Source organism: Lynx rufus, unplaced genomic scaffold, assembly GCF_022079265.1.
Source record: "Lynx rufus isolate CCGP_SWC_20201006 ecotype Redwood Valley unplaced genomic scaffold, mLynRuf1.p SCAF_2, whole genome shotgun sequence".
Lineage (NCBI taxonomy): Eukaryota > Metazoa > Chordata > Mammalia > Carnivora > Felidae > Lynx > Lynx rufus.
Window position 1 is genome coordinate 142383335 of NW_025814834.1, and position 131924 is coordinate 142515258.

Genomic DNA, 131924 nt, shown 5'->3' on the forward strand with positions numbered 1-131924 from the left:
GCTAGTTTGTTATGGTAGCCCGAGCTAAGACAGTGTGCCACTTGCTGTCTCTTAGAGCAAGTCATGCTCTTTCATACCATCTTGCCTTTGCAACCCGCCTGGCTTTTGTTACCCACTGTCCACTGGGACTTGAATCAATTTCTTCTCCTCACCAGTACAACCTTCTTTTCTTCATCTTGCAAAAGCTCACTCATCTGTTAATAATCAACTCAAGGAATACTTCCTCCATAAGGCGTTCTTTGGCTCTTCCAGACTGATTTCATATTCCTCCTCTATAGATCGTAGCTTCCTGAGCTTGACCTTATCACAGCTCTTCCCTATTAATGAATCTGTCTCTCCTACTGGCTTGTGAGATTTTTGAGATCAAGGGGCTGGTATTTTTTTAAAATCTGTATCTGCAGAGGCAAACATAGCACCCAAATCATTCTTTGATACTCAACATATATTTGTAGAATTAATGACTGAAATTCATGGCTGTCTGGGTCCATTCTCAGTCTGCATTCAATAATACAGTCTCTCCAACTCCTTATGCATTGTTTTGTGACACAGTAGGTTATGAATGTGTGACTCTCATTCATGAGATTATTAATATCTAAAAGACAATTATTTTTACCTTTAATTTTGTATCAGCCATGACCTCTCACTCTGTACTTGTACATGTTAGATAGATAATACATTTTTGTTAAATAAATAAAAATATTTGACAAAAAAACTAATGCAGTCTAAACCTTATTAATAGATGTTCAGCGCAAAAAAAAATGTGTGTACTCCTAATGGCTCTTATGTGGCTCAGATCACATCTGAAGTATTATGTTTGATTCTGGGCAATAGCTATGTATTCCTTCCTTTAGCAAATATTTATGGAGTGCCTACTTTGTGCCAAGCACTTTTCTTCTATGCCCAGGACTTGGAAATTAAACAGACTTGGGTTTGAATCCTGGTTTTGCCATTTATTATGTATATTAGTCAGGATAGACTAGATTTTGCTGCAGAACAATCAATCCAAAAATACCAGTGGCTTAGCACATCCCAGTTTCGTTTCTCATTTATGCCGCATGTCCACCATGGACTGACTATGGCTCTACTCTGGTGGTGTTCACTCCAGGACCTGGGCTGCCTCCATCTGGGTTTCATGGCAAAGAGAGAAAGCATGGCGAACCATACACCGGTCCTTAAAGCTTCTGCCCGAAGTGACCTACATCAAGTCTGCTCACATTGTATTATTGGTTGAAGCATCATATGAGCACATCTGCATTCACACAGAGAGGGACAAATAAGGGTGAACAGTAATATGATCTACCATAGTATGTGTCCTAACCTGTTCAAGTCTCCGCTCTATCATTTGTAAAATAATTATAACAATCTCTACATTGAAGACAAGGTGAGGGTGTAAAATGTTTGATACATGGAAGTCTCTCAGGAAATGGTAGCTATTTTGGTTTAAAAGTTTACAAATCCTAATATTCTGCTTAAGAAATTACTGAAGGGAAGCTCTTCAAGAACTTCAGAATAGAGTAAATTAGTTCTCTCTTCTTTTGACTTTTTTCTTTGAAGACTACACTTAAACTATCTGAACTATGTTTCCAGATCTAGGATGTTTTGTCCCTCAAATGATTCTTGCCAGGATCAAAATGATCTGTGAAGAAATCATTTTGATGAAAATTCTGTGATTTCTTCTTCTTCTTCTTTCTTCTTCTTCTTCTTCTTCTTCTTCTTCTTCTTCTTCTTCTTCTTCTTCTTCTTCTTCTTCTTCTCCTTCTTCTTTTTCATGTTCAAAGTCTGTTTTCCAAACAGGATTGTAAGCAACTGGGACAGAGCCATGTCTCATACCTTTTTGCATGACTAGAAACTAGTACAATTCCCTACCTGGGGGATTTTCTGGTGCCAATAAAGATGTTTGGAAATGGAATTAGAACTTTAGGTTGTTGGGATGCCTGGGTGTCTCAGTTAAGTGACTCTTGATTTCTACTCAGGTCATGATCTCACAGTTCATGAGATCGAGCCCCATGTCAGGCTCTGTGCTGACAGTATGGAGCCTGCTTGGGATTCTCTCTCACCCTCTCTGCCCCTTCCTCCCTCATGCTATCTCTTTCTCTCTCTCCAAATAAATAAATATTTAAAAATATACATATATAAAATAACTTTATGTTGTCATTTCACAGTATCCACTGATTTTCTAAGTTTATAGTTACATTTTGAGATAATTACTTAAAAAATTTTTTTAATGTTTATTTATTTTGAGAGAGAGAGAGAGAGAGTGTGCGTGCACAAGTGGGGGGAGGGGCAGAGAGGGGAAGAATCCCAAGCAGGCTCCACACAGTCAGTGCAGAGCCTTACATAGGGTTCGATCCTACAAACTGTGAGATTGTGACCTGAGCCAAAATCAGGATTCGGATGCTTAACTGCCTGAGCCACCCAAGTGCCCTGAAATATTTACTTTAAAAAAAAATCTTACTTATTTATTAAATTTACACATCATTTTCTACCAAGATCAGAGCAAAGAGCATGGTTGTCCAATTTGGCACATAGTTCAAGTTACATGAATGCTGGTAGGATTGCTTTCTGGACTCACCCACTGAAAAACAAATAGAATAACAATTTACCACTTTTTAATTACTCTTCCTAGCATGACTAAAAGAAATTCTATGTTCTTCTAGAAATTTGGTAACCATGTGAACTATCAAATGTGATTTAAGAAATAATATGCAGTTGGAGGCATTCCAAAGTGTGACTTTGAAATATACTATGTATCTTCCTATTTAACCTCTTAAGAAATCTCTTTTGATGTGAGGGACAGGTGTGATGCTCAGAAGTCACATGGGTGGTACCTTTTAAGAATTGTCTAAAGCACTCAACCCTGGGGCGCCTGGGTGGCTCAGTCGGTTGAATGTCTGACTTTGGCTCAGGTCACGATCTCACAGTTCGTGAGTTCAAGCCCCACGTCAGGCTCTGTGCTGACAGCTCGGAGCCTGGAGCCTGCTTCGGATTCTGTGTCTCCCTCTCTCTCTGCCTCTCTCCTGCTCATGTTCTGTATCTCTCTCTCTGTCAAAAATAAGTAAACATTAAAAAAAATTAAAAAAAAAATAAAGCACTCGACCCTGTGAACTGTGTGTGCATGGCCACCAGACTGTCCCTCAGCAATGTCACCTTGTGCAGAATACCTTTGTGATTATGCAGTGCTTTGAAGATAAGGGCAGTGGTACCTAAACTGCCATTTAAACTAGTGGCCACCTTTTTGGTAAGAGAACAGACTGCCATGTTTGTAATCTCATTAAAATATGCTCAGTAACAGTAGGAATTTTACAGAGTTGGCACGGGGATTAGAACAATGCTTTACGCATTTTTTCGTAAGCTTAAAAAAAGGTTGCTGACAGCTGGTCTGTGTCTTTGCTAAACTTTTTTACTGGGTATTTCTAAAGTTCTAAATACCAGGGCCTAGACTGTCAAGGGAGAGAAAAGCGAGGAACCATGTATACAAACAGGGGACAAATACATCCTTTCTTACTCACAAGGGAGAAATACTGATTTGAACTAGATGTGAGTAATTTGGATTCACTCAGATGTTCCCTCTTAATTGTTGCCTGGGGACAAAACACACAGAGAGGGAAATGATCCTAACCAGCTTACACCTGACCCTTTCTTAGTTCTTCAGCATGAAGCAGTTCAGAGCTCTCGGAGTTGCGACGCTTCCTCTCTCATCAGCTAATAAAAACCCTCAGGGCTGTGGGTTTCTGCAGAAAAGGGCACCGAAGACCCTGAGAGATGGTAAGGAGCTCTCAGATCCCATTCCATCTTCTTTCTTGTTCTCATCTCTTTAATTTTCTTCTTACCAAGCATTACCGAAAATGCACTGCCACTTAAACCAGTGGTTCCCAAACCTGTCGGACCTCAAGACCACCTGTCGAACTTCTTTAAAAGGCAGGATTCTGGGCTCTAGCACAGATCTTCTGAATCAGGCTCTTTGGGTGGTAGAGCCTAGGAATTTGTATTTTTTTAAAGAATTCCTTGGTTTAAAGAACTCCTGGTTATCTGCCAACTTTGGGAGGTATTGAGAGGATTGCCAGGCTGTGGGCTACCTTGGTCTCTACCTTTGGTAAAAGAGGTTTACCTGGAGCTCGGATCATTTTGGCAATTAGATAGATCTGGTTAGAGCTATAGCTCTCCCCCACATACACCATACTGTTGTAGATGCTGGGAAGCTCAAACCTGTGGAATATTCCATGCGGGGGTTCAGTGACTGCATGTCCATCAACATGACAGCCTTAACTCATCACGTCCCCTGGGGGAAAATTCCCCCAACAGTGCTGCCAAGGCTGTGCTTATCACTCCGAGTTGATTTCCACCCACTCTAGCTGCTTCTCATCCTACTGCTCACACTGTATAGCGTTTGCCCACCTGTGGGCAAATGATTTTATCATTTCTGGATAAAATGATTTTATCCAGAATCCCCTTTCCCTTGAGTGCTTATAACAGTACCTGCTAGAGGAACTCATTTAAAAGGAGAAACCTATGTGCACATAATCCAAATTCTGCAGTTCCCAATGATAACGCGATTATGTGTGATTGCAATTCTCCAAATTCTTTCAGCCTATTTCCTGCCATCAGAGTGAACGAATGCTTTGATATGCTCCTGAATTTCTGTGATGCCCTGCCATGAGGTCCTGTAGCTTGTCTCACTGATGGTGCTGAACTCAGGGTTAGCTTTAAGTGCTGGGCTGTTTTCAGAAAAAGCAGCCTCTAGCACACCTCCCACCTTGTGCTTGCCCAGAGAGATATGATGGCACAAGGGCTCCATTCCCTTCCCTATCATGCTGTCCTGCTTGGCAAACCCAAGGATTTAGTGTCATTTTAGAAAATCACAGACACTTGCTTTAGAAAGTGAGTTTAGATGTGTGTACACACCTATCTGTGTGAATATTTTGTAAGTGCAGAGGTATGGATATGTGTGTAGATATGTGTGATATTAAGATGCACGTGTACACCAATATATTATATGACACAAATTTTTTCTAGTGTTTTTTGTATCTCAAAGAGCAATATTATGGCCATTTTGGTATCTGATGATCATAACAGACCACAGTTGTTACCTGTGGAGATAAATTTTTTTTAACTAAGCTCTACACCCAACGTGGGACTTGAAACTCGCGACCCCAAGATCAAGAGTCACATGCTCTAAGGACTGAGCCAGCCAGGCATCCCATATAATTAAACCTCAAAATGGATACCCTTCTATGTGACTGGAAGTCATTATTCAAAGTTGGGAAGCTATGCCCAGAAAGTAAGGACTGATGGAGGATGTGGCCCAGGAGAGTGGAATAGAAACACCGGTCTTCTCTGCTTCTCCCACCATCATTCCATCTGTAAGATAATTTGACAAATCCATCCCCCGCTCCCAGTTATGGAAGAGGAATGCGATAGTGGATCAGATTGCAGTTTGCAGAAAGGCATCAGGAAAAGCTATAGACATTCTTTCTTTCATTCCCAAAACAACTCCCCTTCCTGATAGTGCTCCTAAGTTATTTGTCTTTTTTTTTTTTTAATTTTCCTAACTCAGGGCAAACATTTCTTTCTTTTAAATTAGGGTAACATATAAATAAATAATATAATATTTATCATTTTAACCATCTGTAAGTATACAATCCAGTAGCATTAGATTTCTGTACCTAATGGTGAATTCCTTGAGCTCACCATGCTGACTGTAGCTGGCTTATGCTGCTTCTGGGAGAGATTAGTAAGAGTGTACAAGTAAGAACCCTCGAAGCTTCCAACCTTTCCATGTCCCTCTACAGGTTTCTTAACAGTTTACTTACTTCTCAATTCAAGGGACTTCTCCTGTGGGAAATTTCCCTGTAAAAGGTTCTGCCAGGTTGGATAGGAGACACAACCCAGAAGACCATCTCCTGTCCTCCAAGCACTCTTCATCTGCTGGGGAAGAAAGCCAGACCAAAAAAAATGAATCAAACAAAACGCAACACAAACACAAAATAAAACAAGACAACCAAATGCTAAACGGTGAAAGAAGAAGGAAGAATCAGGACTAACTAGAGGAGATTAGGAGATGAGTAAAATTTCTAAAGGAAGACAAGGGTGGTCCTGGAAGAACACAGGAAAGAACAGTGCTTGGCATATAGTAAGTGCTCAAAAATTATTGAATAAATGAGTGAAATGCAAGTGTGAATGAATAAATCAATGAGAGCCAAATCTGAGCAAAGTCTGGGGACTGTGAAAGTAGAAGGAAACTTTGATGAACGGTGTGTAATAGATTGACGTGGTCAAGATGTGTGGTGGGGAGTAGCATCAAGATGATAGGAGACAGAGGCACCAACTGGCTCAGTAGGTAGAGAACAAGACTCTTGATCTCGGGTTGCAATTCAAGCCCCACATTGGGTATAGAGATTACTTAAAAAATAAAATCTTGGGGTGCCCGGGTGGCTCAGGAAGTTAAGCACCTAACTTAGGTTCAGGTCATGATCTTGCAGTTCACAAGTTCACATCCCTCATCGGGATCTGTGCTGACAGCTCGGAGCTTGGAACCTGCTTCGGATTCTGTGTCTCCCTCTCTCTCTCTGCCCTTCCCTGACTCGTGGTCTGTCTCTGTCTCTCTCTCAAAAGTAAATAAACATTTAAAACATAATAAAATAAAATCTTGGGGTGGCTCAGTTTGTTAAGTGTCCGATTCTTGACTGACTTCTTGATGATCTTGGCTCAGGTCATGATCTTGTGTTCCGGAGTTCAAGCCCCATATTGAGCTATGCACTGACAGTACAGAGTCTGCTTAGGATTCTCTTTCCCTCTTTCTGCCTCTCTCCCTCTCAAAGAGATAATAAATGGAAATAATTTATTTCAGAATAAATGGAAAGAAAGACCCTAAGGGAAAGATTATAGCTATAGTGAAAGCCCAGGTTAACCCCACTCTTAAGTGAGGGCTCTTAGGACAGTGGGTGGGAATGGGGGTAGAGGTGGGGTCCTAGAATTAAGACAAAATTTAGATCAGAGAGGAGATCCTATGAAGATACTCATGGAGTGAGTCATAAAATAGTAAAACAACAGCACACATTTGACAAACATGACTTAAAGGCCACTCAGGTCGTCCCTGTAGCCACAGAACTGGATAAAAGTCACTGCCATCATGGCCTCCTTTGAAAGACAGAAGGGTAAATGAAGCGATTTTGACATGCTCTGAAAGTGTCGTCATAGAGGTCATGTGGTAAGTGAAATGGCACACAAAGGAGAGATTAGTGCCACCCATCTGGGGTCAGGGAAAAACCTCATAGATGACGTTTGAACCTTCTCTTTGAAGCAGAACGTAGACAGTTGTCAGTCAGAGAAGAGAGGCAGGGCAATCCAGGCAGAGGGTAGGACACAGACAAAAAGAGGCATGAAATCACATGGCACGTGAAGTATTGCTTCATACCATAAGCAGCTGCTCCCTAATCTACGCAGAAATATTAAGACTGCTAGAGATTAACCATCTGGAGGACCCTCACAGCTGCTCTTTGAGAACCACTGCATTAAGGGACAAAAGGAAACCATGAGAAATAGCAAACCTGGCCAAATGGTCAGAGAAGCAGGAAAGTAGGACACTGGTGTCCAACGCTCATATGAATACTAGCTGGATTAACAAGTTGCTAGTAAACTTGATGCTTTACAAATGTACGTGGTAATTAGACTACCTTGATTCCTTACAAATGCAAATTGATCAGTATTATTACCGGTTCATCTCCTGCACATCAGAAGGTAGTATCTTTCCTAATGGTCACATGTGTGCCTTTACCCATTAGCTTAAATACAGTCCTCCTCACCCCACTCGTTCTCAGTCCTGTGACAGAGAAAGGCAGCAGTTCTACCAGACGAGCAGCCTAATGCTGTGAAGCATTTGCTCGTATTTATTGACTGTCGGGTTGGTCCAAAACCCATCTTTCCAGGCTAGCACGCCTACTTAGTAATTAAAGTGAGGTTTTTATATGGCTTAAAATATTTTAATGTGACAGTTCCCTGAGGGTCCAGAGCAAAGTTTGGTTTAATAAATTTAATAACTAATTAAGACACCCTCAATTTCAACCTCCATTAGGTTAATTTTTTAATGAGTTTCACAATGTCTCTCAGAACATTCCTCCCTGGTGGTGAGAAACACACACATGCATGCATATACCTTAACGATGGATTTTAGGCTTTGAAATGCCAGGTACTAGCTGTGTAACTTTGGGAAAAATCACTGAATCTCTCTGGGCTGCTTTTTCCTGATTTATTAAAGGAAGAGATTTGGACAAGGTTGTCAAAGTCCTTTCCAGTTCTTACCTTTTATTAAGGCAACGTGGAATGACTGTTCTCAGTACATCCCCTTTAAGGGAAGCAGAGGACCCTAAACTGTACAAAATACACTGTGTGTGTGTGTGTGTGTGTGTGTGTGTAAATGAATCTCAATCTCATGGCTTTGTGCAAATAGTAGAATTAGGAATGCGTATGTTATCGGTGTACAGAAAATTCCTTGCAAGATTTAATCAACTGGTCAATAAACAGATAAAATTTGGAGTTACCAAGATATGTTTATTTTCCCCAGATGACTTAACCCCTCTGCTCCTGAGGGCTTGAGTTGTTTTCCCTTCAGGTGTTACATCTTGGAGAATCCCCTAGCCATTGATGGAGAAGAATAGCTCTCACCAACCTGCCTTCCTCCAGTAGGGATTTTAGGGAAAAGCAAATCACCAGCTTGCTCTTTTGTCTTCCTTCTCCTCTCTCCCTGACGGGCAGATCACACTTTGGGATATTTACCTTGATGGGGGAAGGAGGAGAGAATTTCAAAGAAAGGGAAAGAGGAAAATTAAGAGGTTAATTATTTCATTGCTACAGTGGAATGGTCCTTCCTCCCCAGCAGACTTGGGGAGTACCATCTTATTCACAAACGGGCACACACTCATGCAAGCACACACGTGGTAGAACAAAATCCCGTCTACTTAGCACCTAAAAAAAATAAATGGTACTTTAAATATACCTATTGTATAATTTGTTTAAAATCCTAGTCAAAACAGAGCATTTGCTTGCACCTTGAGCAGTAATTTAGAGGAACATGATCTGTGGAAAAACAAGGTCTGAACTGTCTCATTCAGCACAGCCAAATGTTGATTATCCAAATCCATGACAAATCTGCCTTTCAGTTTCTTTGTGACATTACTCCCTCCCCCTGCATACTTAACTCATCTTTAAGAATGAGAAGTTGGCTTGCTCTCCAATTTCTTCAGAGCTGGATCTTCCCCGAATAGCAACATGATTTTATTTAAAGTCCATTGAATTCCCAGAATTCGAGAAACATCCATATTCAAATGTTAGAATAAAAACACATTCCAAAGTAAGATGAAAAAGTGCACTCTGCTCTAAAGCATGGAAAATTAAGAGCTGGCTGTTTGGGAAAGTTCCTGCTGTGTCAAAACCAGTTGAAAGCATTGCCTGTCTTCATTTTTAGTATTCGTAAAGGCCACGGTAATAATTTGGGGGCGTCACAGCTATGGGAGTTAAACCTATGGGCTGGTTAGTGCTAAGACTCTAAAGTCATAATATTCGCTAAAGTTAGCTGGCCATTTACAATACTCAGAAATAGGGTGGAAAATACTACAAAAAGAAAACGAGAAACCTACAGAGTATTTTTTTTCAACATACCAATAATAGGAACTACAGTGGCAAAAGAAAACAGGGACTCGGGAATTTCTAATACCTATATTATATCTTTTAAAAATCTCTAAAAATCAGCTCTATGCACGAACAGTTACAGCTTAATGTGATCATTTGATGCCTTTATAAGATTGTGCCTATGAGATCATCTTAGTCATATTTCTATAGCCTAATAAGACACTCCTTTCCCTATACTCTCTGAAGAGACAAATGAAATAATTTAATATCCAGAATGGTGTCCAGAACTTTTTCTTTTAGGTTGAAAATCCTCCTGCTGGGCTTATGGCTATGCTTCTACCCAAGTGCCCTAATTTGGAATAAAAGATGAAAATCCCAGGTCTTTGGAGAGCCAGAGAACTGAAAAGCCAATAATTGGACTAATTTGTACAGCTGAATCAGGAATTTAGAAACCTTCTGCCACCCCAGCATTTCTTTCTCATTGCCTTCTAAAACTCCTTCTCTTCTCTGTTCCCTCTCCTTTACTCTTTTGCTTTTCCAGTTTATAAGTTTTGCCAGCTGGCACTCAGTGACCCTACTGACATTAGTTTATTTTTTGTTAATGTTTATTTATTTATTTTTGAGAGAGAGAGAGAGAGAGAGAGAGAGCGTGCGCAAGCTGGAGAGAGGCAAACAGAGAGAGGGAGACAGAGAATCAAAGCAGTCTCCAGGCTCTGAGCTGTCAGTGCAGAGCCTGATGCGGGGCTCACACTCACGAATGGAACTGTGAGATCATGACCTGAGCCAAAGTGCAACACTCAACCGATTGAGCCACCCAGGCGCTCCACCTACTGAACATTAGTTTAATCCAACACAGGAGCTAAGAAGACCGCCAACCTCTGTCTATCCAGAGCCTGGAGGCAGCAAGAATCTTGCTTGAGCCTTGCTAGACCTGATTTATACACAGGTGCTGCTCTTTTGCTGTGTGTACTTTTTTGCTGAAGTTAAGCATGCAGGCATGATCTATCCAAGATTCTCATTTTTATTCTGTTGCCTAACAAGGAGGAACTCCTAACCATCCTTCAGCATATTAGGGCAACAAAGTTGACTTCCACACAACAGCCTATCAAACAAATCATTGTCCCTGCATGGTAGCGATGGGAAGGTAGTAACCATGGTAAACATCCCTAAAACCAGTCAGATTTTTCCTTCCTTCTTGGTAGGATGTTTGTAAGTGTAGTCATGGCAATAAACACAGAATAGCTGCCTGGAAAGGTTAAAAGCAACTTTAGAAATCCTCCTGACCAGCAGTTTCTAAACATAGTTCATGCACATCAAAATCACTTGTGGTGCTTATTAAAAAGTTGGATTCTCAGACACTTAACCAAGATGTTCTAAATCACGATCTGTAGGATCAGGGCCCTAAAATGCTATTTCCACCAAGTATCTCATAGACAGCTTGGTTTCAGAACTACTGGTAGACCAATCCACAGCTAGCCACTTACTCGCTGTTGTTTGGGGGAGTGGATAGCAGCTGAGAGTGAGCACAGTGCTAAGATCCCTAAAAATAAACTGCTAATTTTTTTGAACAGACCTCCAGGTGACATCGTCAAGCCCTTGCTGTGAAAAATCTACACTGTAAAGAGGCAGAGTTTCAAACGAATGAAGACTGCACCGCAAGGTGAAGCCATGCTCCCTCTGTTACCCAGATAGCCTTTGCTCCTGGAGAATGAGCTAAGGGGAGTTGACTCTGGATCATTGGCCCATTCTGCCAATGGTAGACTCCTCAGGTCAGATAGTTGCCCTGCCTCTACATCCCCTTGCTACCCAATCACTGCCCTTATCATATAGCACTTACACAGTAAATTAACACAAAAATTGTCTATTTACATGACTTTTTTTCCACTGTGAACTCCATCTAAGGTATCTGTTATCACCATATTGTCAGTATCCTGGCACCAAGCACCCACCCAGTGTTTGCTGAATGAATGAGTTTGTATTTTACATGGTTCCAACTTGGTTAGAATTTTCTCTGCAGGATTCCAAATGCATTTATTTTGAAAAGCAACCCATGTGCTTCACAATTTAAAACACTGTCCCACCGGAGAACAGCAAACAACATTCACAGAGGTTAGGCCCACCTGCAAACCCAGCTGGCCTGATCTTGTAAATAAAGTCCCGTTGGAACACAGTCACGCCCATTCATCTACCTTATCGTTTATAGCTGCTTTCATGCTGCAAAGGCAGGGTTGAGTAGTTGCAACAGAGAGACAGGCACCGTATGGCCCACAAAAAACCCAAAATATTTATGATCTGGCCCTTTACAGAAGAGTTTGCCAGCTCCTGTCCCAGAGTTGTACAGACCTGTGTGACATTGGACATGTCGCTCAATTTTTTGTAATTTTGGTTTGCTCATCTGGATAATGGGGTAATAATGGTCTTCTATCTAAAAGGGTTTTTGCTTAGAATAAATGGGTTAATCCTTGCAAACCTGAACATACTGCGTGTTCAGCATATGGTAGCTGTTATTTTTATTACTTAAAAACTTGCCTAAATTCCTTCTTGTCTTTTTTCTGCTATTCCTCATTGCTTTAAATTTTTTTAATAATAATAATAATAATAACAATAATAATAATTAAAAAAAACCCAGAGCATTCTCTAGCTTTAGAGCACTGCCATTTGAAAGAACTTTGGGTTCAACTACTTTTTTTTTAAAAAAAATTTTTTTTTCAACGTTTATTTATTTTTGGGACAGAGAGAGACAGAGCATGAACGGGGGAGGGGCAGAGAGAGAGGGAGACACAGAATCGGAAACAGGCTCCAGGTTCTGAGCCATCCGCCCAGAGCCTGACGCGGGGCTCGAACTCCCGGACCGTGAGATCGCGACCTGGCTGAAGTCGGACGCTTAACCGACTGCGCCACCCAGGCGCCCCTGGGTTCAACTACTTTTTGATGGTAAAATGCTCAGTTCCTCAGAACAGAGACTCTAAAACAAGTCTTTATTTCTATAAAAAAAATCTAAGACAAGATCTTTTAATAAACATGCTTTGATATGAGAAGTTTGCTTTTGCACAAGCTTCAATCGTAAGAGACAGAAGAGGGGCTTGACCTCACATACTTGGTATTGGTCTTAGATATTACTTTATCCCTGAGCTTGGCATCAGTCTTACATATTACTCCCTTGCTTCTAAAACCAAACACCCACAGCACTTCTATTAAATGTCTTGAAAAAAATGCAGGGGGGAGGGAAGAGCACAAAATATATCAGTTTTTTTTATTATTATTATTTGTAGCAAGAAAGGTCTGAGTGATAAATAGGAAACCAAGCCAAGAATTTCCAAAGGCATCTTTTACTTAACTTGTAACTCTTATTTCTGGAAAGCCTGCTGACCACTCCTGTTAAATTGCTTAAGTCCTTTCATCAGACAGATGTCCTGCAGAGTGGATTGTAGCTCATGTAAAGGAGGACAGCTCTCTGACTCACCTCACATCTTATTTATTCGTTTCCTTTTCTGATCATGGAACTTAAGTAGAATTTTAGTTTTTCCCTTAGCATTCAAGATTTCACCAAAGTCTTGGCATTGACCAAGGTTCTGCCCTGCAGGAATTTGCAGCAGCAGGCAACTCCTACCTTGACTTCTTTCAGTACTCATCTACCCATCTGAGGGTTTACCTGCTTGGGCACTGTGGCTAACTGCCCAGAGCATCAGGAATTTATAGTTTTTGTTAATGGACAAATCTATGCTCCATAAGTGGGACTGTAGGGTGAATGTGTGTAGTTGGGATACCTATGTGTTGAGTTAGAATCTATCTAGATTTAAGAAATTTCTTTCGGAATTTCACCCTGAACTCCAAGGGGTAAGTTCACTCTGCTCTTGTGTCAGTTCGGGTCCTCCGAGAAACAGTCACCAAGAAGGAATTAGGTGTGCCCAAATTTACTGGGGGCAAGGCCCCCAAAGGATATTAAGGGGCTAGAGAGAGAGTGGCAGCAGGCAGGAAGAGTCTTCTGATTGTGATGCAGGTCTAACACATGTGAAGAGGGAAGAGGAGGGAGAACTGTGCTGTAGCTCTACTCTGAGCTGAGATAGTCTACTAGAGAGGTCTCGTGTTAGGCAGAAATGGCCTAGCTCTACAATAGCCGTCCCCCCGCCCCCATCTCAGGCATTAGCTGGGGCCAGCCTAGGATGACTGTGGCCTCAAAGGTGCAACAACTGGCCTTACATCTGGTTTTCTTGAAGGGAGATCTGAACCACACACTTCCATGGTCACCATAGTCTACACCTAGCGCCTCACAAGGCACTCACTCACTTCATACAAGTTCAAAGAGCAGCTCATCTACGGTTCCCATAGTCCCTTCGTCTTAAGGAGAATCTTAGAAAAAGGAGGTTAGTAGAATAAGCTATTGTCCCATGTCTGCACTTAGTTTTAGAGTCAACACTGGTACTCACCCTCTCCCTCCTCTACTATCCATTCTAAATCTCCCTCATGCTCTACCTTCACTTCAACAAGTTTTGGTGGCCCTCCTGGGGGTTGAATCCAAACCCTCATTCCTGAGGGCTGTTCATATCCTTTGGGCACCAGGGTTGCTATATTACCAGGAGGTACCCAAGTACATGTGTTCATCCATGCCACCATTGTATAAAAGCAGCCCATCTCTCTTGCTGATTAGGGTTAATTGTTCTGATTTTATTCTTTGTTAGCTGGTCTCTGAATACAAGGGTTTCAAAGTATCTGGGTGGGAGCTAAACCTTGTAATTCAATGGCACTCCTTGCTCTGTTTGATGGCAAGGGGGCACTTCCTTTGAGAACCAGGACTTCCTTAAAAAAATTTTTTTTTAATGTTTATTTTTGAGAGAGAGAGAAAAAGTGGGTTGGGAGGTGGGGTGGGCAGAGAGAGAGGGAGACACAGAATCTGAAGCAGGTTCTAGGCTCTGAGCTGTCAGCACAAAGCCTGTCACAGGGCTCCAACTCACAAACCGAGAGATCATGACCTGAGCCGAAGTTGGCTGCTTAACCGGCTGAGCCACCCAGGTGCCCCAAGGCGGACGAGGACTTCTAACCGTGCAGATCCCAGAATAACTAGGATGAGTCATTGGGAATAATGGTGAGACTGCTTCCATCCTTAATATTATTCTTAGAGGAGATACAGTCTCATAAAAAAGTCTCTAAAAGAGACTGTATCCTGAAGGATGGCACTCCATCCTGTAAGTATTACAACCAAATGGGTGCCTCAGCTCTACCTTCACTAGGCCATTCACATGCTTTAATGGCCATTGCCTGGGAATCTGTACTGTTAAAGGCAGTTTCTAAGATAACTCCTAATGACCCCCACCTAGTGGTGTCCATGCCCTTATGTAATTCCCTCCCCCTTGAGTGCGGGCCGGACCTAGTGACTTACTTCCCACAAATCAATCACAGCAAAAGCAAAGGGATATCACTTCAGAGATTACTTACAAAAAGACTAGCTTCCATCATGCTCACCTTCTCTTACTCTCTTACTTGCCCACTCCCATGGAAGCCAGCTGCCATGTTGTAAATTATTTTACAGAGGCCTATGTGGCAAGGAACAGAGGAACTCTGGCTAACAGGCAGCAAGGAGCAGAGGCCCTCTGCGTAGCATCCTGTAAGAAACTGCATCCTGAGAACAACTACATGAGTGAGCTTGATTCCAGATCTTCCCTCAGTGGAGCCTAGAGATGACCCCAGTTTGGCTGACATCTTAGTTGCAGCCTTGAGAGAAACTCTGAGCCAGAGGACCCAGCCAAACCACACCCAGCTTTCTAATCCACAGAAACTATGAGATATGTGTTGTTTTAAACTGGTAAGATCATTTGTAATACAGCAGTAGATAAGAAATATACTTTCTTATCTTGGGATACTTCTCTTTCTTCACAAGGAGGAAGGCATGCTGCCGGCAGCTGTTCATTAGGAAGATTTTCTTTCTTTGCTTTCTCTCAAGCCCACCCTGAGGGTGGCTGTAATGTAGCTGCTGTCCAATTTTGGCTTGCTCCCATATGGGAAGTCAACCCATCCATAATTTAGACTCAGGCTTTGTCCTTCTGTTTGAGGTGTTCATCCAGGGACCCCCTGTATAGCATACATAGGTGTAGGTTGAAGGAAAAGTGCTTTTGTTGGTTTCTTTTTAAATATTTTATTTATTTTGAGAGAGAGAGAGAGAGAAAGAGAGAGACAGAGAGAGAGAGAACTCTAGTGAGGGAGGGAGGGAGAGAGAAAGAGAGGGAATCCCAGGCAGGCTTTGCTGTCAGCACACAGCCCAACATGGGGCTTGATCCCATGAACCATGAGATCATGACCTGAGCTGAAATCAAGAGTCAGACACTCAACCAACTGAGCCACCCAGGTGCCCCAGGGAGAAATACTTTTTTTTTTTAACGTTTATTTATTTTTGAGAGAGAGAGAGAGAGAGAGAGAGAATGAGGAGGAGGAAGGGCAGAGAGAGGGAGACACAGAATCTGAAGCAGTCTCGAGGTTCTGAGCTGTCAGCATAGAGCCCAACGCGGAGCTCGAACTCACGAACTGTGAGATCAGGACCTGAGCTAAGTCAGACACTTAAATGACTGAGCCACCCAGATGCCCCAGGAGAAATGCTTTTATAACTGTTGTGTGTGACATGGGGATTTTGGCCACCTGCTCACGAAGCTTACTTGTGCCTCTTGGTGCTGCTTAGGCTCAATCCTGGCTGTACTAGTTCCGTCTTTTAATGGACTACTGCTGGATCTGTCTGACTTTAAAACTTGGTGGCACCATGGGGCGCCTGGGTGGCGCAGTCGGTTAAGCGTCCGACTTCAGCCAGGTCACGATCTCGCTGTCCGTGAGTTCGAGCCCTGCGTCAGGCTCTGGGCGGATGGCTTAGAGCCTGGAGCCTGTTTCCGATTCTGTGTCTCCCTTTCTCTCTGCCCCTCCCCCGTTCATGCTCTGTCTCCCTCTGTCCCAAAAATAAATAAAAACGTTGGAAAAAAAAAAAAAACAAAAAAAACTTGGTGGCACCCAAATGACCCGACTCATCACGGATAGGTGTAGGCACTAGGTACTTGGTATTCCATTGCCAAATAGTTCACATCTACTAGGGCTCAGTAGTACATCAAGAGCTCTTTCTCAAAAGGTGTATAATGTTTACATACAGATGGCATGACCATGCTCCAAAACTCCAGAAGCCTACATTGTGACTCTCCCACTGAGACTTATCATGAACTCCACTTTTCTACTTGCTAACAACTTGATCATTATAGATCTGCTGGAACCTAGAGCCCGAGCAGCTCAGGTGTTTATATTGGACCTGGTGTAAAGCTGTTTTCTCCTCTGGGCCCCACTCAGAGCTGGTAGTCTTCCAAGACACCAGTATATGGACTGGCACAATTTTTAGGCGTAGAACGTGTTGCTTCTAGAACCCAAAAGTGTTATCAGGCGTGGTGTTTTGTTCCTTGTGGCAGACGATGTAAGCTGCAGTCACATGTGTCTTACTTTGGAGGCTTATCCCGCACACCCCTGACCACTGGACTCTGAAAACTTTATTGAAGTGGCAGATCCCTGAATCTCCATAGGGTTTATTTCCCACCCTCTGGAGTGCACGTATCTTACCAAGGTCTCCAGGATGCTAACCACCTCTTGTTTTGTGTTTTGTTTTTTGGTTTTTGTGTTTTTGTTGTTTTTTTGCCTGATCAGCATGATGTTATCAATGTAATAATGTCCTGAGAGAAATCCAACTCTCTTTTTCAGACTATATTGGGATAAGTGGGGTCATTAGCATAACTCTGGAGCAAAACTATAATATTGTTTTTTTATCCCTTGGCTTTCTCCAACTTTCAAGTCTGTTAGTCTCAATTACACACTTGAGAACAAGGGACGTGACCCCCATTTAGATCCATGGGCCCAGTGGACCCACTGCAACGGGGCTTTAGCCAGGACTCTAATTATATGATTAAGCACCTACCTATTACTTACTCATTTGTTTATTTTATGTCTCTCCAACTAGACTATAAGCTCTTTGAAAGCCACAACTTCATAGGTTTCAGTCTCTGCTGTATCTCCTGCACCTTCCATACTGCCTGGCACATACCAGGTGCCCAATAATTTAAAAAATCGATTGCATTATTATTTTAATTTGCATTGCTTTAATTATAAGTATGATTGTATTCCTTGTTCTGTAAACTGCCTTTTCTTCATTAAAAATATGATGATAATAATAATGGTAATAATAATAAAATTTGCTCCTTCTGTTCCTGGCCATGAGCAATTGCCACTTCAGAGCAGTCAGAAGGGCTGATCCAGTCTCAAAAATCTGGTTATTTAAGGGTGAAGTTGGCAGTGGTTTGCATTACTGAGAGACCACAAATGTATCCTAACCCCTTGTGTTCCTTTAGCATCCTGTCAGCTGTAAAGAGGCACTCATATTGTATTATAATTGCCTTTTTTACTTGTCTATTACTAGTCCTAGATTAGATTCCTTAAAGAGAGGAACTTTGTCCTTTCATTGTATATAACCAGGACCTAGCATAATGCCTGACAAAGAATGAGAAATAAATTAATGAAATGAATGTTCATGAACAAATGAATCAAGTCAGCCTGCCAGGGCTAAACAGCAAATAACAACTATACTTTAGATAAAAACAGATTCCTTCTGAGCTTCCCTCTAAAATGATGCTCCATATTCAAGCACCAACATGGAGAATGATCCAGTTGCCTAAGTGGATCAGGGCCAAACCTGAACTCATCTCTGGGAGTTTTGAAAAGGAACCTTTTCTGGACTTTCACCCCAGGGCATTCACCCCAGGGATATGTGATGAAATATCCATGTCTTTAAAAATAAACATTCATTATCTCAAAATAGAAAAAAGGAAAAAAGTGTTACACTCTGTTGACAGGTTTAAAAGTTATTGCAGTATGAACAAAATTTTATCTTCTTACACATGTGTATGTATGTGCATTTCTATGCATATTATATATGTACTTATAAGTACACATAGATACACATGTAGGTATATATAAACAGTCATTATTAAGTTCTAGTTTAGCTTAGCAGGAAAATAAGAAAAGAGAAATAATGGCCCAGAGATTTGCCTATATTTTTACTGTGGAGGATAATCATTTGGTAGTTCTAAGTGGACCTGCTTTAATTAAATACACCAGTGTAGTCATTTAACAAATATTAATATATACCATAGTCACTGAATATCTGTGTCCCAGGCACTTTTCTAGGACTTGAGATATATTGAGAAAAAGAGAGAGAAGAAGACAGAGGGAAAGAAAGGAAGAGAGAGTTCAAAGGAATGCGATAATCATAACAAGGTCAGGATATGATCTTAGATTTGTTTCATGTCAGAATCCACCATGTCACTCTTGACAGTGCACACTCCACTACATCTTACTATTATATTTGTGTCTATTGTGGGAGATAAAATGTAAGCGAGTTAAATCTTCACAGGAACAGAAGAGAAATGTAAACAGGATTTGATAATCATATTGCACTGTTACTTGGTCCCAGAACTTTAGAAACAGTGACTTAAGGACATTATGGCCATCATCCACATTCTTGTGACACTATTGCCTTTGGAAACCAAGGCTGTAGCCCTGCATCTTAAGTGAGAACATACCAACAAGCACTTTCCAGGATTGGAGATTACTAGCACAGCTGTTGAGGATCTAAGATACTCCCATGATGCCCCAATTCTATACCTTAGCAGGTCATATTATTTTGAAGCTCCATTGTAGAAAGCCAAAAAGAAAATGCTGCAGAGGCAACTGGCCTATTTCTTAGCTATAGAAGTAATTTCGACTCAAGAGACAGTGTTGCAAAAGCCAAAGTGAACCAAGCACTGAGGATGGCATGATAGGATGATGGAAAGGTTCCTGGATTGAAGACAGAAGATCTGAGTTCTGTCCTGCCTCTACTATTGACTCATGTGACCTGGGACAAGTCACTTCACCTCTATGAGCCTTGGTTTCCTCATGCATACAAGGCCCAATGCTGTAAAGATTAAAGAATGGCAATAGGTGTATTTCCTTTAGGAGTTAATGATAGGTTGTCACAAATAATTTATTTGTATATGTGTCTTTGGAACCAGAAAGTTTGACTCAGAAAGCTGAGAATGGGAATGCTGGGCAGTGGCGGGGGTGGGGGGGGGGGAGGAGGGGGGGGAGGGGGGTATGAATACTGAGAAGTAAGCTATCATGAATTTAGTAAGGATTGGCTAACAGGAAATCTACTGACCTCAAAGAGTCTTTTTTAGAACCAGGGGAATAAGTTGGCTCTCCCAGCATCACTATGTGTTCTACACCCCAAACGCCACCACAGAGCAAAAGAAAAGAAGCAAAGGCCATAGCACTAAGGGGGCCAGTTCATGAAATGGGGAGGAGAAGAAAGTAGAAGGGCGAAGATAGTATTAGGTTTTAGATCTATACAGTAAGCACAGGAAAAGTTAGACCCTGTCTAAGGAGAGAGATTCAGAATCCCATTCAAAGCTCTGATAATTCCTGAACATACTCTGGAGGGGAGAGAGTATTCATTCTGTGGAGAGCTGTTTCTGGAGTAGCATGGGCTTCAGGACTTCCCAGTCCTTGTTGAAGCAGGAGGGAGCCTGGGAATAAGCATTACAAAAGGAGGGGAATGACAGTGACCAGTGTTTATTTAGTGACTGGCATTTGACCCTTGGACCACCCACTGCTCTGGCCACGCCAATGAGCCTGTCACCCCTACTTCCCTACTAGCTTTAACTGGGCCAGCCCTTCCTCTCATTCCATTTGCCTGAACTCTGAGTAGGTTTTGGGCTCTTGCCTGACTAGAAAGAATTGACTAGAAAGCTTGACTAGAAAGAATACCATCATGTGCCTTGCCTGCTGGTTCATAAAACAGACCAGAAACAAGAAGAGTGCTTCTTCCCACTCTTCCTACCTCTGCTTTCCTGGTGCTGTGCCAAGTCTGTAACAGCTGCCAGAGTGGAAAGGCACCAGACTCTTTTGGATTTTTGGACTTTGAATTCACACACTGAGAGACATCTCTTCAATCTCTTGGTTTTGGTGTCCCCTGTTACTTTTGGTGAGATAGCCCCTGGCCATGTAGCATTCACTAAGGGAAACCAGCTACCCCAACCTTGAAGCAGGGTGATTTAGACAGTCAGTAGTTGGTCTAAGGAAAAAGTTACCAGGGCTTGAGTAACAGGAGCAACAGCAAGGAGAAGAGATCCCATTTGTGTGATGAAAGCACTGTGGTAGCTCCCAATCAACTGACAATCTGGAATTGGGGAAGGACATTCCATAGGGAGATGATCAGGGCATTCTAGGCAACAGCTGATGGTTTGTTTCTTAGCGTTTCTTCAGATCCAAGTGGCTGCCCCTATTCTCCACATTTCTTCCTAAGGTATGTCCCTGGAAAGGATTTGCTGGAAAGGGATGGTCTGAGATTGAGCTGCCCATGTTCAAGTATTATGCTTTACCTTCTCAGAAGAAAACTGAGACTGGAGGGGTTAAAATATCCCATCTGTGTAGCTTCTGGAACAGGGCCAAGCCCAGGAGGAGGCAGTGCCCTTAGGAATGCCAGGGCATCCCTGCTAGGACAGCTTATGGATACAGCTCAGAGGGAAGCCAGACCAGGCCAGTAATGCCAAGGTAGGAGGGAAGAGCCAAGTGGGGGAAAGGAATAACATATGGTGGGCCAGAGGCCAGAGGGAAGGTCAACCAAGGTACTGATGCCAGAGATGGAGCTTAAATAAACGGGAGGTAGGAAGGACCAAATGGATGTGGAGCAAGGAGAGGATAAGTCTGGGGAGTGGAACACAGTTTATTAAGATGAAACTGGCAATCTGCCACAGCCCTTCAGTGCTCATTTAGTACACTCCCTTAATATCCTGAAACAAGGCCTTGAGCTGTCAGCTTCTCACTGGCCTTGCAGCACACGGGCCAGGGTGTGCTGGGAACAGAGAAAAAACTCTGAGCCAAAGTGAGAGCACTCGCCAAAGTCAAGGGCAAAGCTAGGGCAAATCTAGGGCAGAGGTGGCTTCCCAGAGGAGAGGATGGTAATAAGAGACCCAGACCAAGCAAAAATATTGAAAAAACTGGCCCATTTTATAGATGTCAGGGTCAGAGGGATAACTAACACGGGGCAACAGTTAAAGAGAATGGCCTCAATGGCCTCTGGCAGAGACCAGGAGTAGGTGGGATGGAAGATTGTTGGGATGTAGGATTATGAAATATAAAGCTAAATCTTTCAAGGAAAGCCATCCAAAACGAGGTAGGGAAGAGCAAGAGATAGCCCAGTCCCAGGAAATGGGGCAGGCAAAGTGATGCAGGGAAAGCAGATACCAGCTTGATTGTGGAGTACAAGTTGGGACTCCCCTGAGTGAACTCAAAAGCCCAAAGAGGAAGAGGGCTATAGAGGGACACCCAGCGGCATCCAGGGAGAAACATTGCCCAAAGACATCAAAGCACCTAGATCTTATTTCAGCCTGAGAGCCAAGGACCATTTCCAGACTTGCACTGACTAGCAGGGCAAAGGCTATTGATGTTCTTGCTGACCAAAGCCTTCCCACTCTTGGGATGGAAGAGGCAGGCTTTGAATGTCTGGACGCCAATTATGAACAGTGGAGATGAGATGTGGGTCAGTATGGAACCTAACAAAGAGAGACTCAGAGAGGAGCCAGCAATAACTCCTTGGTTCAGTGGGACTTACACTAACTCATGGGAGAAAGAAATCAAATGCCATTATGGTGACATGACCATTCTGATATGCCACTGCAAACACTGCGAATAGGTATATTCTTTCTGGGGACCAATTTGGCATTATGTTGAAAGATCTGTGAAAATATGCCTAGCCCAAAACTTCCATTCCATTCCTTTCCTTGCCTTGCCTTGCCTTGCCTTTTTTCTTTTTTGAGAGAGAGAGAGAGAGAGAGAGAGAGAGAGAGAGAGAATGAAAATCTCAAGCAGGCTCCATGCCCAGCTCAGAGCCTGATGCAGAGCTCGATCCCATGACCCTGTGATCATGACCTGAGCCAAAATCAAGAGTCTAACGCTCGACCAACTGAGCCACCCAGGCACCCCCAAAACGTACATTTCTAGGGATCTAATCTAAGAAAGTAAGGATTGATACAGGGGCGTCTGGGTGGCTCAGTCAGTTGAGTGTCTAACTTCAGCTCAGGTCATGACCTCACGGTTTGTGGGTTTGTGAAAGAATTTAGATGTATCTACAAATGCACAAAGAATAAATTGAGGAATACTAAGACATTAATAATTACTATCTTGGGTAGGGATGTTATAGATCATGTTAACATTCTCACCAATTTTCTAAAATGAATATGTGTTATTATAAACAAAAAGCAGAAACATACTGTGTAATACCTAAGGGGAATTAGGGCATGGGGTGAAATTCATTACATTGAGGAGTTCTGTCTCCTTGTTTGACACTTCATAATCACGCCTCAAAATTCACACATGGGCACATGCCTCAAAAATCACACATGTGCATATGGTCTGCAAGCCTTCTAACATCTTTAGAGCACTGCTGTTTTATTTTGTTTTGTTTTAATGTTTATTTATTTTTGAGAGAGAGAGCATGAGAGGGGAAGGGTAGAGAGAGAAGGGGACAGAGGATCCAAAGCAGGCTCTGTGCTGACAGCAGCAAACCCGATGTGGGGCTCAAACTCACGAACCATGAGTTCATGACCTGAGCTGAAGTCAGACGCTTAACCAATTCAGCCACCTAGGCACCCCAAAGAGCACTGCTGTTTCTGATTGCAGATAAACCAGACATGTGACGCCCCAAACTTTTTACTTCTAAATTGCTGAAGTCTTTAATTCTGTTGAGATGTAGCAATACTTGACCCATATTTATAACACAGTAAAGATAAATGAGACTCTGCCTTGTTGAAATAAACACAAATGTTTATTACTTCATCACTGAAGGGAATCAGTATTATAACCCATGTGTCTTGATTTATGAGGCACCCCAGAACTTCTGCAGAAAGTAAATTGGGAAAGGGGAAACAGCAGAGTGGAGATAGGAAGGATTAGCCAAGCTATGGTAATGAGCAGTCTTAGTGTCAATGTCTAACAGGGGACTGGCTACTCAGGATCACTGTAAGGATATCCAAGAATTCTAATCTGATGCAACTTGGCAGTGGCACATGGTGATTTCATGGCCTTGTTTTTTGTTTTGTTTTGTTTTGTTTTTACACTGTTCATCTTTTATTTTCCTTAGGACTTGTAGAACCATCATTTTGTATCTTTTTTTTTTTAATACGAAATTTATTGTCAAATTGGTTTCAATAAAACACCCAGTGCTCATACCAACAGGTGCCCTCCTCAATGCCCATCACCCACTTTCTCTTCCCTCCCACCTCCCATCAACCCTCAGTTTATTCTCAGTTTTTAAGAGTCTCTTAAAACTGCCTCCCTCGGAGTCTAGAGGAAGATGGCGGCGTAGGAGGACGCTGGGCTCACCACGCGTCCTGCTGATCACTTAGATTCCACCTACACCTGCCTAAATAACCCAGAAAACCGCCAGAGGATTAGCAGAACGGAGTCACCGGACCCAAGTGCAGACGAGAGGCCCACGGAAGAGGGTAGGAAGGGCGGCGAGGCGGTGCGCGCTCCACGGACTGGCGGGAGGGAGCCGGGACGGAGGGGCGGCTCACCAGCCAAGCAGAGCCCCCGAGTCCGGCTTGCAAAAGTGGAGGGGCCTGACGGACTGTGTTCCGACAGCAAGAGCGACTTAGCGTCTGGGAGGTCATAAGTTAACAGCTCTGCTCGGAAGCGGGAAGGCTGGAGGACAAAGGGAGGGTGAGCTGCGGAGCCCCCGGAAGACAGAGCTCAGTTTGGCGGGGAACAAAGGCGCTCGCCAGCGCCATCTCCCCCGCCCATCCCCCAGCCAAAATCCCAAAGGGAACCGGTTCCGGCCAGGGAAATTGCTCGCTCCACGCAAACACCCAACTCTGTGCTTCTGCGGAGCCAAACCTCCGGCAGCGGATCTGACTCCCTCCGGCTGCCACAGGGCCCCTCCTGAAGTGGATCACCTAAGGAGAAGCGAGCTAAGCCTGCCCCCCCTGCCGCCGTGCACCTTGCCTTCCCACCCCAGCTAATACGCCAGATCCCCAGCATCACAAGCCTGGCAGTGTGCAAGTAGCCCAGACGGGCCACGCCACCCCACAGTGAATCCCGCCCCTAGGAGAGGGGAAGAGAAGGCACACACCAGTCTGACTGTGGCCCCAGCGGTGGGCTGGGGGCAGACATCAGGACTGACTGCGGCCCCGCCCACCAACTCCAGTTATACACCACAGCACAGGGGAAGTGCCCTGCAGGTCCTCACCACACCAGGGACTATCCAAAATGACCAAGCAGAAGAATTCCCCTGAGAAGAATCTCCAGGAAATAACAACAGCTAATGAGCTGATCAAAAAGGATTTAAATAATATAACAGAAAGTGAATTTAGAATAATAGTCATAAAACTAATCGCTGGGCTGGAAAACAGTATACAGGACAGCAGAGAATCTCTTGCTACAGAGATCAAGGGACTAAAGAACAGTCACGAGGAGCTGAAAAACGCTTTAAATGAAATGCAAAACAAAATGCAAACCACCACGGCTCGGATGGAAGAGGCAGAGGAGAGAATAGGTGAACTAGAAGATAAAGTTATGGAAAAAGAGGAAGCTGAGAAAAAGAGAGATAAAAAAATCCAGGAGTATGAGGGGAAAATTAGAGAACTAAGTGATACACTAAAAAGAAATAATATACGCATAATTGGTATCCCAGAGGAGGAAGAGAGAGGGAAAGGTGCTGAAGGGGTACTTGAAGAAATTATAGCTGAGAACTTCCCTGAACCGGGGAAGGAAAAAGGCATTGAAATCCAAGAGGCACAGAGAACTCCCTTCAGACGTAACTTGAATCGATCTTCTGCACGACATATCATAGTGAAACTGGCAAAATACAAGGATAAAGAGAAAATTCTGAAAGCAGCAAGGGGTAAACGTGCCCTCACATATAAAGGGAGACCTATAAGACTCGTGACTGATCTCTCTTTTGAAACTTGGCAGGCCAGAAAGAATTGGCACGAGATTTTCAGGGTGCTAGACAGCAAAAATATGCAGCCGAGAATCCTTTATCCAGCAAGTCTGTCATTTAGAATAGAAGGAGAGATAAAGGTCTTCCCAAACAAACAAAAACTGAAGGAATTTGTCACCACTAAACCAGCCCTACAAGAGATCCTAAGGGGGACCCTGTGAGACAAAGTACCAGAGACATCACTACAAGCATAAAACATACAGACATCACAATGACTCTAAACCCGTATCTTTCTATATTAACACTGAATGTAAATGGATTAAATGCGCCAACCAAAAGACATAGGGTATCAGAATGGATAAAAAAACAAGACCCATCTATTTGCTGTCTACAAGAGACTCATTTTAGACCTGAGGATACCTTTAGATTCAGAGTGAGGGGATGGAGAACTATTTATCATGCTACTGGAAGCCAGAAGAAAGCTGGAGTAGCCATACTTATATCAGACAAACTAGACTTTAAATTAAAGGCTGTAACAAGAGATGAAGAAGGACATTATATAATAGTTACAGGGTCTATCCATCAGGAAGAGCTAACAATTATAAATGTCTATGCGCCGAATACCGGAGCCCCCAAATATATAAAACAATTACTCATAAACATAAGCAACCTTATTGATAAGAATGTGGTAATTGCAGGGGACTTTAACACCCCACTTACAGAAATGGATAGATCATCTAGACACACGGTCAATAAAGAAACAAGGGCCCTGAATGAGACATTGGATCAGATGGACTTGACAGATATATTTAGAACTCTGCATCCCAAAGCAACAGAATATACTTTCTTCTCGAGTGCACATGGAACATTCTCCAAGATAGATCATATACTGGGTCACAAAACAGCCCTTCATAAGTTTACAAGAATTGAAATTATACCATGCATACTTTCAGACCACAATGCTATGAAGCTTGAAATCAACCACAGGAAAAAGTTTGGAAAACCTCCAAAAGCATGGAGGTTAAAGAACACCCTACTAACGAATGAGTGGGTCAACCAGGCAATTAGAGAAGAAATCAAAAAATATATGGAAACAAACGAAAATGAAAATACAACAATCCAAACGCTTTGGGACGCAGCGAAGGCAGTCCTGAGAGGAAAATACATTGCAATCCAGGCCTATCTCAAGAAACAAGAAAAATCCCAAATACAAAATCTAACAGCACACCTAAAGGAAATAGAAGCAGAACAGCAAAGGCAGCCTAAACCCAGCAGAAGAAGAGAAATAATAAAGATCAGAGCAGAAATAAACAATATAGAATCTAAAAAAACTGTAGAGCAGATCAACGAAACCAAGAGTTGGTTTTTTGAAAAAATAAACAAAATTGACAAACCACTAGCCAGGCTTCTCAAAAAGAAAAGGGAGATGACCCAAATAGATAAAATCATGAATGAAAATGGAATTATTACAACCAATCCCTCAGAGATACAAACAATTATCAGGGAATACTATGAAAAATTATATGCCAACAAATTGGACAACCTGGAAGAAATGGACAAATTCCTGAACACCCACACTCTTCCAAAACTCAATCAGGAGGAAAGAGAAAGCTTGAACAGACCCATAACCAGCGAAGAAATTGAATCGGTTATCAAAAATCTCCCAACAAATAAGAGTCCAGGACCAGATGGCTTCCCAGGGGAGTTCTACCAGACGTTTAAAGCAGAGATAATACCTATCCTTCTCAAGCTATTCCAAGAAATAGAAAGGGAAGGAAAACTTCCAGACTCATCCTATGAAGCCAGTATTACTTTGATTCCTAAACCAGACAGAGACCCAGTAAAAAAAGAGAACTACAGGCCAATATCCCTGATGAATATGGATGCCAAAATTCTCAATAAGATACTAGCAAATCGAATTCAACAGCATATAAAAAGAATTATTCACCATGATCAAGTGGGATTCATTCCTGGGCTGCAGGGCTGGTTCAACATTCGCAAATCAATCAACGTGATACATCACATTAACAAAAAAAAAGAGAAGAACCATATGATCCTGTCAATCGATGCAGAAAAGGCCTTTGACAAAATCCAGCACCCTTTCTTTTTTTTTTTTTTTTTTCAACGTTTATTTATTTTTGGGACAGAGAGAGACAGAGCATGAACGGGGGAGGGGCAGAGAGAGAAGGAGACACAGAATCGGAAACAGGCTCCAGGCTCTGAGCCATCAGCCCAGAGCCTGACGCGGGGCTCGAACTCACAGACCGCGAGATCGTGACCTGGCTGAAGTCAGACGCTTAACCGACTGCACCACCCAGGCGCCCCCCAGCACCCTTTCTTAATAAAAACCCTTGAGAAAGTCAGGATAGAAGGAACATACTTAAAGATCATCAAAGCCATTTATGAAAAGCCCACAGCTAACATCATCCTCAACGGGGAAAAACTGAGAGCTTTTTCCCTGAGATCAGGAACACGACAGGGATGCCCACTCTCACCGCTGTTGTTTAACATAGTGCTGGAAGTTCTAGCATCAGCAATCAGACAACAAAAGGAAATCAAAGGCATCAAAATTGGCAAAGATGAAGTCAAGCTTTCGCTTTTTGCAGATGACATGATATTATACATGGAAAATCCGATAGACTCCACCAAAAGTCTGCTAGAACTGATACATGAATTCAGCAAAGTTGCAGGATACAAAATCAATGTACAGAAATCAGTTGCATTCTTATACACTAACAATGAAGCAACAGAAAGACAAATAAAGAAACTGATCCCATTCACAATTGCACCAAGAAGCATAAAATACCTAGGAATAAATCTAACCAAAGATGTAAAGGATCTTTATGCTGAAAACTATAGAAAGCTTATGAAGGTAATTGAAGAAGATTTAAAGAAATGGAAAGACATTCCCTGCTCATGGATTGGAAAAATAAATATTGTCAAAATGTCAATACTACCCAAAGCTATCTACACATTCAATGCAATCCCAATCAAAATTGCACCAGCATTCTTCTCGAAATTAGAACAAGCAATCCTAAAATTCATATGGAACCACAAAAGGCCCCGAATAGCCAAAGGAATTTTGAAGAAGAAGACCAAAGCAGGAGGCATCACAATCCCAGACTTTAGCCTCTACTACAAAGCTGTCATCATCAAGACAGCATGGTATTGGCACAAAAACAGACACACAGACCAATGGAATAGAATAGAAACCCCAGAACTAGACCCACAAACGTATGGCCAACTCATCTTTGACAAAGCAGGAAAGAACATCCAATGGAAAAAAGACAGCCTCTTTAACAAATGGTGCTGGGAGAACTGGACAGCAACATGCAGAAGGTTGAAACTAGACCACTTTCTCACACCATTTACAAAAATAAACTCAAAATGGATAAAGGACCTAAATGTGAGACAGGAAACCATCAGAACCTTAGAGGAGAAAGCAGGAAAAGACCTCTCTGACCTCAGCCGTAGCAATCTCTTACTCGACACATCCCCAAAGGCAAGGGAATTAAAAGCAAAAGTGAATTACTGGGACCTTATGAAGACAAAAAGCTTCTGCACAACCAAGGAAACAACCAACAAAACTAAAAGGCAACCAACAGAATGGGAAAAGATATTTGCAAATGACATATCGGACAAAGGGCTAGTATCTAAAATCTATAAAGAGCTCACCAAACTCCACACACGAAAAACAAATAACCCAGTGAAGAAATGGGCAGAAAACATGAATAGACACTTCTCTAAAGAAGACATCCAGATGGCCAATAGGCACATGAAAAGATGTTCAGCGTCGCTCCTTATCAGGGAAATACAAATCAAAACCACACTCAGGTATCACCTCACGCCAGTCAGAGTGGCCAAAATGAACAAATCAGGAGACTATAGATGCTGGAGAGGATGTGGAGAAACGGGAACCCTCTTGCACTGTTGGTGGGAATGCAAATTGGTGCAGCCGCTCTGGAAAGCAGTGTGGAGGTTCCTCAGAAAAATAAAAATAGACCTACCCTATGACCCAGCAATAGCACTGCTAGGAATTTATCCAAGGGATACAGGAGTACTGATGCATAGGGGCACTTGTACCCCAATGTTCATAGCAGCACTGTCAACAATAGCCAAATTATGGAAAGAGCCTAAATGTCCATCAACTGATGAATGGATAAAGAAATTGTGGTATATATACACAATGGAATACTATGTGGCAATGAGAAAAAATGAAATATGGCCTTTTGTAGCAACGTGGATGGAACTGGAGAGTGTTATGCTAAGTGAAATAAGCCATACACAGAAAGACAGATACCATATGTTTTCACTCTTATGTGGATCCTGAGAAACTTAACAGAAACCCATGGGGGAGGGGAAGGAAAAAAAAAAAAAAAAGAGGTTAGAGTGGGAGAGAGCCAAAGCATAAGAGACTGTTAAAAACTGAGAACAAACTGAGGGTTGATGGGGGGTGGGAGGGAGGGGGGGTGGGTGATGGGTATTGAGGAGGGCACCTTTTGGGATGAGCACTGGGTGTTGTATGGAAACCAATTTGTCAATAAATTTCATATATATTAAAAACAAAACAAAACAAAACAAAAACTGCCTCCCTCCATGTCTAACTTTTTTTTTCCCCTCCCCGCCCCCCCATGGTCTTCTGTTAAGTTTCTCGGGATCCACATAAGAGTGAAAACATATGGTATCTTTCTCTGTATGACTTTTTCTCACTTAGCATAACACTCCAGTTCCATCCACGTTGTTACAAAAGGCCATATTTCATTCTTTCTTATTGCCAAGTAGTATTCCATTGTGTATATAAACCACAATTTCTTTATCCATTCATCAGTCACCAGTAATGGTCTTTATTTTTACTATTCCTGCCATTTGCTGCCAACTTCATGTTTTCTTTTTGTTTCATGGCTTCTGCTCACTAACAGCATCTGTCACATTCATGGCTTCTACTTTCTGTGTATGTTTTTTCTATATAGGTTTTTTTCTTTCCAACTTCTGTCCCTGCTACCAACAGTAGGGATTCTCCAGAGACTTAAACTCTCCAACGTAGAAGGTCTGATTAGTGCTGTTGCTTACCTTTTTCCTCACTGGGTAGAGTTCTCTTGTCTGATTACTTCATAGAATACTACATATGGGCTGCTCTTGGATGAGACATGCAAATGTGGTAGAATTTGCGTCCTGGTAGCTGAGTCCAGGATATGGAAGCTGTGGCTAGCTTTCCTCAGAGTGGAGGCATTCTAGTAATTGAGAGTATAAGGGATTCCTCCCTGTTGCACAGAGTCCATCCAATTTGGGACAGACCCTAGCCAGAAGGATCTGCCCTTAGAGAAATGAAAGCTGGTGAGGTTGTGGGAATTATAGTCCCACAAAGGAAACTGAATCACATGCCAGTCAGACAGGGCACACATGGCAGAGAATGGGAAAAGACTACCACACATATTCAAATGTCTATGGTTCATCCTAGCCATATTGGATTTCAGACTTGGGATAATACTCCAAATGATAGTATATTAATTAGATGGACTTCCCATCACAAGTCTTGGTCAAGATTAGCTCACAGTCAGCCATATCCACCTAACGCACTGGACGCCTAAGGTCCTCTGCTGAAATTCCACAGATGGTTTCACATTATCTAGGGAGGGAATTTTGCCTCTCTGAGGAATATAGTCTTTAGCTAACAGTGTGTTAGGAAATACTTCCTGAACGTTTAACTTGGAAACTCTGAATTTAAACAGTCAACACAGATTCCTCCATTCTATTCTGAATGGGCATTACAGTATTAAATTTTTTTTCTTTTCTTTTTCTCTTTCTTTTTGTTATTTTTCTTTTTAATTAATTAACTAATTTTTAAATTTACATGCAAGTTAGTTAGCATATAGTGCAACAATGGTTTCAGGAGTAGATTCCTTAATGCCCCTTATCCATTTAGCCCACTCCCCCTCCCACAACCCCTCCAGCAACACTCTGTTTGTTTCTCTATATTTAAGAGTCTCTTAAATTTTGTCTCCCTCTCTGTTTTTATTTTCTTTTTGCTTCCTTTCCCTTATGTTCATCTGTTTTATATCTTAAATTCCTCATATGAGTGCAGTCATATGATATTTGTCTTTCTCTGACTAATTTTGCTTACCATAATACCCTCCAGTTCCATCCACGTAGTTGTAAATGGCAAGATTTCATTCTTTTTGATTGCCAAGTAATACTCCAGTGTGTGTGTGTGTGTGTGTGTGTGTGTGTGTGTGTATACATGTATATGCCACATCTTCTTTATCCATTCATCTGTCAATGGACATTTGGGCTCTTTCCATACTTAGGCTATTGTCGATAGTGCTGCTATAAACATTGGGGTACATGTGCCCCTTCGAAACAGCATACATGTATCCCTTGGATAAATACCTAGTAGTGAAATTGCTGGGTCATAGGGTGGTTCTATTTTTAATTTTTTGAGGAACCTCCACACTGTTTTCCAGAGTGGCTGCACCAGTTTGCATTCCTTCCAGCAGTGCAAGAGGGTTCCTCTTTCTCTGCATCTTTGCCAACATCTGTTGTTGCTTGAGTTGTTAATACTAGCCATTCTGACAGGTGTAAAGTGGCATCTTATTGTGGTTTTGTTTTGTATTTCCCTGATAATGAGTGATGTTGAGCATTTTTTTTATGTGTCTGTCAGCCATCTGGATGTCTTCTTTCGAGAAGTGTCTATTCATGTCTTTTGCCCATTTCTTCACTGGATTATTTGGTTTTTGGGTGTTGAATTTGATAAGTTCTTTATAGATTTTGGATACTAACCCTTTATTGGTACATCATTTGCAAATATCTTCTCCCATTCTGTCAGTTGCCTTTTAGTTTTGCTGAGTGTTTCCGTCACTGTGCAGAAGCTTTTTATTTTGAGGAGGTCCCAATAGTTCATTTTTGCTTTGGTTTCCCTTGTCTCTGGAGACATGTTGAATAAGAAGTTGCTGTGGCTGAGGTCAAAGAGGTTTTTGCCTACTTTCTCCTCTAGGATTTTGATTGCTTCTTGTCTTACATTTAGGTCTTTCATCCATTTTGAGTTTATTTTTGTGTATGGTATAAGAAAGTGGTCCAGGTTCATTTTTCTGCGTGTTGTCCAGTTTTCCCAGTACCATTTGCTGAAGAGACTATCTTTATTCCATTCGATATGCTTTCCTGCTTTGTCAAAGATTAGCTGGCCATATGTTTGTGGGTCCATTTCTGGCTTCTCTATTCTGTTCCATTGATCTGAGTGTCTTTTCTTTTGTGCCAATACCATGCTGTCTTGATGATTACATCTTTGTAATACATCTTGAAGTCTGGGATTGTGATGCTTCCAGCTTTGGTTTTCTTTTGCAAGCTTGCTTAGGCTATTCAGGGTCTTTTCTTGTTCCATACAAATTTTAGGATTGTTTGTTCTAACTCAGTGAAGAATGCTGGTCTTATTTTGATAGAAATTGCAAACATTTTTTCTTTAACATATGTATTAGTTTCCTGTGGCTGCTGTAATACATTACCACATATTTGGATGTTAAAACCAAGAGAAATGTATTCTCCTACAGTCCTGGAAGCTTGAAGTCCCAAATCAAGTTATTGGCAGGACCATGCTCCCTCTGAAGGCTTTAGAGGAGAATCTTGCCTCTTCCTAGCTTCTGATAGTTACCAGCAGCTCTTGGTGTTCCTTGGTTTTAAAATTAAGGCTGCATTGCTTTAATTTCTACTCATCTTTGCATAGCCATTTTGCCTCTATGTAGGTCTCTGTGTCTCTTTCTCTTCTTATAAGGATTCCAGTCATCAGATTAGGGTTCACCCTAATCTGGTGTGACCTCATTTTAATAAATTATATAAGCAAAGATATTTTTTTTCCCAAATAAAGCCACATTCTGAAGTTCCAGGCAGACATGAGTTTTAGGGGGACATATTTCAGCCCAGTATAACATGTTAAACATTCTCCAATCTTTGGTAATGTAAAGGAAATCCTATGCTTTTCTTAGTCTCCATTGGATGAGGTCTAATTCTTACTTATATTTCTAAAATGGATACAGGATACAGAGATGTCTAAGATTATGAAACCTTAAATTTTTGACCAACTGTGTAGCATCATCATAGATTCTCAAGCGATCTGAGCAGAAGGGACACCTGGCAAGTGAACACTGCTTATAACTAACTGGGACTTTGGCTCTAAACTTTCAAGGTGTCCCCCATTCCAGGATTTGGGCTGACCACTGGTCCTCTGGTCTAAAGCCCTAAATAAAAGCAAGAAAATATCTTCTTATAGACCCATAGTCAAGATTGTAATTTTCCATAGTGACAAGAGGTCAAAAAGGATTCACTCAAATGAAAAAAATGTCCCAAGGTGAAGGTGGTGGAAAGTTGATCTCACTATGTTGGGAAGCAGAAGACACAGAGGATAAAGGTGTGGGCTTTGGAGTCAAGTTTTGTGTGTTTTTAAATTTTGTTTCAATTTATTATTTTTGAGAGAGAGCAGGTTAGCCTGTGAGCAGGGAAGGGATGGGGGTGGGGGGCGGATAGAGGATCCGAAGCAGGCTCTGTGCTGACACCAGAGAGCTTGATGCAGGGCTTGAACTCATGACCCATGAGACCATGACTTGGGACAAAGCCAGATGCTTAACCGACTGAGCCACCCAGGCATCCCTAGAGTCAAGTTTGACATGAGTTCAGATCCCAATTTCACCACCTACTAGCGGGGTGACCTTGTTCAAACTAATTAGTCTTTTTAAGTCTCAGTTTCCTCTTTAGAACAATGGAAATAGTAGTATCTTCCCCACAGAACTATTGTGAAGGGTAAATGAGATCATCTATGTGATGAATTTAGTACATGTGAAGTGCTAGCTATAATCATTACTAAGGCAAACAACTGGCCCAAGCTGCTCATATAAGGCCTTTATTCTCGTAAAGCCTGCACCGATTTCCACTGGAACTTCCTAGAGAAAGAAGGCCTTCCCATATAGGAATGACCCAAAGAACTTTTCTCACCAGCCAAATGAGAGACAAATTCTCCTGAGACAAACCAGAGAGCACTCTCATATCATCCAGATGTTTTAACCTAGAGCTCACAAACTGGCAGCTTTCACGGCAGTTTCTGCCCCGCATGAGTTTTCCCCTTCGCCTGGACAAAGTTTTTACAAATTTGGAATTTGTTGCCCATATTAAAGATCCAAAGGTGTTCTTTATTAAAAGCCCAAATTTCTGAGTTGAAAAATCAGAAGACCAGGCAATATTATGCCTAAATTTTCCTATGACTAGAGTGCCATGTGCTAGATTTTACAAACCGGCACATTTTTGAGAGCCAGAGGAGGTTCTATTAATAATTATGCCCGAACAACAGGCATGAAGTGAAACTGACTGAGGCAAGTAGGGATATGTGTTTGGTCACCCTACCCATGATCCCAGTGGTCTGGAGCTAAGTAGGAAAAAATGCCTATTTCTTGGCGCTCTCAGCCCCTACTCTACCTCTAGCGTTTTGAATTTTCAACCTCTATTTTAACATGTTTGTATATTATGCCTAATAATTGGCCCTTTGTTGCCACAGTCAAACATCTCTGACATGGGCTTCTGTCATCTTCCTTCTCTAAGAAGGAAAGAGTGTGAGGTGAGTTGTCAGTCAGTGCATTTGCTGGACTTCATTCAGGTGCTATCAGGGATTCTTATAGAATTTCCAACATCATAGTAACACCTATGTAATTTCATTAATGCTTTGTCATTATCCAGTGTCTTATTAATTAGACCTTCTCTGCATCTTTAGGGCATACATCACTGGGTTATGTCACATATGTCACAATAATCTAGAGACATTGTAAGATTCTTGAAGAGCCCCTGACTCATAAAATAATTGGTTTAAGAGTAACATAAACTAGTTCTTTGACAATTCTGAACTTTCAAGGAGTCCCCATCCATGAATGGATTGTGTTCCAAAAGTTTACTTGTAAGTCTAGCATAAAGAATCAAAAGACATATCCTTACAAAACAATGTTGTCACCTCTCCTCCCCACACACATATATACAGCCAAAATAAAATAAATTATATATATTATAAAATAAATACACCATAGTATATCTAAAGATTAGTACCTGGTAGTAATCTATCCCTTGGTATTAGTAGTTTGAATTCTGTACGTAAGAGAAAGTATCTCCTAAGTATTATTACTTTTTTTTTTTGAGTATTCACTCTTTAGGAATTCTGAACCAAGGCCAGTAGTGGGAGAAGTAATTTACCGAGGGGGTTTGTGGACATTCTCTTCTTCTGCTAATTTGTATGTGCAAAATGTTTATTCATGTAGTATTTGTAAAATAGGCACAATATATATAATTAATGTCAAAGCTCTTTATTATCCAGAATATTTGACATACATAAATGTATGTAATACAGAAATATAGAGGAAATGTCATTCTTTGATTAAAGTAGATTATTTGAAACTTACAGTGTGCAACAAGACTATTTAGAGATGGTGGGTGAGTTGTAAAGAGGCCTGCTTGAGGACACAGGTGAACTTGCTTTGAGTTCAATCTCTGCTATTAACTGATTGTGCAACTTTGGGTAAATAGCTTACCCTCATTGAGATACGACTTTCTTATCAGAAATCTGAATAAGAGTGATAACAATAATTCATATTTCACAGACTTGTTTTGAAGATAAATTGAGATAACATATGTGATACAGCTTTGTACACTATGAAATGCTGTGAAACAATAACCAAAAAGTAAATTAATATTTATTAAGCTCTTATTATGAACCAAGAACTGCAATGGAATTACTGTTATTAACTAGCTACCAATACTAATTGCAGTGGCAGCTATGGTATCCTTGAAATTGCCAATCTAAATCTTTCTCTGTTAGATACAAATAAAGAGACCAGAGCATCCCTTCTACAATGAGCAGAAACCAGTCCCCTCCCACTGAAAATACTCACAGAATACCAGACTTGTAAACATCCTGCCTTCTGATTTTAATGACAATATTACAATGGAGATGATGCTGCATCCTGGCCTACACCCTAGAGTGGGAGTGATAGTGACTCATTGCGACTTGTGAATATTATGAAGAAGACATGCCTTAATGGCAACATTCAGCCAGACTTGGACTTAATATTTCAAGGGGCAGGAGAAGGGAATGGTCTTAGGTCAAACTAGAACCCATTAATGGTATTGTTATTGGATTCCTAGAACTTAAATGATGTTATCTTGTGTGTTAGTTTGCTACAGATGCCATAACAAAGTCCCAAAGATTGGGTGGCTTAACAGAAATTTAGTTTTTCACAATTCTAGAAGCTAAAAGTCTAAGATCAAGAGTTTGGTGTGACTGGTTTCTTCTGAGGTTTCTTTCAGCTTGTAGATGGCTATCTTCTCTCTGTTTCTTCACATGGTCTCCCTGTGTGTGTCTGTGTTCTAATCTCTTCTTATAAGAACACCTGTCATCTTGGATTAGGACCCACACTAATGGCCTCATTTTAGTACCTCTTTGGAGACCCTATCTCCAAATATAGTCACATTCTGACATACGAGGGGTTAGGACTTCAATATATGAATTTTAAGGGAACAAAATTCAGCGCATAACACTTTGTAAGATAAATCAGTGATCTACTTTGTTCTCAAGAAATTTTCCCTGTGCTTTCTATCTCCTTTATCTTTTCCTCCTCCCCATGGTCCTTCCTTGTCCCCACTACAAAAACCATCTAGCCCCTTCAGTTTCATAGCAGTTCAAACACTAATTCATGAATACAACATTGCTGTTGGAATTGGCAGCTCCATTTCACTGACTCGGTGTTCAAGAAAAACTTGTGTAAAGTATCAGTTGTCTGTGAGACATCTTCATAGAGTCCTTTTAGAAGCCACTGTTCCTTGACCCACATCCTATGCTTCTACTTATTTTAGCAGCTAAGTAACTCAAATGTCTATATCAAGACCTCTTCTCTACCGGTCTACTCATTTCCTTAGATTCTGGTTTCTTGGTAAGTTTGTTTTATCTTTTAGTCATTTTTCCAGAATGGAACTCTTTTTTTTTTTCCCTCTTGATCCTTAGTCATTACCCAGAAGGAAGTCATTAGAAGTTGGCTTGATCTTGTTCATTCCAACTAAGAGTATTTGTCTTTATCTATTCACAGGAGAGATCTAAAGCATGTTTCACCCTGCAGTGCAACTCAGGCTAACTCCTAAGCAAGGCAACTTACTGTCTTGATGCCTTGTTTGCCACTCCATTTGTTCTCCACCCTGAATATTCTAAGCTGATGGTTTCAGTGATGTTACATAACAGGTATTTCATCAGCTTTCTGGCTAGTAGCATATATGGTTATATTTGTGACCTCATATACTTTAGGGCCATGTAGCTCCCAGACAAAATTTAATTACACTGATGAGCATCCTAAACTGAATTTGTCATCAAGCATAATAAGAATGTCAAATCTGTCACTGGCACACGATATCAGTCCATCAATGATAATCAATGAATATTTTCTAAGGCCTTTGAAACAGAAGTGTTTACAGACATTTCCAGAGACCAATAGGAGTAAATAGGATTATTAACTCATAGTACTGTTTTTCCCTATATTTTCTTCCTTCTAATTTAAGCCCTAGCTATTGAGATCGTTTCAGAGTAAAATCATTTAAATCCAGGCATCTAAATGACTAGATAATAATAGTTCTTCTGATGCTATGGAATGCAACCTCCTCTTGAATAAACTTAAAAGGAGACTTTGCTGAAACAGGTTTGTAAAACTAAATATTTTTCAACTTTTACAAGCAGCCACTTCCCAATCCTCTGGCAAGCATGCCACAGGCAGCCACCCCTATATAAATATGCAGTTAGAAAGATAAACACTCATTAAAGTCCCTAGTGGAAGCATTGTTTCTCAGGGTTCAGCAATATTTGTTCAGTGGGTAGATAAAGAAAGAGATTAGCAATGTTTCCATTGGGCTTTACTCCTTCCTAAAGCCAGCCAGTCTTCTCCCTAGGAGAAAGGCAGTAATCTGTGCATGTGTTCCAGAATGTCTCAGGACAACTTTCTACTTCAAGAGCAAACCAAACTCCTCCTTGGGTCCATGCTAAGCCATCCATTTTTTTGAAGACCATTAATTTTAGTTACTTAATAGGTCAGACCTCCAAAATAATAGGAGTAAATATGTAGAACAAATTTCCTATTTAAACATGTTAGTATAGCTTAAATATTTACACATGAAGCAAAGAATGAGTTGCGTAGGTGCTCCAATATCATTTCATAGACTGACAGATTGTCTAAAAAGGTAGTCTATCAGTTAGTATAGAAAGAGCTCTGGTCTCGGTTCCAGTCTAATCAGGCCAATGACTAACCGCGTGATCCCTGGGAATGCTGAGCTGGGTTTTCCTTATAAAGTAAAGGAGAAATGGAGTACTTGAACTCTAATATCCCTCTGACTCTGAAAATTTATGATATGCTCTTGGGAAAAACAGATCTCATCTTCCTCTCTCATAAGGTTTTTGTGAGGATCAAATAACAAGATGCACTCCAAAATGTAGTGTCAACCGTGGAATAGAATGTACAGGTGAGGGGTAGCCATATTTGCTTTCTTATCTAGTCAGCATTTGGCAGAACAAATGTAAGAAAAACAATAGTAGAAAATGTTTGCCCCTCCACTTTAAAGAAGGAAGGAAATGATTTTAGATTTTAGAGTTATTTATGGTTCTTTCAGATACAGATTGGGTGAAGTAATTAAACTTGTCATGTGTTAATATGTTGGTTTTAAGCAGCTAATGTAAAGTTTTTGTGGAACAAAGCATTATGGTTCTCCTTTCAGATTAACATTTTCAAAATCTTAACAAACTAATCTTTTCAAAAGAGAAATCTAGTATTTAGGCACATGTTATTTTCTTTAAACTTTTTCATTTGTTTATTAATTTCGAGTACTTTTCCAGGGGCTGAGGATGCAATAGTGAATAAAACAAGCAGAATCCCTTCATCAGGGAGTTTGCCTTCCCACACCAGTGAGGGGAAATTAAAATTTGTACAAATAAACTAATAACTATACTAAATCTGTAGAGGGGTAAGTGTCATTGCAACTTTTTTTTTTAAGTTTATTTATCTTGAGAGAGAGAGAGCATGAGCAGGAGAGGAGCAGAGAGAGAGAGAGAGAGAGAGAGAGAGAGAGAATCCCAAGCAGGCTCTGCACTGCCAGTGCAGAGCCCAACACAAGGCTTGAGCTCCCATACTGTAATCATGACCTGAGCTGAAACCAAGAGTTGGATGCTTAATTGACGCTTAACCAACTGAGCCACCCAGGTGTCCACAGCCGTGGCAATATTTAAAACAGGTTAAGAAAGATGGGGAGTATCAAAAAGGAGACATGTTGTTTTCTATGGAGTGGCCAGGGAATATGTCAATGATATGGAACAACAGTAGAGACTGGGAGGGAACAGAGAGGAAGTCATGGAGATACAGTCCACATAGAGGGAACAGCAAAGGCAAAAGCTCTGTGCAAGAGGGACCTTGGGGAATCTGGGAAACAGCAAGAAGGCCAGAGTGGTAGACGAAGAATGAGAGGAATGATTGTCCATTATCTCTTCCAAGGAAAGAATGATCAAACTTATCTTCATCTTAATCATGGGAATCTACTCCCAAAGCCAAGAGCACACTGTATGTTAGCTAACTTGACAACAAATGATATTAAAAAAAAAAAAAAAAAAAAGCTTATCTTCATCTTAACATCTACTTTCATTAAGTCCAGCAGAAACTCTTCATTGCACTTCTTTGGTTCTGTGCCTCAGTTTTTCATTTGTAAGGTGAGGATGATAATAGTACCTCATAAGGTTGTTGTGAGAAGGAAAGGACTTACCAAATATAAAGAATAGTTAAGACAGTGTCTACCACAGAGTAGATCATGGAGGGCTAGTTTTATTACTATCATCATCATTATCATCATCTCTTTATTTACAATAATGTCAATAATTCAATTTTTGAGACAAATAGTATTATTTTGTGCCAACATGAATTATTGGGAGTTTCTTTATACATGTTCTTAGGACATTGGCTAGGGTCATGGTATGTGGTGACTCAAGCACAGAGGTTCATGTCATCAAATGTCTTACAGAGAACTTAACATGAAAAAGAACTGGGGTTTGAAATTTAATATGTTAATTTAGACATAAAATGAATATGATATATCTGTATACTCACTTGAGTTTTTCTTTCTTTCTTTCTTTCTTTCTTTCTTTCTTTCTTTCTTTTTTTCTTTTTTCAGTCAATCTTAGTTTCCTCTCCTTGTGACAACACAGAATTCTTGGATGTTTGCAATCTCTTTCACATTCATTTCCAGCATGTGGTCTGAATTGATTCCTTGTTTCTCAATTACAACCATCATGGAATCAAGATTAATAACCTGCTTGGTGAGTTTTGTACACTTTGGAATCTGGAGCCTTTGTACTCATTATGTCTTGTCAGGCTCTCTGTGGTTCTTTCTAAATGCTCCTGCAGCGAGGGTCAAGGACAATAGCAAAGAAGGGGAATATACCTGCCTTTGGGCCACCGCTACCAGCTTCCATGATTTCTTTTCTTCTTCCAGGAATTTAATCATAGCTGAGGGGAGTCTGGAAGTGGATTTAAAGTTCATTAATATAATCCCTGTGCTTAGAACAATGCCTGGCATATCGGACGTACTAAGTATTTGTGGAATAAATAAACATGGGAGAGGTCTGGTAGACCATGTTGCACTCTCCTAAACAGACCGTCACTGAAGCATGACCAAGAAGTATATAGCACCTATTTATTGTACTCTTCTGTGGGAGCTGGACTCTCATCTCCACTGGCCACATGGAACATCCACCTTCATTATCAGGCCCTTCAACTCAGGGCAAAGGGTACCTGGAATAGCCTTTGTGTTTAGTGGCCATTGCACTCGGTTTCACTAGTTCCAACAGGTTGAGCAGAGCTTATGGGGAAAAAAAAAAAGGAAATAGCATCCTGGAAGGATTTTCATTCCTGGGCTAACTGGTCATTCGACATAGGCCAAGTAACGTAGTACTGTAGGCCTTCATACGCTAATAACTACAAATAAACAATCACATAGTTCATGAGAATCATAAGTGGCACAAAAATAGGATTCTATGTATCATGTAACGTCAAATTGGATGATTGATTTTTCAAGGAGAACAGGAAAGCTTGCGAACAGAAGTGGTATTCTCTTTATCATGGAAAGAACGAAGAACATTTTAATGGACAGAGTAGTTATGTGTTATTAACAAATATTATAATTATGAAATAGAAATACTACATCTGTGAAAAAGCTTCATTATTAATTCAGCATCCAATATGTCTCTGACTTTTTGTTTGTCTGTGATTCCTCATGCTCCAAAGCTGTGATTCTGTACCACTTCTTTAACCAAGAAACATTTATAGGTAAAAAACAACTCAGCTTACAAGGCCATGTACTGGGACACTGCTATAGGATTTGGTGGAGGGCTTGCCCTTTATTCCTTCTTTATTTACCAAACGCATAGCTGTCTGTCCCAGGGCACAGATTTTTGATGCTCATTCTTTCTTAGTTAAAAATTGTACTTATTGCTGAAACGAATTACCATCTTTCTCTGAGAATGCTTTCAAATATCCTATTTCTCCAGACGAATGAGGAAAAGTGGAGACTATGGCAGGTATTTAATATATTTTGAGAAAGATTTAAGGGAGTATGAGATTGAGGGATTTTTTTTTCAAAGTCCCTTCCTATAATTTTGCCCACTTACTTAGCTAGTATTCATCAGGTGCCTGTTATGTCTCAGCATAGATGATAGGAAGGATATTCCCTGTAAGATGTTAAGTGTTACTCATTTATACTCTATTAAATAGAAACTCTGTACTTTTTTTCATATATGATGTGTGATCCAACATCATGATAAAGGCTTTAATTTTGGTTGTTCGTTTCCCTTACAGCATTGATGAGTCCCATCACTCAGGGCGCATCTAATGGTAAGAAGCAAGGAACATAATCAGGGGGATATGCACTCAACTAGTATTTATTGAGCAACTTCTATATATATAGAAGTACTATATACTTCTACATATAGAGAGGTACTATATATAAATTTTCATGTTTTGAGTAGTTTGTTTTCTGACAATGACAATCAGTCGAAGATAGAAGAGCGTGGGGGCAGTTTTAAAATTGAGCACAAAATGTATTTTTGTTCAGAAGGAGAGAAGGAGGGTGTGGGAAGAAGGCGGACAAAGCAAGTTAAGACCAGATTCCCGACTGGGAGAAATTCAGTGCCCACCAAAGGAATGTCCACTTAAACAAGAACAGAGGACCAGCTACCTGCGGGAGGATGCAAAAGGTGACTTGTGCCTAAGGTTCGCCTGTTGTGCCACAAGCCGCACAGGGTGGCTAACACGACCTGCCATGTTGGGGACAGCCTGCCGGCTGGGGCGCAGCTGACAGCCCGCGCCCCGCGCGCCTGAGCCGGCAGCCGCCCCAACCTGCGGCTGGGCGCCGGAGCCCCGCCTCCCCGGGCGCGCGGGCCAATGGGCTGGGCCTCAGGGGGCGGGCCGCGGCCGGGCGGGAGGCGCGAGGCGCGAGGCCTGGGGGCGGGGCGGCCCGAGCGGCGCGGTGGTGGCCGTAGCTGCTGGGGCGGCGGCGGCGGCGGCGGCTTGGCCGGGCGTCCGCGGGCCGTGGGGGATGGGGGCGGCGAGCTCCAGCCCTCGGCGGAGGCGGCGGCGGCCGTGAGTGTTGGGCGGGCGTCCGCGTCCAGGACGCGGGATGGAGCGCCGCGGTGAGTGTGGGGCGGCGGCGCTCGCTCCGGCCGCGGCGGCCAGGGCTCCGGGCTGGGGTCGTCGGCGGTGCTGCCGGCCAGTTGCGGTCCAGGGTGTGAGCGGCCCACGCGGCGGCCCCCGAGCTGAGGCGGCTGAGGGCTGCGCGGGAGGCCGGGCGCGTGTCCTCCGTGCTCCTGTCCTCCCGGAGGGGTCCGACGGGGCGAGCAGGGCGCGGCGGGAGCGGAGGAACCGGGAAGGGCGCGAGCAGTCGTTGCGCGGGCACTCCGGACCCCGGATGGGTGTCTTGAATTAGGCGACGCCGCACGGCCGCGGGGGAGAGGCTCGCCGGGCTTCCATCCCATTTCTGGTGCCCCTGAGCGTCCTGCAGCCCCTCTCCCTTTTCTGGCCACACGCCCTCATCGCTTCCGTGCGCAATTCAGGAGTTCCTTCACCCTTACTCCGTTGGGACTCCACTGGGACTTCACGTTCGTCTTCGACACTTGGGATCTTTTTGGCAGTTTGATGGCATTTGCTGAAATTTCAGTCTGACAAATGGAAACGATGAGATAAAATAACAGACATCTCGTATTCTATATCCGCCGTTTCTTATCACACTTCACCTAACCTAGGCCCAGGCTGTTTATTATTTGGAGAGGCTGAGAGAACGGAATGTAGAAAAACACTCTCCCTTTCTGAGTGCCCCTACTTGTGCGTATCTGTCACTGTCTTCACACCACTCCCTTCCACTCTCCCTTCTCCCCTCTCCTCTCTTTTCCCTGAGTAACTGTCCCTTCACCATCACCTCCATCCACCTTTTCCCAAGCCTTGGCTCTAGGACAAGTCCTGTGCTTTGCAAAATGGAATTGACAGGCGGGGGCTTGCAGCTACCTAATAGGAGAACGTATCCCTGTGAGTTTGTTTCCCTGGATGTCCCAGGACCCTGTGATCAAAACTTGGTGCTTGGGGGCGGCCTTCCTTTGACCTGAAGAGTAGCCAGGGACCTTCCTTGTCTTTGAAACCCTCTGACATGTACAGGGTCTATCTCGCCTTTTCACCACCGCTCCTCTTTCCAGACAAGGGTGAGGTGTTTTTTATTTGTTTTTGTTTTTTGTTTTGATCACTGTTTTCACTACCACCCCTCCATACATTGGGATTTTTGAATTTTTGACGTTCCTCTGTCTTCTAATGTTGGATCTTCCCAGAGTGTGTGTGATTTTGTTTTTTTTTTTTTTTTTTTAACCTTTTGGGAGTGTGAAGAAGTGTTTTGTGAAAGTTTCAAGACTGTGATAGAGCCAAAATTGCCAAGGAGCTTTTTGTTCCTCATTTCTTTTTTCCTTTTCTCATCTTTGATTGGGAATTAGCTTTGCCCCTTTATTCAGTTTGGGAAAGGGATAGCTTCTTCAAGAAAAAGAATTCACCAGTAAAGAAGTCAGAACAAATTATGAGAGTCCTGGAGATTTAGATTCCTTTCTTCAGAGGTTTCTTTAGGCAGTTTGCCAGAAATGCGTAATTAGAAATGCTTCCTGATTGTAGGAAGGGTGCAAGTGAGGAGCATTGAGCTTAACTTCTGCTAGCTTTATAGTACAAATAGCTCTGGTCTCCGGATTCTGAGAAGGGTTTGAGAGTGAACTTGAAGGAAAGTAAGGTAGGCCTGGGTAGAAAATGTTTTAGTCCCAAAATTGGTAGGAAATAGAACTTTGGCTGAGACGAAGAAAGCACTGTTCAGCAAATCTGTGGTGGCTGATCAATTCCCACTCTGCCCACCTGCCTAAAATAGAACATCCTCCTAAATTATCGAGCCTTGGCTTCCCAGCTGCAGAAGCCCTTGACCTAGGAATGTGAGCTTCTACAACCACTGCTGTTGGTCTCAGGAGTGAGCACTATGTTGAACAAAGCTCACACCCAGAAGGCCCCCCTGGAAGGATTTGTAATCCTGTGCCATTGATGATTCATTCAGTATTCACCCAGAAACTTTAGTTTCATCCCACTCTATGTTAGACAGAGTCCTGTGGATCCTTTCAGTCTACTGGGTAGAAGTAGGTAATTTCAAATAAACAGGGCCCAACGCATAATATATTGGGTTACCCAAGAAAGTATATTGAATGTCCTATAAGAAAATAGAAGAATGATTTGTTTTCAGTGGCTTCTTGGAAGAAACAATGTTTTGTGTGAGATTGAAATTAAGAGAATGATTTTAATAAGCACAGGCAGAAAGGCCCCTTCTGAAGAGAATTGTTGGTTATCTCTATGCTTACCAGGATGCCACTGATTCTGCTATTTATTTATTTATTTTAGAGACAGCATGAGCAGGGGAGAGGGGCAGAGGGGGAGAGAGAGAGAGAGGGAATGACAGAGAGAGAGAGAGAGAGAGAGAGAGAGAGAATCTCAAGCAAGACCCATACTCAGCACAGAGCCTGACATGGGGCTCAATCCCACAACCCTGGGATCATGACCTGAGCTGAAATCAAGAGCCGGATGCTCACCTGACTCAGCCACTGAAGTGCCCCCAATACATAAGGACACATTCATGTGTAAAGAGACAAGGAAGGTTTAAAACGAAAGTCAGGAACTAGGATTTTTATGGAGAGTTTGCCCTTTCTTTATTATTACTCCGATTAAGCAAAAGAGCCATTTGATTATACTGCCTCCCTAGATAAGAATTTTTCTTAGAAAATGTTTCATACTTGCATTGAGAAAGTTTTCGAATACCATAGTCTTCCCTTTTAAGGAAGATGGAAAACATATTGAAAAGTGCTAAGGAAGGGGAGTAAGTTGAGTTTGAGGGACTATTCAAATGTAACATTCTATAATTTTATAATTTATTTACCTAATATTTCCATTAAGCACTAGCATGCTGTTAGGTTTTTATACACTTTGAGTTTTGACAAATGCGTACATTATGTGTTCACCTCCATAATCGAGATATTAGAATATTTCAATCACTCCAAAAAGTGATGAGTGCCCTCATGCTCATTTGGAACTCCCCTCCATCCCCCACCACACCACAACCTCTGTCCCCAGGCATCAGATGATTAGGTTCATCTTTCCTAGACTTCATGCAAATGGAATTATATAGTATATATTCTTTTGTGCCTGACTTCTTTCATTTAGTATGCTTTTGAGCTTCATCCATGGTTTTTGTTGTATCATGGATAACTATGGTTAAGTAGTATTCCCTTGTAAGGCTGTAACACAATTTGTTTATTCATTCATCTGTTGATGGACATTTGATTTTTCTCCAGTTTTTGACTATCATGAAAAAAGTTGCTATGTACTGTGTACAGGTTGTTGGATGAATGTATGTTTTCATTTCTGCTGAGTTGTATGGTAAACGTATGTGTAACTGCATAAGAAACTGCCACCCTGTTTTCCAAAGTGGTACCTGATATAGCAGCAATGTGTGAGAGTTTTAGTTGTTCCACATCCTACCCCAAATTTGGTATTTCAACCTAACTAAAATGAAGAATTCTAGTAGATTTTTTTTTTTAATTTTTTTTTTTCAACGTTTGTTTATTTTTGGGACAGAGAGAGACAGAGCATGAACGGGGGAGGAGCAGAGAGAGAGGGAGACAGAATCGGAAACAGGCTCCAGGCTCTGAGCCATCAGCCCAGAGCCTGACGCGGGGCTCGAACTCCCGGACTGCGAGATCGTGACCTGGCTGAAGTCGGATGCTTAACCGACTGCGCCACCCAGGCGCCCCTCTAGTAGATATTTAGTGGTATCTCATTGCGGTTTAAATTTGCATTTCCCTGATACTAATGATGTTGAACACTATTTCATGTGCTTATTGCCCATTTGTGTGCCACTTTTTGCAGTTTCTGTTCAAATATTTCACTCATTAATTTATTGGGTTGTTTCTTATTGAGTTGTAACAGTTCTTGATATGATTTGGATATAATTCTTTTGTCAGATATTTTTTCCCAGTTTTTGGCTGTCTTTCATTTCATAAGTTGCTTTTCAAAGACCAGAAGTTTTAAATTTTCATGAAGTCCAATTTACCAGTGTTTTCTTTTGTGGTTCTTGCTTTTTGTGTCTGTTTGAGAAATTGTTCCCTAGGTTTTCTCTCATGTTTTCTTTAAAAGAGGGATCCTCAATTGTTTTCTGAAAAGACTAGATTATAAATATTTTAGGCTTATAGACTATAGCACCTCAACTATTCAACTGTTGTTTTAGTTCAAAACCATTTATTGACAATATGTAAACAATTAGGAATGGCTGTCTTCCCCCAAAACTTTTATTTATAAAAACAGGCAGCTGCCTGCCCCCTCTGAATCCTGAATTTAAAAGGCTGATAGATTTAGGTTATACGTTTAGGTCTATGATACATGTTGAGTTTAATTTCAGGTGTGCTGTAAAGTAAGGGTCCAGGATCATTTGTTTTTCATGTGAAGATCAAGTTATTTCAGCACCATTTATTGAAAAGACCATCTTTTCCTCCAGTGAATTCCTTTGACACCTCTTGAAAATCATTTGACTATATATATATGGTTCTATTTCTGGACTCTGTTCTATTGGTCTATGTCTTATTGTGTCGTGCTGTCTTGACTACTGTAGGTCCATAGTTAAGTCTTGAAATCAGGCAGTATAAGTCTTCCAACTTGTTCTTTTTCAAAATTGTTTTGGCTGTTGCAGTTTTTTTATTCTTATACATTTTAGACTCAGTCTGTCAATTTCTACAAAAAAACCCCAGGGAGAATATTGTTTGGGATTGCTTGAAACTGTAGATCAATTTGAGAGATATTAAAGTCTTAACAGTAGAGAGCCTTCCAATCCATGAACATGGTATACTTGTTCATTTAATTTCTTGTTAAGTAAATTTATTTTAATTTAACTTGTTTCTTTAATGTCTTGCATTACTGTTTGGTAGTTTTAAATTTAGGATCCTACATGCATTTCGTTAAATTTATTCCTTAAAAATCTTGTTTTTTGATGCTATTGTAAATGGTATGAGTTTCTAAAATTTTATTGTCCAATTGTTTGTTTCTAGTATATAGAAGTAAAATTGATTAAAGTATATTGACTTTATATTCTGTGACCTTATAATATTCATTTATTAGGTGTAGTGGTTTTTTTTTTTTTTATAGGTTCCTTAGGATTTTCTAGGTACACAAACATGTCAACTTAGAATAAAGTGTTTTACTTTTTCCTTTTCAATCTCAGTGTGTTTTCTGTTTTCCCCCCTTTTTTTAATGTTTATTTTTCAGAGAGAAAGAGAGATAGCACAAGCAGGGGAGGGGCAGAGAGAGAGAGAGAGGGGCAGAGGATCCAAAGTGGGCTCTGGTGCTGACAGTAGAGAGCCCGAAGGGGGACTTGAACTCACAAACCAGGAGATCATGAACTGAGCCACCCAGGTGCCCCTCAATGTGTTTTGTTTGTCTTGTTCTATTGTACTGGCTAACACCTTCAGTAACAATATTAATTCTTAAGCGGAAAACATGATCCCCTTCATCATTAACTATGATGTTAGCTATAGATTTTTTGTAGATGCCTTTTATCAGGTTGAAAAAATCATTTTCTATTCTTTGCTGACTGCTTTAATCATGAATAGATGTGGAATTTTGTCAGATGGTTTTTCTCTATTGAATATTAAAATAAACTTGCATTCCTGGGACAAACCCTTCTTGATCATAATGTATTATCCTTTTTCATATATTATTGGATTTGACTTGCTAATCCTGTGTTCAGAAATTTGGCCTAAAGTGTTCTTGTAATGTCTTTGATTTTGTTATCAGGGTAATGTTGATCTCATAAAATGAGTTAAGAAGTGCTCCTGCCTTCTCTATTTTCTGAGGGTTTTTGTAGGATTATTTTATCTGGTTCAACAGATTTCATCATGAGGCCATCTGGGTCTGCAGTTTTCTTTGTGAGACATTTCAAATTATGAATTCAATTTCTTTAATATATATAACACTATTCACATTTTCTATTTCTTGTGTTAGGTTTGGTCATTTGTGTCTTTCTAGGAATTTTCCCATTTCATCTGAGTTGTTGAACTGGCAACTTGTTTGTAACATTCCTGTTACTCTTTAAACATTTGTAGGGTCTATACTGATGTTTCTTCTTAATTCATGATATTAATAATTTGCATTTTCTCCCTTTATTTTTTAACTAGTCTAGCTAGACATTTATCTGTTTAATAGATCTTTTCAAAGAAGTAGTTTTCAGTTACATTGTTACAATGCTTTATTCTGTCTCCAGAATTAAAATATTCTAAAAATATTTTAAAATAATCTAAAAATTAAAAATAACAATGCTGACTTTTTTGTCTGTTTTCTATATCATTGATTTCCACTCTTTGCATTATTTCTCTTCTCTTACTTAGTGTTTAATTTGCTCTTCATTTTCTAGCTTCTTAAAGTAGAACATTGATTTTAAGTGGATCATTGATTTTTAGAACTTTCTTTTTAAAAGCATCTAGAACTGTATATTTATCTAACTGCTGCTTTCACTGTGTAACTTACACATTTTGAAATGCTATGTTTCATTTTCATTCAGTTCAGAATACTATTATTTAAAGATGTATTTTATAATTTCCAAGTATTGGGGGGTTTTCCAATTATTTTACTGTTACTCCAAATTTAATTTTGTTTGGGTCAGAGAACATACACTATGTTTTCTTTTTCTTTTTAAGTTTACTTATTTATTTTTGAAAGAGAGAGAAAGCAGGGGAAGGGCAAAGAGAGAGGGAGACAGAGAATCAATCTCAGGCAGGCCCTGTACTGACAGTGCAAACTTACAAACTGTGAGATCATGACCTGAGCCAAAACCAGGAGTTGGATGCTTAACCAACTGAGCCATCTGGGTGCCCCTACACTATATGTTTTCATTTTCTCTTAAATGTATTGGAACTTGTTGAATGGCCCATATATGGTCTATCTTCGTGAATATTTCATGTACATTTGATTAGAACGTGTACTCTGCTGTTGTTGGGTGGAGTTTTATATAAATATCTATCAGGTCAAGTTGGTAGATAGTATTGTTCAAATTTTCTATATCCTTACAGATTTTCTGTTGTTTATCGATTAATGAGAGGGGATTTAAATCTTAACTATCATTGGGATTTGCCTATTTTTCCTTACATTTCTGCCAGTTTTTGTCTCATATATTCTGGAGGGTTTTTTAGATGCATATATTTGTAGGATTATCTTTATGATGAATTGACTCATTTATCATTATGATACTCTATCCCTGGAAAACCTCCTTGTCTGATGTAATTGAGTTACTTCTGCTTTCTTATGATTTGTATTTTAATGGTATATCTATTTCTTTTGTTTTGCTTTCAATCTATCTCAGTCTTTATATTTCAAGTCTGTTTCTTATAGACAGTATGTAGTTGAGTTTTACTTTTCAATTTGATAATTTCTGCCTTTTTGTGGGGGTGTTTAGAGTATTTATATCTAGTGTAATTATTGATATGATTGGGTTTAGGTCTGTCATCTTGCTATTTGTTTTTAATTTGTCTCATCTGCTTTTTTTTTCTCTCTCATTTTATTCTTGTTCTGCCTTCTTTTGGATTAATTCCTTAAAATTCCATTTATGTCTTCTATTGGCTTCCTAAATATATCTCTGAAGATTTTAATAAACATTTTTTTCCTGTTACGGTTTTTCTAATTATTATTATTATATACCTTTAAATGATATTATGCTACTTTACATATAATGTAAGAACCTTATTGTATAGTTTCATTTCCCTCCTTTCTTACTTTGTGTTATTGTTGTACGTTTTACTTCTGTATGTTGTGAATGCCACGACACATTGTTATTACTTTTGTTTTAAATATTAATTTTTTTAATTTACCAAATGAGCCTTGTTTTGAAGCTTTTTTGGGGGTTAATCTAGAATACCATTTTTGTTAGGTCTGGGTTAGATACACTACTAACACGTGCCATTCAGTGTTCATCAGGTCTCTCAGCACTGGCTGGTGAATACTCAGAGGTCTTCCAACCCAGTGGAAACCCTGGGAATTGTTCAGTTACAGCTCCCTGGAAACTTTTTGTCTATCCTTGTGGGGTTTCACCCATACATGTGCAACTTTGTATTCAGCAAGAGACTTCAGCAAGAATTGCCTGTGCAGATTTCTGGAGCTCTTCCTTTGCCTACCTCCTTCCTCTTTGGTACTCTGTCCTAAAGATTCCAGCTGCCCCAGTTTGTTCTGCTTGTCTTTCCATTTCCTGTGCCATGGTCTAGAATGTGTCTCCAGGCAGAAAGTTGCAGCAGTTGAAGGCCTACGTCATTTGTTTGGGACCCCATATCTCAAGGATCACAGTTCTATGCTGTCTATAGTCCAGTTCTGAAAAGATATAAGTGAAAGGATAAGTCTTGTCTCATTTATTCCTGTACTTGATATATATAAAATTTTAAGTCTTTTTTAATGTAGAGATTTTCTTTCCATCTTTTTCCTTGCAATTTACTTTTTAAGAAATTGTGTTATTTGCTTTATAAAATGACCCACAGTCTAGATTTTGCTGGGTGCATCCTGTGATATAATTTAACATGTTCCTCTGTTTTCTATATTGCTTATAAAGTAGTAATTAGGCCTGTGCAAAGTTTTTCAACCTTGACATTATTTCTCAAACTTGATACTATTTGTACCTGACAATTCTGTTAGGAGTGGGGGGGGTGTATAAGAATTGGGGGGTGCTCTTCTGTGCAAGTAGGCTGTTTAGCAGCATCCTTGTCTTCTACCCACTAGATGTCAGTACAACCTCCTCCCCAGTTGTGACAACCAAAAGTGTCTCCAGACATTGTAAAATGTTTTTAGACCCATGTTCTGGTATGAAAAGTTGGCTACCTAAACCACAGAAATAACTTCAGGAATATGAAGACACATACCTAGCAAAAATAACAATGCTGACTATGTTAACACTGCAGAGGGCACATGAAAAAGATTTTAATAATATGCAAGTTGAGGCTTTATAGAATGGCTGACTCAAGAGCAGCATTATAGAGGATGCGAGTTTCTCTTTCAGAGGGAAAAAATACTAGAGACAATAATAATGTAAACTGGTAAAAACACAAGTAGTTTATTCCCAATTATGTATCTTCCATGTTTTTTCTGCAACTTGTTATACATTTTAAGATGTTGGACTTCTACAATAGATATACAGATGGCTTTACTTTTTCTTTCTTTCTTTTTTAGCACTTTAGAATTTAATTATTAAATCAAGAATTTTGAACTTACAGAAAGATATTATTTGTGTGATATAAAATTACTTAAAATGCAAGTTGGGGGAATTAATAAAATAACCCTTTTAATTTTAAGGTGAACTAACATTTTTACAAATGTTTCCAAATGTTATCATCCTTACTAAAGAATAGGGTGAAGAAGATGACAGATAATGTATTTTTAAAAAATTGTAAAAGGAGGATTAGGATTGAGAGACTTCTTAAAATTTCCCTTAGATAACCTTACTTATAATTTAACTGTCTAATATTCTTTTTTAAAATGTTTAGTTATTTTTGAGAGAGAGAGAGAGAGAGAGAGAGAGAGAGAGTAGGGGAGGGGCAGAGAGAGAGAGAGGGAGACACAGATCTGAAACAGGCTCCAGGCTCTGAGCGTCAGCACAGAGCCCGAGGTGGGACTCGAACTCACAAACAGTGAGATCATGACCTGAGACGAAGTCAGACGGTTTAACCTACTGAGCCACCCAGGCACCCCAACTGTCTAATATTCATTGAAGACTCAACTCTTCACCCTAGGTTCTTATATTTATCTTTTTCATGTAACAACATAGAGGCCTGCTTGGCTTCTCTTCCCTAGAACTATGAGAGGTATCCCTCTTCCCTTTATCAGGGGGTAGTTTGTCAATCTCTTTCTCTCTATCACCTCTTTTTCTCTCTCTTCTCTTCTTTATTCTGTCTCCATTTAAATTCTTCCTTTCCTTCCACTTGTCTCTGCATCTTTCTCTGTCTTCTTTTCCCCTCTGCCTTTCTCTCCTCTTCACAGTTGTTTTTCACCTCCTCACATCTTTGTCTCTCTTCACGTTTTCCTCTTCCTCCCTTCTCTGTGCTCCTTACTGTTTCTGTCATACCACCACCTCCTTCCCACACATCTTTTCTCCCCAACAGGACCTTATTCATGACATTGGCAGTGACATTGCAAATTCCACTTTAGTAAGGAACACATTCCTCCTTATTAAGGGTAATGGTGGATAAGATAGCACTCAGTAATTAATACAGTTTAAAATAGATGTAAGGGGATGTTTGAGGTTGCTGGAGTACCTCAGATTTCTTCCCCCAAGTCTTATGATTTAATCAGCATTGCACTGCTCCAGTCCCCTTTTGGCCTGGGGACTCCTGACCTCTCCTCCTACTAGTTGTTTCTTTTCACGGCATCATCAGTTTCTGTGGTGAGAGTCCATGGTGCAGTTTTCTTTTTAAGTGTTTTTGTAAGGACAGTTTGGTTTTGACGAAACTCAGTATCCCTGGCGGGTTTAGTACTGCTGTGTTTGGGATCTTAAGGGGTAAATTTGTATAGGTTGAGTCTGAAAATCCAGTGTACAGCTGAAATAACCATGGAACTGAGCGTTTTCATATTTATCTTTTCCAGGTAGCATCTGAGGGGCCACATTTATTTCCCCAACATTGTTTTTTCCTGTAAAAGTTCAAAGATGCATCTCTTTGTCAATGAGTCTCACTACTCCATGTGTTGGCTCTGTCATGCTCACTTCTTTTTTCTAAGTAGGTAGTCTCTCTTCCTTCTCTCTTTTATTTATCATTCTTATTTTCTCTGTCACCACCTTTTTCTGCCTTCCTTGGTTTCATCTCCCTATGTCTGTACCCCCATTTTCTTTCTACTTTTCCTCCTCACACCCTCCTTGTGTCCTTTTCTCCTTTCTCCCATGGTGATAATTTTTCTGTCTCCAGCACTACCCACAGTCGCCTGCCCCACATGCCCTGTGTTTCTCCATCAGTTCCTTCTAAATGTCCCAGCACTGAGACAAAGGACATTGCTTGTTTCAGTGTGTAGTAGGATATGGAAGCTTACCTGCTTTGGGCCCCTAATGCTTTCTGTAATTATTTTATCTTCCTCAGACATTTTTTCTCATTCCGAGTGAACTTTGAGATTGTAGTTTAAGAAAGTAATATAAGTCTAAGTGGAAAATATTTTTCCTCTATAGAGGGGATTTGGATCAGGCCTGCATTACACTTTACCTGTGTGGAGTCCTGTTTTTGTTTTCTTAAATGGTTTGGAGAGGGAGGAAGACGTACCTTAAAAGAAATGTAGATTGATCATCTGATAAGCTCCTTTTAACCAGATCTACTCTTCAGGTGACTTGTGCCTGAGGTTCGCCTGTTGTGCCACAAGCCGCACAGGGTGGCTAACACGACCTGCCATGTTGGGGACAGCCTGCCGGCTGGGGCGCAGCTGACAGCCCGCGCCCCGCGCGCCTGAGCCGGCAGCCGCCCCAACCTGCGGCTGGGCGCCGGAGCCCCGCCTCCCCGGGCGCGCGGGCCAATGGGCTGGGCCTCAGGGGGCGGGCCGCGGCCGGGCGGGAGGCGCGAGGCGCGAGGCCTGGGGGCGGGGCGGCCCGAGCGGCGCGGTGGTGGCCGTAGCTGCTGGGGCGGCGGCGGCGGCGGCGGCGGCGGCTTGGCCGGGCGTCCGCGGGCCGTGGGGGATGGGGGCGGCGAGCTCCAGCCCTCGGCGGAGGCGGCGGCGGCCGTGAGTGTTGGGCGGGCGTCCGCGTCCAGGACGCGGGATGGAGCGCCGCGGTGAGTGTGGGGCGGCGGCGCTCGCTCCGGCCGCGGCGGCCAGGGCTCCGGGCTGGGGTCGTCGGCGGTGCTGCCGGCCAGTTGCGGTCCAGGGTGTGAGCGGCCCACGCGGCGGCCCCCGAGCTGAGGTGGCCGAGGGCTGCGCGGGAGGCCGGGCGCGTGTCCTTCGTGCTCCTGTCCTCCTGGAGGGGTCCGACGGGGCGAGCGGAGCGCGGCGGGAGCGGTAGCCCAGAGCAGATGACGATTAAAATTAAAGCAGGCACATAGCACGTCCCACCGTGCACGTACTGTTAAGAATGCTCCACATTTTAACTTCTTTAAGCTCTGCGACAGCTCCATGATTGTTTTAACTCATTTTTTACGCGGAGAAAATGAGGTTAACCTGCCGGAGCACACAGGCTAGTAATTGTCAGAGTGTAGGTTTAAAGTATATGCTTTTGACCGCTAAGAGCCTGGTCTTGGCTCTGACCCGTCTCGCTCCCACCTGTCCTGACAGCAGTCCTCACTTAGCTGGGTTCCATTCCTCAGACATTTCAGGATTTCCGTGGTGCATTGTTCTCGTCTCGGTCTTTTGGGCTGAGGAGGGCTCTGTCGTTCTAAGGCCTCAGTGTCAGTTGTTTTTCCCAATTCCGTTGTTTCGGGCTTGACTGTTGTTTTATTCTTGGTGGGTGAGCTCAGGAGCCCTAGCGACTGATGAGCCTTGTGTCTCCATGTTGATCTTTGCCTACTCTCCTTCTCAAGAAGGAATTGGCCTCACCTCATTTGGGAGGGCAGAACTGTTAGCTGCTAAGGTCAGGAGCTGAGCACCCCTTCCCCTTTCTCCAGCTGTCTCTGATGGCATCTCTTGTCCGTCTCTATCCATGTCCACTGCCCTTTTCGGTTGCTCCATTTCCCCACTCTGTATTTAAATATGGGGATGGGGAGCGGGCTCTTTGGCATTGAGTAGTTTTGGCTGGTCAAGAGAGAGCCATGCCTGCCAGGAATGCTAGACATTCTGGAGGCGTGGGAGGTTGGGCAGCTTCCTCTTTTTTAAACGTGCTAGGTTCTAACTGCACAGGAATGAAGTGTATGTGCATTGCATGCCTTTCTTTAGAAATTAGTTATTTGCATATTATTGATGAAACCTTTTGACATGGCCGTATGCTGTTTTTGTGGGGAGTACTGTACAAAAGTATAATCAAAAACCTCCAGAATGAATTTTTCTGATTTTTAAAAGCGTTTTTAAGTAGATTCTTACCAAATCAGAAATTGTGCTGAAATGGCAGATTTCTGAAATATCTGGCAATTTTTCCTGACGTAGGAATAGTAAAATGGGAGCTATTAAGTAGATATTTGGGGGCAGTTTTATACTTCTGTTAAACAGCCCAGTGCCTAAAATGAAAACACTTCTGTAATGATGTGTTCTTGGGAGGATGTACATGGGGCATAGGACATTTGATTAATAGAGGCTACTCAAGTCTTGGGAAAGTCACATTCCAGGGTACTGGGAAGTTAATGTTCACATTTCTAATGCATATATTACTTAGAATTTACAACATACAGAGAAAGTAGTTTTGCATAGTAATATTTTGTTTGCTACAAAGTTCTTTGCTAAGTGATTAAAACACGTTGTAAATGTTGATGGTTTGAAGTTGGAAGAGATGCATGAGAATTAGAGTTTAACAAATATTTTGCTCAACAGTCTGTTTGCATAGTTCAAACTTCACTTGGAAGCCATTTAGTAGGTTTCCACGAAGTCAGTTAAGTGTCTGGAAGTGTTTCCAGTGCTATATTTCTTGCTCACAATCTACAGATATATTGTGGTAAAGCCCACATTTTGTTCATTACTTAAGTATGTTAAAAAAAAAAACCCACAATCTCCCACAATAAAGCACAGCTAGTCATAATGGCTAACAGTTTTTGAGTGTTCATGATGAATCAGGCACAGCATTAAGTGTTTTTTATATTATTACCTCATTTAATTAAATTGCCTCTTGCAGTATGTTATGTTAGTAACTACGTTTTATGTTACCACCAACTAGAGGGTATTCATTTTGGGACATAGGAAAGTAGTATGATCTCGGAAAGTGTATATCCTCCAAATGTTTTCACTGTCATAGTTCAATTTTATAAAAACTTGGATAAACTTTGTTCATCTTTCCTTTTTTTTTTTCAGTTTGAAGTATGAAAAATAGTAAAGTATATATAAGAAAGTTAGTACATTACTCACTATAATGCTGAATAGAGGTAAAGTATAACTCTTTTTAGTTCCTTTGTTCCCCCCCCCCCCCCATTTTGTTTGCTTATAGATTTTCTTAGTCTTGAGTATTGAAACACTTTTTACAACTTTGGGTTACTAACTTGACATAAGGGAAGATGGTGAAATAGGTGAATTGCTTAGATAGGTGAGTTGTTTTATTTGAAATTTATGATATATGTCTTTAATAACTATCTTTTTACTAAACTAAAAGCTGTCAGAATTAATCAGAGTGACTTTAATAAGTAAGCTGCAAAAGTGATGTTAGGAGTTGTCTTCTCAATTAGCGATTTGTGAAAGCTTCCCACACAAGGTACTGTCCTGTTTTTAGTGTTGGCGGGAAGACATATATAATAATTGTACTAAAAAATTGTTCTAGGCTCATTTTAGAATTATCTACACATTTAAGGATTAATGTTAGGTAAGTTGGAACTAGCTTAAATGTAGAAATCACATTCTCAGAAATAATTTGAGATTAACAAAAATATTTAATAAAAGAACTTTAAAAGCTAAGAGAGGTAGGGAAACCTTATATAACCTTATATAAACCTCAACAGTAGAGAAAGAAGAGTAGAAGTCCAACTTTGATTCCAGTTTTGTGTGATCTTGCCTTTATTGGCTTTACATACTTGTTTTTTTCTTTTTTGAAATATACTGTTTTAGAGACAGATTTTTACAGATTTTACTGCAATAATCCAAAGTTAACCTTTTTTGTTTCTGTAAAAATTAATTGCAACTTTACAAATTTATAAGCCCAGTATTCATTCTGCAAAATCATTTATTCTGCAAATAGTTTTGAGTAGATCATCCCTCCTATGCCAGGCACTGTGCTGTGAGCTGAGAACACATGGTTAGCAAACTGAATCCTTGATCCCTTGAGATTATAGTCTAGAGAGGAAAATATGAATAGTCTATTTGAACTTTGATAAGTGCAGTGATGAAAAGTGTAAGATGCTAGAATGCATCTAAGAGGAGATTCCATTCTGCTTTGGTGGTGGTATTTACAGGGGTATTGGTGGTCCAGGAAGATTTCTTTGAGGAAATGATCTTTGAGCTGAGGTCAGAATGAGTAAACAAAGGGGAAGGAGTACCCCAGGCAAATGGAAATGTATATAGACAGGATCCTGAGTCAAATAGTCAGTGTTTTTCAGGTTGTAGGGTCATGACCCATTATGAGTATAAAACCAATTTGGTGGGCTGTAGCCACCATTTTAAAAAATGAAATGCGATAGCATAGAAAACATCTGAGTATATCACCTGGTTCCTTAGAATCTGTTTTATGTTTTGTGCATTCCAACACACATACCGCACAGAAACATTCACAAAATTTACCTAGTATGATAGTATAGATAGAAGTAGATAGATTAAAGATACTGTAGATGAGGAAGGAAAAAATTTAGAGAATTGGGTGAGGTATAGGAAAGAATAAGTGATTCAATAATAAATCTTACACAAGACCTGGAAGTGAATATTACATAAAACTTCCCACTGTAAGTTTCACAGAGTCCTTAGTAATTCTACCATTCTGAAAGTAACAAAATATTGAAGACAAAATATTTGTAAAATGCCTTAGTGATATGCTTGAACTAACATAATTTCTCCAGTAATTTCCTTTTTGATTGTAAGAAATGCAAACAAAATTAGGACTTTCAGTTCTGGAAAGGTAAAATGTGAGGATGAAGCAGAAACAAGCTAAGATTTTCTTGAGTTCCAACTATGTGCCAGGATTGTGTTTTAACATGAGATCTTTTAATTTTGTGGTCACTTTTAATTCTCACACAGCCTGTAAGCAAATTGTATAGGTTGTATGTTTAGAAAGGATTCAGCCAGAAGTCAAGTCTAAATCTCATTTCAAAAGACTGTGTTTTTACTATACCATCCTGAAATTAACAAAAATATTGCTCTGATATTCATACATTTATTTGTTCAATCAATTAGGGTGTATCAGATTAGTAGACACCCTTAGAACTTGTTTTCAACAAAAAAATGTTCTTGCTGAAAATTGATAACCTCAAATCTGTGTGTGTGTGTGTGTGTGTGTGTGTGTGTGTGTGTGTGTGTGTCTGTGTGTCTGTGTGTCTGTGTATGTAAGCGTTATTACTGAAAAATAACTATGATTGAACTTCTTTTATGTGTCGTACACTTCTATACCATTGTATCTTTTAATGCTTACCATAATCTCACAATGTAGGTGTTGTTAGAATGTTATTCCCATTTTATTAATGAGCATACCAAAGTTAAGAGAGGATTAACAGTTTATCACGATACACATAGTAAGTGATGGGGAGGGGGTTTTGAAAACAGGTCTTTTCTTTTTTCAGAACTCATACTGCATCTTTATTTTTGAAGCTGATGTCATGGTGGTAGAATATATTCTTCTACTAAATGACATTTCAGAATAACTTTTACAATTTAAAAAATTCTGTACCCTAGGAGTTAAGAGGAAGTTATTAAGAGAATGGATTTTGGCAACAAGACAGATCTGGGTTTTAAGTACCAGTTCATCATTTTTTAGCTGAGAACTGAGACAAATTATTTCACCTACAAAGCTCAGGTTGCTTATTTGTGAAATGAAGAGAACAGTAGTTTGCACATCATAGAGTTGTCAAGATCAATGGCACTTAATAAATGGAAGCTGCTGCCATCCGTAGTACAGTGTTTGTTGTTGTTAATAGAATACTACTAATAGAATACTAGGTGGGCTATGGGCTATTTGTGAAAACCTAGTATAATGTTTCCCCTGGTTGATGTAGTTTTTGTGTTTCTCTCTTTTCTTTTTTTTCCCTTCTGCTTAAGGATTTCAGTTTTTCTGACTGTTCTGTGAAAGGATGATTGCTCACAAACAGAAAAAGACAAAGAAAAAACGTGTTTTGTCATCAGGCCAACTCTCTACCGATGTTACAGCTCCTGAAATGGGGCTCAAGTCCATAAGTTCCAATTCCATTTTTGATCCGGATTACATCAAGGAGTTGGTGAATGATATCAGGAAGTTCTCGCATATGTTACTATATTTGAAAGAAGCTATTCTTTCAGGTTTGTCAATTATTTTCTCTTAGCATTCTTACTGGATAGTTGGTAAAATTTTAAATGCCAGCCTAGTTTCAGATAAATGCTTACACAGTGGTAGGAACAGGGTATTCTGCTTTAGTTAATTAACAGCTTCTTCCCCAACAGATGTTTGGTGTTTGGTGTTACGATGTAAACTATTTTATTATTAGATATAGTATAATACATAATAGAAGCGTTGGTAGATGTGAGGAAATAATAATACAAAAACCAAAACTCAGTCTTTGCTTCTTAGCAGTTGGGCCCACTTGAACATGGAAAAATTTTAGATCATTGAAATTGTAACCTTCTTGTTAATGGTACCACGGTGCATTGATTGGTCTATAAAAAGCAAACTAATGTTTATAATTTACATTTTTGATACTTATACCTAGATTTAGTTTTCTATATTGTTCCTAAAACTTAATCTAGAATCTCTGCGTTTGAGTGAATTTTGTTCCTCAAAAATCACAATTCTGTTTTGCTGTTCTACATAACCTATTAAAAAATTTTTTTTAATGTTTATTTATTTTTGAGAGAGAGAGACAGGGTGCAAGCAAGGGAGGGGCAGAGAGAGAGGGACACACAGAATCTGAAGCAGGTTCCAGGCTCTGAGCTGTCAGCACAGAGTCTGACACGGGGCTTGAACTCACGAACGGTGAGATCATGACCTGAGCCGAAGTCAGAGGCTTAACGGACTAAGCCACCCAGGTGCTCCTCCCGTATATAACCTATTACAGAATTAAGGGGTAGTCACAGAATTTATTCTCTGTCTAGTTAGAAATGGACAATGAAGCCCAAGACTTGATTCTTCTAAACAGTTACACACATCTGCATTCCCCAACTTGATCTTAGTCTCTAAGTCTTTTAACTTTTGATGCCTGTTTTATATTCATATTTGATGGCAGTGATAAAAAAGATACAGCCCCTATTCTTTTGTGATAAATAGTAGTTCATTTCCATATTCATAATGGTAGATCTGGATGTAGAGAATGAAGATACTAGTTTTATTTATATGAGACCTCCTTGGGCTTCATAGACATAAATGTTTAATAAATATTTTTTGTATATATGTTAAATATTCATTTTCTGATACATGTTCTAGAAATATCATAAAATCACATCTTGTACTAAGATGCTTTTAGTACAAATATGCTGCTTTTAAGAGTTTATTTCTAACCTAATTTTTCAATTTGAAATGCCCAAAATAACTGGACTTGAATTATAGCCTCAAAATTTTAGTATTTGAATTTTCCTTAAAACAGTCACATAAATCATGTTTTTGAGACTATATATAAATATATATATAAATAAATAAGTTGCCTATATTCTTGTTCATTTTATAGCTTGATTTTCAAGTCTAATTATAGTTGATTCAATGGTAATAAAGTTTTAATTTATTGTGAAAAGGTATTTTAAATACTTTAAGCATTATACTGGGAACAAATTTCTGCCAAATGACACTATCTGCCATTTATTTTAAAAAGCCTAGCTTTAAATAAAGGCTTGTTTTTAATTGGGTTAATTGTTTTAAATTAGTTTTGAAAATTTTACAGTAAGAGTCATTCTTTTTGATGTAAGTTCATTAACTGGGTTAGTTTTGAAAGTGAAATTTAAAATGATGTCTTGGTTGACAAATCATTTACCTCAATTTAGGGTAAAGTATGGTTTTCTTTAATGTATCAATTTAAGTAAATGTTCATTAATATAAATAAGATTCTTAGGTCTGATTTTTGTTTTTATTTGTGTTCTCAGGGGATTGATATCATTTAAAAATCCTGATCTTGCATATTTATCTCTTCTCTCACAGATTTAAAATGATAGTAATTTAAAACAAGTTGGACAACTCTTTAACTTCAGTTTTTTTAATGTGAGTTTTAATTTGTGAATAGACAATTCAGAGACTAGGAAGGAAGAGGATTGAAAGTTGATTCTAAGTGAAAAAGGAGAAAAATTTATAATATGGCAAAAGGAGGCTAACCCCTGAGATGAAAGGAGGCATATGGAAACAAAGTTTTTATGGACATTTAGTATTAGCATTTTGTAAAGATACTATCTTTTTAATAAGAAAGCCAGTACTTCAAAATTTAAATACTTGATTTTATTGCTAATAATAAAAATGCTTGCCATTTATGGCTGGTAAATTAATTTTTAAAATCTAAAAACCATCTTTTGGATAACCAGCGCTGTCATTAGTAAGCTGTGGCCAGAGAATTTTCATTATTTACCTTGGATTGATTTTAATGTTTGGTTCTTCAATCAGAGTTAAAAGGATATGTGTATGCTATCTCAAAATAAACCTTGGATTTAACAAGAATTTATTTTCTGTCTTTGGATCCTTGTTATCAAGATCCAGAAATATACTAGTTTTGAGTTGATAGAAACTTTTTTTGTTTGTTTTTCTTAAACAAGGGACTATATATAAATATATAAATTCATCTCATTATATATAATAAGAATGCTACATAATAATATGTTTGTGTCTAATCTTGGTTATGATTTCTAGCTTGTTAGAGTATCAGACTATTCCTTAACAGAATTATTATAAGAATCACACAAGATATAATCTTCAGAAAAGCAGATAAAAAGTTTAAAATTCTGTAATTATTTAATATGGTGTTATTATATACCTTTACACTAGACATGGGCCATACTTTTGTTTTCTGCGTATTGAGAAATTTCCCTGGACTTCTGCTGTTCTTTATTCCACCACAGTTGTAAACTGGTCAGACAGAGAGCTGTTTCACTGTTTTCCTTTTGGAGTGACAGAGCCTTGTCAGTGGCCTTGTCAATATTTTGTCTTTTGCCTCCTTAAGAGGAAGGATGCCGAATTATTGGCATTGTTACCCTTTAATTCATATCAGTTGGCTGTTAAAATTGCTGAAAAGTTAGCTTTTAAGAATACAGAATGTAGGTATACAGTTAAATCACTTTTTGGTTTAATCTAAATACCATTTTCTTTATATACGTTACCTGTCATGAGGCAATGATATGCAAAATCAGTTGACTGTTCCTTCCGGTGTTCGTATTTTTGAGGCTAGGCTTGGATTGACAGCTTTGTGATTGGTTTACAGCCACGTTTTCCTTTTTCTCAAACTAGTTCTAGAAATGATACTTAATTATATATGGTGCTTTACATTTTACAGGGAAACAGCATTTAATCACAGAGTTCCACAAAGGCAGGTACCTTTTTTTTTTTTAAACATAGTGATTTCCATTTTATTTCCATATTTACTAAGTCACAGGAAATTTTATTTTTATTATTTTTTAAATGTTTATTTTTGAGAGAGAGAGAGAGAGAGAGAGAGAGCGCGCATGCATGAGTGGAGGAGGGGCAAAGAGAGAGGGAAAAAGAATCCCAAGCAAGCTTTGTACTATGAGAGCAGAGCCCGATGTGGTGCTCAATCCTATGAACCGTGAGATCACGACAAGAGCTAAAATCAAGAGTGATGCTCAACAGACTGAGCAACCCAGGTGCCCCCAAAGACAGGTACTTTTAGCCCCATTTCACAGATGAGTTGTATGTATAACGTAGGTTGTGTGATTTCATCAACCTCTCATTGCTGATATATAGTGATTTCGTTTGGAATCTGGAGGTTATAAATGCAGAATGGTGTTTCTTTCCTTGGTGTCTCAACTGCTTCACATGGCAAGTACTTTAAAAATACCACTCAGTCTTCATTATTTCATCAACCAGTTCTGTTTTTAGTGGAGATTATCTAGACCTGCACTGTCCAATATGGTAATCTCTAGAAATGTGGCTGTTTAACATAAATTCAGCTCCTCAGTTGCAGTACCCACATTTCAAGTTATTAGCCACATGTGGCTACTGGCTATCATCTTGGACAGTGGAAGATATAAATATTTACACTATTGCAGAAATTTCTATTGGATGGTGCTGGCATAGACATTTGATCTTTATCAATCTCAAGAACATTCAGATGAATTCTTGAACTGTAAATGTTTTTTAATTCTATAGCATTAAAAGAAACCTAGAAAAAGTTATCAGAGCAAATTTAAGAAAATTTTACCTAGAAGTAGGAACTCTTAGTCTATTTGGAATCCTGTTAAGTTGCTTTTGAAGTATATAGCTTTCATGCCCTTCTTTGATTTGAACTAGCAGATCAGTTTCCAGCCCAATTATACAAATTGATAAAAATTGTCAGTAATTGATGGCAGAAGAGCTCCGGAAAGAGAATCACATTTTCTAGGTTCTAGGCCTTGTTCTGCTACTGACTAGTTTTAGAATATGGTTTAAGTCATTTAATGATTTAAGAATGAGGTGCTATACCAGATGCTATCAGTTTTATAATTCTGTGATTCCCAAAATTTGATTGGAGTTGGAGATTCTACATTGTTCTGAATATTGAAGAGTTCAGAGCTAGAGAAGACAGTTAAGTATATGTCTTTAAACTATATAATGCATTTTAGAGGACATCTGCCTCCCACCAGTCTATAGAATTTTTTAATTTTTATTTTTAAAAAAGTTTTTAAGTTTATTTATTTTGAGAGAGAGAGAGAGAGAGACACAGTGGGAGTGGGGGAGGGGCAGGGAGAGAGGGAGAGAGAGAATCCCACGCAGGCTTCATGCTGTCAGCACAGAGCCCAGTGCAAGGCTTGAACTCATGAACCGTGAGATCATGACCTGAGCCGAAACCAAGAGTCGGATGTTTAACCGACTGAGCTGCCAGGTGCCCCTATAGGATTTTTTAAAGGTGAATTTTATGATAACTATCTTAAGTGTGGTATTTGTGAAAATTTCCCAAGTGAGAATGTGAAACTCATATTGCCATAGTTGTTGAGGAACTGATGACAGAAATAAGCATCTACCAAAGAGCTCTGTGGTAATATGAAAGATAGGTATGCAGTTTGTTTTTGCTCTTTTTATTTACAAATAAAAATGGAGAGTTTAATGTGCGACATCAGAGGACTTTGAAAACACATACTTAGATAGGATGACTGATAGAGTTTGCTGCTTCTCTGACCACTGTTTGTTTCCAGGAGGAGGTTATCCTCTTCTCTTATATAAGTAGCACATGTGGAATTTGAAGTTTTAGATTTCTATCCAGTGCTATTAAGGTGCAGTATGAATAATTACAAGGCCAAATTTTACATTTTATATTAAAATGCTGAATGCACTCTGTTATACATATACTGTCTGTGTTTATATTTAACACTGCAGATTAACATATGTGCTGTATAAACTACTTCAAGTTCACAGCTGTCCCCCTGAGGAATAATGTGTTCTGAATTCCAAAGAACAGATTCATAAGTGTTGTTCTAGTTCATAGAATAATCTTAAACTCTGTGGCATACCTCCTCATTTCCAGGTAAAACACCATTCAAGGAGGTTCAACAGTGATTTTGAAAGGTGCAAGGCTTTTTAATTAGATTAGAAAGAATAGTGCAAATTACTTAATTTTTCTGCACTCAGCACTTAGAAGGGTCTATTGCCACTGTAAAATATATTTTAAGGAAAATCAGTAGTTAGTCTAATACTTCTTACGTCTTCTTTATTATGTAACATTATTTTAAGAATGGATTTTAATAAAAGTTTACTGTTGTGACAATGGTGCCTTTGTTTTGTCCTTTATTTTTTCAAATGTTTGTTTATTTTTGAGAGAGAGAGAGAGAGAGAGAGAGCAGGGGAGGGGCAGAGAGGGAGAGAGAGAATCACAAGCAGGCTCCCCTCTGTCAGTGCAGAGCCCAATGCAGGTCTTGAACTCACAAACTGTGAGATCTTGACCTGAGCCGAGATCAAGAGTCAGATGCTTAACTGAGCCACCCAGGCGCCCCTGTTTTGTTCTTTAAATAGGCTAGAAAGGAAGATAAAACTTTATCATCTGTTTCAAATAAAGTTCTCTAATTAAAAAAGAACTTTCTAATTTAAGGGTGTATCACTTTTATTTTATAAAAATATAACTGAATCTTATAAGTGATAACTTCTGATGAATTCTGTGTAGGTCCTGAATTTGGCAGAACTTTAGTCAGAAGAGTTATGTTAACTTTGTAAAGCAAATTTTTTTGAATAGGAGAAGTTAGATAAAAAATTTAATGCTTGGGCACCTGGGTGGCTCAGGCTCAGTGGGTTAAGTGTCTGACTCTTGCTTTTGGCTCAGGTCATGATCTCACAGTTCGTGAGTTCAAGCCCTGCGTTGGGCTCTTTGCTGACAGCATGGAGCATGCTTGGGATTTTCTCCCTCTCTCTCTGCCCCTCCCCTGCTCGCTCACGCGCGCTCTCTCTCTTTCTCAAATACATGCGCGCTCTCTCTCTCTCTCAAATAAACTTAAAAAAAAGAAATTAATGCCATTAACTAATACATTCAGTCGTGACAGGGAAGTTCTGCATAAATTTTCAGAGTTTCAATTGAAATCCTGTCTTGTTGATTAATTAAGATTTCCTCAGGTGAATATATAGGAGAATGTGTAAATTTATTTCAACAAATATCAATGAGTGTTAATTTTACCATTGATGAATATTTATATTTAACTTAATACTTAATATTGATATTAATATTTAACTTTCATCCTCTATATTGTGCCAGAAATTTTGTGAAATATTGAAAACATTAGGTTGCTAGTCTTAGATATGTCCTCCTAATGTGTTCTTTTAGAAGGAAACCTCTCCAGAAGTGATTTCTAATGGATAGCACTTAGGAGAAGTTCAGGTAAATGTTGATAGGTTATGACTTAGAAGTGAACATTTGAGGAATGAAGTGTGAAATATAGGTAGCTCATTCATGACACATGTACCAGCTCTTAGGAGACTTGTTTTTTGCACTTGCCTAGAATGGTTTATATAATTTAACACCGTTTATAATAGTAACTGGCATATTTGATTAGAAGTTACAGACTGCAGATCACCTGTCATTAAGCTATAACTTCTTTAATCATGTTAATGTATCCTAGTGATCAGGAGCACAATTCTAGAGGTGGAACACTGAGGTGGAATCCTCATTCTGACACTTGCTGGTTGTATATAGCCTTGAGCAAGTTACTTACCTTCTCAGTGCCTCGGTTTCTACATCTGTTGAAAGGAAATAATAGTACCTACATCAGTGAGATGTTGTGAACATTAGAGTTCATATTTGTAAAGCTCTTAGAATGAGTGTTTTTGAACGTCAGCTATTTATTTTATAATCCCCAAGTGGCTGGATATAGAAAGCTGCTGTTCAGGCTTTGCTTTTATCATGTAAATTCAGAAGTCATTACAGCAAAAAAGGGGAGTTTCCTAGTGATATGTTCTGAAACTTATTTTCCTCCTTGTTTTCATTGCTTTCCCACAGAGGTTAAGCTGAATTAACAAGACTGGTTTTAAAAATTATTGTCAGTTTTTTTAAATCAAGGAAAACACCATGGTTTTTTCATTTATTTACTTAAGCATTTCCATGAAGTGTTTGCAATATAAACACTGTGGTATTGTGTTAATATATGAGAACCAAAAAATGGAGCTAGCTAATCTGTTTTCACTTGATAAGCTGAGTGAAGCCGAAAATAAGTGGCACAAATGAGTGAAACGATAAATTAAAATTCAAATTACCATATTACAGGGATGGTAGATAAACAAGCAAACATTGGGATACAGGAGTTTTACTCTTCTAGATAACTAGTATTAAGATTTTGGCTGAATGTTATAATACTGCATATTGAATATCTTTGTAGTATAAATTTCATTGCATTTACAATGTGGGCACTATAAAACTTAAAAATGGTCTTGTATTTAGTTATATGACTAAATTAAATACAATAACGTGATAAAAATAGAAATATTATAACATATATCTTTAATAATAACTTTATTTCTAGTTAATTCATTAATTTAGAATTTACATGTAAAATGAAATTGAAACTTAAAGGTCTCTTTTCCATTAGCCAAAATATTGTAGGACCTTGCTGTAAGTGTATTTGTTGAAGGTAGTTCTATGTGAGACAAATCTATTGTCAAAGGTATTTAGTTTGGCTTACAGGTTTAACAGAAATAATAGCTATTTATGTGTATTAAGTCAGTAAAACAGTTTTGTTTTTGTTCATTTATTTGACATTCACAATAACAAAGTAGCTAGAACAGTGTTCTTACTAATTCTGTTCTATGGATGATAAATCAGGGATTAGAGAAACTAAGAGTTAGTTGCATATGGTTATTTCAAGGAAGTGGAAGATCAAGCATTGGAACCCAGGTTTCTTGATCTAAATCTATTCTTTTTTTTTTTGAGTAGGCTCCACACCTGATGTGAAAAACCCTGAGATCAAGAGTTGCCTGCTCTATTGACTGAGCCAGCCAGGCCCCCCCCCCCCCCCGAATCCATTATTTTCTATCACACCAATTAGCCACTTACAGCTTTCTTTTGTATTGGGGAAGAACAGTTACTAACCTCATTTGCTTTGCTCATTACTGCGACTGTTTTTGGGGGGCGGTGGGGGGGAGCTGTGGAGTGGGAAGAGTACTGTTGGTGAAAGAGCTGCTTAAATTCCTTAAGCCCTTTTTACAAAGTTGTATTTTCAGTTTAAGAGGCTTTTTGCTTCATAAAAATAACATGAGATAGCTTTAGTCTATTATAAGGGGAAAGAACGTTTGGTAAAAATGGAACTTCTTTTTTTTTTTTTACCACTTATAATACATAATTAAGAGCTTGCTAAATTATTAAGTCCCATTTGAAGTATTATCAGGACATACTGATGTTCTAGTAGTTGACTCATCTACTCAGGAAAGTTTATGAATCCTTGTAATTAACATTTCTAAAAAGTAGCTATCATGTTTATTTCTGTTGATTTATAGGCTTCAGAAAAGTGTTCAGTTACAGGAAATTGGAATTACAGGGTAATTTGAGACACTTCTGAAATTTATTACTAAAGAACTCAGTTACTGTTTTTTATAGTTTGATTTGAAACAACTTCAATATCTGTTTATAAAGGCTTCCTTATAGGAAAAAAAGAATTTCAAGTTGATAAAACATTTATGTTAACAGTTATTGGAATGTTTTGCAGTGATTTTTAAGAAAAACCATGGTAGGGATTCTTAAGACCTCTTAATAACTGTTAAAAATTATTGAGGATCCTGAAGATTTTTGTTTGTGTGGGCTGTATCTGTTACTATTTATTGTGTTAGAAATTAAAACTAAGAAAATTGAAAAACATAATAGTTTTGAAATATATTTAATTCCACATATTTAATTTCCTTGGCTCTGAAAAGTCCAGAATTTATTACCTTGGTTTATTTAGGCACTTAAGCCATTAGTATCTTGTAGTTCTTAATACCCAACACTAATTTTGAATATTGATGGTTGTTGACACTCCACAATCAAGCTCTTTTGACCTGAGATCTTAAAATAAGTATTTTTACGGCATTCCCCAAGTGTATTAATATCTGTAGATTTTGTTGTGAAACATCAAGAATACAGGACAGAGATAACTGGCTTTCCTTTCTCTTTTTTAGGACTAACATAGGTTAGGTTTTATGATATTAGATAATCATTCAACCTTGATTTTGATAAGTAGGCAGCAGTATTACCATTAACTAGCTTTATTTTGTTTTTTATATGTTATTTTTTAAAGCTATTCAAATTGTATTATTTTCCAGAAGTTTGTTTTATTTCAAAGCTATGAGGTTCCATTTCAGACCTAATCTATGTTATTAACCTGTTTCTACTATTGCATACACTAATAAAAATAGCTATAAACATTTATGGAGGGCTTACTATGTTCTGGCCACTGTTCCAAGTACATTATGTGTTTTAACTCATTTAATCCAATAATCCTATAAAGTAGCTACCATTATCTTCCTTTTATGGATGAGGAAACTGAGGCACCGAGAGGTTAAGTAACTCACCCAAGGTTTATGAACCATGGAACTGAAGTTCAAATTCAAGCAATCTGGTTCTAGAGATAATGTTTTTAACCAACCACTAAGCTGTATTGTTTCAACCAAGTAAACCTACTGAATGAGCTAACATACACAATTATAAAACAGACCATATAGTGATCATTTAAGATAATTCTTTAAATTGCATACCACATTTTCCCTAGGAATTAAAAATGTTTAATTATAAAAGTAACATATATTTATGGGGAAAATTCCAACAGTACATAAAATTCCTAATATTTCTTGCCCATTTGTATGTCATTTTTTAAATAGACCTTATTTTTTTTATTATATGTATATTTTTAATTAATTAATTTATTTTTAATTTACATCCAAGTTAGCATATAGTGCAATCATGTTTTCAGGAGTAGATTCTAGTGATTCATCCCCTGTGTATAACACCCAGTGCTCATCCCCAGTGTCTTCCTTAATGCCCCTTACCTATTTAGCCCATCCCCCCCACCCACAGCCCCTTCAGCAACCCTGTTTGTTCTCTGTATTTGAGTCTCTTATGTTTTGTCCTCCTCCTTGTTTTTATATTCTTTTTGCTTCCCTTCCCTTATGTTCATCTCTTTTGTATCTTAAATTCCTCATATGAGTGAAGTCATATGATATTTGTCTTTCTCTGACTTATTTCGTTTAGCATAATACCTTCTAGTTCCATTCTCGTTGTTGCAAATGGCAAGATTTCATGCTTTTTGATTGCCAGCTGATACTCCATTGTATATATATACCACATCTTCTGTATCCATTCATCTGTCAATGGACATTTGGGCTCTTTCCATACTTTGGCTTAAATAGACCTTATTTTTAGAACAGTTTTTGATTTACAGAAAAACTGAGAAGATCGTATAGAGAATTCCCATATATTCTTATACCCAGTTTTCCTTATTTATTAATATCTTACATTAGTAGAGTACATCTGTTAATGAACCAATATTTAATACTAATGATGCATTCTTATTGATTAAAGCCCATAGTTTATTCATATTGCCATAAATTGTTCCTAATGTTGTTTTTCTCTTCTAGGATCCTATCCTATTACATTTAATTCTCATGTCTCCTTAGGCTGTTCGTGATTGTGACAGTTTCTCAGACTTTCTTCACTTTGGATGCCCTTGACAGTTATTTTATTTTATTATTTATTTATTTAAATTTTATTTTTTATTTTTAAAAATTTACATCCAAATTAGCATATAGTGCAACAGTGATTTCAGGAGTAGATTCCTTAGTGCCCCTTACCCATTTAGCCCATCCCCCCTCCCACAACCTCTCCAGTAACCCTCAGTTTGTTCTCCATATTTATGAGTCTCTTCTGTTTTGCCCCCCCCCATTTTTATATTATTTTTGTTTCCCTTCCCTTATGTTCATCTGTTTTGTCTCTTAAAGTTCTCATATGAGTGAAGTCATATGATTTTTGTCTTTTTCTAATTTCACTTAGCGTAATACCCTCCAGTTCCATCCACGTAGTTGCAAATGGCAAGATTTCATTCTTTTTGATTGCTGAGTAATACTCCATTGTGTGTGTGTGTGTGTGTGTGTGTGTATGTGTATACCACATCTTCTTTATCCATTCATCCATCGATGGACATTTGGGGTCTTTCCATACTTTGGCTATTATTGATAGTGCTGCTATAAACATGGGGGTGCATGTGTCCCTTCGAAACAGCACACCTGTATCCCATGGGTAAACGGCTAGTAGTGCAGTTGCTGGGTTGTAGGGTAGTTCTATGTTTTGTTTTTTGAGGAACCTCCATACTGCTTTCCAGAGTGGGTGTACCAGCTTGCATTCCCATATTTATTTATTTTTTTAATGTCTATTTTATTTTTGAGAGAGAGACAGACCGTGAGCTGGGGAGGGGCAGAAAGAGAGGGAAACAAAGAATCTGAAGCAGGCTCCAGGCGCTGAGCTGTCAGCACAAGGCCGGACATGCGGCTCCAACCCACAAACCATGAGATCATGACCTGAGCTGAAGTTGGATGCGTAACTGACTGAGCCACCCAGGTGCCCTGATGACCTTTACGATTTTAGGGAGTACTAGTTTTTTTGTAGGATGTACCTTGATTAGAATTTGATGTTTTTCTCATGATTAGATTGGGATATTGAGGAGGAAGATAACATATGTGAAGTGCCATTTTCATCATGGATCATGTCAAGAATAATTACTATAAATGTGGTATATCACTGTTAATGTTGACCTTGATCACCTGTCTTTAATAGTAAAGTTTCTCTACTTTAAAGTTACTCATTTTGTTCACCTTTCTCTACTGTATTCTTTGGAAGGAAGTCACTATGTGCATGCTCCACCTCCTTGAGGACAAAAGATCTACATAAATTATTTGGCATTCTTCTATACAAGAGATTTGTCTCTTCTCTTTCACGTGTTAATTTATTCATTTGTGTCAGTATGTGCTCATTTATATTTATTTTATATTTTGGGTTATAATCCAGTACTACTTTATTTGTTGCTCAAATTTTTCTAGCTTTGGCCATTAGGAGCTCTCTCAGTTGGCTCCTTTGTGCTCTTGGCATACCTTATTCAGTGTGAGGGTTAGTTTTTCTAAGCTCTTACTTTCTGGTTCTACTGGATCCTTCTAACTCATCTTGCATGTTTCCTTCCCCGGTCCTAGGGTCATCCCTTTCTCTAAGAAGCCCTGGTTCCTTTTCCTTTTATTAGAGAACAGTATTAGAAACCAAGCTCACAGTGATAGGTTTCATTTCCTTTAGGCCCTTTCAGTGGACAGATCAAAGAAATATATGTGTGTATACTAACCTGTGTAAATACACATATCTATAAACATTTCTATATTAGATACAGCCACCTGTGTCTGTATTAAGCTAAACATGAATTCGTTTTTTAAAGCTTTTATTTTTAAATAATCTCTATACCCAACGTGGGGCTTGAACTTACAACCCCAAGTTGAAGAGTTGCATGCCCTACTGACTGAGCCAGCCAGGTGCTCCATAAACATAGGTTTATGAAGCATCCAACTGTAATCTACCACAGTATGGATCCTTATAGCCTCCTTCTCCTGTTTATTTGTGAATTTCTGTGCCAACAGTGAGATTCCTGGTTCCCACCATCCACCATCCATTTACCCAGTTGTTCAATTCCAGTACATATGTATAACAACATCAGAATCATTAACCAAAGTCTCATTGGAAGCACTTTGTCAATACAATAGAGTATAATACTTTTGTGCGTTTTGTTTTCTTTTAGTCTTATAGACTCACTCATTCTAAGGCTACTTAGGCCAGCACCTTTAAAATTAAAATTTATTGGATGAATGAGTCATGTTTTCTCCTGAAGGTACTCTGTTCTCTCTGCTTCCATCTCTCCCTGAACTATTGTTTGCCTCTTCCTGGAATACTCTTTGCCCTGATAGATCTACCTCCCTACCTTGCCTACACCTCTTATATATTTTTTTTTCTCTTGATAATGTAGTTAATGAATGGAATATTTGGTAGATGGTGGTAGAATTTTTCATTTTTGTTTTTTAATCTAAAGACAGTTTTTCTGATGATTATCTTTTTAACATTTCTGAAAAATTTGTATAAGATGACATTGTGTTTAAAAAATGGGTTTTGTTTGCTTTTTAAGCTATTTCAGTAGGGAGGCAGTGTAACATTAAGAGCATGGCTTCTGTAATTATACTCTCTGGGTTCAAATTCTGGCCCCACAGTTTAGTAACTTGGTGAACTTAGGTGTACCTCAATATTCTCAACTGTACAATAGGTATTTTAAAATTATCTACCTAATTAGATTGATATGAAAGTTAAATGAGATAATACCTTTTGAAGTGCTTTTAACAGTGCCTAGCACCTAGGAACCCCTTAATAAATGTTAACTATTATTAAACTAGCGCTATATGTAAGGCTACAGAAAGGAATATTACATCAGAGTATTGCATTTAAGGTGGTTGTCCTTTTAGATGTTTGAGGATTACTTGAGGGATTTCAAAGTTTAGGGTGATTATACGTTCTTATTTGCCTGGGATGACAGTCCAGGAATATGCCTATTGTGCTGACACGATTATGGGTAGCATTACCCTTTTTACTTGCTTAGAGTGTTTTGGTTTGAATGATAATTCATATGGCCACCTTATTTCCAGGGGTTATAAAATCCTGCCTGCCTCCATCTGCCCAGAGTTGGTATAAATGAGCAGAGCAGGCTTGGGTAGACAGGTAGAGACTGGGAAGAAGGGGGTACCCAAGAGAGCAGTGCTGCTTTGTTACAGCTGCTTATGGCCAAGGAGGATGTGAGCCTGCTATAACCAGATTTTGAGTTTTCAAGAGTAAATTCCAGAAATCTGGAATTTTTGGAATGATGTCTCAATTTTTCATCATTGGCAACAAATTCGATTTTCCTAAAAGCACACAAATTCATTGAACCATATAAAGATCTGTGTATTTTATCATATGTAAATTACATCACAGGTTTTTAAAATGGGCAGGTCAAATGGTAGTTCTTATATGACTTTTAATCTAATAATTACCTAATGCAAAGAATCAATTCTAATGTGGAAACTTGACATGTAAGTGTTCTTTAGTATTAGTTTATATACCAGGCATTGTTGAGCTTTAATTCTGTTACCATATATATTCTAAAGCATGTTATGGTTGAAACTATAAAACAGGAAAAACTGAACTCGAAGTTGCCTCAAAGGAAATCTGGAGACATATTTAGACCGGGAAAACTGAAAAAGGTAGTACTAACTTGACTGTAACTGAAATCTTTACTGACTTAAAACGATTATGAATTTTTGAAGGCTGTATAAACTATATATACTAACTGCAATGGTGAAAACACAAGTGAACGTATAGTAGGCAAAAATTGTGGGGCCACTGCTTCTACTTAAAGTGTGTTTCAAAATGATCTGTCATAGTTTGCATTCCTGAAACCTGGTGGGAAACAAACCTTTTTTTTTTTCTTTAAGATTGCTTTAAAGAAGTCATTCATATACGTCTGGATGAACTCCTCCGTGTTTTAAAATCTGTAATGAATAAACATCAGAACCTCAATTCTGTTGATCTTCAGAATGCTGCAGAAATGCTTACTGCAAAAGTAAAAGGTAAGAAAGATCTATTAAATGTGGGTGGTGTGGGCAAAAGGCATCCAAGTGATACATTTTGGTCTATAATGACTATAGTGCCATCTCCCCATGTGGTATTGGTATCACGTGTCAGTAGGAGTTATGTATACTTTGATATGTGGATATTCCCACGGAGTCACACCTAAAACTCTTTTCCTTTCGAAAATTAAAACTTATTTGGCAGGAAGCAGCCTAAAAATACTACCTGAAATAAATTAAACAAATGATATTTAAAATTTTTGAGTTTTTTGAAAGAGGGCATGCTCTTTTGAAGTAGGTCATTAGTGTACAAAAGTCTTTGTTTTGTGAGGACAATTGGTGCTGGAAAATGGTAATTTGTAGCAACTCCACTTAAAGGTAGGAGCTGAATGGAGAAAAAGACTTTTTTTTAATATAAAAAAAGTGAAACTAATTATATGTATGGATAAACACACACACGTGTATTACATATAATAAAGAATCAAGAATTAGGATTTATCCTCTAATGAAAGGACTTGCCACCCAAAGTGTTAGAATCTGTTTTTCTGGATTACAGTATATAAGAAGGATTGAAAGTGAAGGGAGTATTTGAGAAGAATGAGACGGAATTCAGTTAGGAGATTAGTAGAAATAAGGGACTGGATGTGGATTGGCAGTCTGATCTAAGGCAGAAGCTTGAGTGTGGTGGAGGTGGAATGTGGTTGTTCTAGAGGAGGGGATGGATACTGATTTGATGAAATGCAGGATGTTGATGATTAATGTGAGTTGAAGAGGCAGACTTGAAAGGTGTGGTGTCTAGGTGGTAATGGAAGAAGGTGACCAACTCAGACTGTGCAGAGTAAATATAGGCTGAGTAAGAGATCCCAGGGACAGAGAGAGGATGGAGAAACCTGATGAACACCTAAGAAGTAAGGAGATGGTCTGGAGAAAGATGTCATGGAATTTTAAATTAGAGTACAAGAAGTGATTGTCAGTGTTATATGTCACTTACAAGTAATATGAATTCAAGTAATGTAATTGTAGAAAGTGATTACCTGCAGGTTGAGTAAGGAAAGGAAAGGATTCTTTGGGGCAGGGAAATTACTGTACTGAGTCTCAGAGGTTGAGTGGGCATTTTTGAGTTGGGGTGGTGGAGGTTGGGACTGTGATTTGGGGCACTTGCACGAGAAATCTGGATGTGAAGAACATGGTGCAATTGGTGAACACACTCCTATCTAGAGAAGGCAAAGGGCAAGTGTCAAGGGATGAGTGAGGCATGAGGACAAAATAAAAAGCTTGTCAATAAAATATGGTCCATATACCCGAGGAACACTTCCTCTGTTTTTTGACATAGATGTATTGTGTTTGTGTGGTTCTTTTTTTCTCCCCCGTATTTCAAACATTGAGAAACATATAGATGGCTTTAAATGAGAAAAATGGGTAGTTTCTGTTGCGACTTTTAAAAATGTGCTTGGTAACCAAATTTGTTTTTAAATAGATTGTTTATAAGTGTCATTTAACTTAGATAGGGAAATTTGCGTCTATAGATAGTAAAATTTCCATGCTTGGAAATAGCGACCACAGTTCATTCAATTGTTGTCAGTAGCTATTGTGTGCAGTCAGGATGTCCTGGGGAAGGAGTGTGCCTGTGTGTAGTTGGTGTCCACATTCCAGAAACAGACTTGAAGAAAGTGGCCTCTCAGCTGCCTTGGAGATCTTTTTTCCTTTGAGGTAAAGCAATCTTTTGAATATTATCTCCCACTATGAGTGTCTTTACCCTTGGGATTATTGTTACAATTTTACTTTTGTGTTGGGTGAAATTTAAAAGATTACTTTTTTGTTCCTAAACTTCTGTTTCAATATGCCCCATGAGATTAGAAAATTTTTTAAATTGTGTTTTCCTTGGTATAAATTTATGTGTTTAAATAAAACCTTTCCAGCTCACTCTTATTGTTGAGGCCATCTAAGAACATCACTGATACCTCAAATGAAAAATATTCAGTGACCCGAAAAATTGAGGTCAAATTCAAACATACTTAATTTTTTCTTCTAATGATAATTTAATTTTAAAACCCTGGAAAGGCAAGGGGGAGGTAGAAACTATTTTTAAATCTCTGGTCTCTGGCAATCTAGATATTTTGCATATGCTATTTTAATATTTAAAAAAAACCTATAAAAGCGTGTTTTTATTTCTATTTTAAAGGGGGAAAATTTAAAGAAAAAAGCTGTCATACATTAGGATCAGAAAGCTGACAGGAACGTGAAGATCATTTTGTTTTAAACCCGTGATTACATTTAAAAAAACAAAGGTGACATGACTTGTTCTGAATGTCTTCACTGTCGATGCATTTGACAAATATACCAAAACATTAAAAGATGACATACACAGAATGACTTTAGAATCATGGAGGTCTAATCTTGTTTGTGCTACTACAGGTGTTAATGCATAAAGTCTGTCTGCTTCCTCTGCATACTAAATGCATTGGAATGAAATTGGAATCTTTAACTCCTTTTACTTTTTATTTTAACTTTGGAATTTACCTTTTTAATAACTTTAAAAGAACATTTTAAAACTTTAAATTAAAAACTTTAAAAGATAAGGTTTTCCTCATTCATTCTAATAGTGATTTGTATTTCCTGTGTCTCCTCCTGTTTCCAAGCAGGAAGTTCAGTCTGACAAAATATTTGCAATATGGTAAGAGAGATACAGCTTATTTTTGAAGTAGATAAAAGACATCTTCAGCGCTCAGTAATTTGTTAGGTACTTAAGTATTTGTGTTTTCATGATTTATAGTTATTTTGGTCAGTCTTGTAATATAAATTAATAGGACTAGGACCATTTATTTAGGTTTTTCATGATCTGTATTTTGCCCTAGATTTAAAAATTGACAAAAAATTGACAAAAAAAGCTTTTAATTACATATCTAAAATTGTAGAAGCCTCGTGTCTTCTTTCTGTTTTGAAAACTTAATTTTCTAATAGGCAGTACATTCAAATGGTTCATAATGCAAATGGCATAAAAGAGTATTCAGCAGTGAAGTGTCTATTTTATCTCACTTAGCTACCCTTTCCTTTACCTGGATAAGCGACAACTATTATTGATTTTTTTGTGTATCTTTCCAGAGACATGTTATGCATATATAAATGATACAATATGTTCTCTTCTTTACCCTCCTTTTTACACAAATGGTAGCCTTTTTGCTCCTTGCTCATTGTTCTGAGTTATGTTCTGTACATAAAGCATTTCCTAATTCTTTTGTTGTGATTTGTTCTGTTTTTTTCAAAGCTGCATGGTAATCTGTTATATTTATGTGCTGTATAATTTATTTAACCAGTTCACTAATAGATGTTTGGATTGTTTCCAATTTTTTTCTGTTACAAATAATGCTTTGATGAATAGCCTTATTCATTTGTATTTGTATTTCTGATATTGCTAAACACCCTTTGCAGTGGTTCTGCCTTTCTAATAGCAGTGCTGAAAATGCTGATTTACTGCACCTTTGCCAACACAGTTGGTTACCACACTTTGTTATCCAGTCTAATAGTAAAAATTGGCATCTCGGTGTAGATTTGATTTGCATTTCCCTTATTTTGAGTGCAGTTGTCTTTTCATATGCTTTGGAGGCATTTATACATCCTTCTATGTGAGTTGACCCTTTTTTTTGATGGTTGATCTTTTTTTTCTATTTTGATTTGTAGAAACTCTGTGTTAAGTGAAATTAGTCCTTAAACTTTGATGTAAGTTGCAGACTTCCTTTATCTTTTGATGTGCTTATGGTATTTTATTTTATTTTTGCATTTAAATTTATCAGTCTTGGGAACCTGGGTGGCTCAGTTGGTTAAGTGTCTGACTCTGGCCCAGGTCATGATCTCACAGTTCATGAGTTCAGACCTCACATCGGGCTCTGTGCTGTCAGTGCGGAGCCTGCTTCACATCCTCTGTCTCCCTCTCTCTCTGCCTCTCCCCAGCCCTCTTTCTCTCAAAAATAAATAAACATTAAAAAAAAGAATAAATTTGTCAATCTTTTGTATGGTTCTTGGGTTTTAAGTAATAGGAAGGACTTCCCTGCTCTGAGATTATAATAGCATTCTCCAGTGTTTTTTCATTGAATGTTGTCATGGTGTCATTTACTAAATTTAAGTCCTTGATACATTCTAGAGTATCTACATGTCTGGCTTACTTATCACATAATTCATCTTTTCCTGACTGATTTGAGATGCCATTTTTATCATAAGTACACTAAACTGTCATATGTGTTTATATCCATGTTTGGACCGTATTATGTCCCACTGATTTGTTTAGTCATGTGCCAATACACACCATCTTTATTGTAGTTGTAAAGTATGTTTTAGTGTCTGAAAGGAGTAATTCCTCTTTCTATTACTCTTTTTGTTCAGGATTTTATTTTTCCATCAGGACTTTTGAATTGGCTTATGTAGTTCCCAAAAATATCTATTGGTATTTTTGAGGGGATGAGTAAGGTTTATAAATTCATAAAGTCATAATTAAAGTTATGAATTAAGGAGAAGTTATATACTTAGCATTTCTGAAAACATAGTATGCATTTCATTTCTTCAAGTTGTCTTTTATGTTTCTCAGAAGCAACTTAAGGTTTTCATTTCGTAAGTCTTACTGTTTTTGGTTTGTTTTTTCCCCTAAACATTTTTTCCCATGCATAAGGTGAAAATTTGCTTCATTATATCTTTTAATTCAGTGGTTTTCACCTGTGGTCCCTAAATTATGACATCAGGTTAGTGGATTGTGACCAACATTTTTAAAATACAAAAGAGAATAGAAAAGAAAAACCAGAATACAACACTATTGTATCAGATGTAAGGATGTGGGGTTTCTGGGTGACTCAGTCGGTTAAGCATCCTACTCTTGATTTCAGCTCAGGTCATGATCTCACGGTTCATGAGATGGACCCTCACATCAGGCTCTGTGCTGAGAGCACAGAGCCTGCTTGGAATTCTTTCTCTTTCTCTCTGCCCCTCCCCTGCTCACTCTTTGTCTCTCAAAATAAATACATAAACTTAAAAAAAAAAAGACCTAAGAATGTTTCAGAAACTTTATAGGTATTATATAACTTATAACTATTATGTGTGTATGGTATACTTGGTCATGATATAATATGTATTTCTTACGCAAGGTTGTGGTCAAAAAAGTTTGAAAGTCACTAATAGATGATACGTATGAAAGCTATTCATGTGATTTCTTAAAGAGATACTAAATGTGCCTTAGTGCTTAGTGACTTAATAAGGAACCCAAGGGAGACAATTATTTAAACCTTGAGCAAAATTTTGATGGAATTTTGAAGAATGTCTAATAGGAAGAAGAGAGTGGAGACAGAGAAACCAGTTAGCAGGTTGTTAAATAGTCCAGACTAGAAGTAAAATGTGGCCTTTTGAACTAAGTGGCAGTGGGAATGGAAAGGAAGAAAATATTTTACAGGCATCTTGAAAGTAAAGATAATGAGCTAAGAAATGTATGGAAAAGAGTTGGCTTAAAGGGCAGACTAGAAGAGAGGGTAGAGTTCAATTAGGACATGTTGAGATTATAATGCGGGTAAAGCCTGGGAAGCAGAAGGAATATATCAAACAGACCATTGGAAGTGTGGATCTGGAGCTCAGAGGTTAAAACTAGACAGGTAGTTTTTAAGGATCCATTTACCTCAAAGATATGAAAGAGGATGTGATTCTGTGGGCATAATGTATAGAGAAGAGAGCCAAAGTGAGAACTGCAGGCTGAGTGGAATGACTATTAAGTAAAATTGTCAATAGATAGATATAGAACGTGAGGGCACCATGTTCACTATCAAGCAGGGTACTCTAAGCGCTTGACATTTCTTTGAATAATACACCATTTTATAGACGAAGAAATTGCAGTGAGGTGATGTATCCAGAATAACTCCAGAAGTGGTAATGGTTAGATTTGAACTCTGGTCTGAAACTCTGAAGCCCTCTCCTTCTAGTTACTATCTATAACAAACTGCTTCTAACAGTGCAGAAGACTTCTTTTTTTTTTTTTTTTTTTTAATTTTTTTTTTTTTCAACGTTTATTTATTTTTGGGACAGAGAGAGACAGAGCATGAATGGGGGAGGGGCAGAGAGAGAGGGAGACACAGAATCGGAAACAGGCTCCAGGCTCTGAGCCATCAGCCCAGAGCCCGATGCGGGGCTCGAACTCCCGGACCGCGAGATCATGACCTGGCTGAAGTCGGACGCCTAACCGACTGCGCCACCCAGGCGCCCCAGTGCAGAAGACTTCAAGATGGAAGCAAGTGGTTAATATTTGTAGTAGTAATAGCATACATTATTGACGATACACTTCCTGTATGCTAGACACTGTTAAATTTTGCTTGGATTATGCTATTAATCTGCACAGCAAATTTTTCAGGTCAATACTATATTGTTCTGTCAACTCTTACTTTGCAGATAAGGAAGCTGGGACATAGAGAGGTTTGCCCAAGGTTGCACACAAATTAGGTGGTAGAGTTGTTGAGAGTTGCAGAGTAGTCAGGTAGGATGAAAACTTGGAAGAAAAAAGGCCTCCAAGTTTGACCAATAGGTTTTTGTTGCCAGTGTTCAAAGTGGTTTTGAGTGAAAATAATAACTAACATTTATTGAGCATTTTCTGTGTAGCAGGCTCTGTTCTGAGTTCATTCAGTTTTTGTAACAGTTCTCAAAATACATACTATCATCCATATTTTATAAATAAGGAAACTGAGGCACAGAGCAGTTGTGTTACTTAACTTAGTAGGAGACATAGTTAGATTTAACCTAGGCAGACTGGCTTCGGGACCCATCCTCTTAACCAGGCTCAGCAAACTACTTCTGGTGGGCCAAATCTGGCCTGCCTATTTTTGTAAATAAAGTCTTACCAGAGCACAGCCATTCTTACTCATTTATATATCACCATATCTCATTCATTTATGTATGGCTCCTTTAGACCAAGTTGAATAGTTACAATCTACCGTATGGTCTGAAAAGTCTAAACTATTTGCTCTCAAGCCCTTTACAGACAAAGTTTTTCAGCCTCTGATAACGATTAAACTGGATGAAAAGCCAAATCCTGGTGAATTTAGTTATGACCTATTTATAGAGGTTTGGCAGTAAAAAATAATAATAATAAATAAATAAATATTAAGTTGGATGTTAGGTTTAAGAGGAAATATGGTAAAATTAAAGTTTTTTCACATAGGAAAGATTTGAGTATGTTAGTAGCATAAGAAAAAATGTCAGTTAAATTTTTTTTTATCTTTATTTATTTTTGATAGACAAGAGTGTGAGCAGGGGAGGAGCAAAGAGGGAGACACAGAATTCAAAGCAGGCTCCAGGCCCTGAGCTGTCAGCACAGAGCCCAATGTGGGGCTCAAACTCATGACCTGAGCCAAAGTCAGACGCTCAACCGACTGAGCCACCCAGGCGCCCCAGAAAAAATGTCAGTTGAGTGAGAGATAATAAAACTATGGAGGAAGGTGGCCCAGAGTTTTGGAGAATGCAGGAGAGAGTGGGAAGATTTATTACTGGAAAGGAGCCAAAGACTTTTCTTTGAAACACTGAGCAGAAGAAAAAGAAAAAAAAAAAAAAAAAGAGAAAGGATATTAGAAATATAGGGCTGTTTTGAATTGGAGGCAAGGGCAATAATAGGAATTTTCATTGGATGGTTGTAATTTCATTCAAGTAAGGAGGAAGGCAAAGAAAGAAGATGTTCAAGTAAGTGTCTTTTCACTATTCACAATTACTTCTTAAATCTCCCAGTCATGTTTAGTGCTATGAAAACCATTTAGGAAAGAAACAATAATTGTAGAATTTGGTGTGGTGTTATAAGGTATTTTTTTTTTCTTTAAAGTCTAACAGGTTAAGGTTAGGAAATATAAGTAGGCTTTACATTTTTGCTGGTTATAAGTTATTTTAAATATACATTATAAGTTACTATTTAAAGTTTACTTTCCAAGGGGAAAAAAAAAAAGAGGTTAGAGTGGGAGAGAGCCAAAGCATAAGAGACTCTTAAAAACTGAGAACAAACTGAGGGTTAATGGGGGGTGGGAGGGAGGGGAGGGTGGGTGATGGGTATTGAGGAAGGCACCTTTTGGGATGAGCACTGGGTATTGTATGGAAACCAATTTGACAATAAATTTCATATGTTGAAAAATAAATAAAAAATAAAAAATGAAACCTTCAAAAAAAAAACACCTCAATATAAAATCCAAATAAAAAAAATAATAAAGTTTACTTTCCAATGAGATGTTTAAAGCAGGGTATAACTGATAATGCAATAAAGTACATGTATTTAAAGGACACAATTTGATCAATTTTGACATGCATACCCTGTGAAACTGTCACAGTTCAGATGATGTGTACCCCTTTGTAAACCCTCCTTTCTACACCTGCCTGCCTTTCATTAAAACTTTCTTTCCTTCTTTCTTTCTTTCTTTCTTTCTTTCTTTCTTTCTTTCTTTCTTTTCTTTTTCTTTCTTTTTCTTTCTTTTTCTTTCTTTCTTTTCTTTTCTTTCTGTCTGTCTTGAGAAAGGCATGGGGGGAAGGGCAGAGAGAATCCCAAGCAGATTCCACACTCTCAGCACAGTGCCTGACGCTGAACTCCATCCCATGAACTATGAGATCATGATCTGAGCCAAAATCAAGAGTCAGATGCTTAACCTACTGAGCCACCTAGGCGCCACCCCTTCTTCATCAATTTTGATATGTTGTGTTTTCATCTTCCTTGTGTTCAAAACATTTTCTAATTTCCTTTTTTCTTCTTCAAGCTATGGGTTATTTAGAAGTGTGTTATTTAGTTTCCTGGTATCTGGGATTTTCCAGAGATCTTTCCATTATTTCTAATTTAATTCCATCTAGTCACAGAACATTTTTTGCCTGATTTGAATCCTTTTAAACACATTTTAACTTGTTTTATGGCCCATTATGTAGTCTATCTTGGCAAATATTTAGTGTGTATTTGAAGAGACATGTGTTCTGCTGTTACTGGATGGAACGTTCTATAGATGTCTGTCTAGGAGAGGTGGCTGATAGTATCGTTGAAGTCTTCCATATCCTTACTGATTTTCCATCTACCTGTTCTGTCAATTATTGAGAGAGGGCTATTGAAATCTCTGGCTGTAACTGTAAATAAATTTGTCTATTTGCAATTCTACTAGGTTTTGCTTCATGCATTTTGAGTTGTTTATCAGGGGCATAACTGTATAGAATTATGTCCTTGATAAATTGACTCCATTATTATAAAGTGACCTTTATCCATAGTAGTTTCCTTTGCTGGGAAATGTAATTTGTGTGATGTTAGGCAGTAAGCTGGGGCTCTTGTTGAGCTTTCCATGTTTCTTGTTTCCCATGTTTCTTGTCTGTCAAGATACTTGTCCTTTGTTGCCTGATAGTCAATGTCTTGAAAATTTTTGTTTCATGTATTTGGTATGAGTTTCTTCTAGTTGTTTCAGACAGAAGTATAAACCTGATTTTCCATCTTGGCCAGAGCAGAAGTCCAAAAATAGTTTTTAAATTATTTATTGTGGTTCTTAAGTTTTTCTTTTTGTTTGTATTGGGGATACTTTAGAAGAGTCTAATAAAAGATATAGACCTGAGCCCCTCATGTCTACAGAAGCTTATCCATGTAAAAGCTTGGTTGTAATTTCATGAGGTTTAGAGGCTTGAGGTTTCATTCATCCTTGCTTAGGAATTCTTGCTTTCCAGAAAGCATTTTCAACCCCAGTTGCACATTAGAATCACCTGGGAGAGCTTTTGAATAAATACGTATGCTCCATCAGACCTTTGAAATCTGAATTTTTGGTGGTAGGACCAGATTTTTGGTTTTTAAACTTCCTAGATTTTTGAACAAATACCAATGCTTCATCAGACCTTTGAAATCTGAATTTTTGGCGGTAGGACCCAGATTTTTGGTTTTAAGCAATGATTGTATTGTGCAGCCAAGCTTTAAAACATCTTGTTTTAAGCAAAGGATGGCTTCCTCTTCACTTGGTGTCTTTACCTTTCCTTTACTGGCTAGGATCCTAGGGAGGACGGGACACAGGGAGCCAGTTGCTCATTAAACTCAACTTAAGTAGAAGGGGTTACTTTAAAAAAAATTGCCAATTCCACCTTCAGATTTTGTCTTGGTAAATTATATCTGGGCTTTTAACAAAGGTGCCTAGAGAAGTTATAATAAGAAACCTTTTTCAGTTATGTTTCACAATTTGCTTTTCACAAAATGCAAAATGGTTGGACTGTCTCTTTGGCAAACAAGAGACAGCTATATATATCAAATTAGCCTGAACCTCAGAGCCCAAGAGCCTGAAAGAAATAAAGCTATAAATAACTAGGAATTTAAATTTTCTAAAGCATTGGGTGTTTATGTGATATGCTTTGTATGTAGGATTTATGCTGTGTCAAATGTATATATGGTGTCAATTAGTGGTAATTCTTAGTGAAAAATATAGTTCATTTGACTAAAGTGGGCCCACAGTGCATTTATCTATTTTTTTAAATGCCGTAAAGCAATAAACATAGAGAAAATAGGATGGTCTTAATGAGAGGTCTGATGTAATATGGACTCTGTGACTTCAAGATGGATTGATTTCACATTGCATCACTTTTTAGATGTGTCAAATTATGTAATGCATGGGGGCGCCTGGGTGGCGCAGTCGGTTAAGCGTCCGACTTCAGCCAGGTCACGATCTCGCGGTCCGTGAGTTCGAGCCCCGCGTCGGGCTCTGGGCTGATGGCTCGGAGCCTGGAGCCTGTTTCCAATTCTGTGTCTCCCTCTCTCTCTGCCCCTCCCCCGTTCATGCTCTGTCTCTCTCTGTCCCAAAAATGAATAAACGTTGAAAAAAAAAAATTAAAAAAAAAAATTATGTAATGCATGGAGTAGGAAGTTTGGAATGCCAGCTACTTTTATGCAAGCTGATTCTTTTGTATGATTTTTTTTAACGAAGAACTTGAACATCATATTCATTTTGTGTATTAGGCTTCTCAGTTCCCAAATCTTCTAGTGCTTCTAGAAGTAATGGTGAATTTTTAAGAGATTAAATGACTTTGTGTGAATCTAGTTTAAAATGTTTTCTCCCTCAGGGCACATGGATGGCTCAGTCAGTTAAGCATCCAACTCTTCATTTTGGCTCAGGTCATGATCTCACAGTTAGTGAGTTTGAGCCCTGTGTCAGGCTCCAGGCTGGCAGCGCGGAGCCTGCTTGGGATTCTGTCTCTCCTCCTCTCTTTCTGCCCCTTCCTGATCATGTACATGCTCACGTGTGCTCTCTTTCTCTCTCAAAAATAAACATTAAAAAAATAATTAAAAAATAAAATGTTTTCTCTCTCATTTATTGTAACCAACCTTTCCCCATAGCTGTGAACTTCACAGAAGTTAATGAAGAAAATAAAAACGATCTCTTCAAAGAAGTATTTTCTTCCATTGAAACCTTGGCCTTTACCTTTGGGAATATGTAAGTAGAGACTGTCATTTAAAGAATTTGGGCCTGGGTATCTCAGAATATGTCACATAATTCAGTAGAGACTTGGAAAGTAAATATTAACCAATATAAAATATTATCACAATACTGGAAAAGCTATATTCATTATTGTTTTATTACTGTATTTGCCAGTGTCTTTAGAGCTGTTCAGAAGCAACATCCATTTGCAAGTGACTATGTGAATAAGTTCCTAGGAGTTTATTTCTAAGGTTCTTACTTAAAAAAAAATTTATTCTAGATTACATGTTGAATGTAAAGCCTGTGACAGAGCAATGTAATGACTTGTCTTTTTATTTCTGTTTCTTATTCTTACTTCCCTGGATAGCCTGACAAACTTCCTTATGGGAGATGTAGGCAATGATTCATTATTGCGGCTGCCTGTTTCTCGGGAAAGCAAGGTAAGCCAGGTTTGTGTGAAAGCAGAGAGTTTAATATTTTTAACATAATATTTCAGTAATTTCCTGATTTTAATCTCAGCAGTAGTCTTTGATAGTTTTTGAGTTGAGCAAGAAAAACAGATCAGTTCATTTTAAATATAATTATGGTAGGGTCACCTGGGTGGCTGAGTTGGTTGAGTGTCCGACTTCAGCTCAGGTCATGATCTCGCAGTCTGTGAGTTCGAGCCCCGCATCCGGCTCTGTGCTGACAGCTCAGAGCCTGGAGCCTGCTTCCGATTCTGTGTCTCCCCCTCTCTCTGCCCCTCCCTTCCTCATGCTCTGTCTCTCTGTCAAAAATAAACATTAAAAAAATTAAAAAAAAAAATTTTTTTTTTTTAACGTTTATTTTTGAGACAGAGAGAGACAGAGCATGAATGGGGGAGGGTCAGAGAGAGGGAGACACAGAATCTGAAACAGGCTCCAGGCTCTGAGCTGTCAGCACAGAGCCCGACGCGGGGCTGGAACTCACGGACCACGAGATCATGACCTGAGCCGAAGTCGGACGCTCAACCGACTGAGCCACCTAGGCGCCCCTAAAAAACTTTTGTCAAATATAATTATGGTCAGTTTCTGGAGCAAAAATTTAATTATACTTTCTAAGTGGAGCTATCATTTTAAAAGACTATCTCTGATAGTTTTATGGTGTTTTATGTAATGAATCTATATGTCATACGGTCCAAAATTTTAGTAAGTAATTCTTAACCATTTTTTCTTCCTGACATTGTCACAGATCTTAAAGATTGGTGGAAACAGAAAAATAATGCAAGAAGTAGAGAGGGTGTTAATCTTTTTACACAGCCTATAGTTTGTTACCATGAAACACTTATTAGTAGACCTGAAGGTCTTAATTCTGCCTAAGAGTATTATGTCAGAGGAATCCAGTTCTGGTTCCCAATTTGAAGAAAATTGCTGTGGAATAATAGAACATGAAGAATATTTGTAGAATATTGCTTTAAAGATTTATAATAGTAATATTTTTGTTTGACTAAAAATTGTTCTCTAAATGCAAGAAGCTATTTTTCAAAACTGTGATAAGGGGGCACTGGGTGGCTCAGTTAAGCGTCAACTCTTGATTTGAGTTCAGGTCCTGATCTCATGGTTATGGGATTTGAGCCCTGTGTCAGGCTCTGGGTTGACAACTGGGAGACTGCTTGAGATTCTGTCTTCTCCCTCCCTCTCTCTGCCCCTCCCTCACTTGCTCTCAAAATAAATAAATAAATAAATAAATAAATAAATAAATAAATAAATAAATAAATAATCATTTTTAAAAAACTGCAATAAGGATATATGTTGATCATTTCTTGTTAAGAATGTTCAAATCCAAAAAGATTTCAGCAAATACTTGGAACTGTGCCAAGTATTTGTATTATATCAAAGTAGTATAAAAACTGCAGATCTTAAAACGATACAAAATATGAACGACTAATTGAAGTATTTGTTATATGTACAATAACACTGAGAAAACAATAATGCTTATTTCTGAAGTCATCCATTGATTAGTCAGGGAGGGTAATGTATAAACCATATCACACTAGTGATCTTTAATTATTTTGCTATCATTTATAATTTTCCTTTAATTTTATCTTTTAAACATAACTACTAATTCAGAAGATATAATAACATTATATCAGTGTGACAGCTCTGGACAATTAAAATTTTTGGTGTGACTCGTATTTCTTGTTTTTGTGCCTCTATTGTGCACACTTATTATAATAATTCTTAATAGGAAAATACTTTTTCCTTTTTTCTTTTGCACCTTGTTTTCCTTTTTGCAGTTTTTAATTAAACCGAGATTGAGCTTTAAAGGTCCATGATGATAGAATTCTAATCGTAAAGTTACTTTGGTGAAGAGTTTTGAAAAATATCTTTAAATACTAGTTGCCATTTACTTAATGCTGTTTATTATGTACTATGCACTGTGCTCAGCCTCCACCATCTTAATCCTTAAAGTGGCCTTAGGGAAGTAGTGTTCTTATCCCCATTTTACAGAGGGCAAACCAAAGTTACGTGAGCTTAAATATTGAGCCCGGTGTCCTACAGCTACTAAGTGAGTGCTGGACTTCAAACCCAGTCTCTTTAATCCCTTTTGCATTGAATCCCTGCATGGTCTGTATTGCCCAACCAAAGAGATCAAATTTGTTTAAGATCTCACAATTTTGGTAGATATGTTTTCCTACACTGTCCAGTAAGGTAGCCACTTGCCATATGTAACTCTTTAAATTTAAATTAAGTAAAATTAAAAATATACTTCTGATTTACATTAGCCACTTTCATTTGCTCAAATGACCACATGTAACTAGTATCTACCTTATTGTACAGTGCAGATACAGAACATTTCCATCATCATAGAACATTCTGCACTAAGCTGTTCACTAGACCTTCAGAGAAATGCTTATTATTATATGATAAAATGGTAAAAGATGGCTGGAAGAAGCAGGTCTTTGTGTTCTGTTTAAGTGACAATATAAATATTTAGATTGCTTCTATAACTTCCTGACTAATATTTTTAAAATTTGCAGAATTGTATGTTTTGAATGGATTTATTAATGTTAATTAATGCTGTTAGCAAACAATGAGGTTATTTATTCTTAGATCTTGAGAACTGCAGTTATAAATAGGTATACAATTCTTATAAGATGTCATAGCATTTAAACAGATTTCTTAAGCCCTTTGAGTTCTAAATACTTGACATTCTTTAACAGGAATTATGTCACATAACAAATCAGAATGAAAAGTTTCTGAAGCAAAAATCTGTTAGCTTCTGCTCTAATCTTAAGTTTGTTTTCTTCCATGTTGTAAGTCTTTTGAAAATGTTTCTGTGGAATCGGTGGACTCATCTAATGAAAAAGGTAATGCTTGAGGTACTTAAAATCTTGGTCAAATTTTTTTTGCGATTACTTTTCATAAGTGTTTTTGGATTACTTAATGTCTTGCTTGGTAACCTAAAGTGTTCATTTTTAACACAAACTGATGTGTCAAACTTTACATAAATACTTAAGGGAAAAAAACCTGCTACAGTAGATAGATAATGGAGAGACTGGTCAAGAATTCTAAAGGGCTTGGGGCCCCTGGGTGGCTTAGTTGGTTAAGCGTCCGACTTTGGTTCAGGTCACAATCTCAGATTTGAGCCCCTCATCTGGCTCTGCACTGACAGTGTGGAGTTGCTTAGGAGTCTCTCTCTGTCCCTGTCTCTCTGCCCCCACCCCCCGCTCTCTCTCACTCTCTCAAAATAAATAAATAAACTTAAAAAAATTCTATAGGGCTTGTAACTTGATGAATAATAGGAATATATATTAAGAATAAAACAGGGGCGCCTGGGTGGCGCAGTCGGTTAAGCGTCCGACTTCAGCCAGGTCACGATCTTGCGGTCCGTGAGTTCGAGCCCCGCGTCGGGCTCTGGGCTGATGGCTCAGAGCCTGGAGCCCGTTTCCGATTCTGTGTCTCCCTCTCTCTCATTGCCCCTCCCCCGTTCATGCTCTGTCTCTCTCTGTCCCAAAAATAAATAAACGTTGAAAAAAAAAAAGTTAAAAAAAAAAAAAAAAGAATAAAACATACATTATAATTTAAAACCATTTTAAATTTGAACTGTGACCTTTATGTCTAAATTTGCCACTTGAAATTTTTTAAAACAGTTTTCATTGAAGAACATCTTAGGATTTGAATGCTTCTTTGTTTAGAGTTATGTGCTGATATTTAATATATACTTGGTATTTTTATTTTCAGGAAATTTTTCTCCCATAGAGCTAGACAGCGTGCTATTAAAGAACACTGATTCTGTAGAATTGGCTTTGTCTTATGCTAAAACGTGGTCAAAATATACCAAGAACATAGTTTCATGGGTTGAGAAGAAGCTTAACTTGGGTGAGTTGCTCTTTAGGGCATCTGATTAACTTTGGAGTGTAAGAACTAAATTGTTCACAATTCATTTTCTACAGACGATGACTAATACGATTCCAAATTAGTAGCTGTTTCATTGTAGTGAATAAAATCATTGTCCATTTTCTCTTCTTGAAATAGGAAAGACTTTTCTTACAATAAATGTACTTACTGAACTTTACTGTGGGCCAACCACTCGATCTGGGAACACAAAGACAAATAGTATACTGTCTTTGGCTTTAAGGAAGTCATACTTCAGTGGGTGAAAAGAATTGCAATCAGATAATATGGTTAAAAGAAATAAAAGCAACTATAGGTGTATGAGCACAGGCGATGGAAACATCTTAATAGTTAGGTTTTTTCCCCAGTGTTTTCAGTTGACAAAATACTTTCACATCCTGTACTTCATTTAATCCTTACCAAAACCCTGGAAAGAAGGCAAGAAAAGAATTCTTCCCATTTTACAGCTCAGGCAAACAAGACAGGTGATTTGCCTAAGGTCAGATAGCCTATTTATCTAGGATTATATAAGTAACTGGAAGAATATGGGATTTACCCAAAGCCTGTGCTCTTTCTACCACATTATTTGCCCTTTATAGGGAATGCCCATCAGAATCACCTGAATAGCCTTATAAAAGGGCAATACACAGGCCTAGGTCACATCTCCTAAGAATTGAGGCCAAGCAACTATATTTTGAAAGTTTCCTAGTGGGTTTCATGAGCATTTCTGGTTAAGAGTCACAGTATCATATGATGCAGACTACTATGTGTGCTCACTCTTTAAATTGGGAATTACAAATAATTTTAGAGTATAGAAGGGAAAAATAAGTTAATTTACCTTCTGATACTTTCTTTGACCTTTTCAGAATTGGAGTCCACTAGAAATATTGTCAAGTTGGCAGAGGCAACTAGAAGTAACATTGGAATGCAGGTAAGTGTTCAGTGAACTCCTAGTGTTTTGTACCAAGAGGTTACCCAGATGAGCTACTGATAGTGCCTCTCAAAATCGGAAAATTGTGTAGTTAATATAGGAAAGAAATGAAATGCTCAACTTAAAATCCTTTTATTTAAAAAAAAAAATTTTTTAACATTTATTTAATTTTGAGAGACAGAGATAGAGCACAGGCTGGGGGGGGCTGGGGGGCGGCAGGTGTGGGCAGAGAAAGAGTGAGTCACAGAATCGAAGTGGGATCCAGGCTCTGAGCTGTCAGCACAGAGCCTGATGCGGGGCTTGAACTCATGAACCATGAGATCATGACCTGAGCCGAAGTTGGACACTAAACTGACTGAGCCACCCAGGCACCCCTAGACTTAAAATCCTTTTAAACTTACATGGATACCCATTATGGAAAAAAATGAGGAAATTCACAATTTTATGCAAATATTGATTGTCTTGTTAGCCACTAGTTTTGCTACCTAGTTTTATAATTAATATTCTTCAGTATTTTTTTCATATAGTCGTATTTATGACTAGTTTTTCTGCAAAAAAAGTCTAAACTTAAAATTTCTCCTTCTGAAGAAGAGTAATGGGAGATCTAGAACTTTAGTGCTATTTCTATTGGAACATTTACTTTTCAATTTTGAATTCTAGGAGTTTATGCCATTGCAGTCTCTATTTACCAGTGCTCTTCTTAGTGATATCAAAAACAGTCACCTTTTGCAACAAACAATCGCAGCACTCCAAGCCAACAAATTTGTGCAGGTAAAAATGTATATGTGTAATACACATTTCTTTAACAACAGCATACCTTTAGATAACAGCTTTTTTTCCTTTTTTTAAAATGCTCTTGACAGCCTCTACTTGGGAGGAAAAATGAAATGGAAAAACAAAGGAAAGAAATAAAAGAACTTTGGAAACAGGAACAAAATAAAATGGTTAGTATTATAATGGAGTTTCATCTAGAATGGATAAAGAAGATGTGGTATATATATACAATGGAGTATTACTCGGCAATTGAAAAGAATGAAATCTTGCCATTTGCAGCTACGTGGATGGAACTGGAGGGTATTATGCTAAGTGAAATTAGAGAAAGACAAAAATCATATGACTTCACTCATATGAAGACTTTAAGAGACAAAACAGATGAACATAAGGGAAGGGAAACAAAAATAATAGAAAAACAGGGAGGGGGACAAAACAGAAGAGACTCATAAATATGGAGAACAAACTGAGGGTTACTGGAGGGGTTGTGGGAGGGGGGATGGGCTAAATGGGTAAGGGGCACTAAGGAATCCACTCCTGAAATCATTGTTGCACTATATGCTAACTAATTTGGATGTAAATTTAAAAAACAAAAACAAAAAAATAAGTTATGATGGAGTTTCATCTACCTATTTGTGAATATCTAAAATCATCTGCAGTATATAAGCATCTACCGTAGAAGATGCATCTTACTCTGTAGTTTTTCTAAAATGCTGTCTTAATTAGCTTGTTGAATATGCTAAAGAAGCTTATACATTAGGGTTTCTTATTCTGCATTTAATAGTCTTTTTTTTTTCTGTGTAGCTTGAAACAGAGACTGCTCTTAAAAAGGCAAAACTGTTATGCATGCAACGTCAGGATGAGTACGAAAAAGCAAAATCTTCCATGTTTCGTGCAGAAGAGGAGCATCTGTGCTCAAGTGGTGGAGTAGTCAAAAATCTCAACAAGCAGCTAGAAAAAAAGCGAAGGTTGGAAGAGGAGGCTCTTCAAAAAGTAATCATCTTTTTTGTTTGCAAGTTGAATTAGCAATAATCTGCTAAGGCTCAGGATTGCCTGGAAGGCTTGTTAAAACAGGCTACTGCCCCCTCCTCCCCCCATCCAGAGTTTCTGATTGAGTAGCTCTAGGATTGGCCCCAGGCAACTTCCACTTCCAACAGGTCCCCAGGTGATGCTGCTGCTGCTGGTGGTGGGATCCACACGCTGAGAATCAGTATGCTAAGAGGTTTTTGCCTACCTTCTAAATCTTTGGGTTTGTTTATGAAAAAGTATCTTTTTTTTTTTTTTTTTAATTTTTTTTTTCAACGTTTTATTTTATTTTTGGGACACAGAGAGACAGAGCATGAACGGGGGAGGGGCAATGAGAGAGAGGGAGACACAGAATCGGAAACAGGCTCCAGGCTCTGAGCCATCAGCCCAGAGCCTGACGCGGGGCTCGAACTCACGGACCGCGAGATCGTGACCTGGCTGAAGTCGGACGCTTAACCGACTGCGCCACCCAGGCGCCCCTATTTATGAAAAAGTATCTTAGAGAAAGCAGTAGTTTAATATTTTGACTTGATTATTCAGGAAGTTCAACTTTTAGGCAACTGTGTGTATATGTATACTGATTCCAGTACCTGATAGCAAAGCTAGGCTGGAACTTCATATTGTTTATAAGAAGATTATAAAGAAAATGGTGACTGTAAATAGAAAAGGCTGTTAAATAGAAGTACACATGTATTTCGTACATAGTATACTAATTGTAAGTCCTACTTGACTGTCCGTTAAAGTCAGGTGCCCATGAATCACTGACCAGAACAGATTGTTATCTTTAGAAATATTCTCTTTGAAACAGATTGTTTCATAATTTTTGTATAAAAAGATTTTTCAATTATTTAAATTGAGTTTTATTATATATGTATTTGTTTTAAAATGTAAATTCTAGTGGTCAGTGTTTTTTTTTTTTTCTGTGATATTCCTGAAGGTAGAAGAAGCAAATGAACTCTACAAAGTTTGTGTGACAAATGTTGAAGAGAGACGAAATGATCTAGAAAATACCAAAAGAGAAATTTTAACACAACTCCAGAAACTTGTTTTTCAGTGTGATCTTACCCTTAAAGCTGTAAGTTTTTTTTCTTTCAGTATTTTGAAGGCCAGGGGCAAAAAAGAGTAAATATCTGCAGAAGGGAGTGCGATGCTTGATGGGTCATGATTCTTAAGGGATTTAATTTCTGAGATTAATGAAACATTTAGAGTTTGAAAATTGACTTTCAGTTTTTCATAGCAGTATATGATTTGAGTTACATTTTTTATCTGGACAGCCACCACATGGATTGATGATTTGTCCAATTAAAATTAAAGTGTGAGAGTTTGAACATGCCTCTAAGCCACTGTCTTTCTTAACTTGGTTGACAAAATGGATTTGACCATTGAAACTTCTATCAGTACTATAAGATCTATTCTTCAAAATTTGCATAAACTAAATATTAAAATTGAACCCAGTGATTTATTTGGGAAAAAAGTATCCTTCCCTCAAATATTTTCATTTGCCTCTTTAAAATGACTTTTATTAAAAGTTTATATACAAAATACCTTTTTTGGGTATACATTTCACAAGCTGTAACCCATGTATAAATTTGTGTAACCACCACCATCACAATCAGGATTCAGAACAATTCCATCACTCCAAAAAATTTGGCTCATGATGCCCCTTTGTAGTCAGACTGTCTACCCAACCCTGACCCCTGGCAAATATTGACCTGTGCTCTGTGTTTATAGGTGGGTCTTTTCCAGAGTGTCATATAAATGGAATCCTATAGCATGTAACTTGGAGACTGGCTTCTTTTCCTCAGCATAATGTCTTTGAGATTCAGCAGTGCTATGCATGGATCAATAGTTCATTTCTTTTTATTGCTGAATAGTATTCCGTTACATGAGTGTACCACAGTGTTTATGCATTTATCAGTTGGACATTTGTGTTGTTTCGAGTTTTGGGTGATTGTGAATATAGAGCTGCTATGAATATTTGTTTACAGGTTTTTGTGTGAACATAAGTTTTCATATTTCTAGGGTAAGTACCTAGGAGCGAGATTACTGGATGGTATGGTAAATGTCTGTTTAACGTTACAAGAAATTGCCAAATTGTTTTCCAGAATGACCATAACGTTTTTCATTCTAACCAGTAATATACGAGAGTTCCGGTAGTTCTGCATCCTTCACAACACTTGTCAGTTGTTGTTTTTATATCTTAACTGTTCTAATACGTGTGTAGTGGTAGTTGTTTTAATTTGTATTTCTGGAATGACTAATGATACTGAGCATCTTTTCAAGGACTTATTTGCAATCTCTATTTTGCCAGTTTTTAAAACTTGAGTTTGTTTTCTTATTGTTGAGTTTGCATATTTTGTCTTCCAGTCTGAAACTTTATTCATATATCAGTTTCTTTCAGGGAACAAAGGGTTTTAATTTTGATGGAGTCTAACTTAGGAATTTCTTTTATGGGTCATGCTTTTGGCATTATATCTAAGAGTGTTTCACCCAACTAAAGGTCACAAAAACTTCTATGTTTTCTCCTAAAAATTTTATAGTTCGACATTGATATATGATCTGTTTTGACTTAATTTTTATATAAGGCATGAAGTATAGATCGAGGTGTATTTTTTTGCATATAGATGTATTAAAATTATACCCGTGGGGTTTTAATTTATGGAAATGACTGAATGCTGACATGGAGAGGTCAATGTTATTGAAAGATGAACTGCGTACTTCCATTTCCCGAGAGAAGGGAATATGCTGTGCCACACAGGGTCACAGAAGTGCCAGGTTTGGTGAAGCAGAGGCAGGAGTGAGGGGAAAGCTGAGTACATAGCCTTTATTGGGTTTTCAAGGGAAAAGCAAGGTACATCAGGATAAGCAGTATAGGATTGGTTAGCTTGAATAAGTCCAGTGTGCTTTGGGATATAGGGGTGGTCTCTAGTTGCTTGTACCTAGCCCTGGGATGAATCAGAGCAGGAGAAAATATCAACTTGGTGTGTGAGAGTTAGTTAATGAGGTTGTTCAGGTTGTATATGAAAGATGTGCCCCCTCCACCCTCTATCCCTGGGCTAAGAATTGGTTAGCCCTGGGAGGAGCAGACTCTCCCCAGCTAGCAAGCTTTTTAAGATATCAAAACATTATAAAATATGGAAAATGAAAAGCATTAATACAGGTGTCCACTTGTTTCAGTACCATTTGTTGAAAACATTGAGCCATCTCCAATGATTTGCCTTTGCGTCTTTGTGAAAAATCAATTGACCGAATTTTTATAGGTCAGTTTCTAGACTCCCTATTTTGTTCCATGGATATATGTACCTTTCCTTTGGCCCAAATTCTACTATGTTGATTACTGTTTTATATCAAGTCTTAAAATCAGGTAGTGTGAGTCTTCAACTTTATTCTTTTTTAGAATTGTTGTGAGTATTTAAGATTCTTTGCCCATAAAAATGTTGGAATCAGCTTGTCTGTATCTATAAACAAAGCCTGCTAGTATTTTAATTGGAATTGTGTTAAACTTTAGATCAGATAGGAAGAATTGACTGTATATGTAGCATCTTAAATATATATAGAGTTGTTCAATCCATGAAGAGAGTATGTCTCTCCACTTATTTAGAAACATGGTATTTTTTTAATCAGAATTTTATAGTTTTCAGCATAAAGGTTTTCCACGTTTTGTTAGATTTAAACCTATATATGTATGTATTTATTTGGGCGGCTATTGTGAATGTGATTGGTACAAATAAATAAATAGATTAAATACATACTACATATAATTTATGTGTATGTATCTATGCATACACATTTCTTTAATTTCAGATTTCAATTGTTCATTGTTAGTATTCAGAAATACAAGTGATTTTTGTGTATTGATCTTGAATCTTGCAACCTTGCTGAAATTAGTCCTAGAACTTTTTTTGTAGAAACATTGGGCTTTTCTACATAGAAAATCATATTATCTACTAATAGGGACAGTTTTATTTCTTCATTTCCAGTCTGTGTTCCTTTTATTTCTTTTTCTTTTTTGCACTGACTGTGGCTGTGACAGAAGATATCTTTGTCCTATTCTGGATTTTAAGGGCAAAGCATTTAGTCTTTCACCATTAAATATAATAGCTTATAGGTCTTTTGATGATGCCCTTTATCAGGGTAAGGAATTTCCCTTTTTCTAATTTGCAGAGAGTTTTATCATGAAGAGAGAATTTTTTTTAACTGTTGAGAATTTTGGGATTGTTTTTTATTACAGCATAAACTAGCAAATCTGTCTGCTATAGTATGTATTTAATATATGTGTATATATTTTCTAAATTCTTTTATAGGTACTTTATATACTATTTCATGTACACCTAAATATGGGAGAGGAACATATTTAGAACAAATAATGTATAAATACAATTTACAAAACTTAAATATGCAATGTTTGCTAATTAAATTATTATAAACATTTATAATTGTGTCTTTGTTTTTTAAAAAAAAGATGATTTTATCAAATTATTTTTTTGCATCATTTGATGTGATAACACAGTTTTTCTTTTGTAGTCTGTTAATATGATGGATTATATTAATAGTTGAGTGTTGATCTCTAGTCTTTTATTCCTGGATAAGCTGCTTTTGGTTGTTATACATTGTTCTTTTTATATGTTGCTGGATTCAATTTGGTTAGCATTTTGTTGAGTATTTTTTTCTTTTTCTTCTCTGTTAATGAAAGACATTGGTATCTTGCTATTGTTTTTTTTTAATCTGGTTTTATATCAGGGTAATTCTGGTCTTATAAAATGAATGGGGAAGTGTTCCTTCTTATCAGTTTTCTGGAAGAGAAACTGGTGTTATTTCTTCAATTGTTTGGTGGCATTCTCTGGTGAAAGCAAATGGGCTTAGGGTTTTCATTTTTGGAAGGTTTTTCTTTTCTTTCTTTCTTTCTTTCTTTCTTTCTTTCTTTTTTTTTTTTTTTTAAGTTTATTTATTTTAAGAGAGAGACAGAGAGTGAGCAGGGGAAGGGGAGAGACAAAGGGAGAGAAAGAATTCCAAGCAGGCTCTGTGCTGTCAGTGCTAAGCCCAATGTGGGGCTCAAACTCACAAACTGTGAGATCATGACCTGAGCCAAAACCAAGATTCAGATGCCATCTGACTGAGCCATCTAGGTGCCCCGTTTTTTTGGAATTATGTATTCAATTTATTTTGATATAGGCCTATTTGAGTTAATTATTTCTTTTGGGGTGATTTTTGGTAGTTTGTGGCTTTCATGTAATCAGTCCCTTTTACCTCAGTTGTGTAATTTATGTGCAAAAAGTTGTTCATAGGTTTTCTATAAACTTTCAGTGTCTCAATAGGCTGTAGTGATATCCTTTGATATCCTTTGATTCCTGATATTGGTAATTGTGCTTTCTTTCTTTCCCTCTGGTTAGTCTGGCTAGAGGTTTATCATTTTGATTGACCTTTTCAGAAAACTAGCTTTTATTTTAAAATGTTTATTAATTTTTGAGAGAAAGTACAGCACATGGGAGTGCACAGGGGCACATGGGGGAGGGGGCGGAGAGAGAGAATCCCAAGTGTTCTCTGTCAGCACAGAGCTTGATGTGGGGCTTGAACCATGAGATAATGACCTGAGCTCAAATTGAGTCTGATGATTAATTGACTGAGCCACCCAGGCGTCCCAGAGCTAGCTTTTAATTTCATTGGTTTCTCTATTGTTCTTTTTAAAATTTCATTTATTTTTGCTTGCTTTGGGTTTATTTTGCTCTTCATCTTAGTTTCTTTTAGCTCTTCTTTTTTAGAGGTGGAAGCTTAGATTGTTCTTTGAGACCTCTGTACTTTTTTAATACAAATATTTAAGTATTTAGATTTCTAAGTAATGCTTACATCCCACAAATTTTGAATTTTATGGCTCTATTTTTGTACATTACAAAATATTTCCTAATTTCCCTTGAGACTTCATCTTTGACCTTTGGGTAATGTAGAAGTTGATTGTTTAATTTCCAAGTGTTTAAGGATTTTCTGGATATATTCCTGATACTGATTTCTAGTTTAATTGTGTTATAATGAGAGAAATATTTTGTATAATTTCAATTTTCTTAGATTTATTGTGGTTTGTTTTATGATTCAGGATATGGTCTGTCTTGGTGAATGTTCCATGCATATATTTTTAAAAATGTGTATGTATTCTGCTTTTGTTGCCTCGGGTATTTTATGTCAATTGGTTGTTGTTGGTTTATGGTGCTATTTATTCTATAGGGATAAGAATATAGGGTAGGGAAGGGACAGAGAGGGAGAGAGAGAGAACCCCAAGTGCAGAGCCCTACGCAGGGCTCAAACCCACAAACTGTGAGATCTATGACCTGAGCTGAAATTAAGAGTCAGATGCTTAACCCAGGAGCCCCTAAATTTTTATTTAAATTCACTAGTTAACATACAGTGTAATATTACGTTCGGGTGTATAATGTAGTGATTCAACACTTCCATACAATAAGTATACTCATCACAACAAGTGCCCTCCTTAATCCCCATCATCTATTTAACCCAACCCCCCACTCACCTCCCTTTTGGTAACCATCAGTTTGTTCAGAGAAAGGAGTTTTGAAGTCTTCAACATATTGTATATTTTTAGTTGTATCAGTTTTTGCTTTATGTGTTTTGAAACTCAGTTGCTTATGCATTAATGATTGTTACATATTCTTGGTAAATTAATCCTTTTATCCTTATAAAATGTTTCTTTTTATCCTGGTAATTTTTATTTTATTTTTTAGTCTACTTTATTTAATACTGATATAAGTATTTCAATTTTCTTTTAGTAATTTTTATCATGGTATATCTTTTTACATTCTTCTAGTTTTAGTTTTATCATTTTATTTATCTATTTATTTAAATTCAAGTTCATTAACATGCAGTGTAGTCTTGACCTCAGGAGCAGAACCCAGTGATTCATCTCTTACATATGATACCCAGCACTCATTCTGTAAAGTGCCCTTCTTAATGTCCATCACCCATTTAACCCATCCCACCACCCACCTCCCCTCCAGCAACCCTTGGTTCGTTATCTGTATTTCAGGGTCTCTTATCATTTGCCTCCCTGTTTTTATCTTATGTTTCATTATATTTAAAGTGAATTTCTTATATAACATATAGTTCAGTCTTGTTTTTTTTTTAATCTGTTGATAATCTGTGTCTTTTAAGTGAAATATTTAGACCATTCTATTTAATGCAAATGTATGTTCAAATTTAGGCCTACTCTTTTTTTCTGTTTATACCTTAATGTTTCCCTTTGTTTCCATTTTGTTGCCTTATATTGGATAAATTGATAATTTTTTAGAATTACAGCTAATCTATATTACAGATTTAATCTATTTTTATTTAGGTATTACAATTATATATATTTTTAAATGTTTATTTAATTTTGAGAGAGAGAGAGCAAGGAGGGGAGGGGCAAAGGGAGGGAGACAGAGGATCTGAAGCAGGCTCCATGCTGACATCAGAGAGCCCAATGTGGGGCTCGAACTCATGAACCTTCAGATCATTACCTGAGCCAAAATCAGACACTTAACTGACTGAGCCACACACGTGCCCCTAGAGTTATATTTTAATTTACCTAAAATGCTCATTTACATTTTAATTAATTTGTTATCCACATTTAGATTTATTGGGTTTTTGACTATAGTGTTTATACAATTTTTTTTTTAATGGTTGCTGTAGGGACATGTTTATAAAAACTTTCTTCTACTTAGAACTAATATTTTTACCACTTCAAGTGGAATGTAGAAAGCACGTAGTCCCACTGTAAGTCCCTTTTACTTGCTTTGGGTTGTAGTTGATACATGTATGCTACATCTATATACTTTGAGAAATCCATAGTCATTTGAATTATTGCTCCCTCTATATGGAATGTTTTTGGGGGGGTTGTTTTGTTTTTTGCTTGCAAGGTTTTTTCTTTGTCTTTGGTTTTCAGCATTTTGAAACAACACTCATTTGAGTGTGAATTTTGTTGAAGTTGTTCTCTTTTTGGTTCCCTGAACTTTTTGAATCTACAAGTTTGACTCTTGGAATATTTGGGAGGTTGTCAGCTATTGTTTCTTCAAAATTTTTTTTTTGTAGCCCTTTCTCCTCTTCTCTGAGACTTCAGTGACTCAAATTTTAGACCTTTGTTATTATCCTAAGGGGCTGGAGGATCTTTTTTTTTTTTTTCCTAATCTTTTTTCTTTCTCTTTTTTTAAACATTTATTATCCAGAGACAGAGAGAGACAGAGCAGGAGTGGGGGAGGGACAGAGAGAGGGAAACACAGAATCTGAAGCAGGCTCCAGGCTGTAAGCTGTCAGCGCAGAGCCCAACGTTGGACTCGAACCCACAAACCTTGAGATCATGACCTGAGCCAAAGTTGGATGCTTAACCAACTTAGCCACCCCGGGCACCCCTCTTTTTTATCTTGATTGTTGTTCTATTGGATCTGTCATTGAGTTCACGGACTCTTCCCTTTGTTATCTCCATTTTCCTATACAGGCAAAATAGTAAATTTTTTTGTTTGGGATACTATATTTTTCAGTAGTAAATTTTTATTTTTTAATATCTTCCATTTCTCTGCTGAGACTTCAGTCTTACCATATTTCAAGATTGTTTGCCTGTACTTAAACAGTCATAATAGTTGCTTTAACGTCTTTATCTAATAATCCAATACCTGAGTCATCTCAGGGTTAGTGTCTGTTTATTGTCTTTTCTCTTGTCAATTGAGATTACCTGGTTCTTCTAACAAGTAATTTTGGATAATATCCTGCACTTTCCAGTATTACCTTATGTGACTTTATAACCTATACTGAATGTTTATTGTTAAAAAATTTCAGCAAGCATTTGAGCTACCTAGTTAGGTTCACTTCACAGCTCCTAAGGAATCCCTTCCAGGTTTTCTAGCTCTGAAACCTAGTAGGCCTACTCTGCTGCTGTGAGGGTCAAGTAGGAAAAGGATAAAGACAAAAAACAACAGGTATTTCAGACCCCTCCCTCTTCAGATCACAGTTTATCTGATCATAGAGAATTCCTCTCCAAGTTTTAGATGTCTGCTCAGCTGCTCCTGCCACCACTGCCACAGCACTGCGTCTTTGCTTTGGGGCTGGGGGACAAGAGAAAACAAACATACAAAAGAAACCAGAAGGTTTCCCCCACTCTTTCAGTCACATGTCTTTGAATAGGAGTTCAGTATTAGCTGGGAAACAAGTAGCAAAAGAAATACAGGAAGCATAGCAATGGACTGCTCATACCTTGGTTAGTAGTTTTCTTCTCTTAATGTTTATTTCTTTATTTTGAGAGAGACAGAGATAATGTGAGCAGGAAAGGGGCAGAAGGGGGAGATAGCGAGGGAGAGAGGCGGCGGTGGGGGGGGATGGAGAGAGAATGAGAATCTCAAGTAAGCTCCATGCTCAGCACAGAGCCAGATACCGGGCTCAATCCCACAACTGTGAGATCACGACCTGAGTCGAAATCAGGAGTTGGGCACTCAACGGACCTAGCCACCCACGTACACCTGTGGTTCCTTTCTACAATCTGCCTGCTACTGTTTACTTTTCAGCATTTTCAGATAGTTGAGAATTCGGTGGGAGACTGGGAGCATTGAGCCTATTCCATTTGAATCAGAAACTCTCCATAAAATGTTCCTGAGTATTTAAAATTGTATCTCATTCATTTACCAAATTCCAATCAATATGTGATTAACTTATAGAGTCAATTTTAACAAAATGATGTAAAAGAATTATAAAATCCCAGGAATCAAAATTACCTTATGAGTCACTTAGGCCAACCCTTTACATTTAAAGAGTCCTTTTCACCTCAGACAATAGCTAATGATAGCTAAAATTGAGTATGCACCTGCCAGTGTATTAAGTTCCTGGCCTACATTAACTCATTTAATTCTCACACAATTCCATTAAGTAAATATAACTGTTTTTTAGCTCCGTCTCACTGGGAAAGAAACTAAAGTTTAGAAAACCTTTCTTCTCAAAATGCATTCCTTGGTCCAGTCCCATTCTCATGACGTTGGGAACCTGTGAGGAATGTAGAATTTTAGGTTTCAATTCAGACTTTTGGAATCTGAATCTGCATTTTGAACAGAATCCCCCATATGATTCATTTGCACATTAACTTTTTTTTTTTTTTGAAGCATTTGCTTAGAGAGGTTACAAATAACTTGATCAAGGTCACCCAGCATGTAAGTTGTAAAGCTAGGATAGAACTTGGTTGAATGACTTCAGAACCTGTGCTCTTAAATACCGTGCTGTCTTGCTGAATGATTATTTAGCCTGGGTGTGACAGCTCCAAAACTAATATAATGTTTCTACTGAGTGAAAAAAATGTTTTCTTGTGGCCTTTTCAGGTCATACTATACTGTGATATACTCCCTCTTCTACAGAATAACACTTTAAATATTTAAAGATAATTGTTATCTTCCTTTCCTGGATGTTTTTTTTTTTTTTTCAGACTAAACACCCGCAAATCAGATTTTTTTCGTACAGCATGGTTTTAAGCTCTTTCACAAACTATAATCTTATTTGTTTACATACCTCTTAAAAAATGATGCTATTTGGTGATCCAACAATTATGATTTCCTTTAATTTGATGTAAATAAGAGGTTACTTAATTTTGTATATAGCATGTATGTATTTATTAATGCCCACTATGTATATAAAAGAAATTTAAGTCAGTTATATGCTCTCAAAGAGTGTAGCATATATTTAGGAAGAGAGAATTAACCCATCTGAAAAATTGGAGAGCAATACCTATCAGTGTATGAAGTAGACTTTGAGGTTAAAGTCTCTCAAATTTGGACAAATCCCCAAACTTACAAAAATCTCTACAGCATGTAATGTATAGAGACAGTTATAATAAAGGTGTTCTGTGTATATATTTGTGAAAAAAATTTCTTATTGACTAGAGTTCTTTGGAACCAATTTAGTTGATCAATTTTAGTTGTTCTGACTAGCATTTATTCACATGCAGATCCAAACATATACCAAATCCAACATTCAGTTCTTGAATATAGATATTATTTTCTAGGAAGAACCATGACTTTCTCATATTTCTTTATGTTCTCTTTTCCTCCATCAAAAGCAGAACTTGGGAACTTGGGTGACTTATTTTTCAACACCATCTCTCAAATTGTTTTTTAAAAAATTTTATTTTCACCCTAGGACATACCGCATTTTTTAGAGATTGCAAGAAAAGACAAATTATTTGAGATACAAAGATGCTAGACAGGTTCTCTCACTATCTTAGAGAAGATACAGAAATAACATTATATCCCAGAAAAATTGTAAGTTATATCATGGACATCAAGGATTACTTCTGAATATCTAAAATTGTCTTGAATTATGAAGTGTTGAAGGTTATGGGATAAAGACCATAATTACATGACTGAGAGGAAGGAGAAGTGACCAGGTCAGTCATTAAAGACCTAAGCAAATCAATGGGCTTTGAAGAGTGAAAAGAATTAGAACAAGAATTGTTTTGCTTTGTTTTGCTTTGTTTTTTGTTTTGTTTTAAAGTACATTTAAGAAAAATTTATCTTTAAAAAGATACAGGGTAGAAAATTACACTGAACTAAATTTATTTTAGATTTATTACTAATTTATATGAGAGAAACTTTTTCCCTTATTTGAAATTAAGGTAAATTCTAGTTGAATAGCTGTCATAAACATTTGCTCTAATCCATGTACCCTGGAATAACTAAAAATTTGATGTAGGTGATGAAAGCTGGGCATGGAGTTGGAAGTCGTATATGTTTGAGTGAGCAATACCAGAAAGTGTGCAGAATTACAGTATGACTTTGGCTAATGACACTTTCTATTACTGTTCATTTGGTCATTTCCCCTTTACAAAGCACTTAGGACACTGTGCTACCATAGAGGATCCAGAAGAAAAGGACTTAAGTTCCTGACTCAGGGAGCAGACTGGGGGACAAAAAAGATTTGAACTTTTCAGTTTAAAGACAGTTTTGCGGCAATGATTACTTCTAGATGTTGGATTAAATCTGTTTGTTTGTTTGTTTTTTCTAGACCTTGCCCAAAGTCAGGCAACATAATATGCTCACGATGATGTTCAGTGTTGTATGCTTCCCAGTGTGGCCTTTTTCTTGGTGCTGGCACTTGAAATAAATGTATATTTACAAGGCATTCTGGATAGCATAAGTTATTTTGCCTTTTGTCTCTGTGACCATAGGTAACAGTTAACCTCTTCCAGATGCAACACCTACAGGCAGCCTCCCTTGCAAGCAATTTACAGTCTCTCTGTGATAGCGCCAAACTCTATGACCCAGGCCAGGAATACAGTGAGTTTGTCAAGGCCACAAATTCAACTGAAGAAGAAAAAGTTGATGGGTGAGAATTAATGTATAGATGAAATTATTTCAAAAGATAAAATAAGTTTCTATCTGGTATAAGTTGGTGTCTTTTCTAACAGCAGAATTTCTGAATTTTTTTAATATCCTGATGTAACTCATGTAAGACTAAAGCTTTTCAGTTTGACACAAGGCTCAGTTCTTTGAGATTTAGACATCCTCTGAGAGTGGCAAACCATGTCAATTTTGAATGCCCACACATTTAACAACCTCCATTTTCTGCAGTGGTTATACTAGAAACGTTTAACCATGACACGAATTATTAACCATACTTTTGCTCCTCTTTTCCATGTTTCAGCTGTAACAAGTTCAAGTGATTAATAAATTTTTTTCACATCTCCTTTAAGAAGCTGAACCCTTATAATGTTTATTCTTGATATTCACTTAGTTTAATTACTCTTCATTAAATCAACAGATTTTTCTGAAAATAGAATAAAATAGGCTGTTAATTAGTCATTCTCCTAAATGATGAATTTTATTTGGGTTTTTCTTAGGAATGTAAATAAGCAGTTAACAAATAGTCCTCACACTTCTGGATATGGACCCAGCGACTCGTTAGAAGATGTAGTGCGCCTTGCTGACCCCTCTAGTAAGATTGAAGAGGACAGATGCTCCAATAGTGCTGATGTAACAGGTAGCGTTTAACATTAAAGGGAGCTCTAATTTATGAAAGATCAAATTATTTAAATGTGATTATTAAATGAGTTGCAGCTCTGAAGTTTAAAAATCAGGCCTTGAGTTATAACTCTGTGAGACCTTAGTCAAAGTTGTAAGCACTGTGGCTCTTTTTTTTTTTTTTTTTTTTAATCTTTATTTTTGAGAGAGAGTGTGTGTGAGTGAGGGAGAAGCAGAGAGAGAGGGAGACAGAGGACCCAAAGCGGGTTCTGCACTGACAGCAGAGAGCCAGATCCAGGGCTCGAACTCATGAACTGTGACATCATCACCTCAGATGAAGTTGGATGCTTAACCCACTGAGCCACCCAGGCACCCCACACTGCAACTATCTTAAAGTCAATGGTTGATCACTGCTAAAGGAATTTGGCTTGTCTCATTTCTGTAATGTCAGTATTTTGCCTGATGAAGTCCTTCTGTAGCCAAGTTTGACTTTAAATATTCTTTTCTTGAAGGTCCTTCTTTTATAAGGTCATGGACATTTGGGATGTTTAGTGACTCTGAGAGCACTGGTGGAAGCAGTGAATCTAGATCTCTGGATTCTGAATCTATAAGTCCAGGTACGTAAGTATTTAAGTCTAGCAGAGAAAATTCAATGAAATACTCCTTTTGGGGGGATATATTTTAACTACACTATTTTTATAAGGAACTGTGTCCTAGACACGCACAGTTTAAAGAAAAATAAACAGATCCTCATGTGTTCACCACCCAGCCTATAAGAAATAAAATATTATCAGTATATGAGAAGGGCCCTGTGGACACCTCCTTGAAAACCTTGTCCTGTTGCCCACCAGAATAAGCCATCATCCTGAATTTTGTTAATAATTCTGTAGCTATTTTAAATGTGTTAGTGCCTGTATCTACTTGAGCTTTTCCCTCTTTGGAATGTTATACAGATGGAATTATATACTATTTTTTGTGTGTGACTTCTTTCATCTTTTTTTTTAAGATTCATGTTGATGTGAATAGCTGTATTTATTTCATACCATATCTTCTATAGTATACTATTCTGTGAACATAACTGTATTTTTTAGATTGCTTTGTAGTTAATTGCTAAGATGAACAATATAGTTAACACCACTTTTTGTGCCTATAGTTACTTAATTTTTATAAATGCACCTTAAAAGGTACTTTGATAAAGAGAATTCCATGCTCCTTAGAGAGGCTGGATAGATATTCTGAACTCTGCTTTAGTGGCTTTAACGAAAATAAGCCATAGGTAATACAGCTAACAGGAAAAGAAGGTGGCGTTTGAACCCATGAGATTTTTCCTTCAAACCCATGAGATTCTTACTTTGGCATTCTTTCTCCTCCACTCTTTTACCAAAGACTGCTCTAGTCCTATTCTTCCTGGCCCTTCTCCTAGGATCCTTGGCACTGTGGGAGATATAAGATTTAGCCTACCTCAAAAGTCCAAGATATTTTTTATAGTGTTCTACATATTACAGAAATTTTATTCATATAAATACATCTCTTGAGTTTAAATTTAGAAATAACTTCTATGCAGCATTGGGGTTTGTAGGCTTACTTTGTGTCTTCCTTTAAAACTAGCTCCATTCAGGCGGCACCCCGGAGATAAGAGCCTAAATACTTAACTAGATATTTCTAATTAGCTTTGTAAACACAAGATGGTTGTAGCTATCCCCAGAAATTAAGACCCAAACTAGGGCACACCCTAAATTATTTGGAATCCTATAAGACTTCATGTGATAAAGACAAAAATTTGTAAACTAGTCACAAGATAAATGGTAAAGACCTAGGGATGCCTGACCTGGGAATGAGGAAACCTGGGGACATGACAGCTGTCCTCACATATTGGAGTGTGAAGAGATTACAGGGACCGGGCTTGTCTGCTCCTTTAGGGAGAAGTGTGACCAGAGGCTGGGTTTCATAAGCGGGCAGACTGCTGCTCAGAAATGTAAGGAAACCATTTTACAGTTGGAATCGTTCTGAATGGAACATGTGACCCCATGATTTCTCAGTCGGTAAGAACACATTCAAAACAAAAACGAGATGACCACGTATCTCTTAAACATATTTTGAAAGGAATCTTTTGGAGGGAAAGATGTTGGTTTAAGTCATCTCTCAGCCCTAAGATCGTTAAGGCCTTGAGGTGAGTGAAATCTTCCACTTAGATATCGCCCTCTTTGTAATATCAGCAGGGAGCAGATAAACCTCGTTACCTAGTCCAGCTGCTCTGATACCTGCACAGTGTCCTTTGCTGACGTGGCTTGTGTCCTGTGTTCTTACCTCCCTGCCAGGGATCTTTATTCCTGCTTCCCATTCTCCCATCTTCCTGGGCAACATTAATGTGATCTTACTGTTGTGTTGCTGTAATCATAGATGTTTGTATGTTTTAGACAGCTTTAGGTTACACTGTATACATTTCTTTGTAACTCAATTCAACGAGTATTTAATGACAATTTACCATTGTGCCAGTATTCCTTGCCCTTGTAAAGCATACAGTGTCTAACACTTACTATCAGAAGTTGGCATGGGGCGCCTGGGTGGCGCAGTCGGTTAAGCGTCCGACTTCAGCCAGGTCACGATCTCGCGGTCCGTGAGTTCGAGCCCCGCGTCAGGCTCTGGGCTGATGGCTCAGAGCCTGGAGCCTGTTTCCGATTCTGTGTCTCCCTCTCTCTCTGCCCCTCCCCCGTTCATGCTCTGTCTCTCTCTGTCCCAAAAATAAATAAACGTTGAAAAAAAAAAATAAAAAAAAAAAAAAAGAAGTTGGCAGTAAGGTCTTACTGGAATGTATGATTCCTCAATTTTAAATTTATTTGGAAAAGTCAGGTTTGGTTGAATTTTCTGTTGTTCCTAGTAATAAATATCATAATTCCCTATATCCAAAGTCTGCGAATGGAAGTAGCTTTTTCTATTTCTGTTTGTTCTCTTGAGCAGAATAGTATGATTGTGTTATTCCAAAAATATTGTCATTACCCATTTCTTAAATTCTACATTGGTCAGGTGATTGTATTCACAATTTTCTTTTAGGAGACTTTCATCGAAAACTTCCACGAACTCCATCCAGTGGAACCATGTCTTCTGCCGATGATTTAGATGAGAGAGAGCCACCTTCCCCTTCAGAAGCTGGTATTGCTTTAATGTGAATCAAGTACCCACTAAACCCTTTGAGTCAGCAGCACTACATGATATTAGGAAAATAGTGTAAAGAATTACTTTGCTGTGTGTTAAGAGACATTATAATGACTTAAATCTATCCCCCAAAATTATGTAAAGTATGGGTTAATAATGTACTAGTGAAATGTTACAAATAAAAATAAAAGAATAAGCAACAAAACTAACTCTAAAATGTATTTGATGCCAAAATAGGCTAGTTATTTTGATCTTTTATAAAACAAATACAGTGACTGAACTGTTAAAAGGTTGCAATGCATGAGAAACTCAGAAAAAGTCTCTTTAAAAGAAATAGTGGAAGAAGCTAGGCAGAAAAAGTAAATACATTCTTGAGGACAAGGAAAGTTATAGAGGGTGACAGATACAAAAGATATCAGTTACCTTAATGACTTGAATTAGACTCATATAAATAAGTTTTGCACATTTGAAAACTTGATATACCTTTTTGGGCATCATTAACTAAAATAATATGGAACATCTGACCTCTGGTAGGGTATTGATACAGAACTAGCTAGTATTATCTGTAATTTTATAATGAATTAAGAATAAGTAGCTTGGGATGCCTGGGTGGCTCATTCGGTTAAGTGTCCGACTTCAGCTCAGGTCATGATCTCGCAGTCCCTGAGTTCGAGCCCTGCGTTGGGTTCTGTGCTGACAGCTCGGAGTCTGGAGCCTGCTTTGAATTCTGTGTCTCCCTCTCTCTCTGCCCCTCCCCTGCTCATGCTCTGTCTCTCTCTGTCTCAAAAATAAATAAAAACATTTAAAAAAAAAAAAAGAAGAGTAGCTTTATCTTCAATGCAAATAATACTGACAAACTGGTTTCATACAGCTAGTTTTCTTTCTTTCAAGCTTTTATAGGGGCATTTTCTAAGAATGTAATGCCACCTCCATAACACCCTTCCAGGTGCTATAAAGAGTATATTAATAACAGTGTAGATTTACTGATTCTGAAAACATTATGCCATGCTATATTAGAAGTATCTTACTGGTTTGGTCATGATTTTTACCCATTGCTCAAATATTTAATAAATGTTTACCTTGAAGAGATCTATAAATTGAATGTTTATTTTGATGTTACAGACTCAAATTAACAGCTTTTTGTAATGCATGAATTATTACAAGGTCTAAAGATTTTTTAAAACTTAGTATCATGTGTTATAATTTTTATGCCATTTTATAATTCTTATACTAATTTATCTCTGTTTCAAGGACCCAACTCCCTTGGAACATTTAAGAAAACATTGATGTCAAAGGCAGCTCTCACTCACAAGTTTCGAAAATTAAGGTCCCCCACAAAATGTAGGGATTGTGAAGGCATTGTAGTATTCCAAGGTGTTGAATGTGAGGAGGTAAGACATTTCTGGAATTACATTAGCTCCTTTATGCTCTTTTCTGTATACTTTTTTGTTGCTAATTTTATTGATTGAGATCTCTTGCAGGTATATTTTTAAGAAATTAAACTATAGTGTACTTTCTGTAATTTTATATTTCATTCAGATATTGAGTGTATTTCAAACACCAGTACCTTTTAAACTCGTTTTTGTTATGTTACCACTCTACCTAGTTTGCTCTGTTGTTCACAGCTTTAAAGTGAGTGAACCATGTTTTAACTGTTATTTTCTTGTAGTGTCTCCTTGTTTGTCACCGAAAGTGTTTGGAAAATTTAGTCATCATTTGTGGTCATCAGAAACTTCCAGGGAAAATACACTTATTTGGAGCAGAATTCACACAAGTTGCAAAAAAGGAATCAGATGGCATCCCATTTATACTCAAAATATGTGCTTCAGAGATTGAACACAGAGCCTTGTGTCTACAGGTACATTGTAACTCTTAAAATTAAGTTTAAAAACACAAATCCCTATGTGATTTGTTCTAATGGTGAGACTTTAAAGGAAAACAGTGCTCTCAATTTTTAATAAGGAACTGAATTTATTCAGATTTATTTGGAAAATACCTCACTTGGCCCTAGTTTTTTTCCTTAATTATTAAGAAAAATTGAAATAGACACATCAGATATATTTATATGTCTTCATTTAACCATTGATACTAAAGGAGAATTTTGCCCAATTTTTCCATTTTCTTAAGGGAATTTATCGTGTATGTGGAAACAAAATAAAAACTGAAAAACTGTGTCAAGCCTTGGAAAATGGAATGCACTTGGTAGACATTTCAGAATTTAGTTCACATGACATCTGTGACGTCTTGAAATTATACCTTCGACAGGTAACGTTTTCATCCTTGAAAAGTACCATTAAACAGAAAGAAAAAATATGACTTGTGTTTTGCTGATAACATTTACTACACATATATTTTCATTGACATAGACTATATTGATGTGTCTCTAATTGTACAGATCAAAGAGCATATAAAATACATATATAGTTTAAAGACCAATAATAATCAAAACATTCATTTCCCATCACCTCACTTAAGGAAATAGAACATCACCCTGTAGAAGGCTCCTGTGTGCCCTTCTCCAGTTGTGGTGCTCAACTCGGCCCCTGGGCTCTTTTCTAACCTTGTTAATACCTCCTTCTCTTTTCTTAATAGTTTTAATACCTGTTGTATGTTCCTACACAGTGTGTCGTTAATGTGTCATTGAGGACTGGGAGGTAATGAGTTTAGGTAACTGAGAGGAAAGCATAAATCTAGCTGTGTAAGCAAAGGCCATAGTCCAACTTTACCTTCATTGATATTCTCACATAGCTAATGTGGGAGGCCAGTGGGCAAGATCATGAGTGCATCCTGGGAACATGAAGTTCAGTGTATCTGGGGCATCTGCAGGGCTTTCAAATAAGCTGAGTACTGGAGATTTAGCAGGAATATGGTCAGGGGTGGGCTGCTCTGTATTTTTTCTTTTTATGTTCACTGTTGAATCTGGGGCTTTTAGGAGTAGATCCAAAGAAAACACTCCTGTGGGGTAAAGTAATAATCGGCCTTAGTGGCTTCAGGCAGCAGTTCATGGAGCAGTTGTAGAAACAATCAGCACATTGTTATGATGAGCCAAATACAAAAAAGATACGGGTCAAGTGTGGCTGCATTCTGTCCTTGGGTGAAAATGAAGAGAGAGTCACAGAGAGCAGAGCAGTGATGGTCTTGGCCATGTCCATCTCTGGAGTTCTGTTCTGCATCTAGATCCTTTTTAATTATTGTGAATATCTGTCATCCTAGGATCTCCCTTCACCTTCTCCCCTCTGAGGGGTACACCTATTGTCTTCCTATTCATGGTTTATGTTCCTGTTTTGGTCATGCCATCCTTGAGCAAGGTGGAATAAGAGTAGATTCTTGAAATCTTATTTATCTGTAAATGTCTTTATTCTGCTTTCTTAAATGGGATGAAAGAGTATGGATAGTATGGAAGGTTATAGTATCTTACTCTAGAAATTCTTTTCCTTCACAATTTTGAAGACTTTTTTTTTTGAGACATTTTTTATTCTCCTTGAAGCCTGAAATCTTTCTCATTTCTGATTTTTTGTATGAGGGCTGTTGTTTTCTCTTTGAAAGCTTGTCAAATCTTCTTTTCTCCCCATTGTTTTAAAATTTCACAACCTTGATGCCTTGATGCATGTGTCTTCTCCTCTGTCCTTCCAGGAACCCCGCAAGCTCTGTCCTCCTTGGCCTTTTGTTCTTGGGACTAATTTTGTTGCTCATTTCCTCCTCTCTGTTTTCTCTGTATTTTCTTTCTGGAACTTAAATGTGTATACCTGACACCTTATACTGGTTCTCTAGTTCCCTCATCTTCTCTCTGTTTTGTTTTTGTTTTAACACTTTTTAAAAAGATTTCCTCAGTTTTATTTTCCACATCTACTTTGATCTATTTCATTTCTGAGATCATGGTTTAATTTCCAAGAACTTGGCTGTCTGTTCCTTTTACAGCATCCTTTTTTAATGAATGTAATATTTTATTTATCTGAGATATTCACAGCTCTTTTCTAAAAAGGATTCTTTGCTTAGCCTTCAGCACTATTCAGTAGGAATATAATGTGAGCCCTATATATAATAGTAAAATTTCTAGGAGCCACATAAAAAGGTGAAGTTAATTTTCATACTTAACATACTGAAATATCATCTGAACATCTAATCAGTATTTCTAAATTATTAGAAGGAAAGGTTACTGAGTCTTTGAATTCTGGTGTGTATTTTTCATATAGAGTACATGTTGTTTAACCACATTTCCAGTGCTCAGTAGCCCTGTGTGGCTAGTGATTGCAATATTGCCAGTTCTAGACCTTCATTTGGTTTTTTTGGAACTTATTTTGATTCTGTCTTCTGTGGTTGTCTACTTGAAATGGAAGAATTGGAAATTGAAGTCTCTTTGGAAGTTTTTGAATACGTGAAGGCTTTAAAGATTCTGAGCTTTAGTGTCATCTAGAAGGGCTATTTGGGAAACACCTGATGTCTGTATCTCTAGGTCTGTGCTCTCAGGCTGGCTTCATACCCCACAGAAGGGTCTTTCCCTGCCTATAGGTGTGGTGCCAGAACTCTGTGAGCCAATTTGGGTAAGAAGACCCCATGGTCTCTGCCTCAGCATGCATACAATCACTAAATCCCTATTTTTAGAAGTTGACTACCTGTTGTTTGTGCTTGACTTTGCCCATCCAGAAGCCCTCTCTTCTACACTGCCCAGAGAAAAAAAATTCTCACACTTCTGGGGAAGAGGTTGGTCAGAAGCATGTTGCTGAGACAAGGATCTGGATATCTAATACTTCTTAAATAGTTCACCGTTCTCCAGGATCAGAGTACCTAGTGCTGACAGTTCCTGAGTCTCCTATAAATTGTGTTGTTTCTCATTTCACCTTTCTCAGGATTGCTGTCATTACTTATTTATCTGCTCTTCAGTGGTGAAATGTTGCTTTTATCTACATTCCTTTTCTGCTAGTCTTGTGGGCTTAACTGTGTTTTAGTGGGGTTGCAGAGGGAAAGAAACTAGGTACAAATGTTGGATCCGTCATGTTAGCCCACAAAACTATTTATATTTCTTTTTACAGGATGTTCACATTTGCAGAATTCAGCTGAGAAATGGAGACAGAGTACCTCTGAATGACTTTTAATCTCACAATGAATCATCCTTTATCTCTCCTAGCCAGTCAGGGAGAGGAAATAAACGAAGTCCAGTAGTATTCCGTCTCAGGAATACTGTGGGACCAACACTTTAGTGTGGGGAAACTATTCAATTCTTACAGTATTAGAAAGCAGTCTTCATTTTACTTATATATGGGAAATTTGAAACCTCAAGAGGCTAAGTGACCTCCTTTAGATCCCAGAGTAGTAGGGGTAAAAATTAATGTCAAGGCTTCTCCTCCAGCAGGGGAGATCGGAGAGGTGGGTGCCAACCTCACCACAGATAGTGTAGGACACCAGCTAGCCAGAGATATGCTGTTTCCATTGCTGAGCAGTGTAAACGTTGGAATCAGTTATGCCGGTAGGGAGATCATGCCCCTTGATAGTTTGAGAGAGGAACTTTTCTTCAACCCACTTAGGGCAATTCAAGTTGTGCTTAAAAATTAGATAAAATGTTGACAGTGTCTTTCTTGTAAGCCATATTGTCTTATGCTGGTCTTCAGTCTGGCCAAAGTAAAACACAAGGACCCTGTATTATTTTGTTCTCTGTCTACCCCATACCAATAAAATTCAGAATATAAACTTTTTCTAGTTAATAGAAAAAATTTTAATTTGGTTTAATATGGTTTTTTAATATGGTTTTAATAAAACAGCTCTAGATCGCAGTCATGAATGTAATTGGTATAGGGTACAGCAGAGTTTTAAATTCCCATCATGCAGCTTTAGGTTTTAAAAAAGTTTTACTGATTATCAATTAACTCACATTTAACATAGATATAATTTTTGGCGATGTCAGATTCACCTTAGAGATCGCATCGGTAACAAACGTGTACATTTATAATGAGGATTAACCTTAAATCTTGTGAATCGTAATGGACATGCTAAATCACTCAGTAGCTAGTCAGTAAATTATTAACGGGGGAAAAATGGACAGATTGATATTCCTAATGTAATCTTATTTCTTTAGCTCCCAGAACCATTCATTTTATTCAGATTGTACAAAGAATTTATAGACCTTGCAAAAGAGATCCAACATGTAAATGAAGAACAGGAGTCAAAAAAGGATAACTCCGAGGACAAAAAATGGCCGAATATATGTATAGAAATAAACCGAATTCTTATAAAAAGCAAGGACCTCCTAAGACAACTGCCAGTGTCAAATTTTAACAGTCTTCATTACCTCATAGTTCATCTTAAGCGGTAAGAATTTTGTATAAGACAAGCATTCATTAGTGGGCGGAAATCAGTGTTTTCGTTTTGCTTTTTTTGGTTTTTTAAAAATTGTAGCAAAATACACATAAATTGACCGTCTTAACCACTTTTAAGTGTATGGTTCAGTAGTATTAAGTGCATTCATATTGTTGTGATGTTTTTAAAAGGAACATTTTCTTTCTAATATGTGTTAGGGAAAGGGAGACATTGAGTATATGTTCTTACAGCTAACATCCTTCCTTCAGTTGCCTCCTATGTGCCAGGCTCTTGCTGGGAAAATAAGGATGAGAATGTAAGGTTTCTGTCACCTGTTGTGCTTGTCAGCCTCGGGGCAGACCTGCAGACAAGTGCAGTGGCAGCACGGTTCTTGTTCTAAGGGAGCCGTGCACAGCATGCAAAGGAACATGGGGGATTGGAAGGTCGTGAATCAGAGAAGGTAGCCCTTAGCCAGATGTGAAGAACTGGGTGGTGGTTTGGTGACCAAGAATCTGAAAAGGCATTCCGGGTAGGAGGTAACAGACACAGAGACACGAGATAAGTTTGCATTTGGGAAGTATAGGTAATTCAGTTAGGCTAGGACAAAGCAAGCAGTAGCTTGAAGTGAGTTAGATAGAGGCCTGATAAAGTCATACATACCTGCCAGATGAGTTGACTGTCTTCCTTCTGTACCTACTGAAGAATTTTGATCCAGGAATTTAACATGTTCGGATTTGCTCGTTAGGTCTTTCTGGCAGCCATATGGAGAATGAGTTGGAGGGGGTCCTCTACTGCAGTTCAAAACTTCTTGGGTAGTCTAGAAGTGAAAGGTGTGGAGAGCTTGAAACAAGGCAGTAGAGCAGAGAGATCTTTAGGAGGCAGAATCAGAAGACTAGCTGTGGCAGTGAGAGAGAAATCGACAGTGTTTAACTTTCCAGCATAAACACCTGGAGGATGTGGTATATACTAAGATGGGAGCAGCTCTTAGGGTTTTTTTGCTTCTGCTTTTCTGCTGGTAAAACTTTAGTAGTTCTTTCTACTTAATTAAATTTGATCCAATACTGTGAAACCCAATTTTCTGTGTGGTCAGTATCTAATCAAATAAATATATCCTTTTTTCTAGACTTGTACCACCCATTTTTCCTCCACCCTTCCCAACCCATAGTAAACTACCATCAAGGAAATCTAATAGGCGAATCTTATACAGTTTTCTGTGTTCTATTTCACAGAGTCGTGGATCATGCAGAAGAAAACAAAATGAACTCCAAAAATTTGGGGGTGATATTTGGCCCAAGTCTCATTAGGCCAAGGCCCACAACAGCACCTGTCACCATCTCCTCTCTTGCTGAATATTCAAATCAAGCACGGTTGGTAGAGTTCCTCATTACTTACTCACAGAAGATCTTCGATGGGTCCCTGCAGCCACAAGATGTAGTTGTGTGTAGTATAGGTGGTGTTGCATCTCATGTTGATCAAGGCTGTCTTCCAAAGCCTCTATTGTCACCAGAAGAAAGAGACCCAGAACATTCTACGAAGTCACTGTTTTTCTCTTCAAAGGAAGTGAGTTTTGACCTTTATGGAATTGTGTTGGAAATTTGTAATGTTTGTATTAGTAAGTTAAAAAATCTTTGAATTGTTTTAAGGTGTGTTTTACTTCTTACATTTAAAATTCTTCTCCATCAACAGGATATGCATACTGTGGGTAGTGAAACCAAAAGTTTTGAGCCAGCTACATCATTTGAGGAATCAGAACGAAAGCAAAACGCATTAGAAAAATGTGATGCATGTCTCACCGGTGAGTGGCCATGTAAAATACATGTTTGCTGACTTAAAACTGTGCCAGTTAACTATGTCTAAAAGCCAAAATGAGTGAAGTCAAAAGAAATCAGAGAAAGAAATTTCATTAGTAAATGGATCTTTACTGGCCATTAAAAAGTTGCTCTATACTATACCTTACATTTGAATGAATGTCATTCTTTACAATAAGACATCTTGGAATTCATAGTCGTTTTTGTTCCCTTTCCAAAAAGTTCTTTTTCATTTTTGCCTTCAAGTAAAGTCAAGGCAGAAATGTGTTGAACAGTATGAATTATCATACAATCTGTTAGTATATAGAGTATTGTATTGACCTAACTGCTCATACCAAGTCAACTAGAATCCTAAAATTAAAAATAGACTCTTAAAACTCCTAAAACTTTTTTCAAGTGCTTTTACCTGTCACCTTTCATGTATTAAGCATAAATATGTGTATATCTTTTTTTATTTACTTGACTACAGTCAATTTATTCACTGTATGATAAGTTTAGTTGCAGGGGTTAGCTGTCAAGCTGGTGAAAGGCTTCCATTTGTTAACTATAATTCGATGTATCACCAGAGCTAACTTCCAGTTTTTAAAAATGTAGTGATACACATTAAATTTGATGTGTAATCCTGTATCAATGATCATAGTCTGACAGGGTCTAAAAGGTAAGGAAGATAACATTCATTAAGTATTTGCCTGCTCTGTGCTAAGCACTGTGATTATTGTTCGATTCCGTATATCTGAGTTGATCTTCATAACAATTCTGTGCTGTAAGGTAGGTAGTACCAGCCCCATTTGACTCATAGCCTAATAGTCTGAGGGTGGTTAAATAAAGTCAAAGGTCATGCCCCCAATAAATTGTTGAGTCAGTATTTGAACTTATATCTGTGCTTATTTCACTCTTGTGATCTAGGGCTCCCAATTAGGAACAGCAGTTTTCATAAATGTCCTTTTTTTGAAAGCATATTACGTATCAGAAAATTGTGAACACTTTTCATGATTACATCATTTAGGCCACACATCATCAGAGATACAATTAGGATTTTTTTTTCTTGGTAGATGAAGACAGGGACAGTGACATTGCCTTGCCCAGTGCAAAAGCAGTAGAGCTGAGCTAAACCCAGCACGTGGGCCTCAGAGTATGCACTCTTACCCATTACACGATAAGTTTGTCCCTCGGAACTTAAGGAACATATTTTAGTTGGTGCCCATAGCCTGACCACAACCACTCAGTTCCCTTAGAGTGCTCCTTAAGTGTGGGGAAGGACCTGGGAAAGAAACACGAGACAGCATTGCCCTGGAAGCCCAGGGGAGACAGGTCAGTGGTGTCAGGTAAGGAGGAAGGTCAGCTGAGATGAAGACTGACCAGTGATTCTGATGGCCTCCTGTCTGCAAAGCTCTGCCTAAGAGATGTGGGGGGAGGGCCCAGCAACGGGAAAGGACTACCTGCTGTGCTCAGGGCAGCTGAAGTTCAAAGCCAGAATGGTGCCGAGGCACAGACTTGTTTGATGTTTTCCAGCAGTAAAGAGGAGTCATGAGCAGAGGGCTGGAATTTTCCAGGAATGGGAATTTTTCGGGGGAGACACTGCAAAAAAGGACAAGGTTTGAAGGAGCTGAGCATTCTAGTTTGAGAACACGTGGGCCACGGGTCCAGACTGTAGGAGAGAGAAGAAAGTAAGCCTGGGGTTAAACAGTAAATGGGGAGAATGGTGTTGTCTTTACCAAAAACAGAACAATTCAACCTTAATGGGACAGGACGAATGTTATAGTGCATTTATTAGTTGATCAGATAAGAAGGGGCATCTAAGGCATCTAATAGGATATGTTCTCACTGTGGGTTGAATGTAACTGAAAATAGCAGATTGAGCTCTGCATAGATAATTGAGAGTAACTTGGAAAAATACATAAGACTTTGGCTGTTTTGATTGGCTCTTCATCTATAAATCATTCAGACTCTCTTGTTAACCACATGCCATGAAATTTGATTTTTAAATAAATCTTTTCCTTTTTTAGACAACAAAGTGGGTTTGCTTATAGACCTAGAGCTTGAATCAGCATCACAGAAGATGGACGATGTTTGTAAAACCTCCAAGCCACTTAATCTGAAATCAGATAGGGAAGCAAACAGTGTTGAAAGGCATGCTCCAAGGACCAAGATGAGACCTGTAAGTTTGCCTGTAGATAGACTACTTCTTCTGGCAAGCCCTCCAAATGAGAGAAATGGCAGAAATATGGGGACTGTAAATTCCGACAAGTTTTGCAAGAATCCTACCTTTGAAGGAGTTAGTAAGAAAGATACTCCTTCTGTTGGTTGTTCCAAATTGGATGGCTCTGAGCAGTCAACTCTACAAAGCCCTTGGGAGCAACAATGGGAACAAAATGGCCTAACTGTAAAGACTGCAGTGACTGTGCCCAGTGCACTCCAGGACAGAGCACTGACAACAAGCCCCAGGATCACTGGGGGCCACCCAGTCAGTGCCGCCCAGCCCAGTAAGCCATACTCAGAACCAGTGAGGCCAGCGAGACAGGTGTCTGGGAGACGGTCCTCTGATTCCTGTCCTCCTGCTCCTGTCCGAGCGCCCAGAACACTGCAGCCGCAGCATTGGACAACGTTTTATAAACCACGTGCTCCCATGGGTGGTGTGAAAGGGGATGAGGAGAAAGCTGCAGCACCCTCCCCAGCACCGCCTCCCAGCACAACTCCCACCCCCCAGGGGCACGCGCTAAGAACAGTGCCAGACTCTGAAAACGCCCCAGCTGCCCCCACACAGCCCACCAGGAAGCCTAAAGAGAGCCCTGAGGAGCGGGACTTGCCTGATGTGCCGCCAGCGTGTCAGAGACCAAGGCTAAAACGAATGCAACAATTCGAAGACCTTGAAGATGAAATCCCACAGTTTGTGTAGGGTTGTCAGAATTCAGCTTTTCTCTTTTTGTTGTTTTGTTTTGTGGTATTATGTTTTGTGAAAGAAACTTTTGACAGGGCCCCTTTTGTATAGTATTGCCAAATCATGGATTTTGCTATTTGTCGTCGTATTACATTATACTGTGTTGGTTATGTTGAATGGTAGATTGTTTTGATAGGGCCCCATCTGTGCCTCACTGGAATTATATGTATTTTTAAAGTTGTGAATAAATAGGTGGACTCATGTTTTTTAAAGTTCAGTTGATTTTTCCCATAAAATGGTTCATTTAAATGCATCCCTAATATATGATGTAGTTCTCAACTAACAGGTGCAATTGGGGAAAATCAGCTTTATTTTTTGAAGTGAAACTACGTTGCTTATTTATAAAAGAAATAATTTCTGAATGCAAGTTCCTGAAAGATCTTTGGTAGGATTGTTTTGTTCACACAATTTTATAGTGTGTCTTCGACCATTTGTATGGTATATATGTAACCTTTTATTTTTCAGTTGGCAGTTCACTTTTTAATATTTACATAATGGCCAAAAGGCTTGCAAATCTCTATTTAATTGCATTTTGGTTAATTGTCAGATTTTCCATGTGGTAGTCAATTGAATTGTACAAAGAAAGTGCACTTAAGCTTGTTTCTAAATTACATAGTTCAGCTATGCCTTATTTGGCTTTAGATGGTTTTAATACATTTAATATTTTTTTTACCTCTTGGCTTTGTTCTGCATAAACTTTTGTCGTTCAACAGTTCTGAACCTTTTGGTATTTTATATAATGGTCCAAAAATGTTTTAAAATTCAATGCATTTCCTCTTCATATTGTCTGTTTTTTTTTTTTTTTTTTAAACCACTGCTTTGGTATGAAATGTTTTCGCTTTTAAGTAATTCTATGTACTTTTTCTACCAGGACTTTTAACCATTGACGATGTATGTTTCATCCAAATCATGCAGAGATTTATTTAAGTTGATTCTAAGAGTATAGTTCGATAAGGATCATTGTTTGGAACTTGAGAGAAGGTGTAGATGATTGGATAGATGTATTTCATTTATCAAATTCTCAGTTTTTAGAACTAGTACAGTCCTGTTATTTTCTGGGTTTCATTATTTTGCCTAAAATAGGTTATAAAAGGGACTAAAAAAGTAAAATAGCCTCTTTTCCTATGTGTGAATTATATTTGTAGAAAATGCTTTTATATGACCCTGTTATAGTTGATAAAAAATATGTGTGTGTGTGTGTGTGTGTGTGTGTGTGTGTGTGTATACATGGCTTCTCATGTATAAATTAAGTTCTCATGGCTTCTCTGAAATTGTTGCCTCTTAGGGCATGAGACTTTAAGATTTATTAACTGTTGGCTTAATGGTCAACACTTGGGCTCATACATCCCTTACTATATAACATGGAATGCGTTTATGGGACATTGCTGTTATAGCTCTATATGACATTAGAGACTAGGGAGAAATGAGTAACTCACTCCTTTGTTCTGGAGCCTTGTTGTTAGTCTTTATTGTACAGAATATAAAAGAATCGTATTGCTTCAAAAACCTAAAAAGTAAATAAGAGCCAACATTTATTGAGCCCTCTCTTTGTGCCATGAACTCTGCTAAATCCCTAAATAAATGATTTCATTTCAGGTTCACTGCAACCTATAATATGTAGGTAAGTACTTTACTATTCCTGTCTTACAGATAAGGAAACTGAGGCTTAGTTATGATGTGCTCTAGGTTCCACTGGTATCACAGTTGGAGTCAAGTCTCAAACTGGTTATCAGACTCTTGGTGGTTACTACTCTTACTGTGTTATTACTAAGTATTATCAGGTAGTATTTAACAATATAAAATGCACCTTAAAAATTTTTTCATTGTGGTAAAATATGTGTAACATAAAATTAGCCATTTTAACCATTTTTAGGTATACAATAACATTAACTACATTCACATTATTCTGCAACCGTTACCACTATCCCATCTCCAGAACGTTCTCATCATCCCATACTGAAACTTAGAAAATATACCTTTAAGTTCCTTCAGTTTTCTTTTAATGTATTGAGACAACAGAGTCAAAACATACGTCATAGAATCAACTGGCGTCTCTGTTTCCCCTTACTGTTAAAGCTCACATGTGAGAGTTCCACTTGGGCCTTTCTGTCTGTAGGGCCCTCTGGCATCTCATCCAGCTTAAACCGTCAGTCTATGGGTGCTTCTAGTTTCCTGAGACATTAAGCAAGTATCTCCCAGAAGATGTTGCTGTTTCTAGAGTACTCACTGTGCCCTACTCTACTCAGTAACATGGCAGCAATTCCTCATAGGAAATTGTTTTATGACACATGGAAAGAATGTGAGTCAAGGGAAAGAGCAATAGTGGGGAGTCCTTTTAGAGCTGCCACGCCACTAGAAAGGTTTGTGGAAAGCATCTCATTCAAGTTTGCAAGAAGTCATTTGTGAAGGGTTGATCCAGACTTTCTTAGATAGGCTTATTTTACATAGTGAGAAGTTAATTAGCATCTATGAATATTTAAAATCAGTTTTAGTGCACTTCAGGCAATGTATTTCTTTTGATGTAGAGATGAAGAAGAGATGATCCCTGTGAAGGACTTGTCCAGAGATCTCAGAAGCAAATGAAATCACACCTCCCTTCCTTGAGTGATTAAAATTAATTTAAACATGATACTAAAGCGACACTACTTCCAGCTAACATTGTGTTGCTTACAGCATTTGTACAGCTATAAAAGTCTCTTTCAATGGCAACCATTGTATATTTTATGATAAGTTATCATCAATGTAATCTCTGGGTTTTTCTTTCCTAGAGGCAAGAAATTGTTTTGATGTGCTGATATGATTATATATGTAGATAATTCAGTAACATCTGGAGTTTAGCAAAGTTGCTACATTCACAATATGCAGATGTCCGTTATATTCCTACATATCAGTAACTAATAGGCAATAAAATTTTTTGGAAAGATCTCTTAAAATAAGTTTGAAATACCTAAGAATAAATCTAACAAAATATATACAAGATCTTCATGGAGACAATCTAAACTCCATCAAGAAGCATTTAAAGAGATCTTGGAAAAAATGGAGTGCTCTGTGATGTGCATGGAATGGAAGCCTCAAAATTGTAAAGGTGTTCATTTACCTATCACTTATCAATTCAAATGTAGGGTCATCCAATGTAATTTTGAAAGTAAGCTGCAGACATGATTCCCCATCCTGCCTAAATAACGATATTTCCTTGAAACAAGAACACTCCTATGGAACCATAGTATGACAATCAAAATCAGGAAATTAACATTGATGTAGGACATCCAATCCATAGACCACATTCAAATGTGCTGATTGTCCCAATGTTCTTTGCTCCAGCATCCCTAGGCAAGATCAAATGGTGCATTTCGTTGTCCTGTCTTACTACCTCCTTTGACCGGGAACAGTTTTTCAGTCTTTTCTTTCATGACCTTGATTTTTTGAAGAGTATAAGCCAGGTACTTTGTAGCATGTCCCTACATGGGTTTATCCAGTTTGGGTTTATCCAGTTTTTCCTCAGGATATACATTTTTGTCAGAAATGATATTCTTCTCATTATATCCTACCAGGAGATACACAATGTCAAATTGTCCCATTGCTGGTCATGTTAACTTCGATCACTTGGTTTAGGATAGTATCTATCAGTTTTGTCTATTTTATAATTAATAAAAAGAACTTTGTGAGGAGAGTTTTTGAGACTGTGAAGGTCCTGTTTCCCATCAAATTGTCACCAGTTTGAGTCTATTAACACCTGTTGCCTGAATCAATTATTACTCTTCTGGTTGCCAAATGGTGGATTCATCATTGCTTATGCTTTGATTGATGTGAGGAAAAGCAGTCCCTTCTCCATTCATTTATTGTTTATTCATTTATATCAATGTGGACTTATGGATTCCTCCTTTATTCAGTAAATTCCTATATATGACTATCATTTATTTCGATACTGAACTTTTTCCAGATTTGGTCTATGGGAGTCTATTACACCTTGCTTCTATGTCCTTTTGATTTAAAACAAAAAATTTTTTTAATGTTTATTTATTTTTGAGAGACAGAGGCTGAAGCATGAGCGGGGAGGGGCAGAGTGACGGAGACAGAATCTGAAGCAGGCTCCAGGCTCTGAACTGTCAGCACAGAGCCCGACGCAAGGCTCAAACTCATGAACCATGAGATCATGGCCCGAGCCAAAGTAGGACGCTAAACCGACTTGAGCCACCCAGGCTCCCCTGTCCTTTTGATTTTTTTTAGCTCTTCCTTATTTTTTGGCACATGAAGGTATCCCAAGCTTATCTTGTACTTTTTCCTGAGGAACATTGGTTCCTTTAAATGGAAAATAGTATATGGAAACCAAGACCTGAGAAGTGCTCATTGCTTTTGGAGAGTCATTGGTTTTAAGCCCTATTGGCAGACAGATCAAAGAAATACATGTGTGTACACACAGACATATGCTATATGTGTATCTATATATACATATATATTGAAAAACCTTGAGTTCACATTAGTACCTTCAATTCTAATTCAATAGTTTAGAGTTTAGTATTTCCCTTTCCATATTTGTAACTCCTTTCTCTCATAGTGAGGAATCTGGCTCCCATAAACCTAAATATATTATTTGCTTACTTTTTATGTTCCAGCCTCCTGACAATGCTAGCTGCTGCATTGGGCCACCTAGCTCCAAATATGTCAAATATGTCAGCCACCACTGCACTGCCCTGACCACATGACTCCCTAATAACACCAGTTGAAACCCTAGTCTCAACCACAAGGACCAGGCCAGCTGATCCTTGACCCTAATGATGTCAATCCTAACCATTCGATCCTCAGACCTGGTGATCTGGCTGAATCTTCCACCCCAATCAGAAGGAAGGGAAAGGACAAATTCATGATCTTTTGATAATAAGCAAGTATTAAGTATTTGTTTACTAAATTCACTAGGACAAGTCTGCAAATGAAAGGTTATACATATATATCAGCAATGTTTAAACATATATTGGTATATTTGTGAAATTCGTAGAATGTTTTAAATTATTTTAATATCCCTTTTGTTCCCACTCTAATACTTGCAAGTAAATTTTAAATATTAATACTTCCTGAATAAGCCATATTACATATGCTGTTTTTAATGTCTTTACAACTAAAGTTTATTACCCTATATACATAAAATTAACATACTTTTCAGAAAATAGGGTGAAAAAGACTACTTTCCCATGTTTCTGAGTTACAAATGTGGATAGACCAATGAGCTTTTCATTGTCTAGAGAGTGATAATTGGTAAATGAATGTGGCCCTGAAATAAAATCAGGGCACAGACCAAGTATGGTAAGATCTTATTTACAATTGTAGGCACAAAGCCTGACACATGGTTGCTCTCCACTAAATTAATTATCTGTATCTCATTTCATTTTACACCAGAAATTTGCTTTTTGAGATCTACTTCTAATAAATTAAAAACTTTCCTGCATCCAGCTATTTTCTTCAAAGTTGTGAGAGTTCATCTAGCCGGGTGCCAGTGAAATCAGTCCATGGTGGTGGTATTCAGCACAGGAGAAAGCTGTGAACCTAAGAATTCCCCGTCGACAAGTGCAGATACATATTTAACTCAGATTCACTGGGAGATTTAAATGACTTTTTGTTTTAACTTGAGTCATAAATGCAGAAGTGTATAATATATGTGTATCGTTTAAAGAATAAAATGAACTCTCAATATCCCCTTCAGAGAATGTTAGGGAGACACCAGAGCAGCCTCCCTGATCACATGACTGTCTCTTCCCCTCCTCCGACACACACCCTCTCTGGTGTAACCTCTGTCTTGAATTCTATGTTCACCATTTCCTGGCTTTTAAAAAATTTTGCTACCTATATATTATTTAATTTTGACTGTTTTAACCTTTTACCAGAGCATCATTGAATCTTTTGTGGCTTCTTACATTCATATTTTTGAGATTAATCCATGTAAATGTTTGTAGCTGCAAGCATATTTTTCCTTTTTTTAACTACTGTAAAGTATCCCTGTGGTAAATTTACCAAGGCAAGAATTCTTAACTGCCTTTTTCAGATGAGCAAATAGACTTCAAAGAGATTAAATAACTTAACTTTATGTTATATAGCTAATAAGAAAGGGTGCTAAGACTTGGACCCAGGTGTCTTTATTATAAATGCTGTCATTTCTAAATTCATCTTCAATTTTTAAGCCAGAGGCTGTCATAAATAATATACTTTCAGGCTAAAGTTTTTCCTACCAGTTGCTAGGATACTAAAATTTAGGGTTATATTCCAACTCCAAGGTCATTTTTAGTGTACATGCGTATTAAAGTTTATTCATTTCTTAAAACCACTGCATCTAAAATTGGTGAAGTTTTTCTGGATTGCAGCAAATTTTGTAGGTTAAACTTTGCTAATAATGAGAGAATAACAGAGCAGTGATGGAATAAACAAACAATTCTACCTCTCCACACTCAGTTCCAAAAGAATAGTTTGGAAAACAGTGCTGTAATGGAGAGCTATTAAGGAATTTAAGTATATAGAGAATAGTGTTTGCATGAGATCTCCTAGCTTCTGTTTATAATCAGGAAAAGAGTCAGCAATCCAGGTGAGAAATAGGTCCTAAATTAAGCCACTGACCTAATTCCAGTTTATTTTTAGGAACATAATTGACAGGGATTAGTGACCCATTGTGAATGTGGAGTTAGTGAAGGTTGAGGGTGGAGTTGGCAGGGTAGAGAAAGTGATGCTTACCCTGGAAGCCAGGGACAGAGTAGTTCTTTTTACATGCTAGAAGTGAAAACAAAGGATTGAAGTTAAACATCTTACTTGCTCCTTTAGGCAGAGTGAGATCCCATGACTGGTAGTAAAACAGAGGCAGATTTTGTTTCATTGCTCTCTAAGGAATCCATTTATGATTAGAACTGTTTATAAATAGAATGCATTATCTTGTGATTTGGTGAATTCCTCAAAACCGGAAAAGTATTCAAGGCAAACACTAACCTCCTATAAGGATTATTACTAGGGAGGAAGTTGGGCTAGATCTGTAAAGTCTTCAAGCTCTGATCATAATTTTATGACCTTGAATTTAAAGTGAAGGAGATGTTTCTAAAATCACTGCATTAAGCAATTTTAGTTTTTTCATTATGCCCCTATTATTAATGTAGGCAAGGAAACATTATACCTCATTAAAGACATCATTAAAGACTTTTTAAAGTGCTGGGGGGCAAAAGTCAACCCAAAATTCTATGTAGAATAAAAATATTCTCTATAAATGTGAAATGTAGAAGTTAAAAAAAAGTTACTAGCAGGGCTGCATTAACTAAAGTCTGTAGAGAGGTCTTTAGGCAGAAGGAAAGTGATCCTAAGTAGAAATACAGAAATGGAAAGAAGATTTTTACAAAAAGTGAATGCGAGTGAATTTTGACTGTTACAAAACAATACTGGCAATGTGAAGTTTAAAAATTTTGTAGAGTTAGAATACATGGTAACAATAATATGGAAAAGGTGGAAAACTTGGAAGAATAAAGTTCTGGTATCATCAAGGAAGTGGTAAATACAATAATTTGTATTAAATTTAACCCAAATGTGTATCATAACATCAAAAAGAGTAATCCAAAAGAAGACAAGACAGAAAAAAAAAAAAAGGTAAATGAAACAGTGGGTCAGATAGAAAACAAGTAGTTGGATAGTAGGTATAAAATCACCTAACTCAGTAATTACATTAAATGAAAATGGATCAAATACTTCAAGTAATAAGCTAATGTCAGATTGGGGAAGAAAACAAAGCCTACGTATGTATTTCTGATTTACAAGACACACATATTAAGTAAAGGTGCATAGAAAGTACAAGGATGGCAGAAAATCAACCATATAACAGCTAATGAAAAAACAGGTGTAGCTACAGTAATGTTAGATAAAACAGATTGAAGTCGGGAAGCATTACTGGAGAGGAAGAGGGATATTCTGAAATGGTAAGCCAGTTTACCAGGAAGATTTCACAATTGTAAATAACATTATTTCAGATTTATAAGGCAAAAAATAGACAACTAAAAAGAAAAATGGACAATCCACAATCATAAGGGTTACTTTAACATGCCTCTAAACAAACAGACAAAAAAGTAGGAAAAATAATAGATCTGAAGAACAGTTAACAAACTTGATGTGATTGATATATAGAAAATACTGCCAACAATGACAATGTTTTACTTAAAACCATATTTAAAATTTATCAAAACTGACAATAAGCAGGCCATAAAGGAAGCCCCAAAACATTTCAGAGGATCAAAATAATTGAAAATATGCTCTGACTTCAGGGAAATGATGCTCGAAATCAGTAACAAAAGATCACTAGAAAATTCTCAGGTGCCTGGAAATTAAACAGAACACACTTCTAAATAATCCATGGAACGAAGAAGAAATAACAGGCTTTAGAAAATATTTTAAGCTGAATGATAATGAAGATGTGCCATATCAAAAGTTGTGGGCTACAGCTAACACAATGCTTGGAGAGAAATGTATAGCCTTAACTATATTTACTAGAAAAGTTGAAAGACTAAAATCATTTACACTTCATCTCAAGAAGCAAGAAGAGTAAAACAAAGAATGCAGAAAGAAGAAAACAATAAAAATCAAAAATCGGTGAAATAGAAAACGAAGCTAAGGGCACTTGGGTGGCTCAGTCACTTAAGTGTCTAATTCTTGGCTTCAGTTCAGGTCATGATCTCACAGTTCCTGAGATGGAGCCCCACATTGGGCTCTGCACTGATTGAATGGAGACTGGGATTCTCTCTCTCCCTCTCTCTGCCCCTCCCCCATTCTCTGCCCCACCCCCCCACTGTCCCTCAAAATAAATAAACTTTTTTTTTTTAAAAAAAAGTTGAACAGGGGCGCCTGGGTGGCGCAGTCGGTTAAGCGTCCGACTTCAGCCAGGTCACGATCTCGCGGTCCGTGAGTTCCAGCCCCGCGTCAGGCTCTGGGCTGATGGCTCAGAGCCTGGAGCCTGTTTCCGATTCTGTGTCTCCCTCTCTCTCTGCCCCTCCCCCGTTCATGCTCTGTCTCTCTCTGTCCCAAAAATAAATAAACGTTTAAAAAAAAAATTTATAAAAAAAAAATAAAAATAAAAAAATAAAAAAAAGTTGAACAAAAACAAGCTAAAATCTTGTTCTTTGAAAAGTTTAAGAGAACTGACATACCCCCATTAAGACATCAATAAAAAAAGAGAAAAAGTAACATCAGGAATGAAAAATACATTATCATTGGAGACTACACCAACAATGAAAAGATGTGATGATAAAATGAACATTTAACATCAATTTTAAAATGTGAATAAGGACAAATACCTCAAAAAATTAAACTGACAACACAAATGGAAAATCTGGAGAGTGTCTTCTGTTAGTGGAAGTTGAATCAGTTATTCAAAAGTCTTTCCACAAAGACAATATAAAGCCTTTTCAGTGAGCTCTTTCAAACATTTGAGGAAGAAATTACCTTAATTTTAAACAAATTTTTCCAATAAATAGAAAAATGGAATATTTCCCAACTAAGTCCATCCTAATCATGATACCAAAACATGACAAAGGCATCATGATGTATAATAAGGGAACCTGAAATAGATACAAAAGATAATATCTCACTACCAAGTGACATTAATTCTCAATGTATGCAAATGTGGCTTAACACTTGAGAAACCAATGTACTCTGCCACGTTAATTTGTATAAAGGGAGAAAAATAGTTATCTCAACTGATACAAATTGGAAAAAGGATTTGATGAAATTTAACCATTTATAAAATATTCTTAGCAAACTATGAATAGAACTTCTGTAAACTGCTATACAGTCTACCAGCAGACATATCTGGTGGTAAAATACTGAAAGTTTTGCCCTTGAGAGCAGGAATGACACAAGGATTCCCATAATCACTTCTTCTATTCAACATTGTACTAGAGATTCTTGCCATATATAATAAGGCAAGAAAAGAAAATGAATGGCATAAAGACTAAAAAGGAAGAAATAAAATAGTCATTTGTTTGCAGATACTATGTACATAGAAAATCCAAGTGAATTTACCGACTATTAGAATTAGTAGGTGAATTTAACAAACTTCTTACAAGTACAGTACTCAAAAGTCACTTATATTTATAAATCAATACCAAATAGAAAATGGACTTTATGAAGTGATATCATTTAAAATAACACTCAAAACATCCAAGAGCTAAGAAGTCTAAGGGGAGATGTGTAGAGATATTTATTTCTATACTGAAATACACAAACTATTTTTTATATGAAGAACCAAACAAATAGAAGGATATTCCATTTTTGTGAGTTGGAAGATTCAAAAATATGGAGATAGTAGTTCTCACCAAACTGGTGTAGACAGTCAACCCAGTCTTACTGATTCTTGTTAATTTTTACAGATGTGCTTTAAGGTACGTTAACATAGGCGGTCTTATGATCCTCAGAGGCAGAATAGGTGTTCTGAACTTTCCTTTAGTGGCCTCAAAGAGGATAACTGCCCAGAGGTAATATGGCTAGCAAGAGAAGAAGGTAGAAGAACCCACAAGCTTCTTTTTTTGACCTTTTTCTTTCTCCTCCACTCTCCCACCAGACTGCTCCAGTCTTGTTCTTCCTGGCTGTGTTCCCTCCTCCTAGGACCCCAGGCTGCGTAAGGTACAGTCTAGGCTTTAACCTACCTCAAAGTCCACAGCTGTGTTTGTGTGTGCGTGCACGCTATATATTACAGAAATTTTATTCATTTAACTAAATCCCTTGAATTTAAACTTAGAAAAACCTCTCCATGCAGCACTGGGGCTTATAGGCTGACTGTTAGCAACTACTTTGGGTCCCACTTTAAACCAAGTGCTATTTGAGGGATCCCCTGGAGATGTGGGCCCTAAACATTTAACTGAATATTTATAATTAGCTTCGTAGAAAACAAAGTGTTTCTAGCTATCACCAGAAATTAAGACCCATTCTAGAACAAGCCCTAAATTATTTAGGATCCTGTAAAGACTTCATGTAATAAAGACAAAAATCTCCTAACATGACAGAGTTGTGTGGGTTATGTTA

At 38.1% G+C, this 131924-nt stretch overlaps 1 protein-coding gene across 1 annotated transcript; it reads left to right on the forward strand.

Annotated features, from left to right (window-relative positions):
* Window positions 1-60092: 60092 nt before the first annotated feature.
* On the forward strand, window positions 60093-121081 carry ARHGAP29 (Rho GTPase activating protein 29). Its single transcript, XM_047082314.1, has 22 exons — window positions 60093-60297; window positions 75107-75241; window positions 86574-86670; window positions 87023-87095; window positions 89935-89983; window positions 90858-90995; window positions 91877-91941; window positions 92602-92712; window positions 92805-92885; window positions 93517-93705; window positions 94676-94813; window positions 105914-106071; window positions 106586-106725; window positions 107219-107323; window positions 109758-109856; window positions 111111-111250; window positions 111529-111717; window positions 111987-112124; window positions 115930-116162; window positions 117380-117710; window positions 117837-117945; window positions 119965-121081. The coding sequence occupies exons 1-22, from the start codon at window positions 60093-60095 to the stop codon at window positions 120852-120854; spliced, it is 3813 nt and encodes a 1270-aa protein (XP_046938270.1). The 3' UTR covers window positions 120855-121081.
* The last annotated feature ends 10843 nt before the right edge of the window (window positions 121082-131924 follow it).

Excerpts from the sequence above, each read along its gene's own strand:
- ARHGAP29 (XM_047082314.1), top strand. The coding sequence starts at position 60,093 with ATGATTGCTCACAAACAGAAAAAGACAAAGAAAAAACGTGTTTTGTCA. Across the intron at positions 89,984-90,857 it reads GGACTCATCTAATGAAAAAG|GAAATTTTTCTCCCATAGAG; the intron begins GTAATGCTTGAG and ends TTTTATTTTCAG. Across the intron at positions 94,814-105,913 it reads GTGATCTTACCCTTAAAGCT|GTAACAGTTAACCTCTTCCA; the intron begins GTAAGTTTTTTT and ends CTGTGACCATAG.